Genomic DNA, 144179 nt, shown 5'->3' on the forward strand with positions numbered 1-144179 from the left:
TATCATCAGTTTTCCAACTATTTTCTGTTTTAAGTACAAAAGAAGAGTTGTACTGGACTCCAAACATTAACTCCACACGTTTTCCGACTTTCTTCAACATTTTTTGTTTTTACTTTGTGGAGTTTTTGAAGGAGGTAGAAGTTTGGAATTGGTATCTGTAATGTGCTAGGATCACCACTGAAAGTGAAGATCTTGTTTTCACGGCTATAATGGTCATAGCCAAACAGCAATGAGCCAAACGAAAACATTAGTGGATCCAAACACTCCATACAGTCATCACAAGACGGCCTAGACAACATCAAGAACATAAACATAGACAAGGGTGAAACAATGGTCTCATTTGATGTAATGGCACTGTTCACTTCAATTGACAAAAGTCTAGCTAAAGAGACAATAGCTCCAACAGACAATAGGACGGGGAACCTATCAACAAGGACTTTATCCTAAAGCTACTCGACCTGTGTTTGATGATACACTTCACATTCAACAACCAAATATATGAACAGATCAATGGAACAGCTATGGGGTCACTCATTTCTGGGCTCATAGCAGAAGCAGTGATGCAAAGATTGGAACAAACAGCCCTACCACAAATCCAGCTCAAACTCTGGATCAGATATGTAGATGACACTTTTGCTATCATTAAAAGAGCAGAAATTGAGAACACACTGAATTATCAACACCATATTCACAGGGGTCAGATTTATGAGTGAGGAGGAAACCAACAATCAACTCTAATTCCTGGATGTGATAGTACAAAGAACACAGAACAGTACATGCACCACAAAGGTTGCATGAAAGCCACACACACGTACCCAAGTCCTGAATTACAACAGCAACCGCCCATACACACACACACGAGAAGCTGCATTAGGACCTTGTTCAAAAGGGCTACAGCACACTGCAGCACTCCAGACCTACGAAGGGAAGAAGAACACTTCTACAGAGTATTCACCAAGAATAGGTATTCACACAACTTCATCTGCAGATGCCTAAGAGACAAATGATGCAACAAGGACATGCCATGACCTCACTCACTAGCCATGCTACCTTACATAAAAAACATCTCAGTTCAGGAGAGTCGACAGTTCGGGCATAAGCCTTTCATCAGGAATCCCGAAATGCAGGGCCTGAAACATCAACTGTCCTGCTCTTTGGATGCTGCCTGACCTGCTGTGCTTTTCCAGCATCACACTCTTTGACTGATTTCCAGCATCTGCAGTGCTCACTTTCTCATCGGAACTGACAGCCAGATTTCGACAACTCATGTTCATGACAGCCCATAAACAACTCACCAGGACAAAAGACCCTATACCCATCATGCACAAGACTAATGTAATTTACAGGATTTCATGCAAAGACACCATGAAACACTATACAGAACCGACAGGTAGACATGTAACAATTTGTACCCACAAACATCAAAACTAGCTACTAATCCCCAGCACAGATGTCCCTAGAAGCCATACACACACATGACAAGGACCACAAATTCGACTGGGACAACACAACGATCATAGGGCAAGCTAAACATAGGTCAGCCAGAGAATTTCTAGTAGTATGGCACTCAGCCAGACTCCATCAACAAACACATTGACCGACACCCAATATACAGGCCACTACAATGAACAACTGGGACCGGAAGTAGCAGGAATGGAACCAAATAGATTCTAGTACAGCAGCGTTTCACAGGAGACTCCAAAACACTGAAGCTGTCATGTCGATAGGGGACAAAATGTCTGCAAATCAATTTCCCAGCTCCATGAACATAACCACGACAACTGGCACCTGAGTTACAAGTCTTAAGCTCTGAGAGAATTGTGGAGGGAAATAAAAGGTGGCTTTGTTGATGACACCTATCACTGGGAAAGTAAATCTTAAAACAAAATGCAAGGTGTGACATGATTAGATTGCGTACAGTATGGAAACAGGCCCTTTTCCCAACAAGTCCGCACCGACCCTCTAAAGAGTAACCCACCCAGACACTATATTCACCCTTGATTAATGCACCTAACATTATGGGCAATTTAGCGTGGCCAATTCACCTGACCTGCACATCTTCGGACTGTGGGAGGAAACCGGAGCACCAGGAGGAAAATCTTGCAGGCACGGGGAGAATGGGAATCGAACCCGGGTTGCCTGGCGCTGTGAGGCAGCAATGTTAACCACTGAGCCACCGAGCTGCCCCATGATCCAACTCATGTTTTCTGTTTTTAAATTTTCTATAATTTCATTTTACTAAATCCTAATTGGCACAAAACAATTTGGATTGCTCTGTGTGGAGTTTGTACATTCTCCCCGTGTCTTCGTGGGTTTCCTCCGGGTGCTCGGGTTTCCTCCCACGGTCCAAAAATGTGCAGGTTAGGTGAATTGGCCACGCTAAATTGTCCATAGTGTTAGGTGTGGCGGAATGGGTCTGGGTGGGTCGCTCTTCGGAGGGTTGGTGTGGACTTGTTGGGCCAAAGAGCCTGTTTTCATACTGTAGGGAGTCTATTCTAATCGTTGCTAAATCCAAACCACGATTTTAATAAATTCAACAGTTTTTTTTCTTTTTAAACTATATGATTCGATGTGTCCGAAAGTGTGAGATGAAATCAGATTATCTGGGGGATGGTATCTCAAACACGGGCCGGGGAGGGGGGATGGGATGAAGTTCTGAAGAAGAATGACTGGACTCTGCTTTCTCCCCGCACAGTAGACCATCAGAGGGCTGGACGAATACAGCAGGTCAGGCAAACTCCGCAATATTGACTTCACCACCTGATGCTGTCTGGCTCGCTGTGTCCATCCAGCTTCCTGCTTGTCTACTTTGGATTCCAGCATCTGCAGTTTTTGTTTTGTCTTCTCCCCACAGATGCAGCCAGACCAGCTGAGTCTCGCCATCAATTTCCTTTCTGTTTGGTGTGAGCTGAGGTTTGGGGAGGGCGGTGTCTGGGCGAATGGGCAAGGTCCCTGGCGGAGGGTGGATGCGGATGGGCATCAGGGTAGGCAGCGCCTCTGGGCGCAGCCTGAGTGGGGTGGGATTTCAGTCTGTGGGCGGGGCTTATGGGGCAGGGATAGAGTAGGTGGGCGGGGCCTATGCACATAATGACTGGACCTGGGGTCCGGTAAGTGGGTATGATTTGGAGATGCCGGTGTTGTACTGGGGTATACAAAGTTAAAAATCACACAAAACCAGGTTATAGTCCAACAGGTTTAATTGGAAGCACACTAGCTTTCGGAGCGTCGCTCCTTCATCAGGTGGTAGTGGAGGGCTCAATCCTAACACAGAATTTATAACAATTTACAGTGTGATGTAACTGAAATTATACATTGAAAAATTGATTGTCTGTTAAGTCTTTCATCTATTAGAATACCATGATAGTTTCACTTGCTGCAACCGACAGGGTAGCCTTCGTTGTTCAGTATTTCCCAGGAGCTGAAAAACTACGCCATGTTCTTCGTGACCTGCAACACATTGTCAATGAGGATGAGCACCTTACCAAGACCTTCCCCACACCTCCACTACTTGCCTTTAAACAACCGCCAAACCTCAAACAGATCGTTGTTTGTAGCAAGCTATCCGGCTCTCAGGACAACTCCATACAACCCTGTCACAGTAGGCACTGCAAGACGTGTCAGAGTGTGGACATAGATACCACCATTACGCGTGGGGACACCTCCCACCTTGTACATGGCAGATACTCATGTGACTCAGCCAACGTTGTCTATCTTATACTTTATAGGCAAGGATGCCCGGAGGCATGGTACATTGGGGAAACCAAGCAAATGCTACGACAACGGATGAATGGGCACCGCACAACAATCAACATTCAGGAGTGTTCCCTTCCAGTTGGGGAACACCTCAGTGGTCCAGGACCTATGACCTAGGACCTTCGGGTGACCATCCTCCAAGGCAGACTTCGGGACAGGCAGCAGCGAAAAGTGGCTGAGCAGAGGCTGATAGCTAAGCTCGGTACCCATAGGGAGGGCCTCAACTGGGACCTTGGGTTCATGTCACATTACAGGTGACCACCATTGCACTATACACGCACACAGATACTCCTACATACACACTGTCACACACATACAGACACTCCTATACACATACACACAGACACACATACACACAGACGCGCACACACACCCTTACAGACACACACATTCCACACTAACACATGCACCCCCTCACAGACTTAAGACACTCTGCACTCACTACACACACACATACACTTTCTCACACTCACAACCCCCAACCCAGACAGACACACACGCACAAAGACCCACATGCACACATATATTTTGTGGGGTGAATTTGTACTTTCAGGGTTACATTATACTTTGCTCAAAAACTGCATGCATTCATGTAGAACTCCGAGCTCAAAAACTGCATGAATTCATGTAAAACTCCGTCATCTCACTTTTTAGATTAGAATCAATCTAAACATCATGGCATAGACAGAGAACACAGTGGGCTAACACCTTCAACATATTGTCTAGCTATCACCATTGTTTACACCTAACCTGAGAATGAAACTTTTAAAAAAATGGTTTTGTGATTTACACATGAAAGAAGTGAAACTATCATGGTATTCTAACAGATGTAAGACTCAACAATCAATTTTTCAATGTATAATTTCAGTTTCATCACACAGTAAATTTTTGCTATAAATTCTGTGTCTTAGGATTGAGCCCTCCACTACCACCTGATGAAGGAGCGACTTTGTTTTATTTAAAAAATATACTTTATTCATAAAATAATTTGATGGTCTGTACAGTTGGTCATGCCATACATACGTAAACACTTGCATACAGAGATCAGAATTTATCATTTGTATATACAGGTCTGTATATTTTATTCATAAAATATTTTGATGGTCTGTACAGTTGGTCATGCCATACATACGTAAACACTTGCATACAGAGATCAGAATTTATCATTTGTATATACAGGTCTGTATATTTTATTCATAAAATAATTTGATGGTCTGTACAGTTGGTCATGCCATACATACGTAAACACTTGCATACAGAGATCAGAATTTATCATTTGTATATACAGGTCTGTATGTTTATCAATCATATATCCATATATTTAGCTGAGGTGTCAGCAGACCCCAAATGACTGCGTGGGCCCCCTGTTCTTCTTAGGCAGGCAGATGTTACATGGTGGTCTTTCCCCACCGCGCCTTGGCAGCAGCTGCCCCAAGCTTCAGCGCATCCCTCAACACGTAGTCCTGGACCTTGGAATGTGCCAATCTGCAACACTCAGTCGGAGTCAACTCCTTCAGCTGGAAGATCAACAGGTTTCGGACTGCCCAGAGAGCGTCCTTCACCGAGTTGATCCACCAGGATCATCTCGGTGTGTGTCCCGGGGAACAGGCCGTAGAGCACGGAGTCCCGCGTCACGGCGCTGCCCGGGACAAACCGCACCGAAAGCTAGTGCTTCCAATTAAACCTTTTGGACTATACCCTGGTGTTGTATGATGTTTAACTTGGGTAAGCAGGTGGGAATGGAGCACGGGGAATGGGCGGAGCTTGAGTGCGAGAGAGGGCGGGGTTCCCCAGGTGGAGGTGAGCAGTTAGTGGGCGGAGTCTGGCTGTCGTATCGGCTGTAGGAGGGAGGAGCCAGTGTGTGGATGCAAAGTCTAGGTAACGGCGTCATCTAGGAGTGGGTGGGGTCTAAGGGAAGGCTTGTGAGCGGGGTCAGAGTGTGGGCCGGCTATCCTGCAGTCGGCGCATAGGAGTGGGCAGGGCTATTACGTGACGGCAATACTGGAGGGGCGTGGCTACCCTGTGGGCGATGTCGGGGTATGGGCGGAGTCTGAGTGGGCAGGAACATCCAGTCAGTGGGCGGAGTCTGTGTAGGCGGGGTCTGAGCGGGGAACGCCCCGTCAGTGGGCGGAGTCTGTGTAGGCGGGGTCTGGACGAGGAACGCCCCGTCGATGGGCGGGGTCTGGTAGTTGGCGGATCAGGATCTGTGGGGCGCTGTCATGGCGGCTGCCGTGTTGCGGGTGAAACGGAAACGCGGTGCTGAGCCAGCCGAGGCGTTCCTCCTCGCCTGCAAGCGTTTGCGGGCTGCTGATGAGGCCGGAGAGCCTGACTGTGGGCAGCATGTCGTGCGGACCCTTTTCAAGTTGGCCGCCACCGTTGGCAGTCGAGTAAGGCCGGTTCGGGGGCCCTGAGGTTGTTTCAGATTTGTTTCGTTGTTTGGGGCGAAAGTGTTTATTGACGAAAAACGGTGTTCAGCTGCTGTCCAATAAAAGTAGAGTATTGTGTCTGTGAAGTGAAATAGTATTAACTTTTCGAGTAAAGGTATAGGGATGTACAGCATGGAAACAGACCCTTCGGTCCATCCCGGCCAGATATCCCAACCCAATCTAGTCCCACCTGCCAGCACCCGGCCCATATCCCTCCAAACCCTTCCTATTCATATACCCATTCAAATGCCTCTTAAATGTTCCAATTATACTAGCCTCCACCACTTCCTCTGGCAGCTCATTCCATTCACGTACCACCTTCTGTGTGAAAATATTGCCCCTTTATATCTTTCCCCTCTCACCCTAAACCTATGCCCTCTAGTTCTGGACTCCACCACCCCAGGGAAAAGACCTTGACTATTCTCACTATGCATACCCCTCATGATTTTGTAAACTTTGATACAGTCACCCCTCAAACTCCAATGTTCCAGGGGAAATAGCCTGTTCCGCCTCTCCCTATAGCTCTGACTTCAGAACTGCTCTGAAGAAGCGATGTGCAGTATTTGACGGAAAGTGTTAAATGTTTCTCTCTCTGCGTGCTGCTGAATTGTCTGAGTTTCTCTCATGTCTGCTCTGTTTTATTTGCTGTTTTATGTTGGAATTTTCAAGCAGCTGCCAGTACAGAAACATTGGAGCCTTGGCAGTAGAATCATACCCAGCAGTTATTTGAGTCTAGATTCTTATATGAGCAATGCTCTGGTGGTCCTGAGCCAGAGGGCAGCCTCTCGCCACTTTATTGAAGGCTCCTTGGATTGGGATCTGCCTGCAGCCACTCTCCATTCTCCTGTAAATTGCACCCACTCCTAACCTCTTCCATAAATCATTTCTTTGACCTGGGATACAGTCCCCTCCTGCATACTGATGCCAAGTACCCAAGCCAACTTGCTATTTCCATCAATATGGTTAAGCATTTCCCCAATAGTGACATTACTGGAGTCACCATCAAATGAATAAATGCAAGCACGTCATTAAAGAAGGAAATCTTTCCTTTTTGAAAAAGTATGTAATTTTAGGATGTCTGTTGATGTGCCTGGTAAGATTTTAATGGGAATCTGCATCGTAGGCATGTTGTGACCATTGTACATCAATATTGTACTACCTGATTCCATTATATCATACTTTGGCAATTCAATAAAATACCTGGTTTTATGGTTGCTCAGATGTTTGACATGAAAAAACATAGCAGTTTTATTTACTTCCTGAGGAAACAATGAAGTGGAATTTGCAAGAGGACTGGGGTGCAATCTTGATGAGAACCATTGACTGAAATTATTAAAGGTGAAGGAAGTTTTGAGAGAATATTTTCCTTTGCAGTTCCCTTTTATGTAAAAAAAAATCATAAACTGAAAGGATGTTTTAAGCTATTTCCTGCAGTATTACTGGGGAAGTGTATATCCCGTGATCCTGTATGTAGCTTCATTTACAAAGTGAGCAACGCCTGACATTTGGCTTCCATGGCTACCTGGTTTCTGGATTTAGAGAAAGATTTTGCCATAAATAATCTAACTGGAGTTACCAGTCAAACAAGAATGCTGTTTTGGAAAATGTAGGGAGTGATGGACTCTTAGGGGAATGTAGCGCAAATAGACAAGTTTCTGGTATTAAGACCGGCTCTAATGTAATGAGGGGTATGTTTGGTTACAAGCGATCAATTGTGATAGGGTACTCTTAAGTCAGAGGCACAGATAGACATTTCTGCAGCCAGCAGTGAAAAATCAGAATGGTGTTGCCTCCCTGGTGCCAGAATCAAGAATGTCTGAGTGCAGAATGTTCTCAAAGGGGAGAGGGACCAGCAAAAAGTCATTGTACCCATTGGAACCAATGACATAGGAAGGGAAAAGGATGATATTCTGAACGGAGAATATAGGAAGTTAGGCAGGAATCTTAAAAGGATGTCCTCGAGGATAGTAATATCTGGATTTCTCCTGGTGCTACAAGCTATTGAGGGTAGGAATAGGAGGATAGAGCAGATTAATGCGTGGCTGAGGAGCTGATGTCTGGGAGAAGGATTCACATTTTTGGATAATTGGAATCTCTTCTGCGGTTAACCTGTACAAGAAGGATGGATTGCACCTGAATTGGAAGGGGACTAATACACTGGCAGGGAGATTTGCTAGAGCTGCTCGTGAGGATTTAAACTAGTAAGGTGGGCCCCAGAGAGATAGTGAGGAAAGAGATCAGAGACTGGTACAGTTGGGAAAAGAAGCAAGTCAAACAGTCATGGACAAAGCAGAGAATAAGGTAGGATGATATATTAAACTGCATTTACTTGAATGTAAGAGGCCTAACAGGGAAGGCAGATGAACTCAGGGCATGGGACTGGGATATCATAGCAATTACAGAAATGTGGCTCAGGGATGGACAGGACTGGCAGGTCAATATTCCAGGATACAAATGCTATAGGAAAGATAGAAATGGTGGGGGGGTCAAGAGAGGAGGGGGAGTGACGTTTTTGATAAAGGATAGTATTACAGCAGTACCGAGGGAGGATATTCCTGGGAATACGTCCAGGGAAGTTATTTGGGTGGAACTGAGAAATACGAAAGGGATGATCACCTTATTGGGATTGTATTATAGGCCCTGTAATAGTCAGAATGAAATTGAGAAACAAATTTCTGTGGAGATCTCAGTTATCTGTAAGAATAATAGGGTGGTTATGGTAGGTGATTTTAACTTTCCAAACATAGACTGGGACTGCCATACTATTAAGGGTTTAGATGGAGAGGAGTTTGTGTGTGCAAGAAAATTTTCAGATTCAGTCTGTGGATGTACCTACTAGAGAAGATGCAAAACATGACCTATTCTTACGAAATAAGGCAGGGCAGGTGACTGAGGTGTCAATGGGGGATCACTTTGGGGCCAGCAACCATAATTTTATTAGTTTTAAAATAATGATGGAAAAGGATAGACCAGATCTAAAAGTTGAAGTTCTAATTTGGAGAAAGACTAATTTTGACAGTATTAGGCAAGAACTTTCAAAAGCTAATTGGGGGCAGATGTTTGCAGCTATTGGGATGGCTGGAAAATGGGAAGCCTTCAGAAATGAGATAACGAGAGTCCAGAGACAGTATATTTCTGGTAGGGTGAAAAGAAAGTCTGGTAGGTGTAGGGAATGCTGGATGATGAGAGGAGTTGACGTTTTAGTTAAGAGAAGGAAGCGTATGACCGGTATAGACAGGAGAGATTGAGTAAATCCTTAGAGTATAAAGGCAGTAGGAGTATACTTAAGAGGGCAGAGAGGTGGATGTGAACTATGTAGACTTCAGTAAGGCATTCGACAAGGTCCCCATGGGAGATTGGTTAGCAAGGTTCGATCTCATGGAATACAGGGAGATTGGATATTTGGAGCCATTTGGATACAGAACTGGCTCAAAGGTAAAAGACTGAGGGTGATGCTGGAGGGTTGTTTTTCAGGCTGGAGGCCTGTGACCAGTGGAGTGCCACAAGGATCAGTGCAGGGTCAACTACTTTTCGTCATTTATATAAATAATTTGGATATGAACACCAGAGATATAGTTAGTAAGTTTGCAGATGTTGGTGGTGTAGTGGGCAGCGAAGAAGATTGCCTCAGAGTACAACAGGATCTTGATCAGATGAGCCAATGGGCTGAGGAGTGGCAGATGGAGTTTAACTTAGATAAATACGAGGTGCTGCATTTTGGAAAAGCAAATCAGAGCAGAGCTTATATACTTAATAGTAAAGTCCTGGGGAGTGTTGTGGTTCTGTTCGCCGAGCTGGGAATTTGTGTTGCAGACGTTTAGTCCTCTATCTAGGGGATGGAAGCCTCCTGTGACGCGCTTCTGTGATGTTTCCTCCGGCATTTATAGTGGTTTGTTTCTGCCGCTTCTGGTTGTCAGTTCCAGCTGTCCGCTGCAGTGGTCGGTATATTCTCACAAACTTTGAAATCCTAGGGAGTGTTGCTGAACAAAGAGACCTTGGAGTGCAGGTTCACAGCTCGTTGAAAGTGGAGTTGCAGGTGGATAGGATAATGAAGAAGGCGTTTGATATGCTTTCCTTTATTGGTCAGAGTATTGAGTATAGGAGTTGGGAGGTCATGTTGCGGCTGTACAGGACATTGGTTAGGACGCTTTTGGAATATTGTGTGCAATTCTGGTCTCCTTCCTACCGGAAGGACGTTGTGAAATTTGAAAGAGTTCAGAAAAGATTTACAAGGATGTTGCCAAGGCTGGAGGATTTGAGCTACAAGGAGAGGCTGAATAGGCTGGGATTTTTCCCTGGAGCATCGGAGGCTGAGGGGTGACCTTGCAGAGGTTTATAAAATCCTGAGAGACATGGATATGGAAAATAGACAAAGTCTTTTCCCTGGGGTAGGGGAGTCCAGAACTAGAGGGCATAAGTTGAGGGTGAGAGGGGAAAGATATAAAAGGGACCTAAGGAGCAACTTTTTCACACAGCGGGTTTTGCATGTATGAATGAGCTGCCAGAGGAGGTGGTAGAGGTTAGTACAGTTGCAACATTTAAAAGGCATTTGGATGAGGATATGAATAGGAAGGATTTACAGGGATGTGGGCCAGGTGCTGGCAAATGAGAATAGATTAGGTTAAGATATCTGGTCGGCATGGGTGAGTTGGACCGAAGGTCTGTTTCCATGCAGTACATCTTTATGACTTTATGGTGTTGGCTTTCATAATTTTTTTTTCTCATGTCAAAATCAAAATTCTCTTCTACTTATTAAATAAAGACTATTTTGAACAGTGAGCTCCTGAACTTGGATGTGAATTAATTTGCATGCAAGCAATTTAAAAAGAAAATGCTGTTACAAGCTTAGTAAAAGCAGAGGCAATGAACACAAATTGCTGTGGAAAGGAAGGCAGATATAACAGCATTGTTGGAGACAGGAAAGCAACTAACATTTGGACTTCAATGTTACTGTCTGTGATTGCAAAGACACCCCTTTGCTTAACTGGCATTGTTAGACCAGCTGCTTTTCTTCAGCACTTTGTTTTTATATATTGTTGTTCAACATTTGTTGAAACCACTTTTATGTGAGGATTCATCTGTCGTACTTTCTCTGTAGGATGCTCCTGTGAAAGCAGTACTCTCAAAAGACAAAGCTTTACTGGCCCTTAAACCTTCTGACACCAGTGTTCGGCGTGTCCAGATGTGTGCACGAGCATCTCGCAAGGCAGCCAGTGAGAAGAATCGGTACAAAGTTATTGCTAGCCATAGAACAAAATTTTCAACAGAGTTTTCTGAATCTCAGTCAGATGATGTGAAGTGTGCGCACCAGGCTGGAGCAGAAACCTTCGGAGGTCGGTTTGAAGAAAATGGAGGTAGCTGTAAGGTAATGTATAGTGGCTCTTATTAAAGACAACTACATTAAAAATTGCTTGCCTAATGAGCAATAGTTGATATGAGACACTGTTGTAAATGGAAATAACTGTTTACCAGTAATCTGGCAATTCCCTTCTCCTGATATCTTCTGCTTGTGAATTATAAGAAGCTCTGCTGCATTAATCATTCTTTTGTTCCCCAGGTTACTCTTATTTTTAGTTTTTGGATGTTGTCATGCCAGAATACATTTAAATGGCTGGCAATGGCCTTTCAGCATCATCTGCAAGCAGGAATTCTTGTGTTCAGGCAGAGAATGTCAAAGAGCCCGTGTGACTGTGGAGTGGATATGTGGTTTCCAGTTAAACTTGTGAATCTCGTCTCCATAAACCTGCACACTCTGGCTTGAAAGAAATTAAATAGAAATAAGTAGAAAGCCAACCATTGTCCTCTTCCTCATCCTGTTTTAGCTAGAGAATTCACAAAAGCAAAGTTAATTGTATTTTAGTATTCAGTTTGACCTGTTCATAGATCACTAGTTTCACTTGAACTGAAGTTGACAGCTAAGCTCATTCTTTTTTGTCATTGACCAAATTTTAATGCCTCCTGGAGCAAGGTAATAGGTATCTGATATAATGAGGGCACTGTGGAAAGTCAGAAAACAGATATCGGGCTGTTTCTTAGGATTGAATTGTCTGAAGAGAAAGTAAGGTCTTCAGCTATGAAAAGCAGCTACTGAAAGGGAATTTTGTAAACATGTTAAACATATAATAGCACAGAAAAGATGAATATGGAGGATAACATTCAAATTATTGTAATAAAACTTAAGCATTAGTCAGAAATTATTAATGTAAAGAATGACCTGGAGTTGGAATGACCTTCTGGATAAGATGCAGAGAAAAAGCTTTTTATAATGATTTAAGTCAGTTAATTAGTTAGTAATTAAAAGTATTTTACTCTGGAAGGATGAAATATTTTGGAATTAGTTTTCCTTATTTGGGAGAATTAAAGGAAGATGACAGGGAGAGGAGGGAATGGTGTTTTGTATGGGAGGGAAGGGAATGAACAAAATAAGCTGAAGAAATGGCTTATGTAAATTGTTTGTTCTGTAGTCTTTCAGCAGTACTGAGACCCAGTGGGGTGCATTGATATATTTCTGATCTAGGTTAAATTGTTTTGAACAAAAGTTCATAACCCTTTTAGAAATACATTTTGATGATTCTTGTCTTAAAGGAAACATCCTTTAGATGTAACAAAGACAACGTTGAATCTGCAGCAGAAATCCAAGTGTTTGATATTGTCCAGCAAGATGAGCAACTTGAAAAGTATGAAGAAGACTCTGAGCACAAACTTTCTAAGGTGGGGCCAGGAACTTGTGAAATTATCTGTTAACTTCTGCTTTCAGTGAATAGTTGAATCACACAGTACAGAAAGGCCAATTGCCATGATCTACCTAGGCCAGCTTTCTCCGCAATTAATTGCACTCTGCCTCTCATCTGCACAATTCTGAAAATAAAAATTAGGACCATGAGTAGGTAATGCAGCCCTTTTGAGTCTGCTCTGCCATTTGATACAATTATGGCTGACGTCATCTCTACCTCAGATCCACTTTCCTGCCCTCTTTCCATAACACTTCAACCCATGTCTAATTTTAAAAATCTGTCTACCTTCTTCTTTAAATTTGTCAAAGTCCCAGAATCCACTGCATTTAAGGGTAGTGAATTTCATAGAGTTCCTCCAGTGTGGAAACAGGCCCTTCAGTTCAACAAGTCCACACCAACCCTCCGAAGAGTAACCCACCCAGACCCATTCCCTTACATTTACCTGTGACCAATGCACTTAACCTATATATCCCTGAACACTCTGGACAATTTAGCATGGCTAATCCACACTAATCTGTACAACTTTGGACTTTAGGATGAAACCAGAACACCCGGAGAAATCCCATGCAGACAGTCGCCCAAGACTGGATTTGAACCCGGATACTGCGCGTTGTGAGGCAACAGTGCTAACCACTGAGCCACCTTGCCGCCCCCACAGATTCCACGGATTCATGACCCTTGGAAATAAGTAATTTCTCCCCACCTCTGTTTGAAGTCTGCCACCCCTTATCCTAAAGCTATGACCTTTTGCACTGGATTGCCCTACATGAAAAAACATCCTTTCTACGTCTACTTTGTCAATCCCCTTTGATACCTTGTATTCCTCAATTAGATCTCCCCTTCTATCTCCCAGAAAATATTTCTTCATTAGACAAATCTCTCATCTGTGGAGTCAATCCAATGAACTTCCTCTGAATTGTCTGCAGTACAACTACACCCCTTCTCAAGGGCATCAAAGCTAAAAGCACTGCTCCAGTTGCAGAGTCACTCATGATCTGTACAGTTGCAGCAACACTTACCCACTTTTATACTTCATTCCTTTCGCAATAAATGCCAAAATTCCATTTCCCTTCCTTATACCTGCATAGTTTTTTGCAATTCATTCACAAGGGCATGCACATTCCTCTGCATCAAAACACTGAAATTTCTCTCCATTTAGATAATTTACCTTTCCATTCCTCCATCCGAAGTGGATAACTTTACACTTATCCAGATTAAGCTTCATCTGGCACTTAACCTACACATACATCTAACCTTTCCATATCCATTTGTAAATTTATTCATTGCAATGTACTTTCTACCTATTTTAGTGTCATCTGCAAATTTGGCTATAGCATGTTATACCCTCCATCCAAATCATAGTTGAGGCTCAAGGACTGAACCTGTGGTATCTTGCCAACCAGAAAAAGGCCATTTATCCTGACTCTGCTTTCTGATGGTTAGCCAATCCCCAATCCAAGCTAATAAATTACTGCTAACCTCATTGAACTTGCCTTGTGTTTTCACCTTTTGTGTGGTACCTTATCAAATGCCTTCTGGACGTCCAGATACATCTTATCTGCCAGATCCCCATTATTCATATTGCTTCGTGTATCTTCAAAGAACTCTCTCAAAATAGTCAAACATAATTTATCCTTCATAAAACAATGCTGATTGTGATGGATTGTATTTTGACCTTTTGAACTGTCCTGTTATTACTTCCTTAATGGATTCTAATAACTTCTCAGCAACAGATGTTAAACTAACTGGTCTGCATTTTCCTATTTTCTGCCTCCCTCCTTTTTTTGAACAAGGGCTTTATATTAGCATTTTTCCAATCCACTGGAACCTTTTCTACATCCAAGGAGTTTTGCAATATTGTAACTAATGGATTCACTAATTCTGCTGCCATTTCCTTTAAAACCCTAGCTTATGGGCCATCTGGCCCTGGGGACCTTCAGTTCTAATTTTTTCAGAAAAATCAGTTGAAAATAACTGTGCCTCACTGTGTGTTCTAACTTGATCCGTCATCAACTCAACAAACTTGTGGTTATGGAAGGTAGCAATTACTCCCAATATTAAACCAACCAGAATCCTGCTTTCAACCTCTCATTAACATGCGACTTCTGCTCATATAGCATTAACAGCAATATTTGCAAAATGAATTTCCCGAGTGGCGATTGTTCTAAATGCTTCCCTTTCTATAATCTCTGCATCGTGTATTACTATTGGGATGGTACAAAAGTGCTCTGTGAAAACTGAATCAAACTATTGATTTAGTGACTGCCATTTCTGAGTTCACACCATTGGGAGTTTTACTCCTTGTGAAATACTTACTCAGTTCCACTTTGAAAGTTGTTTTGAAATCTGTTACTAGCACTTCTTAGGTGGATCACAACGTTTTTGGGTAAAGTTTCCTTCTTTACTCTATTAAATGCCTCCTTTGTCTTCTGTTCCAAGGAAATGATCCCAACTTTGCAGCCTCCAAATTACTGAAGACTTTCAATCCTGAACCTATTCTAATAAATATCTGTGCACCCCCTCCATATCCTTGGTATCATTCCTAATATGTAGTATCCAGACTACGAGAGAGTACTCCAGTTGAGGTCCAAACAGTGATTAATAGAGGTTAAACCTAATTTTCTTTGTAGGAGCTGGTCTGTGTGCTTGCTTGAGACTTGTTCTTCAGCTGTTCTCAATTGATTATTTAATTTTTAAAAATCATCTTGCAAATATTGCTGTAAGTGTAATATGAGCAGAAGTCATATGTTAATGAGGTTGAAAGCCGGATTCTGGTTGGTTTAATATTGGAGTAATTGCTACCTTCCATAACCACAAGTTTGTTGAGTTGATGACGGATCAAGTTAGAATACACAGTGGGGCACAATTATTTTCAACTGGTTCTTCTGAAAAACTTTCAAGGCGACTTGTTGGTTTTCAGGCATTATTTTTTCATTCTCTCAAACTAATGTTGGGTGATGCAGTCATGTGGTAACATTGCCTTCTGTATTTGTGTTAATGTATGGATTCACATAAATAGAATAAAATGATTTCTCAATCTCCTCAATTTCAACTGTCCCATTAAATTTAAAACCACAACATACAGGGAAAGTATTGATTTCCTAGAAAGCACAATATTTAATTAGACATAAGTTGGCAACAAAAGGTCATTTTCAAAAGAACTAACAAAACTCAACACATTTGCCAGACTGTTGAGAACGAGCTCATGAATTTCCATTACAAGTTCTCGAAGTTGGAACATTTTTTAACCAGATAGTTAGTATCCTCCTTACTGTCTCAGATCCCAATCTTGGCTTAAACTTAACAATTAACACACTGTTTTTTAAAATGACATCCACAGCCTTTGTCCTCCTATTGTAGATATGCAGCCTTAGGCTATAATTCATTAGTGTTTTCAGGTTTTCCTGCCTTCCAGTTAGATGAGTGTCCCTTTGTTGAAAGGTTTAAATGTTTTTATGATTCTTCCTTTCTTTGCCACTTCATTTTTTCTTCTCCATCTCCCTTGCAGGCTTCCTTAATCCATGACCATAGCCTCCCCCTCTCCCACTCCCACCTGCAGCCCCTCTCTCTCCCACTATCACCCGCAGCTTCCCCCACTGTTACCATCTCTGAAGCTTCCATCTCCCTGATCCCTTTGCAGCCTCTCTGTCTTGCCCAGCATTTACATCTTCTTGCCTCAAAGCCTGCCAGCCTTCCACAGGTTCCCTGTCACTCCACAATCCTTAGAAGCTTTTTTTCCTAAAACCCTGGATATGTTGCTCAGCTGCCACAGCAAAAAAAGGGTTTCTGGCTTATTCTCCCAGCCTCCACTAAAAAGTGACTGGCTCATTGCCCATTCCTTTTCCTCGCTCTTTATTGGTGAAACTGTCAGCAGCAAGGACAGGAGAGAACTGTCCTTCCATTCTGTTTATAAAGGTGACATTTTCCTGACTGGGTCTCCCGGATTGAATTTTCTCAGGTGTTTTGGGGACAAATTTGCCCGACATCTCATTGTACTTTATATGCTGTGAAAGGAAATGATTTTCAGCTCAGCTGGTTAGTAAGGGGCTGCAGCTGCATATTCAATATAATGAGGTGCACTGACTGACATGTGAGTAGACTTTGAATAGGTTAGGATTTTATTAGCTGGAGTTCAGAAGAATTAGGGGCATCTCATAAAAACCTATAAAATTCTAACAGGGCTAGACTGAATAGGTGCAGGAAGGATGCTCCCCATGGCTGGGAGCCCAGATCTAGGGATCACAGTCTAAGGATTGACTGAGATGAAGCAAAATTCCTTTACCCAGAGAGTTGGACAATCCGCCATGATTGGGCTCAAAGGGCCAAATGCCTTATTCTTGCTTCTACTTCCTGTATTTCTGTGTTTGTTTCAGGCTTTGATCAAAAGTCAATCAGCCTGACAATAGATGCCATTGGTCCATTTGTTCCACCACCAAGTAGTAACAGCAGTGTGCACCATCTACTAGTAGCTCTGCAGAAATTCAACAAGGTTCCTTAGGCAACACCTTCCAAACCCATGATCACTACCACCTGGAAGGATAAGACCAGCTGATAAATGGGAAGACTTCTTTCAAGCTAGTCAACATTCTGACCTGTCACTGGGTCAAAATCTGAATCTCGCTCTGTCACTACATTGTGGATCTATCTACACCAAATGTACTGCAGCCGTTCAAGAAGATAGCTCATTACTTTCTCAAGGGCAACAGCATAGGCCCAACCAGCACATCCTTGGAGTTATATGCACATCCTTGGAGTGAATTAAAAAAGAATCTGATACATCCCATCTATAGCATGTCCTAATTTGGAACTAATACATGAGGAAAGGTATGATCATGCTTGCATTCTCATTTCTATTTGTGGAATAGTGTGAAATTATGGCAAACCAGCACATACAGGATCAGGTATGTGCCGTTTGATTAAGAGGTCCACACAATCAATGTAAAAACACACATGAAGTAATGCACATTGCTGTTACATTTTATTTACAGCATCAATCACTGAGATAATAATGTAAACTTGCCTTAAATAAAACTTACCTGCAGGGAGCCTTCTCACTCTCACCTTAAGCTGACTACTGTCACATTGTAGAGATCATGATAATTCAGTGAATTTCCAGTATTAAGTTTTATAATTTTTGCTGGTTTATCGAGAGTACCGGCTCATAAGATCACGGTTAAAACCAAGTTTGCAGTGGTTTGGAACTTAATTGATTTCCATATACTGTTTAGCAAAAAAGAGCTGCTGATGCTTTAGACAAAAGGGGTTTTATTGTATTAACAGTGAGGAGCTTTGCATAGTTTTGATGATAGTATTCTTCCCTGTTTACCAGCTTTGGATGAGATCTCCTTGTTTTCCATTCTTTCTGCCCCCTGTGGTAGTTACACTTTGCCACCATGTTCTAACAAAATGTATTAAGAAGAGACAGTAACAGGAACTTCAGAATTTGCAGCTTTAAGAACAATATTCTTAGGAGATTTTACCCCTTTTTGAACTCCAGTGTGACTGCATAGGCCAAATTTAATGCCCTTTTCAAATTGTTTTGGAGAAGATAGTAAGCTGACTTTATAAATTGTTGGAGTCCTCATGAGCAGGCATACCCACAGTGCTATTATGAAGGGAGCTCTCGGACGTTGATCCAGCAACAGTGAAGAAACGGTGGTATAATCCCGAGTCAGAATGGTATGTAACTTGGAGGCGATCTGCAGTCGGTAGTTTACCAAAGCATTAATATAGGAGGAAGTGAGGACTACAGATGCTGGAGATCAGAGTCGAGAGTGTGGTGCTGGAAAAGCACAGCAGGTCAGGCAGCATCCAAGGAGCAGGGGAATCCATGTTTTGGGGATCAGGCGCTCATTAGGAATGAGGCATTATAATCAGTTATATGCCACTGTAACTGAAATGTTTTCTTCAATGAATAATCATTTCAGGTCAGCCCATCATTTTACATTCAAGATTTGTTCCATTTTAGGATCCTGACCTGGTGCAGGATGACACTGAGATTCTGTGTAATTCTGTAAAAATGATCCGAGAGAAGCTTGTGGTGTCAGACTCTGGTCCAGGAACAGAGCATCGAGAGAATATGGAGGAGTACGTTTATGACATATACTATACTGACAGCTGCATTACAGGAGATGAAATTCAGGGTATTCTGTCAGTGATGCCATGTTATGAAGAGAATGAACTGGTGAGTTATGCAGTCTAACTTTGTCTTTGCTTTCAAAGTTAATTTAATATGTTTCAGTCAAATGTTTCTGTTGTCTTCAGTCAAGACAGTATTTCAAAACACCATCCTTAGTGTGAATTCTAAAAATAAGAACTGAAGACAGTTTGTGTGGTGATTCTGCCTTTTCTGTTGTAATCAATAACCCTTGTGCATTGAGTGTTTGTGTGCAGACTAATAGGCATCTTTGTGACCTGGGAAATGGTATACAAACTGGTTATGTTCTTAGTACAATGTGTAACGTTGCTTGTTACAGGTTGTCGATGAAATGATTGCAGATGAAGCATATGAGGACGAGGATGATGAAAATGAAGAAAATAATTGGCGGAATGATTACCCAGATGAGGATTCATCTGAAAGTTATTGGAATAGTGAAGATAATTCAGAGGAGGAAGATGATAACCACAGGCAATGTATCAACGATGATGAATCTAATTAATTTTCATGCTGGTGACATTATATTTATCTATTTAATGTATGAATGGTAAAAAACTTCATTCAACTTAATGAAAGTAGAACTGATCCATTGCAGACTAAAAGACTCTCTTGTCTCAATATATGCTTATGAAAGTTTCCTGCATCTAAAATTGTAATAATTTAAGTAGAGGAGTTACAAGTCCATATTTCGAGGGGTATTTTTAGCCTCACGTTGGAAGATTAAGAAAGTCTTAAGAAACACAATTTATCTACCGGTCTTAAGGTGAGAGATCGATATCCACTTGTTTGCAATTCTCAACTAGGATCCAGTTCCGGAGGCAGTCTTGTGAGCAGTGCTATTGTACCATGGCCATCTGCAACTCGTAAGCATGGATATTGAGTCTGAAAATGCAGCATTTAACCTGATTCAGTTTCCTTTTATTTAGCCTATTTTCTATCCATGCTAATAAAGCATCCCCATAAGTTCTTATATAGTAACCTCCTTTGTGGTAGCTTACCAAGTGACTTTTGGAAATTCAAATTTACAATATCTCCTCATACCCCTTTATTTACCCTGCTTGTTTTATCCCGAAAGAACACTAATAAATTTGTTAAAGTGTAATTTTCATTTCACAAAACCATGTTGACTCTGCTTGATGGTATTAAAGTTTTTTCTAAATGTCCTGCTTCTATATTTAGTAATGAAATGTAGCATTTTCTCACATTCATGATTGTCTGTTCTATTCAAATAGTAAAAGGGATATCTTCATTTATATTTATTCTTTCTTTCACCTTGATGGCTTATGTGGAAGATGTTTTTGATTTTAGGTGAAGTGAATAGGCTTTTTAAAAACCGTATTTGAACAGATACCCATTTATACATTTAAATTTGTGTCTCAGCATACCTTCAGGGGAATGACAGTTGTTAATCCAAAATTTTTATTTAATAGTCAAACAGCCCTTTTGCTGTCATAACATGAATAAGTAAACTTTTTTGAAAAGAATACAATCGTCCCACCATTAACAAAATAGTGTGCTATGTATACCCTGGGCAATCCTAATATCTCACTAAATGATTCCCGCTGGCAAATTGAGAGTACATTCTGCCTTTTATGCCGAGAGTTGAAATCCAATTATTTAGTAGATTAGATTAGATTACTTAGTGTGGAAACAGGCCCTTCGGCCCAACAAGTCCACACCGACCCTCCAAAGAGCAACCCACCCAGACCCATTCCCCTACATTTACCCTTTCACCCAACACTACAGACAATTTAACATGGCCAATTCACCTAACCTGCGCATCTTTGGACTGTGGGAGGAAACCAGAGCACCCGGATGAAACCCATGCAGACATGGGGAGAATGTGCAAACTCGTTAGTAATAGTCACAACATATTTTGTCTCATAATTTGAAAAGGTTTTAATGTGACTTTCCTCTACACCCACAACAGCATTTGTGTAGAAAAGCTAAACTGAGTAGTCATCTGAGTAGTGGTCCAAAATATTTTTCTCTTTTTTAAACCCTTTTTTTGTGTACTTGAGGTTGATGGAAACAAGTACATTTAAGGGTTAGATTGAAACTGAGGTGGTTCAGGGCAATTGGTGTTTATGAAGTTCTGCCATCTTGCTGACCCCAAAATTGTAAACTTAACTTTTTGTTATCTTTATATTAAAGAACTACTTCATTAGTGAAGTTTTGTTTCTGTGGGATTAAGTCAAGTTAAAATTTGAAATATATTCCAAAACTAGTTATACACAAACAGTTATCTGAAAGTCTGAAATTGTAGCTTCATTTTCTGAAAGTTGGATTTTCCACAATCAAAAAGACCACACAGAACAGTATGAGTGACCAAATCTGTGAATCGTAAGGACGACTAAATTGACAAAACATTGCTGGGAGCAACTGTTGGTTTATTGCTGTGGCACTACCATCCATGTTTATGGCTGTGCAATGATGCAAACATAGTCTAAACCAAGTAACCACAAAGAAGGAAATTTTGGAAATACTCCTGTATCACTTAAAGTGAAAACGTTGGGCAAGAAAAATATTCTAGCATATTGTTTGGCAATAAAATATTCCAATCCAAGCTACAGAACTATTAAACAACATTTTGTGTGTGGCTGCAACTTTCCCTAACAATCCCGTACCTTGACAGGAACAGGGTGAGTCACTGATTCCGTAGAAATGTAAAAAAATCTTTTATTTGCCTCTAATCTACCACTTTTTTTCCAATGAGCTTTTGCTAGATTGACTTAACATTTGCGTTTAAAAAATATAATTGAATAAATATTTTTAACATTGTTAAAGTGAAACTAGCTACTTTTTCTGTATTAAACATCTTGGACTGTGTATATATGTCATGGTGTAAAGCACAGCAAAACATAAATTCACACATTTAATGCTAATCAGTTTATTCAGTCTGACATCAAACTCAGGTATTGCAGCTGTGAGGAATTTAGTTTGTAATTTCCTTGTCAACTCTGTTCATCCACTCTGCCAGTATTTGTCACAACTGGACTGTGATCTTTGTCGATCTTGACGCAGTAAAATAACAGCTGCAAGCTTTTACATGTTTTAGCTGTGGAGAAAAGTAGTTCTCATTCAAACCACACACATTGGAAAAATAATCAAGTTATCTAGTCAAATTAAAAATTTCCATTTATGTTTACCAATTTCATTCTTCCACATCTCTAATCTCTACCTCCCAGTTCTGAAGCCCCCTAAAAATCTATTTTTCTGACTCTTGCTTCACAAGCCCTATCGTAGCCCAAGGCTGGAATTGAACGTGGGTCCCTGCTACTGTGAAGTAGCAGAGCTAATCGCTGTGCCACTCTAATACATCGTAGTTGGACAGGTTGCTAAATTAGTTTCAGGAAAGGAAGGACTTTTTTGTGAAGCTTTGAAGATGGTAAAATTGTGAGCAAAGTAGTTGTTTTATGCTTTGAATCATGTTGCATGCACACTAACTATATTTTCCCAGTAGCACCATCCATTACTGCGAGACAGCTTAAAGCGTTATTGTCATTGAAGTGATTTTGAACTATTGCAACAAAATTGTAAGATATGACTCAATTTGTAACTTGACACCGTTCAGGTAAAAATATCTCTCATGATTGGCACCCCATTTTTATCTCATCCTCAACATTCACTTCCACAGCACTGCAGCAACTCACCAAGGTTTTCCCCACAGAATCTTCCTATGTTCCTTTGTTACCTAGAAGGATTATAACAACGGATGCACAGGAATGTCACTACCTGCAAGTTGCCCTCCATGGCGCACACAGTTCCTGATTTGGAACTATGTTGCTGTTCCTTCATTGTAGCTGGATCAAAATCAACACTATCAAGTGTACCTAAACCACACGAATTGCAAGGATTCAAGAGGTGGTGAATGGGCACTAACTATTGATCTAGTCAGCGATGCCCATGTTACATGAAAAAACATTGAGTGTAGGACATGGGATGTCATGTTGCAGCTGTACAGGACATTGGTGAGGCCACTTTTAGAAGACTGCACTGTACAATTCTGGTCACCCTTCTTTAGGAAGGATGTTGTTACACTTAAGTGGGTACAGAAAAGATTTACAAAAATGTTGCTGGAGCTGGAGGGTTTGAGTTATAGGGAGAGGCTGAATAGGCTGGAACTTTTCTTTTTACCCCCGGGGCATCAGAGGTTGTGTGGTTACCTTAGAGGTTTATAAAATTAAGGGGCATGGATAGGGTGAATAGTTAAGGTATTTTTCAGAGGGTGGGGGAAAATCCAAGACTGAAGGGCATAGGTTTAAGGTGAGAGGGGAATGATTTAAAAACACCCTGAGGGGTAATCTTTTGTGGAGAGAGTCGTGCATGGTTGAAACGAGCTGCTAGAGGAAGGGATGGAGGTGGCTACAGTTACAACATTTAAAAGGCATCCAGATGAGGGTAAGAACAGGAAGGGTTTTGAGGGATATGGGCCAAATGCTGGCAAATGCGACTAGGTCAGATTGACATGTCTGGTCAGCACGGCCGAGTTGGACCAAGGGTCTGTTTCTGATTAATAAAAGTTTACCTTTGAGTCAGAAACTTTCAAGTCACACTCCTCCAATTCTTGCACATTAAAATGAAGGCTGACCCTTTGGTGCAGTACTGACAAGATGCTGTTTCTCATTGTTAAATCAAGGCCCTATCACACATTCAAGTGGATTTAAAAGAAATACAAGGCACTACTTTGAAGAAGAGCAAGGGAGTTATCCCTGGTGGTCTGGCCAATCAGTTTTAGAAAGAGATTGTCATATCACAAGTAGGCTCAGGGCTTCACTTGTGTTTAGACTAGCTTTTGAGGAGGTACTAGGTGACTTGTCATTACTATTTGAAAAGAACAATATTCCTGTAGATAAATTTTGGCATGAACATGTTTAACAGAATCTAAGACGCTGTAGCTATTTGTCATTTAAAAGCTCATTATTTACAAACACATTGTTTAAACCTGTTACCTACTTGTAATTCTTTGGATACAAATTGGCCATTTTATTTTTGCTACACAGTGACCAATGATGAAGACTGGTAGTCCAGACAACACAATTGCAATCCCAATCAGGGAATTCATACCATCGGTGTATGCAGGTATTGCTGTCAAACAGGCGGTACATAGACAGAATAAAATTGGGCAAAACAGGTTGAGCTGATTGGTGAGAAAGAAGAGAGATCAGACTTATAAGAATTGTAAGAAATGAAAGCAAACGTTATAAGCTTTGTATTAAATTGTAAATTAGCCAGCAGGAATCAGACTACTAGAATACATTAATTTCTTGCTTCTACATATCAGGAAAGATAAACAGGCCATTGCACTACAGATTTACTCAATACCAGGTTAAAAGAATTAAATGACAAGGGCAACTTGTTTGGAATCAGTTGAAATTCCCTTGAATGCAGATTGTTATCAGAATAACTCAATTGAGTTATTCAAGATGATTAAAGGATTTGATAGGATTGGGATTCCCTTGGTGGACAATGCAGAAAAAGGGTGCAAAACCTTAATAGTCGAGCTAAATTGTTAAAGATTAACAATGGGAAACATTAAATATACTCGGAGTCTGGTGTACTTTTCGCTCATACTATTTTGATCTCAGCATTTCTTTACTGAAATAGAAGTCTTTAATCTTAGATTTTATAAAGTAGTGAATCCAGTTATGTATTTTGAAATTACACCCACCCACCCCTCCACTGCCACCCCTGACCCCCACCTTCCCTGAAGGTGGTATTTCTCAATGTTAAGGTACCTCACAACTTGGCTATTATTTCTAAGAGAGCCTGAGAAACATCACGACCAAAGGTGTTTCTGTTACCAATTAACTGTATATGTATTTTATTCAGCTTGTCACTGGACAGTAATTAAGAGTGGGATACCAGATTCAAATTTCTTTCCTCCATTCTCACCAGACAGTGAAAGCAGTTCAAGACCTAGCTGCTGTAGAGGTGTGTAATAAATCTCTGAACAGGTTGATGAGAAAACATCTAACCATTAAACAAAGACCATGGTTCAAACAGCTAATTCTTCTGGCTTAATGTGTTGGCTTAAAAAAAATCATTCATGAGATGAGATTGACACAGGCAAGGCCAGCATCTGTTGTTCATCTCCAAATGCCCTTTCAAGGTGATGGAATACTACTTGGCACACCAGAGCACTGATTCATTCTTTCTGCTGTGGTTTAATACAATCAAGTGGGCTGGGAGGCTATTTCAGAGGACAGTTGAAAGTCAACCACCTTGCCGTGACTCTGAAGTCACTTGTAGGCTGGACAAAAATGGCAGATTTCCTTCCTCAAAGGATGTCAGTGAACAAGATGGGTAATACATGATATTGAATAAAAGTTTCAAAGTCTCTATTACTGAAACCAACTTTGAATTCTAGTTTTTATTTACTGCCTTGAAGTTGAAGGCATGTTATTGTACTTATAGAGAATGAATGCTGTTTTGCACTGAGAGCTTACAAGCACCTGTCATATGACTAACTAGCAGTCTCAGTGTACTGGAAAATTTAAATTATGTAACATTTGGCTGTGAAATAGGTACCTGAGTTGGTGGTGGTTTTGACAACAATTTGAATTTAACCAATCAGTTTAAATTACACCCAGGATACTAAATCCCAATCAATTTTGAATTTATTTGGCCAACATTGAACCAATGAGACGATCCGATGTTGGGATAAAAAAGGCAGGCAATTTGAAAGTCAGACAGAGTAACTGCCATTACCACTGAGAGAGACTGCCATTCAAAAACACTATCAAAGGTACCTTCTTCATGTAAAAAATATTTACAGTAAAAGATGATGACCCAGGGAGATCTTCAGCCGGAAGAAGAGACAACGACAATAGCTGCTGTATAGTTTTGAAATGAAGTTGATGTAATTTTAATAAGTGTGCTAATTGTTATAAAGTTGAAGGCAGATAATCAGTTAAGAGAAGAGGGGGGGCTTAGAGTTGTGAATAGTTGTTTAATGTTCCCTTTTAGAGTTAAGGAATAAATTGATCGTATTTTCATTAAATAGTGGAATTTGGGAGTTCTTTGTCCCTTATATCTTAATAGATTACAAGGCGAGGTGAGCTTTTCTCAACAATATTCTCACCACCATTCCCAAAGTACTTACTCTTTATATTAGGCATGGTTGTACAGGATGTCTGACCTTGTCAGGCTTTGCAGCAGGGGCACCACATCAAATCTAACAATATTCTTATTGGATATGCTTACATGCTTTCCAGCAGAGTTTAATGGATAATTATTACAACCATATTAATTTTTCTCTTGGCCAACCCAGGGAAACAGAGGCCAATTGTACTTATTCCCAATCTAAGATTAGTAAACTTTGCACAATAGAAGATTAGGAACATCATAATCTTAGTTGAATTATTCATTGATTAAACCTTCTAATCGCCTGGATTTCTGTATACGTAGGCCTTACCTTGAGAGGCCTGCGTCTGTTTGGCTGCTTATAGCGTAGATAGATTTGCCCGATGATAGTCAATCCCATAAAGAGCCAATAAATGAAGCTATAGTAGTAAATAAGTTCAAATATGTCCTCCACAATCAAGAAGATCATTGTTAGTATACCCTGCCAAGAGTGAACATCATCATTAGACACTAATTAGAGTTGTAGCAACTCTTGAGAAATCCTTCATTATATTCTAAAGACGGAAAGCCTGGGGACTTTTTTTTTTCAACATACAAACCTTTGAATAAAAAGTTAAAATATGTAGTGAAACAGCTGCTAAATCTTTTGCATGTCTTGCCACTGCTGTACTCACAGATATCACAATGGCATATCTAATTTGTGAGTGGCACCATAAAAAGAAACATAGGCTGTGACTTTAGTCCAGTTTTAGAGTTAATCTAAATCAGCCCAATCAAAGCAAAGCATACTATTTTCTGAATGTGGCATTTAAACAGTTGATAGCCAAGGTCAGATACTTAGATGTCAGCTGCCAGGTTGTTCTTAAACTATTTTTATTACTTTCAGTGAGGAGTTCACACAACCCTATTTAGACAAATTTTATCCCATGTCACTGAAAAAATCCTGTTACCAAACCTGTTACAAAAGAACCACTCTGGCATTGGAATTCTATTTAGTGACAAAATAGTCTCTACAGATCTCTGCAAATGGGTCTGACCTTGGTTTGCCAAAGTCTGTCCTACATTAAATCCTGCCATTTTCCACAGGACACTGACAGATTTCCTTGTGTAAATTCCTTAACAAGCTAAACATATTCTTTTGGCACACAAAGTCTTTACAAGGGAAAGTTAAATAATCCAGCAGAGAATTGATTACTTAAGTAAGGTTCTACTTGTTCCTACAGGATCATATAAATGGAAATAGAGAGTTCTTCATGTATTTGAGTGAAACTGCATAGTGAAAATGTTTCAAAGATAAAAGTTGCTTGTTAGTAAAGTGGCCAATCAAAAGACTGTTATTTAATGCTTTTCACAGCTTAAGAACATTGCAAAGTGCTGAAGCACTTGTTGCATAGGCATTGAAATGTTCGAATGACTGTTTAAGACTAGACCATTTTACAGGATGTCTACTTTTTATGAAAAACAGGATCAGGTATCTCAGTTTAGATGATTTGGAGGATCCGGAAAACAGCTGCATTGCATGAATGCCCCCATTTCAGATAGATTTCATTTTCACAGGAGTCTTCTGTGGCTATCCCCATTTCAAACAAGTATGCTGCTTTGGAAAATGTAGTGGATGATGGATTCTCAGGGGAATGTAGCAAGAACATTTCTGGTATTGAGACTGGCTCTAATGCAATGAGGGGTACATTGGGCTCGAAGAGATCAATTGTGTTAGGGGACTCTCTAGTCCGAGGCACAGACAGATGTTTCTGGGCTGGCAGTGAAAAATAATGGTGTGTTGCTTCCCTGGTGACAGGATCAAGGATGTCTCAGAGGTGTAGAATGTTCTCAAGCAGGAGAGGAACCAGCAGGAGGTCATTGTACACAATGGAACCAATGACAAAGGAAGGGAAAAGATGAGATTCTTAAGGGAGAATATAGAGAGGTAGGAATTTAAAAAGGTGGTCCTTGAGAGTAGTAATATCTGGATTACTCCCGGTGCTGCGAGCTACTGAGGGTAGAAAAAGGAGGATAGAGCAGATGCATGCATGGCTGAGGAGCTAGTGTATCGGAGAAGGATTCACATTTTTGGATCATTGGAATCTCTTCTGGGGTAGAAGTTACCTGTACAAGGAGGATCAATTGCACCTGAATTGGAAGGGGTCTAATATACAGGGGAACCTCGATTATTCGAACAAGATGGATGGGCACTATTTCATTCAGATAATCGATTAAATGCCTTTCCTCAGGGGCTTGGGAGTTTTTAAAGTCTGTTCCCTGTTCAGGAGACTGCAGCAGCACAGCATGCGAGCCCCGCCCCCAACTCCATCAACCCCACCCCATCCCCATCCAACACGCCCCTGGCCACCCCCAAACCCATCCAACACAACCCCTACTCACCTCCTGCCCCCAAACCTGACCCCACCCCAATCCCGTCCAACACCGCCCACTCTACAACCCCGTCCTATGACCCTCGCCTGTTCCCCCAACCTTGTCCAACTCTGCCCCCCATCCCCACCAACACCAACCTCCCCCTTCCACCCCTGCCCACACTCCGGGGCAGCAGGACTGGACACCAAAAGACTGCTGCAACTGCCTTTGTGGGGTGAGTCTCCAAATAGCACACACAGACACACAACATTTTACTACAACTTTTTGACAGGTTCCACATTTACCCTGTACAGGACAATGTTGGAAAGATTATCTGGGGACGAGGGGGGGGGTTTAGGGTACACCCCTGTGTAGAACACCAGGGAAAGTGTGGGAAGAGAGAGGACGGGAGGTCAGTCATTTGGAGACATGCCTGTTTAATCACTGTAAACAGATCACTATTGGAAACATGTCTTTGATGTAATGTTTCTGTCGGGACCTCGAGATCTCTTTCGGATAATTGCTATTTCGATAATCGAGGTTCCTCTGTACTGGCAGGGAGATTTGTTAGAGCTGCTCAGGAGGATTTAAATTATTAAGGTGGATGGGTGGGACCCAGGGAGATAGTGTGGAAAGAGATCAATCTGAGACTGGTACAGTTGAGAACAAAGGTGAGTCAAACAGTCATGGCAGGCAGGGACAAAGCAGAGAACACGGTAGGACTGATAAATTAAACTGCATTTATTTCAATGCAAGAGGCCTAACAGGGAAGGACAGATGAACTCGGCATGGTTAGGAACATGGGACTGGGATATCATAGCAATGACAGAAACATGGCTCAGGGTTGGACAGGACTGGCCAATGTTCCAGGATACAAATGCTGCAGGAAGGACAAAAAGCGAGGCGAAAGAGGATGGGGAGTGGCATTTTTGGGAAGGGATAACATTCCAGCTGTACCGAGGGAGGATATTCTCGGCAATACATCCAGGGACGTTATTTGTGTTGAACTGAGAAATAAGAAAGGAATGATACCTTATTGGTATTGTATTATAGATGCACTAATAGTCATTGGGAAATTGAGAAACAGATTTGTGAGGAGATCTCAGTTATCTGTAAGAATAATAGGGTGGTTATGGTAGGGGATTTTAACTTTCGAAACATAGACTGGGACTGTCATAGTGTTAAGTGTGTACAAGAAAATTTTCTGATTCAGTATGTGGACGTACCTACTAAAGAAGGTGCAAAACATGACCTACTCTTGGGAAATAAGGCAGGGCAGGTGACTGAGCTGTCAGTGAGAGAGCACTTTGGGGCCAGTAGCCATAATTCTAATAGTTTTAAAATAGTGATGGAAAAGGACAGAGCAGATCTAAAATTTGAAGTACTAAATTGGAGGAAGGCTAATTTTGACAGTATTAGGCAAGGACTTTCAAAAGCTGATTGGGGGCAGATGTTCGCAGGTAAAGGGACGGCTGGAAAATGGGAAGCCTTCAGAAATGAGACAACGAGAGTCCAGAGACAGGATATTCCTGTTAGAGTGAAAAAAAGGCTGGCAGGTGTAGGGAATGCTGGATGACTAAAGAAATTGAGAGTTTGGTTAAGAAAAAGAAGGAAACTTATGTCAGGTATAGAAAAGATAGATTGAATGAATTCTTAGAGTACAAAAGGCAGTAGGCGTCTACTTAAGAGGGAAATCAGGAGGGCAAAAAGGGGACATGAAATAGCTTTGGCAAATAGGGTTAAGGAGAATCCAAAGGGTTTTCACAAGTACATTAAGGACAAAAGGGTAACTAGGGAGAGAGTAGGGACCCTTAAAAGATCAGCAAGGCGGCCTTTGTGTGGAATCGCAGGAGATGGGAGAGGTACTAAATGAGTATTTCACATCAGTGTTTACTGTGAAAAGGACGTGGAAGATATAGAATGTAGGGAAATAGATGGGGACATCTTGAAAAATGTCCATATTACAGAGGAGGAAGTGCTGGATATCTTGAAACACATAAAAGTGGATAAATCCCCCAGACTTGATGAGGTGTACCCTAGAACTCTGTGGGAAGCTAGGGAAGAGATTGTTGGGCCTCTTGAGATATTTGTATCATCGATAGTCATTGGTGAGGTGCTGGAAGACTGGAGATTGGCTAACATGGTGCCACTGTTTAAGAAAGGTGGTCAAGTCAAGCCAGAGAACTATAGACCAGTGACCCCGACATCGGTGGTGGCCAAGTTGTTGAAGGGAATCCTGTGGGACAGGATGTACACGTATTTGGAAAGGCAAGGAATTATTAGGGATAATCAATATGGCTTTGTCATGGGAAATCATGTCTCACAAATGTGATTGAGTTTTTTGAAGAAGTAACAAAGAGGATTGATGAGGGCAGAGCGAAGGACGTAATCTATATGGACTTCAGTAAGGTGTTCGACAAGGTTCCCCCTGGGAGACTGATTAGCAAGGTTAGATCTCATGGAATACAGAGAGAACTAGCCATTTGGATACAGAACTGGCTCAAAGGTAGAAGGCAGAGGGTGGTGGTGAGGGATGTTTTTCAGACTGGAGGCCTGTGACCAGTGGAGTGCCACAAGGATTGGTGCTGGGACCTCTATGTCATTTATATAAATGATTTGGATGCGAGCATAAGAGGTACAGTTAGTAAGTTTGCAGATGACACTAAAATTAGAAGTGTAGTGGACAGCGAAGAGGGTTACCTCAGATTACAATGGGATCTTGATCAGATGGGCTGAGAAGTGACAGATGGAGTTTAATTTAGATAAATGCAAGATACTGCATTTTGGGAAAGCAAATCTTAGCAGGACATATATACTTACTGGTAGGGTCAAAGGGAGTGTTGCTGAACAAAGAGCTGTTGGAGTGCAGGTACATAATTGCTTAAAAGTAGAGTTGCAGGTAGATAGGATAGTGAAGAAGGCGTTTGGTATGCTTTCCTTTATTGGTTAGAGTATTGAGTACAGGAGTTGGGAGGTCATGTTGCGGCTGTACAAGACAGTGGTTCAGCCACTTTTGGAATATCGCGTGCAATTCTGGTCTCCTTCTTATCGGAAGGATGTTGTGAAACTTGAAAGGGTTCAGAAAAGATTTACAAGGATGTTGCCAGGGTTGGAGGATTTGAGCTATAGGGAGAGGCTGAACAGGCTAGGGCTGTTTTCCCTGCAGTGTCAGAAGCTGAAGGGTGACCTTGTAGAGGTTTATAAAATCATGAGGGACATGGATAGGATAAACAGACAAAGTCTTTTTCCTTGGGGTGGGGGAGTCCAGAACTGGAGGGCATAGGTTTAGGGTAAGAGGGGAAAAATATAAAAGAGACCTAAGGGGAACTTTTTCAAGCAGAGGGTGGTATGTGTATGGAATGGGCTGCCAGAGGAAGTGGTGGAGGCTAGTACAATTGCAACATTTAGAAGTCATTTGGATGGGTTTATGAAAAAGAAGGGTTTGGAAGAATATGGGCTGGGTGCTGGCAGGTAGGACTAGTTTGGGTTGGGATATCTGGTTGGCATGGACGAGTTGGACAGAAGGGTCTGTTTCCCTGCTGTATGTCTCTATGACTCTAGATCTCATTTGGGACATGAGACAATATCTTTTCCCCCTTTCGGGCTCCTTTTGTTTTGATTTTTGGGGCTTTTTTTCATAAATAATTCAATTATTGGGTGATGCTGTTTATAGTAGCAATACCTTGTGTGTGTATATATGTGTGTGTTTAGACATTTGGACTATTTGGATTCAACTTTCCATTAAAGTAACACTACAGAAGTAAAACATTAATTTCCTAGTTACTACAGTATTTAAGTTAATATAAAATAACAGCATAAGTTATTCAGGTAGATTTTTATCTGGTCTGACAATCATTTTGTAAGTGTAGATAGTAGAATGGGATTCTGCAATCATAGCACACAGAAGAAATTGATCAGAAAATCAAATTGTCCACTGGGCAATTCCACTACTCCTGGAATCTACCTTCAGTTGGTCCTGATGAAGTTAAGTAAATTGGTTACTCAGAAAAAGTTTGACTATTAAATAGATAGTTTAACTTATAAGTAACTATTTGGCACCCTACTTCCCCAAAACTCTATCCCCCTACGTACCTCATCATCCTACTATCTGGCAAGCTACCCCATTCCCCAGTTGGCGACCTAATTGCCTGGCCCTCCAGCCCCTATCTGGCAGCCAACCCTCTCAGAAGCTTAAAATCACACTTAGCTAAGCACTTACCCTTTAACAACAGCTGTCAAAGTAGCTCTCTGGACCTTCAAAAGCCTGATTATGACAAATGAAAAAGGGGTGTGGTTTGTCATCCTTTGATAGTTTTATGCTACGTAAATGGAATCTCCTCTCAGAAAAACGGACAGCTTGTTTCTTTCATGAAAAAGAAGGGCTGGATTGACAATCTGCATGGGATTGCCACTCAATGGAAAATCTGACCTATTGTTTCTATTCACAATAACAAACACACACAAATACACAGGGTCTATACCACCAGCTCTTGATCTTGTAAGAAGCCCTTCATATTGTCCAAAGCTGGCTTCCTGCACCCTTTGCACTGCCAACTTCTAGCTCTCAGCAAAAGGCAGCCTTGGAAACTCTCTCATCGCCAGCACTTATTTTCCTAACTGCTTGCTGTTATAGAGTCATACAGTATAGAAACAGACCATTTAGTCCAATTAGTCCATGCTGACCATAACCCCTAACTAAACTGCCTGCGCTTGGCCCATATCCCTCCAAACATTTTTTATTCATGTACTCACTTAAATGTCTTCTAAACACTATTTGTAACTGCATCCACCATTTCTCCTGCAAGTTCATTCCACACATGAACCACTCTTGGTGTAAACATAATGCCCCTCATGTCTTTTTTAAATCTTTCTCCTCTCACCTTAAAAGCACATCCCCCTCCATTTTTGAAACCCCACCCAGGGGAAAAAGACACCTGCCATTCACCTTGTCTATATCCCTTATTATTTTATAAACCTCTGCAAGGTCATTTCTCAAACTCCTATGCTCTAATGAAAAATGTCCAGCCTCTCCATTCAACATCCTGGTAAACCACTTTTTAATTCTGTCCAGTTTAATAATATCCTTCCAATAACAGGGAGGCCATAATTGGATACACCACTCCAGAAGAGGCTTCACCAACTTCCTGTACAACCTGAACATTTTGTCCCAATTCCTATACTCAAAGGTCTGAGCAATGAAGGCAAGCAGGTTAAATGCCTTCTTAGCTACCCTCCCGACATGTAATGTGAACTTCAAAGAATTATGTGTCTGAACCCCTAAGTTTCTTTGTTTTTACAAACACTGCCCAAGGCTGTACTTTTAATTGTATAAGTCTTATGTGATTTCCCAAAATGCATTTATCCAAATTAAACTCTGCTTGCCATTCTTCAGCCCAATGACCCAACTGATCAAGATCTCTTTGTAATCTTAGATAACCTTCTTCACTGTCCACTATACAACCAATCTTGGTGTCATCCGAAAACTTATTAACTATGCTTTCTATATTCTCATCTAGATCATTTATATAAATGACAACTAAAAGTGGACCCAGCATCAATCCTTGTGGTACGTTACTGGTCACAGGCCTCCAGTCCAAAAAGCAACCGTCCACAATCATTCTGCCTTTAAGCTAATTTTGCATCCAACTGGCACACTCACCCTGAATCCCACATGATCTAACTTTACCAATTAGTCTACCATATGGGATCATGTCAAAGATTTTACTAATGTCTACCGCTCTGCCCCGTCAATCTTGGCTACTTTCTCAAAAAAACGCAATCAAGTTTGTGAGACATTATTTCCCTCACACCGAAACCATGCTGACTATCCCTAATCATTTCTGGCCTGTCTAATTGCATAAAAATCCTGTCTTTCAGAATCATTATCAACGACTTACCCACCTGCGAAGTCAGACTCACCGGTCTATAACACCTTGTTAGGATTTCCCTGCTCGGATATTCTCCTTACATCCCTTCTTAAACAATAGGCACAACATTAGCCACTCTCTAGTCATTCAGCACCCCACCGTATTTAAGGATGATACAAATATTTCTGCAAGGGGTACTGCAGTTTCCTCTCTAATTTCTCACAAAATTCTGGGTTACACTGGATCAGGTCCTAGAGATTTATTCACCTTTTAAGACCTCCAGCACTTCCTCTTTTGTATTGTAACCTGTTTTCAAAACATCAATATTTATTTCCCTGAGTTCTCTAGCCTCTTTCTTTCTTTCTTCACAGTAAAAACTGATGCAAATATTTATTTAAACTTCTCCCATTTCCTGAGGTTCAAAACAAAAACGATCTGTTTGATCCTTAAAGTGGCCCTACTCTCTCTTGGTGTTCTTTTGCTTTTAATGTACTAGTAGAATGTCTTTTAGATTATCCTTAACCTTATTTGACAAAGCTACCTCATGTCCTCTCTTTGTCTTTCTGATCTCCCTCTTAAGAATGCCTCCACACTCTTTATACTATTCAAGAGATTCATTTGAACCCAGTTGTTTTTTAATTCTTGACTAGAAGAAGGGCTTATGCCCGAAACATCGATTCACCTGCTCCTTGGATGCTGCCTGGCCTGCTGTGTTTTTCCAGCACCACATTTTTCAACTCTGGTACTCCAGCATCTGCAGTTCTCACTTTCTCCTTCTCTGATTATTTGCCTATGGGAATGAATTCTCCTGGGTGACCTGGAGACACTGGGTGAATAACCTGTGTAATTTGAGCATTGGTGGGGAAACCCAAGCTCATAAGGGCCATTTGAAATTATCATTGAATGCAAATTTTGTTATTCCAAAAGAGTGAGAGTCACAAATTTATGGAATAAACAGAATTCTCTTGAAGGACAGATAAGGTGAGTGAAAGTGTCATGATTTTAATTCCTAATCTTTTAATAATGAACAGAAAATCGGTTGAGTTTAAAAAAAGACACTGGTTGCTGGACTGCTTTGATGATTTGGTTCCATCCAGTGTAGGTTAGAAAACAAATATTGTTCCTCCAGTTTCAACAGAATTCAATGTTGGCATTCCCAAGGGCTCTTAATATAGTTAAGGATAATATGAGTGGTTGGCTGACTTCCAAAGATTACAATAACACTTAGCAGGGGCTGAACTCACATTTTGATTGACAGTTTAGAGATTATCAAAGAATTAGCTTTGAACAAAGGCTTGTGTTTTTATAAGCAATTGAAAAGGAAGGATTTAAAAACTATATAGGTTTCATGAATGAGAGTTTTAAAAAATATTTTGAGTGGACAGCTCTGCTGGATTGTTGGAATTTTTTTTCACCTCCATGAGGTCATCTCATAGTGCATACCTGGTTAAGTGACTATGGAGATAGCAAGGTGGTATGAGGTAGCATCGGAAAGTATGGGGTCAACTGATAGGATCTCATTCCATGCCAGTTAATGCTATCAAAGATGCATGGGAGTGGATAAGAAGTAGCAAGAAATTGTGTGTGAAGCATTGTGTGGAATGAGGGCAGGAGGGCCTAACCACTTTTAATTTAATGGGGACTGAATGCTCAGGGAAGCAAGGTGGGTCTTCTAACAAGCCTGTACCACTCATCTGCTGATGACTGCCCATGATCTGCTAGCAGAGTTGGTGGGCTTGACTGTTTGCAGCTTCCATCTTCCCATAAAGAATATGTGTACTAGAACTCTTTATACTGAGGTCAGCCTGCCAAATTCCCAATTCGAGCTATCCATCTTAGTTGCAAAAATCTGGCACATGTACATTCTTTCAATATATAATTTGTAAGTACTTTATGTGAAAATACTGTCTGTTTAATTATTATTCCATGCAGAAAGGAAGTCTGTGAATCATTTTTCTATCCTGTAAAAATGTAAATACTTAATTCCTTCAAGAATAATGATTAGATTTCTAAAGTTCTTCATTGACTGTAAAGTTCTTTGGACAATTCTTTTGTTCTGAAAGAATCTATATATATTGTTCATTCATTGAAAATAACATCTAAATTCATATGTTAGTTGTTAATCAGGTGAAACTGAAACCTCTGTAGAGGTTTCCAAAAGAAAAATCAAAGGAACAGTGGTTGCTGTAAATCAGAAACAAAAACAGAAATTGCTTGAAATGCTGAGTAGGCCTGGTAGCATATATAGAGAGAAATCAATGGTAAGGTTTTGGGCTGAGTGACCCTTCCTCACAACTTGAATAAATCAATACATGCTTTTCTTGATCTGCTTCCTATTCTCTTCACTCTTCATAACCATGCTATTTTCAATTCTTTGTTCCAGATGTCTGATAATGGCATTATTAAAATGCACCGAGATGGTACTTAGGGGTACATCTCACAATTTTCCAAATGTCGGTATTTTAGACGAAGCACTTTAACTTCTGTGCTATTTTTTATACGTTGAAACATTACGTTGGGGACTTATGACAGAAATAGCCATGTCCTATTACATATAAAGACACATAAATAGTGAATCACATGGCTCATCAGGATTTCCATTCTGGAACTACCCTACAAATCAACTTTTTACATTGTAACTGCAGTTGCAGGAAAAGAATATCTCATGACAGCATTGAGACCGAATTCTTACATTTATGAGTAGTGCTGAGACTGGTGTGAATCGAGTCACATGGATCATGGACAGTATTTGAGGGAGGTGACCCTCACGAGCTGCAACAAAGTACAACCTAACAGGGCAAGAAGAAAACATACTGTTAAAAATTTCTTGTTTTTATTTAATTTTGCACAGAATATTTTGATTTCCTCACACTTTGATGACAAATTATTCGTCTATTGACAATTTAAAATGGATTCTGTGTTTAATTAAGTTAATTAAGCAGTGTAAATAAGAAAAGAGAGGAAATTGATACTAAAAAGAATTATTCTACAATTTGCGTTAAGGAACTTTGTATTATAAGTAGACTGCATTTTATATAAAATATATGATAATTTAGAATTTTCAATGATTTTTTCTAAAGCATTTTTCAATGGGAAAAAAATCATTGAAAATTCTAAGTTATCATATATTTTATATAAAATGCAGTCTACTTTTAATACAAAGTAGTAATTTTTCTAAAGCATTTTTCAATGGGAAAAAAAATCATTTTCAGTCATGTTGAAAAGAGCATCATTTAAAAATATGGTTTGAAGAAGCTCTTAAGGGAGAGAACATTTCAGGCATCGTAGGTGAGAGTGGATATTCCATCGACTCAGCAGCTCTACCTTAAAATAGTCACCAAATATTGATGAGAAAGTGCAACGAGAGAAAGTGCACAGGAGACCAGAAGTGGAAGACAAATTTTCTACATTGGGAATTAACCCAAGTAATTCTTCACCTTGTCCTACCAGGTAACAAGTAAAAAATGCTGCTGAAATGATGAAACATTTTGACTGACATTCCACATAAGGGAATGCTTATAAAGTTGTAGATAGCACGAGACTAGTACAGAGGCCTGGGTTAAAACTCTGGAAATTTGAATTCAAATCCCACCACCAATTTAAATCTGGTATAAAATGCTGATCTCAATAATAATGAAACTGCTGGATTGCCATTAACACATATTCAATCTCCTTGGGAGAAATCGGTTGTTCTTATGCTGGTTGGGCCTATAACTAATTCCAGACCTATAGTAATATGGCTGACTTCTAACTCTTAACTTGTATTTAAACCAGAATGGAAAAGGTGAACAAGAACAGAACTAGGTAGACCACCAAATATCAATTAGGCACTGAAACAAAAAAAAGCACACTCTGCTCAGTGGAACTTGCAAAGTCATCCTAACATCTGGGGACCTGTGCAAGAACTAGAATTGCTCCACAGACTAATCAGGTAATAAACTGACAGTTGTAGTGACCAAATCATACTTCACAGCCAAACTCTCAGATTCCTTAATAATCAGAGGTCGACTCGGCAAGATGGCGGCGATTCTGTAGAACTGCTGTGGACAGCTCTGCCTCACAGCCAAGGCATACTGGTGTTTTTTGCCATCCCTGGCCAAGTTAAGTGGTGGAATTATTAGTTTAAAACCTTACAGGACACATATTTGTTAATATTTGGGAGTGGGAAGGATGCCAAAGGGAAAAGGAGCAAGCAAACAGCAGCAGGAAGGACACTCCCCTGAAGCACCAGGCATACCATGGACAGCAGCAACAGCAGCCTCTCCTGGACACCCTGGGACCTGACAGACTCACAGGAATTGGCTGCGGCGATGGAGAGACTTACCTTGAAAACTGGGGCTGCGATTGAGAAGATCCGTGGGGAGATTCGTGCCAAGGTCCAACCTATCACATCCATGCTGCAGAAGCATGAGCAGGAGATCCAGGGCCTCGGGGAGTGGCTGGAGGAGGTGGAGGGTCGAACTAAGGCCTCAGAAGCTGCGATGGAGTCCTCATCCAGTCGGATCCAGGTGCTGGAGCGAGAGGTGTGGGCCTTGCGAGACTATATTGATGACCTTGAAAATCAAGGTCGGGCTCCCTGAAGGTCAGGAAGGTGAGCAGCCAGTCAGCTTCTTTGAAAGCTGGCTGCCGAAGTTCTTGGGCCTTCACATCGAGTCCAGCAGGTTGCAGATTGAAAGGGCTTATTGGGTTACAGTGCACAGGTCAGGGCTAATGCAGCGTCCCCGCCCAGTCCTAGTGCACTTCCACTTGTGTAAGGATAAGCAAAAAGTGATAGAAGCTTCTAGATTACTGGGAAATGATCCGCATGCACTGCTGTACAAGGGGTCAAAAATCATGTTTTTCCAGGATTTTTCAGCAGCTGTAATTCGAAAGTGGAAGTCCTTCGATGAAGTTAAAAAGAGGCTGAGGAACCTGGGCATCCAATACTCCATGAGATATCCCGCAGTGCACCATTTCAGCCATGAGGACTCAGTTTATACATTTGACTCAGCAGATAAAGCAAAAAACTTTGTAGACACTTTAAAATAGATGGATTGGCCTGAAGAATACAGTGAATATTTGTTCTCTTTTCCTTCTTTCCCTTCCTTTTTTTATTCCTTTCTTTCTCCCTAATAATTTCTTTTTTGGAAAGAGTGGAAAACCTTGGAATAAGTTGTTCCTTTTTTTTAATAACTGGATTTTCTGATGGGGAATTTTGTGGATGTTCTTTGTTGTCTCCTCCCCTTTTTTTTGTTTCTTCTGTTTCCCTTTTAGTTACAAATAGGGGGTGACATGAAGTCAGGGACGGGTGGAGTGTTCATCCTGAGTTTGTCTTTTTTATGTTGATTTAAGGATCATCTCTTTTTTTTTCTGGCCTAAGGCTGGGGCACAGTCTGGGTTTGAAGGAGCTGTGAAGGAGGGGATGGCTAGGGTGAGTGCCCCCATGGGCAGGGGGAAGAGTCTTCCATTCAAGATTTTACAGTTGGTTTTCTTTGTAGTTTTTTGGTAGTAATAGTTGTTTATAGTTATGATAGAGTAGTTTTTGTATATATAGTTCTTCGACTCCATGACTCTTTATTTACTTATGCTCGGCACTTTGTAAGCAGGGTTCTCATTCCCAGGGGTTCAAGGGTCTCTGAAAGGGGATATGGCTGAGTGTCTTATTAAATGGTGCACCTGGAACTTTAAGGGAAGTCATTTGCCTATTAAAAGGATAAAAGTGCTTTCTAGTCTTAAGAAGGAAATGGTTGATATCGCTTTATTGCAGGAAACCCATCTTGATGATGGGGAACACCTGAAATTACAACAGAGGGCCTTATGACCGGGTATTCTTTTCATCCTTTACTACTAAGAGTAGGGGAGTGGTGGTACTTATTCAAAAAAATCTTCAGTTCACACTATTAGAGCAGGTGAAAGATGAGCAGGGATGGTTAATGATACTTAAAGCCCTGATACACAGGGAGGAATATGGCATTTTAAATGTCTACTGTCATCCAGCACATCCCCTCAAATTTTTGATTAGTGCTTTCTCTAAGTTGAGTGCTTTTGGAACATGGCACATTATTATGGGGAGGATTTTAATTGTCTTTTGGATCCGACAGTAAAATTGGGAATATAGCTGTCTCTGATCATGCGGTGGTGAAGGCCAAAAGTGAAGGGCTAGGTTTACGGCACTGGTGTTTGGACTCTTTTCTCCTTAAGGATTCCAAATTTGTCAAATACTTTTTGAAGAAGTTTCAGGCATTCTTGACTATCAGCTCAGGCATGGCTAGTAGTCCGTCTATGTTATGGGAGACTGCTAAGGACTTTGCTAGGGGATTAGCTTTTTCCTATTCGGCTAGCTGGAAAGGACAGAAAGAGGAACAGCAGCGTCTATTTGAGACGTAGTTGAAAGCTGCCAAGAAGGCACATTTTGCGTGGCCTTCGTGACTAAGTTACAGTGGATCACGGCCCTCCAGGCTGCCTTGAATTTAATACCAACACAAAACGCAAAGAAAGAACTTGCTTTTGCTAGACAAAGGCTGTTCGAATATGGGGATCGGCCAGGGAAGTACATAGCGTACCTGACTGCAATCAGAGACAGCGCCGGGGTCCTTACATATGATGCTAAAAAGATTAATGAAGCTTTTCGGAGCTTTTACTCTGAATTGTATCGGTCTGAAGGTTGTGAAGACAGGAGGGCTCTTTTAAGAACTGGACCTCCCAGGGGTAACAGCCTCTCTCCTTAATGCACTCTTGGACAGCTCAGGAAATACAAGAGGCAGCTAGGCAACTTCAGAGTGGGAAAGCGCCTGGCCCTGATGTTGGAGATGTACAATCACTCCTATATGCATGAATGCCTATCACCATCTTTGAGAGAAGCTAATATTTCCATAATTCTTAAGAAGGGGAAGGTTCCTGAGGATTGTGCCTCATACAGGCCCATCTCTCTATTAAATTCTGATTTTAAGGGGGATCTAAGATGGCGGCGATCTGAGAAGATCACACTGCAGAGCTTCGCATCGCAACAGGAGCAGGACGATCCTTTAACCCTCACAACCCAGGTCATCACGATTTCTTGGGGCATTGGAAAGATTATGGAGCCCCAAGAAACATTTAAAAATTGACTTAGCTGTATTTTCAGCTGTCCAGAAATGCCTAAAAAGGGAGGAGGAGCATCTGAGGCCGGGCCTGCAGCTCAGCCTGCAGCAGCCTCGGAGCCGATTACTCTCCAGGACCTGGTGAACCAGCTCTCGAAATCTCGTGAGATGTTGGGGAAACAGATTGAAGAGAAGCTGGCTCCAGTCTCTCTCATGCTGCAGAAGCATGAGCAGCAGCTGGGAGACCTGGAGAAGAGGACGGATGAGGTGGAGCACAGGGTCACAGTGGTGGAAGCTGATGCCAGTTCATTCAAGGAAGAGATCCAAGCCCTGAAGACGCAGGTTCGTAATTTGCGTGACCAAGTGGATGATCTTGAAAACAGGGGCAGGAGAAAAAACATTTGGATCATTGGTCTGCCTGAGGGTAAGGAAGGTGAGCAGCCTGTGGAATTTGTTGAAGCTTGGCTTCCGACATTCCTTGACTTGGAGACTGGCATGAGAGGATTGAAGATAGAGAGGGCTCACTGGGTCGCAGCACGAGGTCAGATCTGGGTCAACACCCTCGTCCTTTCCTGGTGTGGTTCCATCATTACCGGGATAAGGAGAGAGTCATGGAGGCTTTCAGACTCCAGGGGAAGGATCCAAAGGCCCTAATTTATGAGGGGAAAAAGATCATGTTTTATCAGGAATTTGCAGCGGCGATCCAGAAACGAAAATCGTATGATGGTGTCAAGAGAAGACTGAGGGAGCTTGGGATTCAGTACTCCCTGAGATATCCGGCAGTGCTTCGGATCACCTTAGATGGATCCGTGCATCTCTTTGACACATCGGAGAAGGCAAGAGACTTTGTGGACAAACTAACCTAAGTTAAACAATTGTAGTACGTATAAATATTGTTGCTTGGATATGCGTTTATCATTCTGTAAAAGAAATGGAGGAAATCCGGTTGGAGCTTTGTTTTTCCCCTTTTTTTTCCTCCATTGAAAATAATTTGGTTCAAACAATGTCTGGTGGTGGTTAAGATGTACATTTTAAATTTCTAAATTAGGACATACCAAAGTATGGGTGGGGTATTTATTCCCCCTTTTTTTATATAAAAGAATTTTTTTTATTCATATTGATATTCTATGGGGTGTTTATTCTTTTTAGCTTGTGTTTGCGTTGCGGCTCTAGCTGGGAGAAGTGAAGGTGGTTTGAGATGGTTAGATGCCTATTTATGGGCAGTTCGGGACGGGTAGTTGCCCCCTCTGGGCAGGGGGTGAGTTCCCCTACTCAGCGCTATCGGCGCTTTATATGTTGGTTTGTTTTCTGGTTTTGGTTGTTTTTTATTTTTAATAATTTTGTATGTTTGTTAAATGTAGTGGTTTTAGTTTATGTAGTTTTTATATTTGGTGGACCATGCGACACTAAGGCTCAGCTATTTGTGGTTCCGTTTCCTCCTCTCTGGAATTTAAATGTAATTGCAGAAGATTATGGCTAATGATTTGATTAAATGGTGTACCTGGAATATCAAGGGAAGTCACTCACCAATTAAGAGGAAGAAGGTACTCTTGATTCTTAGAAAGGAGAAGGTGGATATTGCTTTGTTACAGGAGACACATTTGGATGACAAGGAGCATCTGAAATTACAGCAGAATGGCTTTGACCAAGTTTATTTTTCATCATTTAATACCAGAAGTTGGGGAGTGGCTATATTGGGAAGGAAAAATCTCTCATTTAAATTGTTGGAATGTGTTAAATACACATACAGGAGGTTTGTAATTCTTAAAGCCTTGATAAATGGGGAAGAATATGGCATTTTAAATGTTTATTATCCCCCAGCTCATCCTCTTAAATTCTTGGTAGATGCTTTTTCTAAACTGATAAGTCTCAAGTCTTGGCACATCATTATAGGGGGAGATTTTAACTGCTTCTTGGACCCCACAGTAGACAGGTTGCCTAAAGGTCCCTGGATACCCTCTGCACAAACTAAACAGTTATTGGGTTTGTGTGGGGAATTAGGATTGGTGGACGTCTGGAGGTGTCTCCACCCTACAGGTAGGGATTTCACGTTTTTCTCCAATCCGCACAGATATCACACGAGGATCGATTTTTTTCTGACCCCTGCGGTAACCCTGGATCTGGTGGCATCCTGTACGATTGGTAATATTGCCATCTCTGATCATGCTCCAGTGTACCTCATGATTAAAATTAAGGATGTTACAGTGGATTCAAGGTACTGGCGAATGGACCCCTTTATTCTCATGGACAGCAAGTTTGTGGAGTATTTCTCTAGGGAATTTCGGGCATTCCTAGACATCAACATAGGCTCGGTTGACAGCTCATCTGTTCTCTGGGAAATTGCCAAAGCCTATGCCAGAGGGTTAGTTATTTCATATTCCACAAGTCGGAAGTGGCAGAAGGGTGAGCAGCAATGTCTCCTTGAAGCACGGTTGAAGGCAGCCGAGAAGGCCTATTTTGACAGATCCTCGTTGGTGAAACTACAGAGAATTACGGCACTGTGGTCTGCACTGAATTCCGTGCTCACGCAGACGACAAAGAAGGAGCTGGCTTTTGCAAAGCAAAGGTTATATGAGCATGGTGACACGCCAGGCAAATACTTAGCATATCTTGCCAGAAAGAGAAGTGCCCCACAAACCATTACAGCGATTAGGGAAGGGTCTGGGAACCTAACATGTGATTCTAAAAAGATTAATGTGGCGGTCCAGAGATTCTACTCTACGTTATATCAGTCTGAGAATTGTGAGGAGGGGCAGGCCAAAATGGAATTCTTTTTTAGAGATCTGAAAAAAGAGATGGGTGTGACTCCCAAACAACAGTCCTTTCTCAATTATCCATTATCAGAGCAAGAAGTGCAGGAAGCTGTGAGGCAGCTTCAGAGTGGAAAGGCGCCCGGTCCTGATGGACTTCCCAGTGAATTCTATAAGGAATTTATAAGTATACTGTCAGGCCCGATGCTGAATATGTTTAATGATTCATACAGTCATGTTTGTCTCCCACCATCTCTGAGAGAGGCCAATATTTCACTTATCCTTAAAAAAGGGAAGGATCCGGAAGACTGTGCTTCATACAGGCCCATCTCGCTCTTAAATGTGGACCTTAAGATCCTCTCTAAGGCTCTTGCATTAAGGCTGGAGATTGTGTTACCCTCTATTATTAAAGAAGATCAAACGGGCTTCATAAAGGGTCGCAGATCCTCCAATAATGTTAGGAGGCTACTTAACGTAATTCAAGCATGCCAACAGCAGTCAATACAGGGATTGGTGATTTCTTTAGATGCAGAGCAGGCATTTGACCGAGTTGAGTGGCCGTACCTTTTCTATACTCTAGACCGATTTGGTCTGGGCGAAGTTTTCATAAGATGGGTAAAAGGTTCTCTACAGTGTACCTCTCGTGGCGGTCATTACCAACAGGGTACGATCAAGCAATTTTAATATTTCTAGGGGCAGCTGGCAGGGCTGTCCCATTTCACTATTACTTTTTACGTTGGTGATTGAACCATTGGCAGAGGCCATTTGTGGGGATCTCAATATATCAGCTTCAGAAGTGAGTCAAAATTACATAAGATCTCGCTGTATGCAGATGATGTTCTAATTTTTTTGACAAATCCAGCAGTCTCAGTGCCTTGCCTGATACAATGCATTCACGTGTTTGGCGCTTTTTCAGGGTATAAGATTAATTTTGCTAAATCAGAGGCTATGCCTATGGGTGACTCTTGAGAGTGACTATAGATTCCCATTTAGTTGGTTACAGTGGGGTTTTGTGTATTTGGGCATATTCATTACTCCAGTTCTGGATTGGCTGTTCAAAGCCAATTTTACTCAATTATTTGAAAAAATTAAACAAGATCTCCAAAGATGGGAGGCACTTCCAGTCTCATGGTTGGGTCGGATTGCACTTATTAAGATGAATATTCTCCCTCGTTTGCTATACCCTATACGGATGCTCCCCCTGATTTTCAATAAACAAACACTCAGGAGACTGAACAGTTGGTTCAGCTCCTTTATCTGGCACCGTAAACGGCCCCTCATTAAATTAGCCAAATTGCAGCTGCCTCACAGATTGGGGGGAGTAGACCTTCCGGACATTAAAAATTACCAATTAAGCTTGCTTTTGACCTACGTAAGTGATTGGGTTTGTGGGGACCCTCTTTCAATATGGCTAGATATCGAAGTCTCCCAGGCAAGGTGTCCCCTTACCAGTTTGCTGTTTTTGGACAAGGTGAGGACAGTTAGGGAATATTGCCATAACCCAATAGTCATCAATACTGTTAAAGCATGGAGGGCAATTCAGCAGAGGGAATGTAATATTGACAAAACATCTTTGTTTACACCTTTAGTGGGTATGCCGAGTTTTCAACCAGGTATGATAGATTCAGGATTTAAACGTTGGGCAGCTCGGGGTATATCTTGCCGGGGTGATTTATTTGAGGGAGATGTAATGATGTCCTTCGATCAGTTATATGGAAGTAAGAGTTATCTAATAGAGACCTCTTTCGTTTTTTTCAAGTTAGGGATTCTATTCAAAAAAAGACCACACTTTTGACTGATTCCCTACAAATCTGACATAGAAAGAGAGGTACTAAGGGATAAGAGTACACTCTCTGTCAGTACTCTATATCACTCTAGATCAGATGAGTCTGATCAACTCTGCAAGATGTGGGAAAGAGAGCTGGGTGTTGAAGTTTCTTCAGAGGCATGGGAGGATATTTGGGAGAATGCAAGGAAGATATCAATTTGCAATATGACCCATGCTTTACAGTTGAAGATTCTCCATAGGGTCCACTTAGTCCCAGACCATTTGTCAAAATTTAAACCAGGGGTATCTTCAGCATGTCCCAAATGCAAGGTCTGTACGGGTACTCTTACCCATTGTCTTTGGTCTTGTGACAGGCTTCAAACATATTGGAGCACTGTGGCAGAGGCAATGGAGAGGATTTTAGATGTAGGGGTGGAGAAGGATCCTATTTCTCTCCTTTTGGGTCTACCCATTTTATTTCTTACAGACGCGCAAAAGAAAAAACTTTTCAATATTCACACGTTCTGTGCAAGGAGAATATCTTGCTAGGTTGGATATCCGAAAACCCCCCAGGCCTGTCGGGTTGGCGGAAGATTGTTATGGAGCATATTCCCCTGGATTTTCTCACAAATATGGTACACCACAAAACTGAGAATTTTTACAAGACATGGCAACCCTTTTTGAAATACCTGACACAGATTTATCTGCCACACTAACAAGGGCTTTTATATAGCTGTAACGATTGTGTTTCATGAGTCCAATATCCAGGGAGGAGGAACTGTGAACGTATGAGTGTTTTGTTTGGCTGAGCTGAGTTATTACTATTTATTTGTTTGTTGTTAGGTATTTATTTAGTTAGTTAAATAGCTAGTTTAGATTTTTAAAAAATTTTATACTTCTCTATATATGTTTATACATTCACATAGGAGGGTGGGTTGGGGAATTTTTTTATTATTTGGGTTTAGTTTTGTACTACTTTTATACTGTTTTGAATTGCATTGTTTTGTATTTGTTGTAATATTTAAAAATCTATTTTTTCTTAATAAAAATATATTACTAAAAAAATTCTGATTTTAAGATTCTGTCCAAGATCCTGGCGCAGAGATTGGAAAAGGTGTTGCCCCATATTGTTAAAGAGGACCAGACAGGCTTTATAAAGGACCGTAGCTCCTCTAATAATATTAGAAGGTTGCTGAATATGGTCCAAGATTGTCAGCAATGATCAATTCAGGGGTTGGTGATTTCCTTAGATGTAGAGAAAACATTTGAATGGGTGGAATGGCCGTATCTTTTTTATATCTTAGAACAGTTGGGTTGGTTGGGATCTTTGCTAGGTGGGTGGAGGTTTTATATTGTTGCCCTCTGGCCATGGTCATCACCAAAGGGGTGAAGTCTGGGAATTTTAGGATTGGTAGGGGTAGTGCCCCCTCTCACCATTGTTGTTTACGTTGGTGATACAGCTGCTGGCAGAGGCCATTTGTCAGAATGTCCACATAACCGTTCCGGAAGTGGGATCGAGGGCACACAAGATTACACTGTATGTGGATGATGTCCTTCTGTTTTTATTGAACTCGGTGACCTCCGTACCCCATTTGATACAATGTATCAATTCATTTGGGGCTATTTCAGGATATAAGATTAACTTTGCAAAATCGGAGGCTATGCCTTTGGGGAACCTCAAGGATGTGCCAGAAGTTGAAGGTGATCCTAAGTTCCCTTTTAATTGTTCACAAGACAGGGTTCCGATACCTAGGCATTTTTATTACCCTCAAGTTTGATCTGTTATTTCGGACTAACTTTGCTTACTTGCTCGACAATATTAGGCGAGATCTCCAGAAGTGGGAGGTTCTTCCAGTTTCATGGCTGGGTCGAATATCTCTCATTAAGATGAATGTTCTTCCTCATTTGCTTTATCCCATGCGTATGCTCCCTATAATGTTTCCCAGGTCAACGCTGCGGAAGTTTATGGGATGGTTTGGTTCCTTTGTCTGGCATCGTGGGCGGCCCCTCATCAAACTTACTAAATTGCAGTTGCCTCAAGGAGGGGGAGGAGTTGATTTCCCAGACATCAGAAGGTATCAGTTGAGTTCCCTGTTGTCCTTTGTCTGTGACTGAGTAGGTAATGATCCAAACTCAATATGGCTGGATATTGAGGCCTCACAGGCAAAGTGCTCTCTTATTAACCTGTTGTTGATGGATAAGATGAGGACAGTTATGGACCACTGCCGGAACTCCATTGTCATTAGTACAGTCAAGGTATGGAGGGCAATGTGTCAGAGTGTGGGTTGCGTATCCAAGACTTCGCCACTTAGACCAATAGTTGGCATGCCAGGGTTCTGACCAGAGATGATGGACTCAGGGTTCAAACTATGGGCAGCAAGAGGAGTTTCCAGTTTGGGAGCCTTGTTTGAGGGGCAGGTTATGATGTCTTTTGAGCAACTGAGCTGAAAATACGGGTTGCCCAGCAGAGACCTTTTCCATTTTTTTCAGGTTAGGGATTTCATCCAGAAGAAGACTACGCTTCTAAGCCCTATAAGCCCGATACAGAGAGGTTGTTGCTACAAGCAAGCACCTTTCGGTTAGTGCCCTCTATCGCTTGCTGGGTGGCAGGGCCTGGCAGGATATTAACCTTTGAGAGATATTAACGGTTTTGAGAGGTCTAGGAGCAAGAGCTAGGAGTGGAGATCTCTTCTGAAACATGGGAGAACATATGGGAGAATGCTCAAAAGATCTCAATCTGTAATGGGACATGCATTACGCAGTTAAACATTCTGCACAGGGCTCATCTGGCACCAGACTGTCTGGCGAAGTTTGAAAAAGGGGCATCTTCAGTGTGCCCCAAATGTAAAATAAGTATAGGTACTCTTACCCATGGCTTCTGGACATGCCACAGGCTCTGTGTTTACTGGAGCTCTGTGGCGGGAGAGATCGGGAGGGTATTGAGGACTGAAGTCAAAGTAGACCCGATATCTCTCCTCTTAGGTCTACCGAATTTACCATCTTTAGACGGGCATGGAAATAAACTATTTAATATTCTTGCATACTGTGCATGGCAGAATATTCTGATGAACTGGGTGTCTGAGAACCCGCTGGGTTTGTTGGGATGGCAGTAATTAATTATTGAGCACATTCCCTTCAACCTTTTTACAAACATGGTGCACCACACAACAGACTATTTTTGTAAGACATGGCAGCCCTACTTGAGTTATTTGGATATAGGTTTGTCAGCTATCTTAGCTAGGGCATTTGTTTAACCAGAATGGTTAGGCTTGTCAAGCCCTGGACCCTGGAAGGGGTCTCCTGTGTTAATATATATACAATGCTCCCGTTCCATTGTTTGGGAGCTTTGCGCCGAGCATAGCTATTCTGTATTTTGTGGTTTTATTTTTTTTTTGCTTTTCTTTCTTTTTTTGATCTATTAGTTATTTACTGATTTATTGGTGTTGCTTTGCACAGTGTTAGGTTTTGTTTTGTATTATAGAGTAGGTTAATAATTAGAAGACAGTAGTTGCATTGCAATTTGTGCTTTTTTTCTTTTTATTATACTGGTATTTGTTATTGATTGTATTTTTCAATAATTTTACATGTTTGTAAAGTTAAAAAAATTTGCTAATAAATATATTTACGAAACAAAAATCAGAGGTGGATGAATACTGGCATGCAATGGGAGGGAATGGCCCTGGGAGTCAGGACCCTACGAAGTCTCAAAGCATCAGGACAAACATGGACAAGGAAAACTTGTAGTGATTGTCACCCACTACGCTACCTGATGAAATGAGACTGACTCTCCTTGACATCAAAGCTGCAATTGACTGTATATGGCATCAAACAGCTGTAGCAAAACTAGAATCAACAGGAATCAGGGGTGTCTGTTGGTTAGAGTCATAAGTGGCACAAAGGAAGATGGTTGTGACTGTTGGAGGTCAGTCATCTCAACTTCAAGACATCTCTGCAAGAATTTCTTAGGATAGTGCCCTAGGCCTTACCACTTTCAGCTGCTTCATTAATAAACTTTACTCCAATATAAGCTCAGAAGTGGGGATGTTCGCAGATGATTCCACAATGTTCAGCACTATTCACAACTCAACAGGAGCAGTTCATGTCCAAATGCAGAAGCCCTAGGAAATATCCAGTTTTGAGTTGAAAAGTGGCAAGTAAAACTTGCACTACACAAATCGGATAATGATAATCTCCAACAAGAGATAATCTAACCCCTGCTCCTTGACATCAGAATTACTCCAAATGTTCAGGGTTGCCATTGATCAGAAACTAATCTGAACTAGCTATATAAATACAGTAGCTACAAGAGCAGGTCAGAGGTCCAGAATCCTGTAGTAAGTCACTTCTTGACTCCCCAAAGACTGCCCATCATTGAAGTGTGATGGAGTACTCCCCTGCCCCCGACCTGGATGAGTACAGTTCCAACAACACACAAGAAGCTTGAAACCATCCAGAACAAATCCTACTTAGTTAACCCCTTTGACAGTATTTTCCAAACTCATGACTACTTCAATCTTGAAGGACAAGGGCAGCAGATATGTGGGAATGTGACCACCTGCCACTTCCTTCCAAGAGTACTCACCATCCTGACTTGGAAATATATCGCCATTCCTTCAATGTTGTTGAGTCAAAATTCTGGAATTCCCTCTTTAATGCCATTGTGGGTCTGTACATGGATGGCAGTGGTTAAAGGCAGCAGGTCACCACCACCTTCCTAAGGGTAACGAGGGACGGCAATAATGAAACAATGTGTGGACAAACTTGGTTAAATAGTGGTGAAAGAGATTGTGTTGCCACTTTATTGCAGTGGATTGTCCACTGTGGTTAGGTCTATTTTAATTGTGGGCAAGGTGAAATTTTTAACTTCCACAAATAATAAAAAGCTCTATGCCACAGATGATTTACAAAAATTATTTTTGTCTGTAACATGGCAGTTCTGTGACAAGGGACATTGAGAAAAATTACCATGCTGTGTAAGTAACTAAATTCTATGCACACTTCAGTTTTAGCAATTACTAATGGAGCAACTTAATAGAGTGAAATATATTTTAAGAAAATTGAGCACTACTTTACACAAATATATTACAGACAAATTACTAATGAGAGGTGACATTAAACAAACAATGGAATGAGATTTATTCTAGCAGGTACTGAGAATTGGAACAGAAGCCTACCTTGAAGTTATCATAATTGATGCATTAAGAGCACCATAACATGACACAGAGACTGCTATTGGGATGATCCATTTCATTACTCCAAGGGTCTCGTCTGCAAATGTCTAGAGGCAAAAGAAAGTCTTCAGAGCACCTAATAAATTAATTTATGAACTCTAAATTTTATTTTCTAGATTGATCATGATACTACATGCAACTGACCTGTCTACTATCAGTTACACCTTGAGCCTTTTATTTTCCTAGAAATATCCTATTTTATTAGATAAAATATGTTTTCTAATCAAATCTCTTTCTCCAAAATATATTGGTTTTCTTTGATCAGGATAACTGAAGGTAGGGTGTTTAAATTTTTATGCCAAGAGGATAAAATGTTTTGGATGAATAATCTATAGTCAATGAGACGAGGACCCATAGAATATTATAGAATCATAGAACATCATAATTTGTTGTGTATGTTTGATGCAATTTCTGTCCCCTCCACTTAAATTAGTATGTTTACATCCCTGGTAGATATATTTTAAACTGATCAAATTAGTTTTGTTTTCCTAGAGTGCTAAAGGGTGCTTTTAAATTGTTGGGTTTGTCCTGACAAAACAAAGCCAAAGACCTACTTATACTGGCTGTGGTTGCAGCAGCACTGGGACCTTCGAGAACAGACGTCAACAGAAAAAAACATTTAAAGGGAGGCCTTGCAACTGTCAAGTTACAGTTCCAGCTCCATGGTCGTCAGGAATGATGTGAAACTTGAAAGTGTTCAGAAAATATTTACAAGGATGTTGACTGGGTTGGAGGGGTTGAGCTATAGGAAGAGGCTGAATAGGCTGGGGTAATTTTCCAAAGTCTTTTCCCCAGGGTGGCGGAGTCCAAAACTAGAGGGCATAAGTTTAAGTTAAGAGGGAAAGATTTAAAAGGGACCTTTTTCATGCAAAGGGTGGTACGTGTATGGATTCAGCTGCCAGAGTAAATCGTGGAGGGTGATACAATTACAACATTTAAAAGGCATCCGAATGGGTATGTGAATAGGAAGGATTTAGAGGGATATGGGCCAAATGCTGGCAAATGGGATTAGATTACTTTAGGATATCTGGTCAGCATGGACGAGTTAGACCGAAGGGTCTATTTCCATGATGTACATCTCTATGACGCTCTTGGTGAGTCAGAGCTGATATTCTGTTTGGTGTTGAGGCCCACAGCATGGGGGCCTTTTCAGTATTAAGGCTACATTTTCATTATAAATTGCTTGATTTCTATTTCAGCAAAAAACTGTTGATCATCCAAAGTGGGACTAAGACAAGCTACAGTACACTATAGGTATGTTGGCAATGTTGGTATTTATTTTAAGAGGACTTGAATATAATAGCAAGGATGGACTTCTGAGGCTCTCGTCAGACCATATTTAGAGTATTGCGAGCAGTTTTGGGTCCCATATCTCAGGAAGGATGTACTGGCCTTGGAGCAAGTTCAGAGGAGTTTCATGAGAATGGTCCCAGGAATGAAATGCTTAATATATGAGGAATGTTTGAGGAATCTGGGTCTATACTCAATGGAGTTTAGAAGGATGAGGGGGGAATCTAACTGAAACTTACAAAATACTGAATGGCCTGGAGAGAGTGGATGTTGGGAAGTTGTTTCCATTGGTAGGAGAGACTAGGACCTGAGGGTGCCTGAACGTCTTCAGCCACAGAGTGGTAAATCTATGGAATTCACTATCACAGAAGGCTGTAAAGCCCAGGTCATTGAGCATATTTAAGACTTTTGATTGTCAAGGGGATCAAGAATTACAGGGAGAAAGTGGGAGATTGGGGTTGAGAAACTTATCAGCCATAACTGAATGGCCTAATTACTGCTCCTATGTCTTACAGTCTTATGTTCTTTTTCTTTTTAAAGAGATCCTTGTATGAATATCATGCATCAGTCAAATTATGGACAGGCAAACAGTTCCAATATTCTGCCAATGCTATCCTTAAACTAACCACTGGAAGGTATGTATGAACAAGCCTGTGTGCTATTTTTTGAATTTGACTCCACCTCATGTCTGTAGGAAAATTCTAAATTTTTCATAACTTATTCACTTAACTTAAACCATAAAATGTAGGAGCAGAATTAGGCCATTTGTCCATTGAGTCTGCTCTGCCATTCAATCTTTTGTTTAGTTACGAATTAGTTTTATTGATTTTTCATGTGCTCTTCATTATATCGCCATTTGATCATGGGGGATATATTCCTTTACCCCATTCTCCTGACCTCTCCCCATAGCCCCTTACTAATCAAAAATCCATCTATCTGTTATAAATACATTCAATGACTTTGCCTCTACAGCCTTTAGTAGCAATGAGTTCCATAGATTCACCACACTCTGGCTGAAGAAGTTTGTCCTCATCTCAGTTCTAAAGGGTCATCGCTTCCCTCTGAGAATGTGCCTTCATGTTCTAGTCTCTCCTACTAGTGGAAACATCTTCTTCACGTCCACTCTATGCAGGCCTCTCAGTACTCTCTCAATCAGATCCCTCTCATCCTTCTAAATTTCGAGCACAGACCCAGAATCCTCAACTATTCTTCACATGACAAGCTCTTCATTATCGGGATCATTCTTCTAAATCACACCTGGACCCTCCCCCAGGCCAGCACATTCTTTCTTAAATATGGGGCCTATAACCGCTCATAATATTCCAACTGCGATCTGACCAGAGCCTTCCTGATGCCCGAAAGGTCAACTCTTCTGCTCTTCAGATGCTACTTGACCTGCTGTGCTTTTTTCAGTGACACACTTTGCAAGTCAGAGCCTTATATAGCCTCCACATTACATCTCTAATCTTGTACTCTAGCCCTCTTGAAATGAATGCTAATATTGCACTTACCTTCCTAACTGCCAACTGAACATGCATGTTAACCTTAAGAGAATCCTGAACGTGGACTCCCAAGACCTTTGTGCTTCAGATTTCCAAAGCCCTTCCCCATTTAGAAAATAGTCTTTGCTTCTATTCTTCCTACCAAAGTGCATACCCTGACATTTTGCCAAGTTGTATTCCATCTGCCACTTTCTTGTCCACTTTCCCAGTCCATCCAAGTCCTTCCCCTCTTCCTCAACGTTAATTGTCCCTCTAGCTATCTTTGTGTCATCTGCAAAATCTGCACTGGTTCTTTAGTTAACTTACTTGTTATCTCTTCAAAGAATTCTAACAGATTTATCAGGTATGACCTCCCCTTGATGAAGCCGTGCTGACTCAGTGCTATTTACCATGCACGTCCAAGTACTCTGCAATCACATTCTTAATAATGGATTTGAAAATCTTACCAATTTCTAAGGTCAGGTTGAGTGATCTGTAGCCTTCTGTCTTCTGCCTCCCTCCCTCTTTTAACAGGAGTGTTACATTAGCCACTTTCCAGTTCTCTGGAACCCTCCCTGACTCCATGATTTCTGAAAGATTACTACCAATGCCTCTACAAATCCCATCAGTTACCTCCTTCAGAACTCTGGGTGTAGTCCATCTGATCCATGTGATTTAATCACCTTCAGACCTTTCAGCTTCCCCAGCACCTTCTCCTTAGAGATGGCCACTGCACTCACCTCTGGCCCCGATTCTCTTGAAGTTCTGGTATGCTGCTGGTGTCTCCCACTGTGAAAACTAATGCAAAGTTCTTATTTCAGTTCCTCTGCCATTTCTTTGATCCCCATTATTACTTCTCCATCCTCATTGTCCAGCAATCCATTATCTACTCTTGCCTTTTAGATATCTGAAAAAAAACTCTTGCAATCTTCTTTTATATTACTAGCAAGCTTACCCTCATATCTTCTCCCCCCTTATTTCTTTTTCAGTTAACCTTTGCTGGTTTTTTAAGGCTTCCCAATCCTCTTGCTTCCCACCAATCTTCATCACATTCTATGCTTTTTCTTTTAATTTTACGCTGACCCTGACTTCACTGTGACATTGTAAAGTAAAAATATGAGTCAGTACTTGAGCATTTTTTGTGGAATAATGGCCTCTCAGGAAAATAGAAATGTTAATAACTAAGGCTGCACTGCACTCATATACGACAAATCTAATACACTGATCTAGGTCTTAGCTATTTCTTTTGGTTCCCATCCTGCTCTAGAATCAAATCCATTACTGCCAAATGACCTCTATTTTGCAATTATTTGTTTAATTCCCAATCTTGCTGACTCCACGCAGTTCACCACTGGACTCTGGGTTTAACCTCTGCTGGCATGTGAGTGACTCTTCATCACACCTTGGATCTCCAATTTCCAAAAGTATTTCTCCAGAGATGCCTTGTTAGTATTTTGTTCCTCATTAGCTTTTGGACTCACATGCACTCAATAATTTGAATCTGGTCATTTTCCGTCAATGTTGCAAACTGGCTCTGTGATCTATTAACAAGTCAATTTAATCTTATCAAGGGCCCCACATTAATTTTAGGCTGTCATTTATTGTCCACTTCTTACCCTCTGTTTACCACCAGGACATACTTATCCTTATCTATGCCTAGCCTATGTAGCCCAAATTTCTTCAGTGTTAAATAGAAAAACATTTGGCTTCCTATCAAGACCTATGTCCAGCCTATTTGCTCTTTATTTCCATTGTTCCTCACAGGATCCACTCCTTTTTATTCTGTTCTCCAGACATACATATGATGTTCCATTTCTCCCTTCCCAGGCAATTTTGCATTCTGTTCTATTACCCTGACATACTTACATGAGGTATGATTTGTCTGGTTAGCACATATAACAATACTTTTCACTATGTCTGACACATGTGGCAATAATAAGTCAAATCTACATCAAATGTTCTCATGATCAGTACCTCCCAAACCATGCATATGTTATTTCTTAACCTATTTATCTTTTATATATCACCTCCATTCCAGCCATTAATTTGTTTCTCCAAGTTTCTATCTCAATTTCAAGATGATGCAATGTATTTATATGCTTTTATTACATCCATATTAAACAATTATTCCCAAAGCAAATTTAATTAACCTTGATGCTTGGGTAACAATCCTTGTAAACCCTTACTTTGGGCACTTGTTTCAGTCTGAAATATTTAACTAAGAATGCTCAAAAATATCATCATCATAAGCACTTACCACTGCTAAAGCATCACTTTTGAGAATGATATTTGGTTCTAACACAATGTAGTAAGCCAGAATTGTCAGAATGTACAAAACAATTACCAAAGGCATTGAAATCATAATGGCAAGGGGGAGATTCCTGAAGAACAAGAAAGAGTAACAATGAGATGTGACCACTGAATTCAAAGATTGTTTTAATATATCACGATGTAGTCATGGCTTAAGCAACAAGTTTTGCAGGTTCAAAACCAGCCAAAATATACATTTAAAAACACTACTACACTCAATTATTTATTCTGCTAATTACAGTGACCTTGTACATGTATCAAATTATTGATGAATTGCAAATTGTATTTAACACCAACTATGACCGTTAATAAGATATTGCTGTGATACGAAGGATACATATACACTTACAAAACTGTGGAATGTTTACAGCATGGATAAAAACATTCAACCCATCACGTCCATGATGGATCCCCTCAATTTCTGTCTCTTCACTGCTGAGGGAAATAGATCTTCTCTTCTACTCCGTCCAGGCTCCTCTCAACCTTGAACATCTCAATCAAACTTCTCGTCAGTCTTCTCCATTCCAAAACAAAAACCCTAGTCTATCCAATCTTCCCTAATACTGCAATGCTCTATTATCTTTGTCATAAGGTCCATTTTTTTGATGCATAAAGGTGCATAAAACTACTGTTAACAGGCGGATATACAGCATAACCATAATGTTCTCTTTTTATTCCAAATCTCTACCTATGTCAGTTCTGTTTACTTTCCTTCTAAACCCCTTCTTCTGAACCAAGATCCTATCTTACACTTGTGTGTATATCAGTTTTCATTTTCAGAGTTCCTCCTTCACAATTTTCATTTTGCCTGTCTGTTTAAAATGTTATATACTTTGGAAAATTTTCCCCTTGTAACCAAAGACCTTATAGGTATCTGAGTGAATTGCGTTATGGGCAAAGTGTATGGCAGAATCAGGTGATATGTACAGCGAAGCCAATCTTAACTTTGAGATCGTCTCACTCCATCTATTATGCTTTTATGAACTGCTAGGCAGCAGTGAGATGCCATCTAAGTCATTATTGTTTGTAAATGTCTGGTTAATGCCACAATTATTAATGCCACAGCTCATTAATATTTAGACTAGCATCTTACCAAACTTGGAAAACAAGCTAGGCATCAGGAAAGCCTGACAAGAAAGCCAGAGTGAGCATCTGGTCTAAGACTAAAAGACATAGAAGCAAAAGTAGGATATTTAAACCATTGAGTCTGCTCCACTTCAATGAGATCATGGCTGATTTGTTGATCCTCAACTCCACTTTCCTGCCCTCTGTGCTAAAGAATTCCACAAATTCAATACTCGCTGAAAAAATAAATTCCTTCTCATCTCTGTCTTAAATGGATGATTCATTACTCTGATATTATATCCTCTGGTCCTAAACTCTCACAAGGAGAAATAACCATTGTGCATCTACCCTGTCAAGTTTTCTGAAATATTGCATGTATCAAAATGTTACCTTTCATTCTTCTAAACTATAATGAGTACAGGCCCAACCTACTCAACCTCTCATGAGATAGTGCCCCCATTCCTTGGACCAACCTCATGAATCTTCTCTGGACGGCCTCCAATGCTGGTGTATCTTGCCTGAGATAGGGGGATAATTTAAAGTTGTAGCAAGACATCCCCACCTTATTAAATCATACAGTACAGAGGAGACCTTATACACCATCAATTCTGTGCTGTGAAAAAATTACTACTACATCCACATACCCTCACTAGACCTAGGGCCTTGAATATTATGACACTTCAAATGTACATCCAAGTATTTTTTAAATGTTGTGAGGTCTCCCACTCAGGTACCTTCCCAGACAGTGCATTTCAGGCCTCCAGCACCCTCTGGGTGAGGAGTATTTCCTTAGATCCCCTTTAAACCTCCAAAACCTCCCTCATCTGATAAATCAATAATCCTTAATGTTGGACAACACTTGGAGGAGCGGAACACTGTTTAGAATTCACCTTGTCTATGCCCCTCATAATCTTATACACCTTTATCAGGTTCCCCCCTCAACCTTTTCTGTTCCAAAGCACTCAACCCATGCCTATGCAGCCTCTCTTCATAGCTGAAATTCTTCATCCTAAGGCAGCATCCTGGCTATCATCAGTTGTGAAAAAGAGTCACTGGACCCAAAATGGTTAACTCTGCTTTCTCTCCACAGATGCTGAATTGCTCTAGGAAATTCTGATTTTGTTTCAACATCCTGATGAATCTCCTTTCATCCCCTCCAGTGCAATCAGATCCTTCCCATAGTGTGGTGACCAAAACTGCGCAAAGTACTCCAGCTATGGCCTAACCAAAGTACTGTACAGCTCAAGCATGACTGCTTTGGTCTTATAACCTATGCCATGACTGATAAAGGCAGACATCCCATATACCTTAACTACCCTGTTAACCTGTCCTTCCACCTTCAGGTTTCTGTGGTCAAACACCCTAACATCCCTCTGTTCCTCTGAACGTCCTAACATCTTGCCATTCATTGAGTTCTCCCTTGTCTTGTTCCTTTTTCCAAAATACATCATCTCACATGTATCAGAGATGATACATCTGCCACTGACTTGACCATCTGACAAATCCTTTTGCATCCTCCTCACTGTCAACCACCTGGCCAGTCTTTGTGTCAGTCGCAAAGTTACTTATCATCCTTCCCACATTCTCATCTACATAATTTATGAATATCACAAACAGTAAGGGACTCAGCACTGATCATGTGCTATGTCGTTGCACACTAGCCTCCAGCGACAGAACCTTTTGCCATCATCCTGTCTCCTATCACTAAGCCAATTTTGGATCAAAGTTGTCAAGTTACCCTGCGTCCTTTGAGCTTTTACTTTCTTTATCAGTTTCCAACTTGGGACCTTGCCAGAGTTTTGCTGAAATCCATAAAAGGCCTTGCTGAAATCCATATCAATATGTCATAGATTTATTCTTCATTCCCTTTAAAATTTGCCCTCATTATTACCTACTGAACTTATAGGCTCACTTTTATGCATTTTACCATTTCTCACCCTTTCACAGTCTGACAGTCTTTTTCTGTTTGTACAGTCTATCCCTTCCTTTCACAGTTTGGGTATTGTTACCCAAACATTTCAGTGCTGTAACTTTCTGCTGTCTGTCTCCAATTAAATAGGATTGTGGTCCTTTATTCTCCCTGTCAAAGTGTACAACTTTGCATTTTACTTGATTATAAATCATGTGCCACGTTTTTGCCCACTCAATTAACATGTTTGGATTCCTCTGTAGACTTGTTTTGTTATCCTCAGCACTTGCCTTCTGACCTATTTTGTGTCATCTCCAAACTTGGCTACAGTACATTGACTTTCCTCATCCAGTCATATTGCAAATAATAGTAACTCCAGCAATGATCCAACACTCCACAAATCACAGGATACCATCCTGAAAATTTCTACATCCCCTTATACCAACTCTCTCCCCTCTATCCTTTAGCTAATATACTACCATTAACACCATAGGCTTTTATTCAGTAGCAGTATGCTATTAAATGTCTTCTGAAAATCTGTATATTGCCTTCCGTTTATCTATCCTGCTTGTCATTACCTCAAAGAATTCTAATAAATTTGTTGGACATGATTTCTGCTATGAAGTCATTGCTGACTCTCTTTGATCATATTATGTATTTATAAATGCTCTATTATATCCTTTATAACAGATATTAAGCTAATTGGCCTACAGTTACCTGATTTTTAAAAAATCTTCCCTTTTTAAAATAATGATGTTACTTTGGCAGTTTTCCAATCCACTGGGATTTTTCCAGAATATAAGGATTCTTGCAAGATGACTACCAGTGCATTCATTATATCTGTAGTTACTTTTTTTTAACTATCTGAGGATACATCCCATCAGGTTCAGGAGACTTACTGGTCTTTAGTTTCAATAGTTGCCCTCGTACTCTTTCTCTGGTGATAGTTATTGACTTTATTTCATAGAATCCCTACAGTGTGGAAACAGGCCCTATAGCCCAACAAGTCCATACCAACACTTTGAAGATTAACCTACCCAGATCCATTCCCCTACTACTCTACATTTACGCCAGACTAATGCACGTAACCTAACATCCCTGAACACCATGGGCAATTTAGCATGGCCAATTCACCTAACCTGCACATCTTTGGATTGGGCGAGGAAACTCAAGCAGACACTGTGAGAATGTGCAAACTTCCTACAAACAGTCACCGAGGTGAGAATCGAAACCAGGTCCCTAGCGCTGTGAGCCAACAGTGCTAACCACTGAGCCACTGTTTCTTCTCACTCTTTTTCCTCTTGATTATCTGGCATTTTTGGAATGCCTTTCGTGCTTCTACTATGAAGAATGATGTAAAGTACTTACAATCATAGAGTCATACAGCATGGAAACAGACCCAACTTCAACTTCTCTATAATTGCCTGCTTCCCCATTATTATTTCATCAGCCTTATTCTCTAAAGGGCTACATTAACTTTGGTTGCTTTTTAAAATATATTTAAAGAAGCTCTTGAAGTTTATCTTTTTTTTGGATTAAATTTTGTTAATTTTAAAAACTTGCCCAAGCCTCTGTATTGCCACTAATTTTTGCTACATTCAATTTGATGCTATCCTTAACTTCTGTAGTTAACCATGGTTGGCTTATTCCCTTCCTCGCTTTCTCATGAGGATATGTTTTTCCTGTTAGCCATGAACTATTTCTTAAATGTCTGCCATTTTACCTCAACTGTATTTGCTGCTAAACTCCTTTCCCAGTCCACCCCAACTAGCTCTGTCCTCATTCATTTGTAATTATCCTTATTTATGTTTACCTCAGCTGTTTCTGACCCAAGTGTCTCCCTTACAAATTGATTGCTAAATTCTACCCTATCAGAGTCATTGTTTTCTTGGGGATCCTTTACTCTGAAGTCACGTCATTACGCATCACCAGATCCAAAACAGCTTGATTCCTGGTCAGATCCTCAATATATTGTCTGGTGGCTCAGTGGTTAGCACTGCTGCCTCACAGCGCCAGGGACCTGGGTTCAATTCCTGCCTTGGGCTACTGTCTGTGTGGAGCTTGTACATTCTCCCTGTGTCTGTGTGGGTTTCCTCTGGGTACTCTGGTTTCCTCCCAGAATCCAAAGATGTGCAGGTCAGGTGAATTGGCCATACTAAATTGCCCATAGTGTTCAGTGCATTAGTCATGGGTAAATGTAGGGGAATAGGTCTGGGTGGGTTACTCTTCGGAGGGTTGGTGTGGTAAAATCAATGACTGCAGATGCTGGAATCCAGATTCTGGATTAGTGGTGCTGGAAGAGCACAGCAGTTCAGGCAGCATCCAAGGAGCTTCGAAATCGACGTTTCGGGCAAAAGCCCTTCATCCTGATGAAGGGCTTTTGCCCGAAATGTCGATTTTGAAGCTCCTTGGATGCTGCCTGAACTGCTGTGCTCTTCCAGCACCACTAATCCAGGAGGGTTGGTGTGGCCTGTCTCCATATTATAGTGAATCTAATCTAATATTGTTCTCGGAAACTGTCCCAAAATACACACTATCAATTCTTCCTTGTGATTGCCTCTACCAATCTGACTTTCTCAATTTAAATGAAAGTTAATGTCCCTCATGATTCACATAGTGCCTCTTTACATGCCCTCATTATCTTCTGATTTATTCCATCTCCTATTGTACAGTTACTATTGTGGTGCTGAGAGACTACTTCTACCAGTGCATTCTTTCCCTTTTTATTTCTTATTTCCATCACTAAGGATACTCGATCTTCCAATCCACGATCATTATTTGCTATCCCACTTACTGGTACATGGTGTACCAACCATGTTACCTTACCACTTTTCTTCCTGCCCTTTTGAAAAATTATATACCCATGAACATTTCGTTCCCAACTTTAATCTCCTTGTAACCATGACTCTGTATTGGCTATAAGGTCACACTTGTTAAACTGTATTAGTTTATTTATTTTGTTCCAAATATTATGCACATTCATTTTCCCTCCTTTTATCGTATCAACGGATACTTTTCTGTTTATAAATTCTATATCGTGATCCAAAGAGATGCCCTATTATGCTGCCATATCCTCATGCTTTGTAAGCCTACATTTCCCCTTCCCCAGTTCCACTAATTTAGTTTACAGCACTCTAAGAAACCTCATGGCATATCTCCAATCCTCTTACAGGTTGCTTCAGCATGTTAGTGCTGCATTTTGGGTTCAGCAGTAACTATTATTGTAATGCTGCAATGAGGACAGTGTGCTCAGTGACATGCATCCAGGTCATAGTCTGAACCAGGCTGCAACTCCAGGCTTTTCACTTGCTGTCATAGTGGTCACTCACTCTGAGCCTCTTTGGGTGCTCCCAGCAGCCTGCCTTGTATTATCATATTTTGCCCTCATCAGCTAGAGATACTAGGATCCTGTTATTGCAGTCTTGCCTTGCCATTTTTGTGCAGATACAAAGCCAGGAAGTTTGACATGATTGTCAGCAACTCAAGTCAAAGGGAACAGTCTTCTCTGAGGAGATCCCAGCATGGTAAGTCAAGGGTACCAGTCCAGGCCCTGCTCGTGGTGGTCAGTCAGGATCCTCATGAGGGGCAAGGAACCAAATGTCGGGTACCATACCAGCCATTTTGACTCTTTCTGCCCTATTGTTCATTGTTTTCCTCCTGGAATGACAGAAAAGCACGGATTATGGGAAATGAAAGTGGATGGCATAGCTATTACTGTTGGTGCAGTTAGGCTGGTGTCCCAAGCAAGTTAGCAGGTAGCTCAAAGGGCTTAATGGTGTTGGGATTGTGGTGGGTGACAGTGTGTGAAGAAGGTGATACAGCTAACAATGAGAGTGGTAAGCATTGAGAGTGGGGATGGTAGTAGAGATAGAATGACTGTGATTATCAGAAAATTATGGGCATTACCATGGCAGAGCAGCAAAGCACATTGACCTTCTTCCTATAGTGTTGTGCATTCTTCCATATCACTGTGACTGCTTTAACCCAGATGGTAGGCTCAGACCTGGCTGACGCTATCTAGTGTCATGGTCTCCACTGCTGATCCTGGGGGAGGAGGAGGTATTGCATCAGCACCATCTTATCCAGCAGGACCTCCATGTCCCTCCCTGCAAAGTGTGGCACTGATTACCCCATATCTGCCAAGTCCAGGGCAAACTCAGCCACTATACAGGACAGCTCTGGACTGAGAGTGCTTGTTTGGGTGGACAACTGACTTTTAGAAATGGCACAGGTGCAAAGGATGATGGTGAATTTCAAGTTGTCCAATGAGTGGTAAATTGTTCTGGGATCAGAAATTGGATTTAAACCATACCATCGAGGCAATGTGGGAAATTAATAAGGTGCGTGGTAAGATAGGTCTGATAACTCGCTAGGTTTTGTGGTGAAAAACCTCCTAAAAACTTGTGATTATGCAACAAACCTAAGTTGCAGTCCTAAATCTCTAATGGTGATTAATCAAAAACATCTACTTTTACAAGCACCATTAGTTCCTCTGTCTTTTGCAAGTATTCTATGTATTCAGATAAGAATATTTAACTATTTTTATGCATTGGCTAAATGAGCAGTATTTTCCAATGCATAAAGACATCCAAAAATGTGTTCTGTTAAACAAATGAACAACATTGTTGTGAATTTCTTTATCTGTGCTATTTCACATAACTCCATGTTCCATCAAAGGCTGCTTTGACATAATGGCAAGGATTCTGGGTAATCCAAGATGGAGGATGGAAAAAACTTGTGGCCGTAAGAGCTGCTCCTTTTAGATTTCTTACAGTATGAAAGCAGTCTATTTGGCCCAACAAGACTACACTGAACCTCTGAAGAGTAACCCACCCAGGCCCATTCCTCTACCCTGTGTATACCCCTGACTAATGCACCTAACACATATGGCATTTTAGCATGGCCATTTCATCTAGCCTGCACATCTTTGGATTGTGGGAGGAAGCCAGAGCACCCAGCGGAAACCCACACAGACACACGGAGAATGTGCAGACTCCACACAGACAGTTACCCGAGGCTGGAATCGAAACTGGGTCCCTGGCACTGTGAGGCATCAATGCTAACCACTGAGCCACCATGTTTTCTGAAGTATTTTAGATGTTGGAGGTGATTTCTTCGAATTCTGGATGCAGCAATTACTGTTTTATATGCTGTCGCATTGCTTTGGAATTTTGGAGAAAGAATCAAAACAATGGCATTTTTAGAAGGGAGAAGGACAGACAATAGGCAGCACGTGGTCAGTGAAGGAGAGAGAGAGAAAGAAACCCACACTGCTAACTGACACAGCAGTGAATCTGCTCAGTTACTGCCTTTGCTGTTTAAATTCATGTATCTATGGATATTGGAGTGCGTCTAGGAAAACTTAACAAATTGTGAAATGCACAACTGATTTTGGAGGAACCTGTGTGGGAGAGCTCACAGCACAGAAACAGATAAGTGCATAGTTTTTAAGTGTAGCCTTACTGCAATAGTGAGTAGAATGGGTTCTTTCTTGATTATATGTTTTATTGAGATTGATTACATTTTAAAAAATAATCCACAAGTATGAAGTTAGCCTGGAGCAATGTTTATTTAGAGCAATAAGATGGTGCTAATATTGCATGCAATTCTGGTCTCCTTCCTAGGATGTTGTGAAACTTGAAAGGGTTCAGAAAAGATTTACAAGGATGTTGCCAGGGTTGGAGGATATGAGCTATAGGGAGAGGCTGAATATGTTGGGGCTGTTTTCTTGGAGCATCGGAGGCTGAGGGGTAACCTGACAAAGGTTTATAAATCATGAGGGGCATGGATAGGATAAATAAATAAAAAGATAAATAGATCTCTATGACTCTATGTCCTTTGGTTGTTTATAATAGGCAAAGTACAAAATATTCAACTAGGCCATGCTTGCATAACTCAAAAATGTCTATTTTTAGTCGCGATTTTGTAATTATTCAACAAATGCTAGCCAATGCTGTATGTGTTAATAGCTATGCTAACAACCAACTTAAGCCTTAGTTCTTTGAAAGTGGAATTGCAGGTCGATAGGATAATGAAGAAGGTGCCTTTATTGGTCAGTGCATTGAGTTGGGTGGTCATGTTGTGGCTGTACAGGACATTAGTGAGGCCACTTTTGGAGTACTGCACACAATTTGGGTTTCCCTGCTATAGGAAGGATGTTGTGAAACTTGAAAGGATTCAGAAAGATTTACAAGGATTTGAGCTATAGGGAGAGGCTGAATAGGCTGGGGCTATTTTCCCTGAAGCATTGGAACCTAAGGGGTGACCTTACAGAGGTTTATAAAATCATGAAGGGCATGGATAAGGTAAATAGACAAGGTCTTTTCCTCGGAATCGGGGAGTCCAAAATTAGAGAGCATAGGTTTAAGGTAAGTGGGGAAAGATTTAAAAGGAACCTAATGGACAACTTTTTCACACAGAGGGTGGTGCATGTATGGAATGAGCTGCCAGACGAAGTGGGGAGGGTGGTACAATCACAATATTTGAAAGGAATCTGGATGGATATATAAATAGGGAAGGTTTAGAGGGTTATGCGCCAAATGCTGGCAAATGGGACGAGATTTATTTAGGATATCTGGTCGGCATGTACGAGTTGGATTGAAGGGTCTGTTTCCAAGCTGAACATTTCAATGACTCTATTACTCTAAGTCAAGTTCATAATGAGGTTCATTGGCACTTGCTAGAAGAGATTAACATTCATACACAAGAAAACATTTTCTCCAAACAAGTGAAAATGTTCAAGGCTTGTGCCTTTTTTAAATTACAGTACAATGGAACTAGGAAGCCCAGTTGCTTTCTCTAGGGCAATAACTCAGCCAATCAGACTGGACCAGACACAAATCAGTACCCATTTTTCTTATAAATTGTGATGTTTTGAAATTTAGCATTCTTGCTTTTGGCTTGATATGGGTGGCACGGTGGCTCAGTGGTTAGCACTGCTGCCTCACAGTGCTAGGGACTCCAGGTTTGATTTCCGCCTTGGGCTACTGTCTGTGTGGAGTTTGCTTATTCTCCCCGTGTCTGCGTCAGTTTCCTCCCACAGTCCAAAGATGTGCAGGTTAGGTGAACTGGCTTTGCTAAATTGTCCATGGTATTAGGTGCATTAGTCAGGGGTAAATATAGGGTAGGGGAATGGTTCTGGTTGGGTCACTCTTCTGAGGGTTGGTGTGGACTTGTTGGGCCGAAGGGCCTGTTTCTGTACCGTAGGGAATCTAGTCCGATGAGTAAAGTTGAAAAGTTTCTGACAACATATTTTCTCTTTCAGCCAGACATTTTTGAATGACTCCTCTTTCTATGGATTCATTATTGGTTAATAAACTATTACCAATAAACTGTCTGTCCTTTCCTGTCACAATCTTCCAGTCTTGACCAAAACCATGACACTGTCTTTTTGCTTTTAGTTTTCAGATTTATTTAACAGCTTGAAAGTAAGATGACAATGACTCACAAGCTAACGGCTGCTTAGTAACTATTCCCTGGGAGAATGTGTAAATAATTGAAAACACTCAAATTTTAAATATTTTATTTTAAGTTGTTAAGGTCTATATTAATGTGCTCAGTTATGGTAAGAGTGGTCCTAAATAAAACTTGTAAAATATACATAATTAAATAATCAAATGATCACTTAATTAAAATTTATCAATGCAGAGCAAATGATGTGCTGCGACTGCAAAATGTGTGAGATTCTGGATCCCAGTACAATCATACATACAGTAACTGTGACTTGAGGACCTTTAGTACAAACTCACTGAGCTGGGGCTTATCAGGAAGGAGAATGTTAACAAGATATTTTGGTCTGGGAGGTAATCAAATCCTTTCAGATTTTTTTTCTGATTTGGTCAGTGATCAAGAACATAAGGATATGCCTTCAAATGAAACATTCAAGTAGTCTTGTACTGTAACTTCACCAGGTTGACATTTCATTTTAGGTATATTTGGTGCTACTCCTCACATTCTGTGCTTTTCCATGAACCAGGCTTGATGGTAATGATAGAGTGGATGATATGTCAGTGATGTGCCTCCAGGTTATGAAGAAGACTGTTTGCTGCTGATGGCCCTCATGAATATCTAATTTTGAATAGCTAGACCTTGCAAAATCTATCCCATTTAGCATAGTGATAGTGCCAGACAACACAATGGAGGGCATTCTGAATGCGAGCATGGGACTTTGTTTCCAGTGGACAGCAGAAGTTTTCAGTGGTCATTCATATGAATGTAGTCATGGATAGATGCATCCTATGACAGAGTGGTGAGTGTTACAACATGGGTAAGTCCCCCTCCCCCCCTAATTTAAACCAGCAACACAGAAAAGATTTATCCCGTGCAATATTCTGTGAAACTTCAAGAGGCCAAGAACTATTTAAAGTAAAAATTAACAACTTTATTTCTTAAAGTACAACAGAGAATAATTAACTAACAACTCCTTTCTCTAACCTATCTTTTACCTTCCCCTTCTATAATACTAGTCCTATAAAACCCCCAATTAAGATTAATCAAAAAGTCAAATTTCAAAACCAGCCAGCTGTTGAATCTTCTCTTTATATCTTCCTTTGTGTTCTTTTCTTCTCCTTAGGGATTTCTGTTTCACACATCACTGATTGATAAAGGTACTTTAAGAGAGCTATTCTCCAGGCAGTCTGCATGTGTTGGTGGCTTGGCAGTTCTCTCTCAACTGTTCAAGTTTTCCCGGTCTTATATCCCAAAGCATCGGACTGTGTCACTGGCTTTTAATATTGTCAATATACTAAATTCCAACTTCATTGGAGACTTTTTTTTGGTGTATAATTTAAACTGATTGACACAATTCAAATTTGCTTTTGTCTCCTGGTAACCAGCTGCATGATCTGCTGGACTGAAAGATTACATTGTATCTTGTTCAGAACACTTGATGCTGTCCGGTAGTTCTGCTAGCTTTTAACTTTCTTAAAGGTACAGTACGCTTCTACATGTTCATAACAGTGAGGATAAGGTCAAATGGATTTTTCTCTCCTGTTGGTTTCTTCACCATCGATTGCAGGCTTAGTTTTGCAGCTATGTATACTTAGGCCGTGGCCAATCTTGATGATGGGCATCAGAATCTCTGACAGATTAGGTTCTGTGCCCTGTCCACTTTCAGTGCTTCCCCCACTATGAAGATAGGACTTTGCCTCCATTATGACTTTGTGCTAGTCACACTCCCACTAATACCGTTGTGGACTGATGTATATGTATTAGGTAGATTGGTGAAAATGAATTCAAGTAGTTTTTTTTTCTTTTTTGTTGGTTCCCTCATTATCTCTGCGGATGAGTCATCACTATTTCCTTTAGGGTCTGGGCAGCTTGAGACAGCAGTGGTGAGCCATATAGATGATGGACTTTGAAGTTCACTATTTTACCAACCAACTAACTTCTTCAAGTGGTGTTCAACATTGATTTACTGATTGATCAGATGAAGGAGAGTGGTGGTTAGAAACCAGCAGGAAGTTCCTTTACCCATGTTTGATCTGATGCCATGAGACTAAATGGGGTTGGAGTCAACATTCAGCACACCCAAAGCAACTCCCTCCCACCTGTTCATTACTGGACCAACACCTGTGATGGGCCTTTCCTGCTAGTGGGACAGGGAATACCATGTCTGGGACAACATATGATGTGACTATGCTAGGCTGATTGACTAGTCTGTAAGATAGCTCTCCCAGTATTTGCATAAGCCCCAGATGTTAGTAGGGAGGACTTTGTAGAGTCAACAAGGTAAAAACAATGACTGCAGATGCTGGAAACCAGATTCTGGATTAGAGTGGTGCTGGAAAAGCACAGCAGTTCAAGCAGCATCTGAGGAGCAGGAAAATCGATATTTTGGGCAAAAGCCCTTCACCAGGAATACAGGCAGAGTGCCTGCAGGGTGGAGAGATAAATGAGAGGAGTCAACAGTATTGTTTACAGTGCCTTGGTTGATGCCTGCAATTTCATCCAGTTTCATTGCTTTCTTGAGACTTTGTAGTGGTTTGAATATCTTGTTAGGCCATTCCTTAGGGTAGTTAAGAATAAACTACATTGCTATAGGCCTGGAGCCACATGTCAGCCAGACCACATAGTAGAATAGGTTTTCTTCCTTAAAAGATATTTGTGAACTAGTTTGATTTTTTACAATAATTATCAATTGTCACATGGGCACCATTAAACTAGCGTTTTGATTCCAAATGTTACTCAATTCCAATTTCATGATCTGCAAAGGTGGCATTCAAATCCCATCTGAAGCGTGGGGCTCCATATTACTAGTTGAGTGACAGAACCATTAAACCACCATCTTCCCAATTCTGCACATTCTATTATTTTCATATCCTTGCTTTGACGTGTTTGCCAATTAGCCCAGACAGCTGATACCCACTTAAGAGGTGTCATCTAAGGCTGGACCCCCAGTCAGGGTGATTAGTTCAATTTTGTATGCAATATGTGCTTTCATTCTTAAATTTGTTTTAGAATCTGTTTTGGCTTTTGTTTTTTGTATTGTTGTCAAATGCCAATATGATTGTCAGTGACAGATGAGTAGTAAGGCATAATGAAGTTGGCCAATAGGAAAAAGTGATTGAGATCACTGGTAGTGCACACAAATTAGTTCTTGATGTCTTCTTATACCTTCTGGCAGGCATAAGGAGGTTGGCTAAGTTATATGCCGTCTTCCATTTCCTCCTTCTCAGCCAGCTCATTCTCCTTGTTCTAACAAGCCTTATTCTATATGACCTTTTGCTAACTTTACAACTATTGTTCAATTCCAAGAGGAAATGCCTGTACCCAAGCCTTGAAAATCAGTAAAAGGTTCTTCAGCACTTGTTTCAGTAAAAGACAATACGTTTCTATAATATCAGTTATCAAGTGGTGCATGCTGGAGAGATTTGTTATCTTATCTAGATTAGATTACTTACAGTGTGGAAACAGGCCCTTCGGCCCAACAAGTCCACACCGACCCGCCGAAGCGCACCCACCCAGACCCATTCCCCTACATTTACCCCTGCACCTAGCACTACAGGCAATTTCGCGTGGCCAATTCACCTAACCTGCACATTTTTGGAGTGTGGGAGGAAACCGGAGCACCCGGAGGAAACCCACGCAGACACGGGGAGAATGTGCAAACTCCACACAGTCGGTCGCCTGAGGCGGGAATTGAACCCGGGTCTCTGGCGCTGTGAGGCAGCAGTGCTAACCACTGTGCCACCGTGCCGCCCATGGTATAACTGCCTGCGTTTGTCAAGACATTCTGCAGTTTATTTTGTAAATCTACACGTTTGTGTTAATGTTTAAACTAGCAACATCTGATTAGATATATCCAGTGGAAAGTATTTAATAACTTTTAAGATTGTTTTATAACGATAAAAGGCATTTGCTTTGGAAGTGGTGGATGCAGTCAGAAACCTGGGTTAAGCCGGAGACAGGAATGATGATGGAGGAAAGATTAATTTATAACGAATGTAGATGGTAGTAAGTGGGAGATTATGAAATGCTGTATAAGAAGGTTATATGCAGTGGCGACTACAGTAAGCATCATTAACGATGGTGCTAGGTTTCAAGGGCCAAGGCTGAAAGTTGGAGAAAAGAATTTAATGTGTGTTTATTCATTTTGTGTGATTGTGAGGGGTTTCAATGGAAATGGATTGACTAGGTAGAACAAGGTAAAATGGGATATGATGGCTCTGGGAGGGTAGCTGATGACCAGGCTGAGCTCAGTGCTCAGGGCGTTCAATGCGAGCTGCCTTCATTGTGATAATTTTCCAATTGTTATAAACAGATTACAAAAAAACTGCCTGGGACACCATCCAGACTGTGGAATCAATGTCAATTTGATGGGCAGAATCATGCTTGTGAAATGCATGCAGTGTACAAGTATTGGGGTGCAAATGACATCCAACATGTCATTGGTCCTTGCAAATTGCACATATACATCTCAGTAAAGATGAATTCACGAAAACTGATTAAAATAGGTAGATGAGGGCCACAATCAATGTTCTTGAGAGGCTTTCAAGCGCATTGTGGGGTATAGAACTGAATCCCTCTCCATGTGCAATGTCAGTGTTATGATATAAACTATTAAAGGAATAATGCCTTTCATGGTTGATGTGGGACTGGGAGAGTAAAGGTTCAGAACACATGAGGCACTCCTGCTATATGTCTGTCACTCGGTTGGTGGACGACCTCTGCCAAGTGCTTATGGCAACTTGATACACTGTACGTTTTGTCGGGTATTCCATAAGTCACTAACATTCAGCTATGTTGGATCAGATGACGGGAGTATTTGCTAATATCTTTAACCCCTCCTTATTTTGATCTGAAGTCCCTACCTGCTTCAAGAAGAGCACCCAATGCCAAAGAAAAATCATGCATCTTGCCTCAATGACTACCATCCAATGGCTCTGATCTCCATAATTATGAAGTGCTTCGGGAGATTAGTCATGGCTCACATCAACTCTAGCCTACCAGATTGCCTTGATCCTTTGCAATTTGCCTGCCGGCACAATAGGCGCATAATAGATACCAACTCCCTGGTTCTACATTCATCCTTACAACATCTGGATAACAAGCATATCTATGTCAGGCTCCTACTTATTGACTACAGCTCTGCCTTCAAACTCCGAGACCTAGGTCTCCGTTCCCTGCTCTGTAACTGGATCCTCAACCTCCTGGTGCATAAACTGTAATCAGTAAGAATTGTGACAACACCTCCTCCATGATAATCTTCCAATACTGGTGCCCCAGAAGGCTGTGTACTCAGCTCCCTACTGTACTCCTTATACATTCATGACTGTGTGGTCAAATTCCACTCCAACTCCATTTACAAGTTTGCTGACGACACCCCTGTTTTTGGTCAGATCTCAAACAATAACAAGACAGAATACAGGAAAGTGCTTACCAGCATGGTGTAAAGACAACAATCTCTCCATGAACATTAGCAAAACAAAGGAGTTAGTCACTGACTTTAGGAAGCAGAGTAGAGGGCTCGCCCCTGTCTGCATCAATGTTATTGAGATGGAGATGGTCCAGAACATCAAATTCCTGGGCGTGATGATCAACAATCTGTCCTGGTCTATCCACATTGATGGGACAGTCAAGAAAGTACAACAATGCGTCGATTTTCTCGGAAAGCTAAGGAAATTCAGCATGTCCACAAAGACTCTTACCAATTTTTATAGGTGCACCATAGTAAGTATTTTATCTGGATGCATCACAATGTGGTATGGCAACTGCTCTTCCCAAAAATGCAAAAGACTGCAGAGAATCATGAACACAGATCAATCCATCACGCAAACCAGCCTTCCATCCATTGACTCCATCCATACTTCCCACTGCCGCGAGAAAGCAGCCAACATAATTGGAAATTCCTCCCAAACCAGTTGTTCTGTTTCACCCTCTTTTGTCGAGCAGCAAATATAAAAGTTGAATACACATACTAACATATTTAAGGAACAGGTTCTTTCCCATTGTTCACAGACTTTTGAATGGACCTCTCAAATGTTAATGTTGATCTCTCTCACTGTCTTCTCTGCAGTTTAACACTGTATTCTGTACTCTGTTCTACAACCTGATGCATTTTATATGGTATGATCTGTCTGTACAGCATGCATAACAACAGTTTTCACAGTACATAGGTACATATTACAACAATAAGTCTAATCAAGTATATTTATTTTCCTAATTAACTTGTTCAGATGTGGTATGTCACACCTCTGGAGTAAGTGGTACTTGAACCTCTTCCTTTTTGTTCTAAGGGACCCTGCCACTGTGCTAAAAGAACTCTCTAGTTTGGAGGACAGTGTTCATCTTTCGGGTATGTCAGCATTGACTTTTCTCAGAGTTACGAATCTACTCCTTATGTTTCCAATACAGCTCACTGCCAGCAAGAGTAATGCAACAAGCCACAGGTGGGATTCTCACCACGGTGGCTGCCTTGCTAAAAAGCCAAAGGCAAATGTAGGAGAAGCAGATGCATCAGGAAGCCCAGGAGCAGCAGTAAGCTGCCATGGAGGCTGAAAAGCACTGAGAGTCCACAGCTGCAGGGTCCCTCAAGATTTGTCACTGGTACAGAAGGGCAGCATATTTCATCCTTGAAGCTACTATCTCAGAATAAGGCAGAATGAGGCACAGTGTTAATGCAGGCTACTTGACACTGTGACTGAAATGTGCCAGCTGCTGGATCAGGATCTACAATATGTAGGAGTGGTAGTTGTTGGTGCAAGTGGGGTGGGGGTGGAGGTTGGGGTGGCACAACCTCTCCTGGTGACTGTGAAGGTGATAGCTGCATTGAATTCTGTTGACTATGTGCTTGTTGCACTCACAGGTTGCATCACAATGAAGCAATAAGAATGGTTTCTATTCCATTAATGTGCAGATGATCTGTAATCATCACTATCACTTTTTGTAGGTGTGTGTCAGGTACCCTGACAGCTGCCATGACCCCTGTATCCTGGTGCCCTCTCATATTCCTGCTGCATTTGAAGATCCAGAAGTCTAACAAGGCTGGTTACTGAATGGCAAGGCTACCACTGCAGCCATGGCTGATGGCACCATTTGTATAATCTCCTGAGTGTAGTGGAATACAGATACAATGCCACCCATCCTTCAACCAAGGCCATGATGGAGCAGACCATAGATTTGTTGAAGATGTGATCCCACTGTGTCTACCCATTTGAGCTCCATTGTAATATACTCCAGAGTGTGCCACATTATCCTTAAGTGCTGTGCTCTGCTGACGAACTGGGAGAATGGAAACAGTCTTCTAAGGAGAAAACTCACTTTGAGCATGACAAAGCTAAATTGCATTGGCTGCTATGAGCTAGGCAAGACTTAATTGACACCCAATTCCAGTTGATGTGAGCCGGTTGTAACAAACAATTTTGGACTGTAAAATAGTCGTTGGTCGCAAAGCAAGGTTTCATTTGTATTCTCGGGGCAAAATATAGCTTCTGTTTGTTTTGTTTCTGTTCATGTTTGTTGATTGTAAATAAAAGATTTCTGGCATTGTTTGAAAGCTTGCCTGATATGATGGTTGTACACTGAACTTAATAAGATGCTGGGCTACTTGGTCCTTGGGAACAAAATAGCGATGACCTAGAGAGGATGGTAAGATGGGATGTGGCTAAGGACAGGTAAGCTATGTGACCTAGTGATTAAACAGTGACTGAGAAAAGAAAATGACATTGAATGTGAGGAAATGTCAGCCATGCCACCTATGTGACATGAGCAACGTATTTATGGCTGATGTGCCACTCGTGGCCAAGGTTCCAAAATGGCACCAGTTTCAGGCATGCTGGTCTACTCTGAGGTGTCCATGAAGTGGTGAGCTCTTCCAGCTGCAGTGAGTAGGAGAATCAGACTAGCATTGGATAAGAGAAACACCATGGTTGGGGTGTTAAGGATAGTTGATGACTGAGTTTGGGATAAAAGTATGAATATACTCTATAGGTCTGGTGGAGAGAAATCCTCCATGAAACTGAATGAAATTGACGGTTAACTGAAGAGAAAATAAGATTCAGCCCAAAGAATTTCTTGATTTGATGATTAAGCATATACATGAGAAGAAGAAAATTGATGAGAATGAAAAGGCAAATGTTGCTTCAAATATAACTATGTGTCAATTCACTCTTCCCCAGTGACCAAGATTTTGAATTGGGAGTTTGAGAAATCTTAAGGGCTAATTTTTCCTACAAGTCCTTTAATTTAGCAAATGACTGAACATTATGTTTTAAATGATGTTTTACAGTTTTAAATTGGGATTATACAAGTTCTGAAAGAAGCTGTAGCTATTTAATTAGTGACTGCTTTAATCTATTGTTTTTAACCTTGTTTTCAGGAGATATAAGTAGAGTCTCCCCTCCATGCTGCATTGTTTGTGCTAAGTGCTGCTTTAGTTGTACATTATTTAAAATGGGAAATTTGCAGACCACACAAAAATTAGCCAGGTAGTTTGATAGTGAAGACATTGGCTCTGGTCTGCTGGATGATATCAGTAGCTTAGTTGAGTGGAAGAAAATTGGAGAATGAATTCAATCTGGAGAAGTATGTGGTAATACATTTATGGAAGACAAGCAAAGCTAGAGAATATACAATAAACTGGAGGATCTTTTAGAGGAAGTAAGAGATTTTGGAGTGCATGTCCACTGGTTTCTGAAAGAGGCAGATGAACAAGATATTAAAGAAGATATATAGGATGCTTTACTTCATTTGGCAAGGTATTGAACAAAAGCAGGGGTATAATTCTGGAAGTATGTAATCACTGATTAGGCTATAGCTGGAATTTTGAGTAAAGATCTCATCATCACATATGGGAAGAGTACCAAAGCTGTAAATACTGTGGAGAGATTTACGAGAATGTTGTCAGGTCCTGAAAATTGCAACTGTGAGAAAAGATTGTATAGGCTGGAGTTTTTTCCTTGAAACGAAGGAAGAAGAAGGGTGACTTAATTAAGGCGTGAAAAATAATGAGTTTCAATAGCATGTATCAGGAAGCCCTGTTTCTCTAGCAGATAGGTCAATTATCAGAAAACATGTCGTATGATGATGATAGCAGAATTACAGGCTTCATGGGAAAAAAAACGCTTTCACCCAGAGTGTGGTTTTGAGATGGAAACCCTCAAGTCATTTAGAAGGAAACATGAAGTTATACCTGATGTATTGTAGCCTGCAAGGCTACAGACTAGGAGTGCTGGAAACTAAGTTGAGAATTTGTGACAAATTTATTCAGCTTAATCAGACATGATGGGCTGAATAGTGTCTTTCTGTTCTGAAACATTCCTATGATTCTAACACAGCAGTGGAATTGAAACCCTTAAGAACATTACATTTCATCCTAAGGAAGGAATGAAAATGAAGAGCAAGTTGCAAGGGGCAAGTTTGCATACTTTCTAACAATAATAATCATGATTTGGAGGTGCCAGTGTTGCACTGAGGCGAACAAAGTCAAAAATCACACAAATCTAGATTATAGTCTAACAGGTTTATTTGGAAGCACTAGATTTTGGACCACTGCTCCTTCATCAGGTGGTTCTGGAGTATAAGATCATAAAATACAGAATTTATAGCAAAAGTTTACAGTGTGATGCAATTGAAATAATATATTGAAAATGACCTGGATTAGAGTCACAGAGTCATAGAGATGTATAAGCACAGAATCAGACCCTTCGGTCCAACTTGTTCATGCTGATCAGATATCCCAGTCTAATCTAGTCCCACTTGCCAGCACCCGGCCCATATCCCTCCAAACCCTTCCTATTCATATAACCATCCAAATGTCTCTTAAATGTTGCAATTGTACTACCCTCTACCACTTCCTCTGGCAGCTCATTCCATACACATATCACCCTCTGTGTGAAAAAGTTGCCCCTTAGGTCCCTTTTATATCTTTACCCCTCACACTAAATCTATGCCCTTTAGTTCTGGGCACCCCACGCCAGGGAAAAAATCTTGTCTATTTATCCTATCCATGCCCCTCATGATTTTATAAACCTCTATAAGGTCACCCCTTAGCCTCTGATGCTCCAGGAAAATAGCCCCAGCCGATTCAAACTCTCCCAAAAGCTCAAATCCCCTAACCCTTGCAAGATCTTCCTCAGGCAGCTGAGGAAATTTGGCATGATGGTGAATACCCTTGCCAACTTTTATAGGTGCGCCATCGAAAGCATTCTGTCTGAATGTATCACTACCTGGTATGGCAATTGTACCACTCAAGATCGGAGACAGTTACAGAGAGTGGTGAACTCGGCCTGGACAATCACAAAGGCCAACCTCCCATCTATAGAATCCATCTACTAGGCCTGCTGTCAAGAAACGGCCACCAGCATTCTCAAAAATTCATCCCACTCTGGCAATGTTTATCTACAACATCTACCATCGGGGAGGAGGTACAGAGGCTTAAACATACGCACCAGCTGGTTTCGAAATAGTTTCTACCCGACTGTTGTTAAAATACTGAATAGACTCACAAACTCTTAACATTTGCCTGTACCTGTGTTTTTGTTTTTGCCACTGTTTACCTATTATTTACTAATCTAGGCTACTTAACTCTGTGGTCTGTCTGTATTGCTCGTAAGGCAAAGCTTTTCATTGTACCTCGGTACAAGCGACAATAAATTCAATTCAATTCAAACATGACCTCCCAATTCCTGTACTCAATATTCTGACCCAATAAAGGAAAGCGTACCAAACGACTTCTTCGCTATCCTATCTACCTGCGACTCTACTTTCAAGGAGCTATGAATCGGTACTCTAAGGTCTCAGCAACACTCCCTAGGACCTTACCATTAAGTGTATAAGTCCTGCTTTGATTTGCTTTCCCAAAGTGCAGCACCTCGCACTAATCAAAATTAAACTCCACCTGCTACTCCTCAGCCCATTGGCACATCTGATCAAGATCCTGTTGTAATCTGAGGTAACCTTCTTCTCTGTCCAACACACCTCCAATTTTGGTGTCATCTGCAAATTTACTAACTATACCCTTATGCTCACATCCAAATCATTTATATAAATGATGAAAAGCAGTGGACCCATCACCGATCCTTGTGGCGCTCCACTGGTCACAGGCCTCCAGTCTGAAAAACAACATTCCACCACCACTCTCTGTTTTCCACCCTTCGAGTCAGTTCTGTATTCAAATGGATAGTTCTCCCTGTATTCCATGAGATCCAACCTTGTGAACTAGTGTCCTATGGGGAACCTTGTCGGATGCCTTACTGAACTCCATATAGATCGCCTCCACCGCTCTGCCCTCATCAATCTTCCTTCTTACTTCTTCAAAAAACTCAATCAAGTTTTTTTTATGGGCGGCACGGTGGCTCAGTGGTTAGCACTGCTGCCTCACAGTGCCAGGGACCTGGGTTCAATTCCCATCGCGGGCGACTGTCTAGGTGGAGTTTGCACATTCTCTCCGTGTCTGCGTTGCTTTCCTCCCACAATCCAAAAATGTGCGGGTCAGGTGAATTGGCCATGCTAAATTGCCCATCGTGTTAGGTGCATTAGTCAGGGTAAATATAGGGTAGGGGAATGTGTGTGGGTGGGTTACTCTTCGGAGGGTTGGTGCGGACTTGTTGGGCCAAAGGACCTGTTCCATTCTGTAGGGAATCCAATCTAAAAAAGAGTTCATGAGAAATTATTTCCCAGGCACAAAGCCATGTTGACTGTCCCTAATCAGTCCTTGCCTTTCCAAATATATGTATATCATGTCCCTCAGGACTCCCCCCCCCCCCCCCAACAATTTGCCCACCACCGACGTCAGGCTCACTGGTCTATAGTTCCCTGGCTTGTCCTTACCACCTTTTTAAAATAGTGGCACCATGTTAGCCAACCTCCAGTCTTCCGGCACCTCATCTATGACTATTGATGATATAAATATCTCAGCAAGGGGCCCAGCAATCACTTCCCTAGCTTCCCACAGAGTTCTCGAGTACAGCTGATCAAGTCCCGGGGATTTATCCACTTTTATGCATTTCTCCCTAATTACCCTTTTGTCCTTAATGTACATGTAAAAATCCTTTGGATTTTCCTTAACACTATTTGCCAAAGCTATCTCATGTCCCCTTTTTGCTCTCCTGATTTCTCTTTTAAGTATACACCTACTGCCTTTATTCTCTTCTAAGGATTCACTCCATCTATCCTGTCTAGACCTGACATATGCTTCCTTCTTTTTCTTAACCAAACCCTCAATTTCTCTAGTCATCTAGCATTCCTGACACTTACCAGCCATTCCTTTCACCCTAACAGGAATAAACTGTCTCTGGACTCTTCGTATCTCATTTCTGAAGGTATCCCATTTTCCAGCCATCTCTTTATCTGCAAACATCTGCTACCAATCAGCTTTTGAAAGTTCTTGCCTAACACCATCAAAATTAGCCTTCCTCCAATTTAGAACTTCAACTTTTAGATCCATTCTATCCTTTTCCATCACTATTTTAGAACTATTAGAATTATGGTCACTAGCCCCAAAGTGCTTCCCTGCAAATACCTTAGTCACCTGCCCTGTCTTACTTCCCAAGTGTTGGTCAAGCTTTGCACCCTCTCTATTAGGTACATCCACATATTGAATCAGAAAATGTTCTTGTACACCCTTAACACTATGGCAGTCCCAGTCTATGTTTGGAAAGTTAAAATCCCCTACCATAACCACCCTATTATTCTTACAGATAACTGAGATATCCTTACAAATCTGTTTCTCAATTTCCCTCTGACTATTAGGGGGTCTATAATATAATCCCAATAAGGTGATCATCCCTTTCTTATTTCTCAATGCCACCCAAATAACATCCCTGGATGTATTTCAGGGAATATCCTCCCTCAGTACAGCTGTAATGCTATCCCTTATCAAAATGGCACTCCCCCTCCACTCTTGCCTCCCTTTCTGTCCTTCCTGTAGCATTTGTATCCTGGAACATTAAGTTGCCAGTTCTGTCCATCCTTGAATCACGTTTCTGTAATTGCTATGATATCCCAGTCCCATGTTCCTAACCATGCCGTGAGATCATCTGCCTGCCTTGTTAGGCCTCTTGAATTGAAATAAATGCAGTTTATCAGTCCTAACTTGTTCTCTGCTTTGTCCCCACCTGCATTGACTGTTTTACTCACTTCTCTTCTCGTCTGTACCATTCTCAGATTGATCTCTTTCCTCACTATCTCCCTGCACGCTTCCACCCCCTGTCCCCCCAACCACCTTACTAGTTTAAATCCTCCTAAGCAGCTCTGGCAAATCTCCCTGCCAGTATATTAGTCCCTTTCTAATTCAGGTGCAATCTGTCCTTCTTGTACAGGGCACTTCTACCCCAGGAGAGATTCCAATGATCCAAAAATGTGAATCCTTCTCCCATACACCAGCTCCTCAGCCATGCATTTATCTGCTCTATCCTCCTCTTCCTTTGCTCATTAGCGCTTGGCACCGGGAGTAATCCAGATATTACTACACTTGCGGACCTCCTTTTTAAATTCCTAACTCTCTGTAATCTCCCTTCAGAACCTCATCCTTTTCTATTCCTATGTTGTTGGTTCCAATGTGGACAATGACCTCCTGCTGGTTCCTCTCCCCCTTGAGATCATTCTGCACCCTCTGAGACATCCTTGATCCTGTCACCAGGGAGGCAACACACCATTGTGATTTTTCGCTGCTCGCCACAGAAACAGCTGTCTGTGCCTCAGACTAGAGAGTCACCTAACACAATTGATCTCTTGGAACCCGATGTAACCCTCATTGCATTAGAGCCAGTCTCGATACTAGAAACTTGGCTGTTGTGCTACATTCCCCTGAGAATTCATCAGCCCTCTACGTTTTCCAAAACTGCATACTTGTTTGAAATGGGGATAGCCACAGAAGACTCCTGCACTATCTGCCTACCTCTCTTACCTTTCCTGGAATTAACCCATCTATGTGACTGTATCAGTGGCTTTTCTCCCTTCCTATAACTGCCATCCATCACACTCCTTTGCTCTTGTAAATTCCTCATTGCCTCTAACTGTCTCTCCAACCGGTCCATTCGATCTGATAGAATTTACAACCAATGGCATTTATTGCAGAAATAATCCTCAGTAACACATAAGGTCTCCCTAAACATATCACTCTACTAAGGGCTATTTTTGCTTCTTCCAATCTGTAGATGCAGAAAATAGCACCGAATTATTCCTCTACAAAACACTGCTCCAGGCTAACTTAATATTTATGGCTTATATTTTTAAATTTAATCAAGAGACATATCTCAATAAAACATATAATCAAGAAAGAACTACTCACCGCGGTAGATTTACGGCAAGGCTATATTTAAAACTATTCACTTTTCTTTTCTGTACTGTGACCTCTCCCAAACAGGTTTCTCCAAAATCAGTTGTGAATTATACTGCTTGTTAATTTTCCTAGATGCACTCCAATGTCCAGCAAAACATGAATTCAACAGCAAAGGCAGTAACTGCGCAGGTTCATTGCTGTGAAGTTAGCAGTGTGGGTTTCTTTCTCTCGCTCTCTTTCTTTCTCTCTCTCTCTTCTGCATTGACCTGACCATGTGCTGCCTTTGTCTGTTCCTCTCCCTTTTAAAAGTGCTGTAGTTTTGACTTTTCTTTTCTCCAAAGTTCCAAAACAATGCATATAAAACAGTAGTTGCTGCTCCTGGAATTCAAAGAAATCACCTCCAACACCTAAAATACCTCAAAAAAGGAGCAGTCTATAACAGCCAGAAATTTTTCTTGTACTCCACCTTGGATTACCCAGAATCTTGGATTGTTTGTTCGGTTTCTCATCTTTTAGAATGACCATGTTGGCTTCAGTTCTTTCATATGTAAATCCCAGAACTGTTTTTAAAGTTACATTCTCAAGTGAACTTTAACAATAGGTACCATGTCAGTTCAGATAATGCATTGAAGGTGTGAGCTTAACATCTCTCTGTCTGTGTCCCAATGTTCAGACCAATTCTATTTCTAAAAAAGGGCTTTACAGTCTCTTAAATGGATTCATGCAATTTTTGAGCAAAATAAAATGTAATTCTGCAAATACAAAATCCCCCCATAAATTTATATGTGTGTTGTGTGTGTGCATGTGGGGTGTGTGTGTGGGTGGGAGGGGTGTGAATGCCTGTGAGAGAGTGTGTGTATGTGTATGTGTGTGTGTAAAGGGGTATACATCTGTGAGGGTGCGCGTGTGTGGATGAGAGTGTGGGGGGTACGTATGTGTGAGCGTGTGAGAGACAGCTTGTGTATGAGAGAGGGTCTGCGTGAGTGTATAGATCTGTGTGTGTGTGTTTGTGTGCATGTGTGTTAGAGAGTGTGTAGTGCAGTGGGGTCACCTGTAGTGTGACATGAACCCAAGGTTCCAATTGAGGCCATCCCCAAGGGTACCGAACTTGGTTATCAGCCTCTACTCGGCCACTTTGCATCGTCCATTATCCTTCCCATCTAACCGCTCCACCCTCTTCTCCGACGTACCACCTTCACCCCCACCTTCATTTACCTATCACATTCCCAGCTACCTTCTGCTCAGCACCAACCCCCTCCCATTTATCTTTCAGCTTCCTTGGGCCACAAGCCTCATTCCTGATGAAGGGCCTGTGCTTGAAATGTTGAATCTCCTGCTCCTCAGATGCTGCCTGACCAGCTGTGCTTTGCCAGCACCATACTCTTCAAGTCTGATCGCCAGCATCTGCAGTCCTCACTTTGTCCGAAATTATTGAGTGAGGTTTTGATCATTATCAGTATTGTCAAATACACCAAGGAGAGCACGAATGTTTCTATAACTCATTGCTTCAATCATCAGAGTGCCATCATTACTGGCAGCACAATAAATATATTACAGTAATATGTCACAGCCTTGTCTATTTTCACTCTGTAATGTATTAGTTTGCATAGACTCAGTAAACTTCTGTTCAGAGAGTGTTTTTCCTTTGAAGATAACATTAACTATTGAATTCAAAGCTATAACTTAAATATAGTAAAGGTAGTCTTGTAGATAAGTGGGACAATCCACATCTCTGGAACCGAATGTGGACAGGTGGTTGAGTACCAGCCTGTAAATCCTTCCAACAGGTTTGATAGCAAGCAAAAGCAGGAGGATTTCCTGTGTAGCCATATTGCAATAAGCCACTGAAAACCACTGCAGTTAGTACCAAGAACAATCACGGCATAATCCATTGGGAGTTCATGATCGCCAGCCCAATCTTAACATACGGCACTTGAAGGAGGAACAGGAATAGCTTCAGCTGGTTTAGTGGTTTAGGAAAATTTATTAGAGATATTTTGGACAGCCAACATTTCTATATTTGTGTGCATACATTCTATCCCCTTTAAAGAAACCATTTAAAGTACCATTGGGAGGTACTGTTAGTGAGTTAATCGTCCTTATAAAGTAGTATGTATCTTTAATATGAATGGGTTACTTCTAAGGGGTTCCAATCTGTGTCTCATCAAAGCATAATGAGATATTAGTTTGGAAAAAAAATTGAAATGTGAAATTATATAAAATCATTAATTATTTAATGGCGAACTTGGTGCTGCAGAATTAATTTATTCATTCCCTGTTTGCACCTCTGGAAGCCAATTTTCTGATAGGTTTGTCAGCACTCACTTTCAACAGAAGCACTGACAGGATATAAACTTTAAGGTGACAGATCAAAACCAAAAAATGTTTGGTTGTGCAAATTCCTTGCAATTCATCTTTACAAGGGGCTGCAAACATGACACTAATTCCCAATAGGTTACCAGTGTCTAGTCATAAAGATTTTTATTCTAGAAATGAAGATATATTTATTACGGTACAAATATTTTGATCCCAGTCAGAATCCCTATTTCCAACCCAGATTAGCCAATAACGTTGACCAGACAAATTAAAGCAAAATTCTGCAGTTGCTGATATTGGAAGTAAAAACAGAGTGCTGGAAAAACTCTGCAAGTTTGGCAGCATATGTGGTGAGAAAAACAGGATTAAGGGTTAATGAACAATTGCTCTTCGGAACTGGGGGATTTGGGATTAAAGTCCAAGTGATCGAAGATCTGAAGTGGAGGGGTAGCAGTCAATAGGAAGTTGGGGAGGCTTGGTTCCATTGTTTGATGTGAAATCTGGTGTCTGTGAAGGTTATGGTTCAGGGAGGGGGTGGCAGTTTTAAAGCTAGCCAGAAGTGAAAGCAAATTTTAAGGACTATAACTTTTTCTGGCTCCCTTTTCAGGTAAGTCAGTTAGAACCATCCAGCTCTAATTCAAAATTGGAGACGTGTTCAATGGGTAATTGCCATTGGAAATTTAATCTTCATGATTAGTTCGTTCAGAGTCAGTTATGCTGGGACTAATGCATAGTCCTAACATGCAACTCCAGTCTATGTTTCGGCATTGACCATCTTCCAGTCAGGTCTGGGTCAATAACTTCACAAATGTGGTGCACAACCACCTGATGAAGGACCAGTGCTCTGGAAGCTAGTGTTTCCAAACTATAACCCGGTGTTGTGTGATTTTCTTTTGTCCATCCTAGTCCAACACTGGCTCCTCCACATCTTTCCTACTGAGTTATAGGACCCAAGCCAGAAACATACTGTTGTTATGACTAAATTACTGTGAATTAAATGTCAGAAACCTCCAACCTCCATTGCTTTCAATGAACTAAAAAGAATCCTCAAACCTGCAATATTTCCAGTTATCATCACAAAAATGAAAAATAAATTGACTTTTGGACTTTTTAAAAGTGGAAGAAAGGGAAATCATCCTATAGTTGCTCACTTGACTGTAACAAACATAAAAATCAAAACGTGACCTCCAAAAATTCAAAAGTAGCACTCAGGAAAATCTTAAGAAGAGCTTTCAAAAACACTATATTGATCTCTGACAAAGAGTAATCATTGTTTACATTTGGGCAATGTGCATATCACTGGAATTCCATTGTACAAATACAGACATTATGCACTGTGTGGACCTACCTCTCACAATCAAGAACCTCTTCTGTTATGTGGTTAAGTGAGTCCCAACCAGAGTAGGCGAACAGCACAAAATATATTGCAAGGGATATCTTATCAGCATCATATGTAGAGCCTTGAAATGCAGAATCAAGGTTAGAATATTCTTCTGTAAGAAAGGAACAAGCAATAAATTTTGGGAGAACTTTTCACATTTTTCAATGCTGCAGAGAAACAACAGAAAGTCTCCATGCTGATGATCTAAAATTATATAAATTATATCTATAAATTAATTTGCTGCAAGAACTAGTTGTAATATTTACAAATTTGCTGTTGATACCATACAGTGTGGGAACGTAAGTTGTGAGGAAGATACAATAAGAGGTCTTCAAGAGAATTTGAATAGGCTCTGATTGAGCTAGAAAATGGGAGAGGAAAAAATGAATAAATGTGAAGTAATTCACTTAGACAGAAAAACAAAGACAGAGTATTTCTTAAAAGCTAAGATTTTGGGAAGTGTATGTGTCCAAAGGGAACTGGGAGTCCTTATTCATGAGTAATTAAAAATTAGCATACATGCAGCAAGTATTTATTTTCTTCATTCATGGGATATGGATTTTGAAAGCATTTGGTAGCATTTATTGCCCATCTGTAATTGCCCTGGAGAGGGTGATGGTGAGCTATCTTGAATCACTGCAGGTCACTAACTATTCTCTTAGGAAGTGAGTTCTGGGATTCTTATTCAGTGAAAATAAAGGAATAGTGATATTTTTGTTATTCATTTGTGGGATGTGGACTTCGGTGGCTGACTAGCATTTATTGCCAGTCTCTAGCTGCCTTTGAGAACATGGTAGTGAGTTGGTCATGATATAATTCCAAGGCAGGATGGTATGTGGATTGGAGGGGAAATTGTAGATTGTGGTGCTCCAATGCATCTGCTGCTGCCTAGTTCTTCTAGATTATAACGATCATGGGTTTGGAAGGTGTTGTCAGAGGATCCTTGGTGAGTTACTACAATTTGTCCTAAAGATGGTAATCACTACTGCTCCTGTGCTTTAGTGATCTAGAGTGTGAATGTTGAAGGGTGGGTGCCAACCAACAGGCTTCTTTATCTTGGATGACACCAAACCACTTGACTGTTGCTGCAATCGTCCAAGCAAGTGGACAGCATTCCATCCCACTCCTGACTTGTCCCTTGTATATTTTGATCAGGCATTGGGAAAACAGGAGGTGAGTTACTCATTGCACAATTCCTAGACTCTGACCTGCCATTGTATATATTTATATGGCTGATCAATTCAGTTTTTGATGAATGCTAATCCACAGGGATTGTGAGGGATTCAATAATAGTAATGCTATCAAATGTCAAGGGATGACGGTTAAGGTTTCTCTCGTTGGAGATGGTCATTTTCTTCTAGCACTGAAGTTACTTGTCACTTAACAGCCTAAATGTCCGGGTCTTGCTGCATATGGCCATGAACTGGTTCAGAATCTCAGCAGTAAAGAATGTTGCTGAACACTATATTATTTTCAGATTCAGCAGTGAGCACTTGGAATTCTGACCTTATGACAGAATTCAGGTCATTGATAAAGCAACTGAAAATAGTTGGGTCCAGGTGACTACCTTGAGGACCTCCTGCAATAAGGTCCTGAGGCAACAACTATAACCACCTTTCTTTGTGCTAGGTATGGAGTGTTTTGCACAGAACCTATTGATTCCAGTTTTGTTAGGATTTTTTGATGCCCTCCTTTGTCAGATATTACATTGATTTGACTCTCACTTCACCAGGTTAACTATTTTACTCTTTGCAGCAATGTAATGAGCTTGTTATGCCAGTTTGGAGGGTATTTGTGGGTCTGGAGTTACAGGAGGACAAATTAGTTATGGAGAACAGATTCCTTCCTTAATGAACATCAGTGAATCAAATAGATTTCTATGACAATCCTTCTATTTGAGGATGCTGTCTACTCAGGTAAATCAAGAAATGTTTCAGTCCACAAAGATTGATAGATTTTAAAATCTCAATAGCAACTAATATTCCATCAATTATGGTTTTATGATACCATAAAACTAAATTTTAATTTCAGATTTATTAACCAAATTCAGCAGTTGATGGAATTTAAGCCCATATCTTTACAACATTACTCCATAACATTAACATTGTTACTCGCCTCCCCTCAACTATAAATTAGTCAAACACTTCAGATTCAGAAAAACTAGATTGATTGCATGATGATTTCCTAAATATCCTGCTAATACATCTTAATAACAGATTTGCATTTTCTCTATGATGGATATTAAACAATGCCCAGAAACATTTCATAACATTTCATAAAGTGTTGCAAATAAAATAATCTACAAGTTACTTCAGTTGCACAAAGCCCTGATTAGAACACATCCCTGGCACGGAGAGACTTTCTGGGCACCACATCTTAAGAGGAATAGATATACAGTTGGTTCTGATATAACATGATAATCCTGTTCATGTGCGATCTCGCATTACAAGAAAATTTACAGTACCCGCGTTATTTAAGCTGATGGGGCTGGAATTGTGTTATAGTCATTACAAGTAAGGAAAATAAAATTCATGTTCTACAAATAATGGCCTAAATTCTTCAGTTGTGTTAAAGCCAATTCGCGTTGAAGAAACACGTGTTATGACAGAATCGACTGTATTAGTCAGGGGATGTACAGCATAACCATATCAGAATGATATCTTGGACTCCGCTGCACAAACTATTGTCATACTCCATGGAACTCAGAAAGTTAAAGACTGATTTAATTACAATATTCCTTGAATAGGGTGGATGTAATCATGGTTGGTGAGTCTACAACAATGGGGCATAGTCTAAAAATTGGAGACAGACCTTTCAGGAGCAAAACTGTCAATTGTCCTTTGATCTGAGGATGTTGACAAGTCTTGTAAATCAGAAAATACTTCAACACACAAAAACGGTAATTTCTGCAAATGGCAATTGATGTTCTATTTATTAGTTATTTTAATGTAAGGTTGTTGAGATTTTTGTTCACCAGATTATTGAGGGATATGGAACAAAAGCAGGTTTATGGAATTGGATCACAGATCAGTCATGATTTAACTGAATGATGGAACAATCCTGTGGGGCAAAATGACCTACTCTTCTTTACTTGACTTTACTCAAATCGACACCCTATCAAAAAGACAGTGCTCCCAACTGCACAGAATTCCTTCAGTATGAACCATCAGGGTGTGTTTTCGTCATGTTCAAATCCCACGTTCAAAAGAACACTCAATGGTCTGACAAAGTTGCAAGTGCTACCAACTGATCCATGGCTCACGAAGTACAATTTCACAATTTGTAAGTGACACTAAGTTGAGCATATAGTTAACATCGAGGACTAATACATTAAAACATTAAATGTGTATAAGATGTGCATATTTGACAAAACAATCCAGGTGAAACCTTCTCTGAACTACTTCAATTGAACTATTATGTTTCCTTAAAGCAGGATCCCAAATTGCTCACAGGACTCCAGATGAGGTCTCACCAACACATTGTACAGTAAGACTTCCCTCCTTTTATGCTCCCAATCCCTTGAAATAAGGACCAACATTTCATGAGCCTTGTTGATTACATGCTGCACCTTTGTGCTGGCTTTCTTAGTTTCTTAAGGAAGTGATGGTTGCAGGTGCAATTACAATGTTTAAAAGACATTTGAAGAGATACACGAATAGGAAAGGTTTGGAGGGATACGGGCCAGGAGCAGGCAGGTGGCACTAGCTTATGTTCGGCATGGACTCGTTGGATTGAAGGGTCTGTTTCCATATTATATCATTCTATGACTCTACTCCTAATCCCTTCACATTGTAGCTTTCTGCGGTTTCTCTCTATTTAAATATAATCCTGTTCTTTTGTTCTCCCTTTCAAAATGAACATTTTCCCACATTATCTTCCATTTGCAAACATTTTTCCACTCACTTAACCTATCAATATCTTTCTGTACACTATTAGCATCTGTCTCGCAACTTGCTTTCCACCTATTTGTGTGTCAACTGCAAATTTTGCTACAGTATATTCACTTCCTTCCTCCAAACCATTAATACATATTGTAAACAGTTGTGAATCTTGCACTGATCTCTATGGAATTCTAGTAGTTACCGGTTGCCTGAAAAAAGAACCCCTTATCTCCACCTCATTAGTCTTATCTTTTGACTTAACCTTTTGTTGTGTATCTTGTCCCATGCCTTCTGGAAGTTCAAATATAACATATCTGCTGGTTACCCTCTATCCATCCCATTGAGACTTCCTTGAAAAACTCTAATAAAATTAGCCAGACGTGATTTTCCTTTCATTAAGCCATGATGACTTTGCTTGATGAGATTATGATTTTCCAAATGTGCTGCTATTACTTCCTTAATAATTGATAACAACATTTTTTCAACAAATAATTGTTAGATGACGATGGATCATAGGACCACTATGTGGCATTAAACATATATGGAACAATAGGCTAAATGGTTTAGTTCTTTTAAAGCTCTTACCTTGACTGAGTTTAACCAATCCCGTAATAATAATGATGCAAATGCCAAGCAATTTGGTAAATACAAGTACATCCTGTACTTTGGTTGCCCATTTCACATTGGCACAGTTTATAAAAGTAAGCAGACCTGCATGTGAAAAGTACAAGGATGTAACATTGAAGTAACTGCTGGGATTTCAAATGTACTTATATTTAAGCTATCACTTGATTTATTGGTCTCAGTATATCCAGTTTGCTAACTTAGATTTGGTTTACATTACACAATCATAATTTCAACAGAATAGAATAATTAATTCATCATTGAGTTAACCATTTCATACTATAGCTGGAAGTTCTCCATGTTATTTCTAAGTGTGAGGGCAACTCTGTTAAGTAATGACTAACATGTCACCTCCCAAGAATAAAATTTCTGAAGCTGCCACCTGCCAATCAGCTGATTAAGATCTGAAAACCATACAAAAAAGCTGTCCTAAAGACAAGAAAACATTTTTTGTCTTACCCTGGCATGGAGGTTGTGGGAGAGGAGGATCGTGGGGTTCAGAGACAAAGGCAGAAGCCCACCATCTATGCCTCTGCTTGACTCCAAGTTGGGGCAGTTGGAGTCCCTCACACACATGGGGCAGGTTGCTAATATTTCATGGTTAGGAAGCTAGCCAACTCCTTGCTTGCTGGGAAGGTGAATATCAGTTAGGTGGTGAGTTGAAGCCCTGAGGTGGCCAGTAATTGACCACTTAAGGGCCTTAATGTTGATGAATCGAGAAAGTTGCTAATGGTGATTGTTTTTCAACATTTCATCGTAGAGGTATTGAGAAGAGTTGACTTTCTCTCTGGGGCTAACTCATTAACTTATTTCTGAGTTAGAATTGGTTTTATTGCCACATGTGCTCAAGTACAGGAATACAGTGACAGTGAAAAGTTTACAATGTCGCCCCATATGGCACCACCTTAGGTACAAATCTTAGGTAAAAAATAGAGAGATAAAAAAAATTACAATACCTTACAATTAACTATTCATAGTATATTAGAAAAATTAGAACTAAAGTTAAAAAGTTAAACGTTACAGTCTTTCTGCAAAGGGCCTGCAGTAGATCAATACAGAGGGGTTCCACACATGGTCTCACCAGGCTTGCAAGCCAATGACTGCCTGCACTAGTCCCCAGTCTAAAAACCATCCCTGGTCCAGGCACTGTCCCATTCTGCTTGAGCCTCCAACCTGCTTACCGTCCCTGCACTGCTCAGGCCGTCCTCGGACTGTTTGGGCCTCCAGCCTGCAGGCAGTCCCAGTTCCGCTTGGACCTCCAGACCGCTGGCTGTCCCCACTTTGCTCAAGCCTTGAGCCCACTCTGCTCCATTCCTTCAAGCCACTTTACTTCGGCCCTCAGCTGCTCCAATGATGTCACTGCTACACCAAAGTATGTTTTTTTAAAAACACAGGAACAGAAAATAGGAGCAGAAGTGGGCTATTCAGCCCTTCAGTTCTGCTCCTCCATTCAATATGATCATTGCTGATCATCCAACTCTCTTGTTTCTACATTCTCTCTGTACCTTATGATCCCTTAATCCCTAAAACCTATATCTAATTATTTCTTTGAAAACAGCCAAAATTATGGCTTCAATCATTTTCTGTGGCAGAGAATTCCACAGCCACTGGGTAAAGAAGTTCTTGCCACCACCATTGAGGGGAAAACGATGCCAAAATAGGAGGTCAGTGGTCCATATACATATTTTGGTTCTTTGAAAGAGCTATCTAATTAATCCCTTTCCAGGTCCCATCTGTCTCTTGTACTTATGCCAAACATTTTAAATGTCCTCTCTGATTACAACCCTTCCTGCTTGTGGAAATAAGTCTTTCTTATATATTCCATCAAAGTTATCTATTTAAATGTATTATTAAAGGAATTAAATCAGTTTCAGCTAGTTTCCAGTTAAAATGTTTTCAGTAAAAACAAATGGGACAAAACTGCAGAACCACAGATGTTCAAAGATAGGATAAAGAATGGAGACACAAAAGGGCAAGACCAGGGATGCAAAGAATGATGGGGAGTAGGGGGACCAATAGCCCAATAACCGGAAAATAAAGTAGGGTCTTGGGTAAAATTCAAACAATGCCTATTGTACATTTATTTCAATCAGACTGTTTTGACACGCCTTCTGAACCAGAACAATAAACTGTGCGAAAATACTAAACTACACTGGAACATCTGGTCAATCCAGGTGAATTGTTCAGAAAATAATTCACTGTATCACTTGTGTATAAAAGCTGGAGATCTTGAAACTTTTCAGAGTTAGTCTTATAACTGATGAGAATGATTCTCCTTTCATATACCTGAATAAACAACTATTATCCTAACTGAGTCACCTTGCAGCTTGTCAAGTTCAATGATAGTAGAATGTAAGAAGTTGGCAGGATCTCCTGGTCATGTTCCCTGCATTTGGTTGAGTACATTTTTTATTACCCAAAGATGGGTAAGTGAGCTGCATAGGACTGATATGGATGAGATCCAAAGGATTTGAAGGACTCAGAACAGAAGGTACCACGTATGGAGGTCGAACTGTGTTAGCAGGAGATCTAAAACGGCTCAGACAAGTCAGACCCCTCAGGAGTCACTAGTACAACATGATTGTGTAGTTGGGAGACTATGATCATGCAGACTAGTGAATGTCTGAACAAAAAATACAAAAAGTCAGAAAATCAGGTTTAAAATAGAATTTGTCATGTAAAATGACATACCTTTTGAAGAATGTATGAGTCACAAGGCATTTCTGAGTTTTCTTTGCACCTTTTCCTGAAATGCAGCACAAGGGATGCAAAAATAGTGAATGAATATATAGCCACACACACACACACACACACACAAGTTGCTACGGAAAAAAAATAGAAGAAGATGAAATTTAAAATAAAAAGAAACTTCAGCAACAGCTTTTTGAATTTGAAATAATTTTGAGATGTGACATTATTAAGGGAATTTAGCAACTCAATTTTGGAAAACCGTGACATATAAGTGTAAAGCAATATAAAGAATGAACATGCAAGAGGTGTTCATGCCTGGAATCAAGTAAATATGTTTGATTTTTATCTTAAGAATATAGTAGAAATATTTTATTTGACAGTAAATGTTTGCTTAGACTCTTGAATAAAATAGAAAGGTAATAAGACGATGCCTCACTTAGAAGAGATCTCAGAAACAGTAAATATATTTTGTTTTGCGTACTTGGAATAACTTACTAGGGTGTAATTTGATTGAATATCTATCAATTTAGGATTTATGTAGATTATTGTGAAAGGACAGTACAGGTGAGGATGAAGTACAAAATAAAGTTTGAATTGCAACAATTAATATTTTGTGAACTAAAATAGGAATAGTTAGGATTATCCAGTTTATACAGTTTAAGGAGAAAATAACAGTAGGAACTTTTGATTTGGTAGTTAAACTACTCATACTTAAAGTGGCAGCAGTCAAAAAATATCAATAATTTTATAAGAGAATTTTAATTACTGAGATAATCTGTAGATGATCAATACCAACACTGGTAGACAGTGATCATCCAGAACTTTAATTGTGATGGGCAGGTGAAATAGAACCTTGAAAATACATTGCAATGTTAGTTACAGATGTGTACGCATAATGTGCTAGCACACTCACAGGGCTAACATTTACACTGATAGTACATATGCTTTTGAAATAGTATATGATTATATTCAAGGAGTTGAGGGGCTACATACCCTAGGGAGGGGTACATATGCAGCATGAGAAAGTTAATGAACTAGTTAAAACTGCAAGTCTACCATGAGAGGCAGCAGTGGTAATGGTTAAAGCACACCAGAATAGACATCATTCAAGTAGCAACTAAAGGGCAGATGAGGCACACTGCCCCAAGAACCAAATGGTTGCAGTAACAATTGTGCAGGATGAGGAGAACATTTACACAGAGATACAGAAGGACAGGAAAAAAGTAATTGGAAGAACAGTAGAATGTACCAATAGTGTCTGGAGGAGAGAAAAAAGCTACATTCAGCATAATCTTGTGAAAATATACCATGGCCATGCTAAATTGGGAGAGAAGTCATGTTGGGAAGCATGAGAAGGTGCTCATGGTGGGGAAGGGGGTTGGTGGGAGAACGGGAAGAGATGTAGCAAAACATTGCCAGTTGATGTTTGATATGGCCAGTCAAAGTCTGCATGTTGCAACAGCCCTGAACAAAAGGGCTATTAGAACAACTGCAAATAGATTTCATGAGATCCTTCCACCAAATCAGGAAAAGATTTTTGTTTGGTCATTATTGACCAATTTGAGGTGCATGGATCCTGTCTGCATGAGACCATTCAACCACTGTTACTCAAATGATGGGAGAAGAGTCATTACAAGACTCTTCAGTCGATAGTGGAAGAGGTCAAACTGAAGCCATGTGGTCAGGAACAGAGTTTGCAGGTGCTGAAATGTCTGAAAAAAAGATAAAAGATTTTTTTTGGGAGCGAAGTCAGAAAGCCAAGTTTAAAATGGAATTTGTTTTAGAAAGATTGGAAATACCATTACAGATTGAGTTGGATGAGGGAATACACTTTACAGGATCACTGATTAAATTAGTTTAAGTTCTGAGAATAAAACAAAATTTACATCCCTTGCCACCTGTAGAACTCAAGCATGGTAGAGCAAAGGAAGAGGACACTAAAAAGATGGGTAGCAAAAGCCATCTAGGAGACTGGCGGGGGAATGAAAACATTTATTGCCTCATATCCTAATAGGTCTCAGGGCAACACCCAGTAATACAACCAGATTAACTCCAAATGAATTAATGACAAATAGGGAAATGACATTACTAAGGGATGTTGTGATTGGTACTGAAGAAGTAAGACCCATAAAAGATACCTGTAGGAGAGACTGTTATTAAAAAAAATTGAGAGAGAGTTGTGCAAGCAGTGGATCAAGCTGAGGTGATCATTGTAGGAGATAGGGTGCAGATCAAAGTGAAGAAGCTGTGATACACAGCAAAATGGATAGGACTTTATCAAGTGATCATAATTAGTGATTTGTACACCTGTATGGACATGAAAGCAAAAGATCATTGGAAGCATTTGTCTCAGTTGAAACACCTTATAATCTGATTTTATTTTATAGGATTAATCATGATCAACTGGTGATGACTGGGAGGTTATTTGCTTGAAACAGGAACTCCCAGGTGAGAAAATGACCTCACATTCCAGCCATCAAATAGTGACAAGGACATATCCCTGTGTCTTAAACAAGGGATCTGGCAACCAAAACACAACCCTACCCACGACTGCAACTTTATCAATGAAAAAGGGAAAGATCCTGAAACCAGAAATAACTGACTCACCTAAGTCCAGGACCAAACAATTGCCTAGATTTGGTAAAGAATGATAAAACTGATATGATAATGCACAACATGAATGGCACCTGGCATTTTGAACATCCCCAATATTAGTTTGCCTGAGTCCTGTTTGGTTTAGACCTAAGCATTGGAGTTAGATTTGGTAAAGAAAAGTGACAACACAGGCAGCTAGTGGGTGCATTCCCACTTCAGGGAAAAAGTTGACTGAAACACTGTCTGGTCAATGATGTTGCTAAAGGTGCCTCAGTAGTAATTTTGATTGGTTTGGCAACAGTAGACCTAAAGGTTCAGATTTTACATTTTCAACTTTAGAAAATTCGAGAAAAGGGACAAGGGATCCATGAAAGAAGGCTCAGTATAGACCAAGAACTGATACAGGTAATTAAGAGCTTGGTCACTGTACAAGAAATTATGTATGGACCAATAATAAATTGATTAAGGTATAGCAAAAAATATCACATGATGTGGTCAGAAGTGATGCTTGCAGCACTTAATGATTATGGATGCTTGAGAAAACCTGAGTCAAATTCATGAGGTGAGATACACCTGTGGATGACCAATATGCACATGCTTAACCTGACATGGTACAGCCAGCACAGGCTGAAAAGCTACCATTCAAAGGATTAATAGGGGTTTTGCAATCCTAGTTATACCAAAATCAATGCACATTAAGACATTAAATACGGTACTGCAAGTCAGTGAAATTAGGGATGATTATTATGTAGGTTATCTTAATATACTGTCACATGCTGTAGAACATAGAACATAGAACAATACAGCACAGAACAGGCCCTTCGGCCCACGATGTTGTGCCGAACATTTGTCCTAACTTAAGCACCCATCCATGTACCTATCCAATTGCCACTTAACGTTCGCCAATGATTCTGACTCTGCCACTCCCACAGGCAGTGCATTCCATGCCCCCACCATTCTCTGGGTAAAGAACCTACCCCTGACATCTCCCCTATACCTTCCACCCTTCACCTTAAATTTATGTCCCCTCATAACACTCTGTTGTACCCGGGGAAAAAGTTTCTGATTGTCTACTCTATCTATTCCCCTGATCATCTTATACACCTCTATCAAGTCACCCCTCATCCTTCTCCATTCCAATGAGAAAAGGCCTAGCACGCTCAACCTATCCTTGTACGACCTATTCTCCATTCCAGGCAACATCCTGGTAAATCTTCTCTGCACCCTCTCCAAAGCTTCCACATCTTTCCTAAAGTGAGGCGACCAGAACTGCACACAGTACTCCAAATGTGGCCTAACCAAAGTCCTGTACAGCTGTAACATCACTTCATGACTCTTGAATTCAATCCCTCTGCTAGAGATATGAGGTAGAGATATGAGGTAATATAGTACTTTAAGTAGATGTAGTGTGCAAGCGTCTTTGGTAGTGTATTAACATCTGATATGAATCAGAAGTATCAAAATATGGCTTAGTAAAACCAACTATATTTAGGAAGCTATGTGAGCTGGAGTGGAACCAACTCTAACTCCATATCTGAGTTCAGGGAGATATTGCATTCCCATGTTATAGGAGGAAAACTGTCATGACTGTCTGGGGTAGTGCACTGGAACTAAAGGCCAGCTATTCCCCAGTTGGAAAAATGTTAGATAAAGATTTTTTAGAAGTATGTAGGATTCCCCTATTTACCTGTCTTTTAGACCCAAACTGACAAAAAGCATGAATGATGTTTCTGTACTTAACAAAAATGACTCCTTATTACAAATGTATCCCAGACCGTTGAGTGGGGCAAAGGAAGAAATAGCAGGGTGCTGGCAATAATGTTAAATTCTTCTATGATCACAGAAGTAGTGCCAGAGTAGTGGAGTACAGCCAAAATAGTACCATTATTTATGAAGTGAGGAAGGGATGAACCAAGAAATCACAGGTCAGTCAGTCTAACCTCAGTGGTGGAGAAAATATCAGAAGAAATTCTGAGGGACAGAATTAATCTGCACTTGGAATTAATCAAGAACAATCAAAAGGTTTTATTAAGGGTAGGCTACTCTGATGACTTGAATTGAACTTTTCGAAGAAGTGACCAGGTGTATAGATGAGGGCAATATAATTGATGTTGGACTTGGTCTTAAGGAAGGGTTTTGATAAGGGCTTGCCTAGGAGACTGATAACAAAGGTAAGAGCCCCTGGGATCCAAGGAAATTTCGCATAATGGTTTCAGAATTGTCTGAGTGGCCATAAGCAGAGGGTAACGACTGAGGGTTTGGAAATGTGTGTCCTGTGGGGATCCGTGGGTATCAGTGTTGGGGCCTTTGTTTTTTGTGATATATTTAAATAATTTAGACTTGATACGGTGGCCTTAATTGATTAATGCATTGAGTATAGGATTTGGGATGTCATGTTGTGGCTGTACAGAACACTAGCTAGGCCACACCTACTGCATTCAATTCTGGTCTCCCTGCTATAGGAAAGATGTTGCAAAACTTGAAAGGATGCAGAAAAGATTTATAAGGATATTGGAGGGTTTGAGCTACAGGGAGAGGCTGAGTAGGCTGGGGCTATTTTTCCTGGACCATTGTCAGTTGATCTTATGAATTCTAAAATCTTTATAATTATAAAGATTTATAAAATCATGAGGGCCATGGATAGGATGAATAGATAGTCTTTTTCTCAGTATAGGAGAGTCCAAAATTAAAGGATATTGCTTTAAGGTGAGAGGGGAAGTATTTAAAAAGGACCAAAGGGACAACTTTTTCATGCAGTGGGTGCTGCGTATACAGAATGAGCCACCAGAGAAAGTGCTGGTGGCTTGTACAATTACAACATTTAAAAGCTATCTGGATGAGAATATGAATAGGAAGGGTTTACAATGATATGGCCAAATGCTGGCAAATGGGACTAGATTAATTTAGGATATCTGGTTAGCATGAATGAGTTGGATCAAAGTTGTTTCTGTACTGTACAACTCTATGAATGTGGGACAGCTGATCAGTATGTTGCCGGATGCTATGAAATTTACTGGGGTGGTTGATTACAGGAGGATGTAGACAGAAAGGTCAAATCGGTTGATCAGTGACAAATGAAATTTAATCAGATAAGTTTGAAGAAAAGCACTTGCACAAGATAAACAAGACAAGGGATTACATGATAAATGTTGAGTCCGAGGAAGCACCAAGAAACAAAGGGGCCTTGCTGTGCATGCCCACTGTTCCTTCAAAGTATTGGTACAGGTAGATAAAGTGGTTAAGGTGGCAAATGGAATTCTTGCTTTTATGAACTGAGGCATAGAGTTTCAGAGCACCAAGGTTATGTTGGAACTGAATGTTGGTGAAGCCACACATTGAGCTTGTGTGCAGTTCTGGAATCCACATTATAGGAGGGATGTGATTGGAAAGAGTACGGAGGAGATTTATCAGGATATTGCTTGGAATAGAGAGTCTTAGGTCTGAAGAGAAATTGGACAGTCAGGGGCTGTTTTCCTTGGAACATAGGAGACTAAGGGGGTATATGACTGAGATGAATAAAATTATGAGGGGCATTGATAGGGGAGACAGGAAGGAACTTTTTCTCTTGGGGGAGTAATCAATCATCAAGTGGTTTTGATTTAAGAAAAGAGACAGATGATTTAGAGGGGATGTGAGGAAGAATGTAAATAAACAAATATAAACTCTGTTAACATATAACTCGACTAGTTAAAACTCTCCCTTAACTCCACCTTACACATATATATGGACAGATACAAAAAGAAATGGGTGTTTAGCATGGAGAGAAAGATTAGGAAGGCAGTTAAATGGTTTCTGTCCACAGGATTTGCTGAGATGATTCTTTTAATGATCAGAATGCTGCTTTTTGATCTTCCTTCTCCAGATACTTTCATTTGTTTGCATGAGAAACAATGTGATTGGTTCACACTTATAAAAAGTCTCTGACTTAATAATAAGTCACAGTTTACAGCAACTGATGAGAGAAAATAAACTATCTTCAGGCTTGAGGTGTTCTTTACTCCAGAGCAACTCCAGAGGTCTGATGGCTTCTGCTCTCAACATTCGGACTCCTAATCTGTTCAGCTGCCTGGGAGACAATCACATAATTGTTGGCAGAAGATGGCGCTTGTAATTGATAACTGGTCAGCATTTCACAGCCCAATCAACTACTTGTTGCTAGTCAAATCTTCACTTGTGCACATTTTGTCTGTAACTAGGCTTTCCCCACAGTTTGAAGCAACAGCTATGTAACCAGCACTTAGGGATAGCTGTTAGGGAACCTGAGTTTCTTGATTTGAACGTTCTTCTCAAGCATGTACCTTTTGAATTTGATGTAGAGATTTTCACTCTTTATTCTCTCCTTAAGGGGAAAAAAAGATGCCATGTCCTTAAAATTCATGAATGCAAAAATAGTTGGCTTGGCTGTGCCAGTTATGTCAATGGATTTATCAAACTATAGTGAAAAGCATTCACAGACCTTCAAGCCCCCAGTACTCTCTGAAAGATGTATTAAGACAAAGATTTTAGTTGTCTTGCTACTGTGGAGGCAAGAAGTGTCATTCTCTGCCATCATTTTTTTCTTATTTGCTCTTAAAATCTTTGAGTAAAGAATCAGTCATGGCAGTCATTGCTATGAGGGGGTAAGTTGGATCAGTTGGCTGGTTTGCCATGCAGAGTGATGCCAATAATGTGGGTTCAATTCCTGATCTGGCTGAGGTTACCATAAAAGAATCTTTTTCTCAACCTCTTCCCTCGCCTGATGTATGGTGACTATTAAGTTGAACTGCCGCCAGTTGTCTCTCTCTCTCTCCTTCTCTCTGATGATAAAGTAGACCTATGGTTGGGTAAAACTATTTCTTGAGGTTTGCCAGATGCAGCAAATGTGAAATAATGTTTTGGTGTTGCTGGTTTAGGAAAAAAAGTTACCAATGAGTTTTCAAAACAGCCTTCAGCTCGTCACCTTTCTTTGTCTGTTGTTCAATGAAAAACTATCTTTGAATTCACTCTGCATTGTTGTGAGGCTTCAGTCAAAATTTCCCTTCTTACATTATTGTTTCAGCTTGTAATTTCTGACACCATTCCGTCACTGGTCACACTCCAGGTAGGTCTCTGGATCCATGTCTCTTGACTATGCAGATTGTTGTTGGCTGTTTTCAAGTGTACAGGCACAGGAGATCACTTTTGTTTGTGATTTGTTTCCAGGACTCCTAATTGGCTTACACTCCTCAGATATTGGATATGAGGAGTATCAGCATTCCCCATTCTCTTTTTTTAATCCTGTATGGAGCTCTTAGATAAGGTAAGAAAAAAACTGCTGGTTTACAGAGACCAGTTAGAGGAGTGGGACGAGCTAATCTACTCTTGCAGAGAATGCAAATGGACATTATGGGCTGAATAGTCTTCTCTTATTCTAGTTATGCAATATACAGTCAGTTCTGATATAATATGATAGTTCCGTTCTTGTGGGATCTTGCATTATCAGAAAATCATGCAGTAGCTCCACCATTTAAACTAATGGGGCCAGAAGTGTGTTATAGCTAAAAGAGATAAGGAAAGTTCGCATTCTACAAATAACGGTCTAAATTCTTCAATTGCATTAAAGCCAATTCACGTTGAAGAAACGTGCGTTACAGGAGAACTGACTAATTGCTTCACGCATCAGTTCCTAGTATATTACTTATTCATTTGTTTGCAATGTCACCACAAAACTTACTTTACTCTACAATGATATCTACCTGGACCAAACTGAAACTAATGCAACAAGCTGACAAAGCACATGCACTTTTCTTTAGCTACACAGCATCCAGAAGTGGAACTCATGCAGCAGCACGACAATCGATATGCACACAGTGAGGAAATGTGGGTGGCCGTGAGATCAACTTTTAGAGATGTGCATGTTGAGGGAACGTGGTCAGGCAATGAGATTGACTGTCAGAGACACTGCAACTAACCATTCAATTACCAGGTATTTGTTGGAAATCACAACTTCACAGATATTCAAGTTGAGTGCATTGATCATATTACACATTGCAGAAACAAGCTAGGTCACTGGCTGATGATATTAGACAGATAGACTCTATGTACTCATCAGAAATTTTAAAAAATTTTAAAACCTTACTGAAACCACCACTTAGTGGCAGGACCTGTGAAACTAGGGATCAGTAATGCAGATACGATTGGGACCATCTTTCATTTTTTGGTTATTGCTCAGTTGGCATTGATTCTATACTTAATCTACTTAGTGCAGTAGTCCAGAAAACCACACAAGAGATGGCAAGGAGTAAGGATTCAGAGAATGTGGGGCCAAAACGTATGAGGTAAGAGCATCATATTGCTGTGTCAACCTGTACAGATGTTACAATCAAGTACCTTCACCATTCTATTGCTCTATTTCAAAAAAGGAATAGGGAACCTGGTCACATAGCAAACATTCATCCCTCAATAAACATCACAAAAAAAATGGATTATTTGGAAAATATCATATTGCTGCGTCATGATCCACATGGGAAACTGCACTGTTAGTTGACCTCATCACTCTGTGGGGTCATCCCAAAATTAAAAAACATTCATCAAATTATTCTGAAAGTATTCAAGTTAATAAAAACACTGACCAAGTTTTTTCCACTCAACAAGAACAACTGTTTATTACAAAGATATAAGATCTGAGCATGGTCAAACAAAAATATGAATTATCAACATATAACTCCACTAGCTGAAATGTTTATCCCCTCTTAAAATTCAACACACATATGCAGAGAGACATAGATGGACGATTTGGCACTTACTCTGGCAGAGCAGAGGTGGTCATTTGCATTCTTCCAGACAGCTGAGGCCACACTGACCTAGATGTCAACCTGGCCCACGCTGGCAGGATCTGGTCTGTCAGTCCTGGGGGAAGACAGCAGCTATCCTCTACCCAACATCATCCACAGACCCTCCAGAATCCTGTCTACAAAGTTAAGTGGCAATGTCCCCTTCTCTGTGACTGACACAGAGAAGCAGCGAACATGAAAGCTTTGGTGGAGGAAAAAGTAAAATTTATAACACCAATCCTCAGAATTAGATGAGGTGCATCTTCAGAGTCCTTCTGATCCACAGTCTGCTCATTTCCAGATTCTTTCAGCCTTTTGCTGAAGACACAGCATAGTTTTGGTTAGAAGCAAACGTTTTTTCTGAGTCCAAGTCCAGAAGTGTATAATAAAGAACATATCGATTTTTTTTCAAACATTAATTTGTGGGATAGAATTGCTAGTTACTTTCAGGTTTTGATTAATTCACAGAAGAGAGAGACTTTGGGCAGGATTTATCATATCTTGGCTAAGTGTCAATATTGTCAACTTTCATGGAGTGTTTATTTCCATGAAGCTTATTGAGATTTCTCATCACATCATCCCAGACTTGCTCATTAACTACCTATTCCACTATTACATCAACACTCTATTTGATGCTAGCCTGATTCTACCACTTTTTATACACAAAATAACTCACTACTGCCAGCTTATTCTGGACTGTACCAGCATTCCTGGCATCAGCACCATCTTAAAATGCCATTGTGCACACAGAAAAAACACCGTCAGTTGGAGCTGCTCTGCATGCTTTGTAACATTTGCCCAAACCATGACAGAGAAGAGTAAATTGGCAACTTGTTTTATAGGGTCTTTTTAATTATTCATTCATGGGATGTAAGCATCACTGGTTAGCCAACATTTATTGCCCATCTTTAGTTGCCCTTGAGAAGGCGGTAGTGAGCTGCTTTCTTGAACTGCTGCAGCCCACCTGCTATGGGTTGACGCACAACACCACTGGGGAGGGTATTTCAAGATTTTGACCCAGCAGCAGGGAAGGAACCGCAAGATATCTCCAAGTCAGAATGGTGAGTAGCTTAGAGGAGAACCTGCAGTTGGTGTTATTTGCATGTATCCGCTGCCTTCATCCTTCTAGATAGAAGTGGTTGTGGGTTTGGAAAGTGCTGACTGAGCATTGGTAGTGGAGGGATTGGAAGTTTGTGGACATGGTTGTCCAACATCCTTGTCATCCTCAGTGCTTCTTCCAGGTGTTGTTCAACATGGAAGAGTCCTGATTCATCAGCCAAAGGAGGGTAGTCTGTGGTAAACAGCAAGAGATTTCCTTGCCCATGTTTAACTTGAAGCTATAAGACTGTGTGGGATCTAGAGTCAATGTTGAGGACTTCAAGGGCAATTCCATCCTGACTGTATACCATTGTGCTACCACCTTCCTGGGTCTGTCCTGCCGGTGGGGCAAGACATATCTCGGGATGATGATGGTGGTGCCTGGGACATTTCTTCTAAAGTATGATTCTGTGAGTATGACAATGTTAGGCTGTTGCTTGACTAGTCTGTGAGAAAGCTCTCCCAATTTTGAGACTAGCCTCCAGATATTAGTAAGGAGGACTTTGCAGGATTGACAAGGCTCTTTCTGCCATTTTTCCAATGCCCAGGTTGGAGCCAGGTAATCCATCCGGTTTCATTTCTTTGAGACTTTGTCATTGTTAGTACAACGGAATGGCTTACTAGGCCATATCAAAGGGCAATTGAGAGTCAATTACATTGCTGTAGGTCTGGAGTCACATCGAGGCCAGTTAAAAATGAGGATGGCAGATTTCGTTCCCCGAAGAACATTAGTGAACCAGATAGATTTTTTCAACAATCAACAATGATTTTGTGGTCATAATAGATTCTTAAATCCAGGTTATTTTTAAATTGAATTCAAATTGCACCATCTGCTATGGCAGGATTTGAACCCAGGTCCCCAGAATATTAGATGAGTTTCTTGATTGATAGTCTTATGATAATACAACTAGGCCATCACCTCCCTTATGTTGGATAATGCTATCATCCTATCTCCTGAGGACTGGTAGAGACCATAACATCTGATCCTGGCAGCTTGGTCTGAGGCTGACATCAGATCAGGGCAGTCTCAGGGGTCTAGAATGTCAATGACCACTACCACTCTGCCAGGTTAAGTGCCATCTTCTCTCTGCAACATCATACTCATTCTATCTCTGCTATTGCACCAACCTCGCACCAAAAAAATGCTCAGTCACTCTCAGTATTACATGCAGTATCTTCTCTCGCTCTTACCCACCCCAATCCCTGTTACAACTAATCCTGCATGGTATTTGCACTGCCCAATCACTGACTTGGGACAACTTGACACATTAACAGCTGTGCAACCAACTTACATCTCGTTCAGTCCCTCCCTTTTCTTATTTCGGGAGAAAACAACCTACAGTTGGGTCAAGATGGGTGGTGAGCTGCCCAACATTCAATTCCTGAGCTGGCACAAGGATAGGACCATGGCCGCCCTACGTGGCTGACTGGGTATCTTGATTAAAACAGGACAATTGAGAAGGATGCCACCAGAATCCATATACTGGTGCTCACATGGACAGTAATTTGCTTGTACTCATTTAACTCTTCTCAAGCTCCCTAGTTTTCAGTAGTGTCACTTCACTATCATTATTAATTACATTAATCACTGATGTAAATAATTAAATGTCAGTATCTCCCCCTTTCCTGCTCCTATCTCCTATTATATTTTCTGCTTGTGCTTGAGCCATTGTGTACAAGTCAGGACTGGTATCAGAAGGTGCTGTTGACCTGCTGTGCCAAGACCCCACACCTAAAGGTTCTTTCCTTTGAGTATTACTGACAAAATGACAAGTTTCCTAGCTTAGCGCTTGTGTTACATGGAAAGGCAAAACAGAAATGCATTGTGTCTTGTCACTCTGGCTGAGGGGACAAATGGAAAAAGGCAAGATGAGGCAGGGGTGCTTATAGCATTCACGTAGGCTCAAAGTGAATGAGTGCTAAAGAGCAAGTGAACAGTCCTGAGGAGCAGTTGTCTAATCTGTGAATTAGTTCCTGTCACGATGCGCTAACTGTCCTTGCAGGAGCATTGCAATGATACTTGCCAATGTGCCATGAAGTCCAGAAGTGTACTGCAAGTGGACTGGAGTTGTGCAATGATGTGGTGAGGCTGGCAAGTGTCTGAAGCCAAGGTCGGTGGAATGGAGTGCTAGTGGCTGGCGTACACTGAACATTCTGAGATATTGGTGCTTTTGTCCAATATGGACAAGCTGGAATAACCAGGTACTTACTTTGACTTTCACGTTGGGAATTCTTGATGTTGAGGTTCTTGTGGCAGGTGGTAAATTAGGAGCATGCCTGTTATTTTCAGTCAGAGGGTGGTATATGTGTGGGCGGCACGGTGGCACAGTGGTTAGCACTGCTGCCTCACAGCGCCAGAGGTTCAATTCCCGCCTCAGGCGACTGACTGTGTGGAGTTTGCACGTTCTCCCCGTGTGTGCGTGGGTTTCCTCCGGGTGCTCCGGTTTCCTCCCACAGTCCAAAGATGTGCAGGTCAGGTGAATTGGCCATGCTAAATTGCCCGTAGTGTTAGGTAAGGGGTAAATGTAGAGGTATGGGTGGGTTGCGCTTCGGCGGGTCGGTGTGGACTTGTTGGGCCGAAGGGCCTGTTTCCACACTGTATGTAATCTAATCTAATCTAATCTAATATGTATGGAATGAGCTGCCAGAGGAAGTGGTGGAGATTAGTACAATTGCAACATTTAAAAGGCATCTGGATGGGTATATGAATAGGAAGGGTTTGGAGGGATAAGGGCCAGGTGCTGGCAGGTGGGACTAGGTGGGTTGGGATATCTGATCGGCATGGACATGTTGGATCAAAGGGTCTGTTTCTGTGCTGTACATCTCTATGTACATTTTAACTAGTCATAATCCCACTTAATAGGCATCTTGCCACTGTCTAGCAAGACTTTCACTTCAATGCCCAGAACTTAGTTGAAATAGGTAGCTAATTCTTTTGACATCGAGAAAGATCTCATTGGACTTTTCATATACATCCTCCTAGAATCCTCACCATAGCTTATGTCATTCAAGGTTCTGCCCCCTGCTTTTGCAGATTGGCGGCTTCTGTCTCTGTATTGGTGACACACAAGCTGTTCACTTGCACATGGCCGATACTGAGAGTTGAGAGTGTGGTGCTAGAAAAGCACAGCAGGTCAAGCAGCATCCAAGGAGCAGGAGAATTGACATTTCAGCCAAAAGCCCTTCATCCTGATGATGGGCCTTTGCCCAAAATGTCGATTCTCCTGCTCCTCGGAAGCTGCCTGACCTGCTGTGCTTTTCCAGCACCATATTCTCGACTCTAGCATCTGCAATCCTCACTTTCCCCATACAGAGAGTTGTCATGCTGGTGGTTTCTGGCTTCGACAACTGATCCTAATTGCACAAACCAATCAGCAAGGGGTTAAGCTTGCTCTCATACCATCCACCCACGGTGCTGTGGCATCTCAGACATCTTCCCCCATTTTAATCCACAATACAAAATAAAGATAAATAAAATGAAGTGGTCTGTACATGCATCCACCCTGCTAAGAGATTAAACACTTCTTCAAAAATGTGTTTCGTAACATGGTAAATAACACAAAAACTGTAAGACTTATGCCCACTCATTGCATCCTTCCCTATTACATAATCATAAATTTTAGTATTTCTTAAACCTTTAACGCATTCAATTATTTTACATTTGGGACAATGCTTCTGCGATCACATTATCTTTTCCAGCAATGTGAATAAATGCATTGAATGGTTGAAACATTGGACTCCATCTAAATATATCACATTCCAAGTTTTAAACTTTTCAATGAATGGCAATGTATTATGATCAATGCAGATTAATGTGGCTTTGTTCTCAACTTCAAAGTGTTGAAGAATCACTCATAATCCCAAAACCTTTTTTTAACAATGAAGTACTTTGTCTGATATTGGTTTAATTTCTTATGAAAATACCCCAATGCCTTCTCTAATCCTATCATATTGTAACAAGATTGCACCTACCCCCAAGATGCCAACACCAATTGTAATTTTAAAATATTTTTAGGAGGTGGTCAAAGGAATGGTAACTTACTTAGTAATCAATTTATAGCTTAAGTACCTAACTGCATGGTTTCTTTAGTCAATGTCATATTGTTTGGTAATGCATGGGAAGAGCATTTATTAAAACTGTCTTCAGTTTCTCAAAGGCTGTGTGCAATTCTGCTGGCTATACCACATTTGCTTGTTTCTTTAACAAATTTGTTAAGGATATAGCTATCATGCTGAAACTTACAGTAAAATGCATATATATTTTAAAAATTTGATTTCCCATTCCGTTGCTCGAGGTAACACTTGCCCTTGTCCTACACTACATTCTAAGTAAGTTACCATTCCTTTTATGGATGCATTTTTAGCTAAAAAGCTTAAACAAGCACTTCTAATTTCCTTACATGCTCTTCCCATGCTTTACCAAACAATATGACATAGACAAAATAAACCACGCAGTTAGGTACTTCAGCTACAAATTGATTTGTAAGTCTTTATAAAGTAGCCAGAACATTTTTAATCCAACAGCATAACTCGACATTGGTATAACCCAATTTGTATGCCAAAAACAGAAGTCTATACAACCCTTGATGTTAATGCTGTTTGCAAATACTCATTCAACAGATCGATCTGAGATGGGAATGAGGTACTGCCAATCTTATTGATATTCTTCTAACTGACAGACTGGGTACAAATCTGTTCACATGACTATATTTTATTTTCTGTAGTCTATACAGACTTTAGTTGGTCCATTCAGTTCAGAAACCAATACTCTTGGTGAGTTCCAGCTATTTTGACTAGGTTCAATCAAGTGATTTTCCAGTATGTATTGAAACTGTTTCCATCTCAACTTGTTTCTCTGGACGCACCCAATAAGAATGCTGTTTTATTGGAATAGACTTTCCTACATAATCCCTAGCTAATGTAGTCCATCTAAGTATATCTCTACACATTACCTTATACTTCTTAAGTAGTCTTATAAGATTCTCCCATTGTCCTTGCACTAAACTGTCTAACTGACCCAGTATTTCTGTATTGCTTGAATTATAGAAAGTTCATGTGAGAACTGTTCACTTCTCCTTGTATATCACTCTTATTGTCTCTATCATTCTCCATATTGTGTCCTCCACAACCACCTGATGAAGGAGTGGTGCTCTGAAAGCTAGTGTTGTGTGATTTTTAACTTTGTACACCCCAGTCCAACACCGGCATCTCCAAATTGTGTTTATGGAATTGATCTATAGCCGTAAGATTATGGTCCATTAAATTGATTATGGACAATCTTTGAAGATAAAAAGACAAATGTGGATTATGTGTCCACATTTCTAGAAAGAGTTACAGGAGCATGTAAAGTAGCACAATAATATTTAAAGATTCCATAAAATGAAAGAATAGGCAACAAACATGGCATGACCCAAATGTTCCAAGCAAACAATAAAGTATTGATATTTTGTCTTTTCAAGGTGAACCTCTGAAAACAAAATTCAGTGGTCCATACTGGTTAAGATGGTTGTAAAATTATTTACCTGATAGCTACTCCTGATCATATGAAGAAAAATCAGTTATGTCACACAAACATGTCAAAACAATATCAATGTAGAGAAGGGGATGGAGGGAGCAAGTGTGCGAAGTAGGAAGAGTAATGGAGAATGATAGAGACAATAAGAAATAGGAGAAAGACTCAACGGACAATCAAGGTATTTTTCAATGTATAATTTCAGTTACATCACACTGTAAACGTTTGTTATAAATTCTGTGCCTTACAATTGTGTCCTCCACAAACATCTGATGAAGGAGCGGTGCTCCGAAAGCTAGTGTGCTTCCAATTAAACCTGTTGGATTTTAACCTGGTGTTGTGTGATTTTTAACATTAAACACAATAGTTTAATTTAGGGAATCTTTGATAGCAAACAGCAAAAGTTCTAAACCTTGGTCTCAATCCTGTAGATTTTCATGACAATATGTCTCAAATACAGTTTTGAGAGTTTGAAGATCTCTCTCCAAAACCCCTATGATTGCATGCATTTGATTTCAACTATGTGATACCTAAAATGCTGCTAATGCACTGGAAAGCTTTAGACATAAGGTAAGAACCTGATCAGATTGTACCTCAATCAGTTGGCCATTACAACTATAAAAAGCAGGAGCAGAATAGGGCATTCGACCAATCGAGTCCACTCCACCATTTGTTCATGACTGATATGTTTCTCAACCTTATTCTCCAGAGTTTTCCCTGTAACCCTTACTCCCCTTACTAATCACAAAATTATCTATCTCTGTTTTAAATACTCTCAATGACTTGGCCTCCACCGATTTAGCACCCTCTGGCTAAAGAAATTCCTCCTTTCTCAGTTTTAGTGAGTCGTACCTCACTCTGAACCTATGACCTTGGATCCTAAGATCAAGAAGAACAAAGAACGTTTACAGCCCAGGAACAGGCCCTTCATGCCTGAGCCGATCCAAATCCACTGTCTAACCCTTTCACCCAATTCCTAAGCATCTTTATCCCTCTGCTCCCCACCTACTCATGCATCTGTCCAGATGCACCTTAAATGAATCCACCATGCCTGCCTCTACTACCTCTGCTGGCAACGCGTTCCAGGCACCTACTACCCTCTATGTCAAGTACTTGCCACGTATATCCCCCTTAAACTTTCCACCTCTCACCATGAACGCGTGACCTCTCGTTATTGAATCCCTCACCCTAGGAAAAAGCTTAACTCTATCTACCCTGTCTATACCCTTCATGATTTTGTAGACCTCAATCAGGTCCCCCCTCAATCTCCTTTTTTCTACCGAAAACAGTCCTAACCTACTCAACCTCGCTTCATAGCTAGAACCTTTCATACAGGCCTTTGTCCTCGTAAACCTTCTCTGCATCCTCTCCAAAGCGTCCACATCGTTTTGGTAATGTGGCAACCAGAACTGTACACAGTATTTTAAATGCGGCCGAACCAAGGGCTTGTACAATTTTAACATGACCTGCCAGCTCTTATATTCAATACCCCGTCCGATGAAGGCAAGCATACCATATGCCTTCTTGACCACTCTATCTCCCTGTGCAACCACTTTCAGGGTACAATGGACCTAAACTCCCAGATCTCTCTGCTCATCAACATTTCCCAAGGCTCTTCCGTTTACTGTATAGTTCGCTCTGGAATTAGACTTCCCAAAATGCATCACCTCACATTTGCCTGGATTGAACTCCATCTGCCACCTCCTTGCCCAACCCTCCAGTCTATCTATATTCTCCTGTATTCTTTGACAGTCCCCTATGCTTTCTGCTACTCCACCAATCTTCGTGTCATCTGCAGACTTACTGATCAGACCAACAATGCCCTCTGACAGATCACTGATGTATATTACAAACAATAGTGGCCTCAGCACTGATCCCTGTGGAACACCACTAGTCACCTTCCTCCAATTCCAGAAACTCCCTTCAACTACTACTCTCTGTCTTCTGTTGCTTAACCAGTTCTTTATCCACCTAGCTAGAACATCCTGCACACCACATAACTTCATTTTTTCTGTTAGTTTACCATCCTAGTCTCTCATATAAGTGGAAACGTTTTCTCCATGTCCATGTCTCCTCAGTGCAGGCCTCTGAATATCCTGTAAGTTTCAAGCAAACTCCCCCCTCCATTCTTCTAAACTCCATTGAGTACAGGCCCAAAGTCCTCAATCGCTCTTCATATGATAACCCCTCCTCCCAAAGATCATTCTTGTGAACCCGCTCCAACACCAGCGCATCCTTCCTTTGAAAAGGGCCCAAACCTTTCACAATATTCCAAATGTGGTCTGACCAGAGCCTTATACAATCTTAACAATGCTCTACTCTAGTATTCTAGTCCTTTTGAAATGAATACAAAAATTGCATTAGCCTTCTTAAATGCTAACCGAATATGTATGCTGACCTTAAGAGAATCCTGAACGAGGACTCCTAAGTCCCTTTATGCTTCAGATTTCCAAAGCCTTGCGCCATTTAGAAAATAGTCCACCTCTCTATTCTTCCTATTAAAGTATATAATAAGTAAAGAAAACTTTTAATTTTTCCACAACTACCTTAGCTTTTATTGCTGTTAGAAGAATAACTTCTGGAAATTGGGTTAGTATGTCCATTTTAGAAGGATATAGAGGACTGGTGTCCTACTTTTTTAAATGATAGTCCTATGCAATCTACTAACACTTAACTGAATGGTTCTTTAAAATTGGAGCTGGTTAAATTACATGTTGAGCTTATTCTACTGCTTGACTTGTATATCATTCATAACATGATTTACAGAACTGCCTATGTCTCTGTGAAGTCTTCGGCAGCTAAAATAAGCATTCATAGTTGTCAAATATTTGTCTGTGATATTTTACTTTTAATTTCTATTTCGATTCACTCTTACAAACCCAAAACATCCCTTGGGATTTCCTTACAACTTCCAGCATTCTGCATAAATGTATTCCACCTTGTTACTATGAAACTCTTTAACCTTTAACTTTCACCTTCACTCTCAGCACTTTCCTTTCTGACTTGAGCAGGAGATCTAGGAGCGTTCCAAGCTATTCAATCTTTTAATCTGGCTAAGTGACTTCCTGTCACTCTCCCACTTCCTTTGATTATGGGGTGATGAGAAAATGTTTAGTTTTATGCATCAGCTCAAAATCATCAGCACTACTGTTGCCTGGCTAGCAGTTCCAACCCTTTGGACTTCAACATGGCCTATCTTTATGGAAGTTAGAAAGGTTTTAAATCCTTCTAAGAGAATGATCAATCTGTGACCTTCGTGGTTTTAAGTTGTAATTCTCATATTCACCTGTCAAAATTGCTTTGTTTGACTCTTTCAGATTCGGTGTAGGTTTGCCAAAGCTGTTTCGTGAAATTCTGAAAACTTGCCTGTATGCCTCAGGACTGACTTATATGCACCCAGTTATTACACTTTTTTTAGCATCATTATTCCCAGAAACCTCCTCTGAAAGTCAAGTATAAATTTTCTGTGCTTTATCTGTCAAAATACACTAAATGGACAATATCCAATGTTCCTTTAGTCAATACGTTACTTTTTCAAAGACAAAGAACTCCTCTACATTCTTGTCCTCAAATTCTGGCAGGCCTGTACAAACTTATATGTTTGATTACTAAGTTTAGATTATAGCCAGGACTTTCCCCATCATCATCTAACAGTTATCTTTAAAAAAAATTGTTAAAAATTGAAATTGTTAAACTTTCAAAATGATGCTGGAGGAACCCCCAATGTCTCTGCATGATCATTTGAGAATGTATGCTGATACTCGAGTCCCACCCTCTGACACCATCACAAAAATTAAGAATGTAATCAAATTAATCAAAGTCCCAATTTACCTATCTGATAAACTTAGGTTAACAGAAAACACTAACTAGGTTTCTGTACTTAACAAGAACTACTATTTATTACAAGGCTCTAGCCACAGACAAACAAAAAAAATATGAATTATCAACATGCAACTCTACTACTGAAGCTCTAACTCTGCTTTTAAGCCCCCAATAAACCAATAAGCCAATGCAGATAGGCACAAACATGGATGTTATTCGTGAAGCAAAAATAACTAGGCAAATACAATTCAATGGCACCACTCTACAGGGTTTGATTGTTTTGTTTCTTCAGAGGTTGTCTGACTTCTGGTCTCCTTATTTCTGCCTCCTTTCAGATCTAGACGCAGGGCAGTTGACACACTAATTGTTCAATCTTTCAGCCTCTGGTCCCAGGCAACAGCTTACAGAAACTGAGGGAAGAGAATTGCTGTCTATCTTCTACATTTTTATTACTTCACTGAAGAGAAGAGACCGAGAGAGATCTTGTTTTATTTGCAATTGGAAAACTTCTGCCTGTATTATTCAGGCATAAGTTATTCACTTCCTAGCAGCCAGAGTTGTTGCCATGTCAGTGGTTTCTGGCCACTACATCTGATCCTTATTGCACAACTAACTTACAGTCTCTGAATACTGCGCATACTTACCCCAGTGCCATAGTATCTGAGATATCTTCCCCCACAGCTTGAACAAAGTAACAGTGTAAACACAACTCATAGAGATCCAGTAACTCATTTGTAAAAGTGTAGCAACTCTTTTCATAGTTCCTGGTTTATATCAGAACTTTTCTCATTTTTGTGAACAAACCAAAATAAAGAAAAATATAAAAAACCAAGGTCTTTAAAGCTGTTTAGGGGAATTTGTTGACTGTACATTAGTAGCTGCGATTCCTACAATTCGATAGTGACCATAATTTAGAAAATATTAATTCAATTGTAAAATATTTTGAGCTTTAACTGATCCAACACAATTTGATATCTCCTTTACCAAGATTACAGCCATGATGCCGGTGTTGGATTAAGGTAGACGAAGTTAAAAATCACACAACACCAGGTTATAGTCCAACAGGTTTATCTGGAAGCACTAGCTTTTTGAAGTGCTGCTTCTACATCACCTGTGGCGGCACGGTAGCTCACTGGTTAGCACTGCTGCCTCACAGCGCCATAAAGATCACGTCCACTGCTCTGCCCTCATCAATCCTCTTTGTTATTTCTTCAAAAAACTGAATAACGTTTTTTATGGGTGGCACGGTGGCTCAGTGGTTAGCGCTGCTGCCTCACAGCACCAGGGACCCTGGTTCGAGTCCCACCAGGGGGTCTTTCTGTGTGGAGTTTGCATATTCTCCCATGTCTGTGTGGGTTTCCTCCAGGTGCTCCGGTTTCCTCCCACAATCCAAAGATGTGCAGATTAGGTAAATTGGCCATGCTAAATTGCCTATAGTGTCAGATGAGTTAGTCAGGGCCAAAAAGAGTGTAGGGGAGTCGGTCTGGGTGGGTAACTGTTTGGAGGGTCATTCTGGACTTGTTGGACTGAAGGGCCTGTTCCCGCTGTAGGGAATCTAATCTAATCTAATCTGCAGGACAAATCAGCATTAGTTGGAAAAAGTGATATACTGTGGAAGGAATTTGCCTTAGAAGCCCTCAACATTAACTCCAAAAATTGTGAAGTCTCATGGCATCAAGGTAAACATGTTGAATATCACATATGCCCACCCTCCAGTCCAGTGAATGAATCTGTACTCCCCATGTTGAGCTGCAACTTGAAAGAAGCACAGAGGGGGCAAGGGGACAGAATGTATTCTGGATGGGAAATATCAACATCCACCACCAAAATTGTCTTGCAGCACAACCCCACTGTCAGCACTGGTCGGGTCCCAAAGGACATAGCTGCTAGATTGGGTCTGCTGCAAATGAAGAGAGGGAACTAAGAAAAAGGAAAAACATCTTGACTTCATCCTTACCAAACAACATGCTGCAGATTCACTTGTTCATGACAGTGTCAGTAAAAGTGAATTCTGTACAGTCCTTGTGGAGAACGAACCCTGCCTTCACACTGAAAATCATCTTCATTGTACTATATGGCACAATCATTATGTTAAATGGGACTTCAACAGATTAAGCAACTCAAGACTGCGCACCCATGAGGCACTGTGGGTCAGCAGCAGTAACAGAATTGTACTTGAACACAGTTTGCACTTCATGGTCCAGCACATCATTCCACGCTACCATTGCCATTAAGCCAAGGGATTGAACGAAGAGTGCATGAGGACATGTGAGGAGCAGCACCATACCTAAAAATGATGTGCAAACTCTGAAACTACAATACAGGACTACTTGAATGAGCTGAAAATGTGTTGCTGGAAAAGCGCAGCAGGTCAGGCAGCATCCAAGGAGCAGGAGAATCGACGTTTCGGGCATGAGCCCTTCTTCAGGAAAGCCTTTCTTCAGCCCTTCCTGAAGAAGGGCTCATGCCCGAAACGTTGATTCTCCTGCTCCTTGGATGCTGCCTGACCTGCTGCGCTTTTCCAGCAACACATTTTCAGCTCTGATCTCCAGCATCTGCAGTCCTCACTTTCTCCTCGAGGACTACTTGAATGCCAAATAACATAAGGAGCAAAGTAATTCCACAATCAATGGATCAGGTGTAAGTTCAGCAATCCTTTCACATCTAGTTGTGAATGATAGTGGACAAGAAAAGACTACGGGCCCTGACAACATTCTTGCAATAGTACTGAAGATCTGTGCTCCAGAACATGTTGCATATCCAGCTAAGTTGTTCTAGTACAGATACAACACTGGTACCTAAGAAAATATGTAGAAAACTGCTAGCTGTGTCCTGTACTCAAATTAAAGTATTCAACCCTGCTAATTACCACCACATCAATCTCCTCTCGATCAGCAGTAAAGTGATAGATGGTGTCATCAACAGTGCTATCAAGCAGCACTTGCTTCACAGTGCCTTGTGATACTGACATTAAATTACGACTCCACTTATTTAGCTCTTGATATCATTATAACCCATAGAATCAAAAAGTTGTTTAGCGCGGAAATAGATCCTTCGGTCCTACTCGTCCATGCTGACCAAACATCCCAATCTGATCTAATCCCATTTGCCAGCATTTCACCCACATCCCTCCAAACCTTTCCAATTCATATATCTATCCAGGTCCAAATATGGACAAAAGAGTTGAATTCCAGAAGTGAGGTAAGAGTGACTGCCCTTGATATCAAGGCCCCATTTAACCAAGTGTGGTATCAAAGAGCTCTAACAAAACTGAAGTCAATAAGATTTGAGGGAAAACTCTCCACTGATTGAAATCATACCTGCCAGAAAGGAAGGTGATTGTGGATGGAGGTCAATCAGCTCAGCTCTGCAGGACTTCTTCAAGTTCCTTAATGTCCTTGACTCAATCATCTTCAGCTGCTTCATCAATGATCTTCTCTCCATCATAAGGTCAGAAGTGGGGGTGTTCACTCAGGACTGTACAATGTTCAGCATCATTTGTGAATCCTCTGTCACCGAAGCAGTCAATGCCCAAATGCAGCAAATATCTGGAGATATCCAGGTTTGGACTGACAAATAGTAATCGCACTACATAAGTGTCAGTTAATGACCATCTCCAACAAGAAACAAATCTATGCCTTGCCATTCAGTGGCATTACCATTACTGAATTCTCCCATTATCAACACCTTTGAGTTATCATTGACCAGAAATTGAACCATACAACCACCATGGTTACAAGAGAATGTCAGAGGCTAGGAATATTGCCATTAATAACTCACCACCTGACTTTTCAAAGCCCGTCCACCAACTATAAGGCATAAGGAGAGTGCTTGAATATTTCCCCCACTTTCCTGGATGAATACATCTCTGACAACATTCAAGAAGTTTGATATCATCCAGGAAAGGTAGCCTGCCTGATTGCCACATCCACAAACATTTGGTCTCTCTGCCACAGTCATTTTGTAGCAGTAGTGTGCACTATCTACAAGACGCATTGCAAAAATTCACCAAATTTGCTTCGACTGCACCTTTGAAACCCACAACCTTTAAATTTAAAAAGACAAGAGCAGCTACTACATGGGAACATCCATATCTGCAGATAATCTACAAAGCTGCAGTACTCATCATCCAGATTTTGAAATACTACACTCCTCCTTTAGTGTCTCTGAATCAAAATGCTGGAACTCCCTACATAATAGCAAATGGACTACAACAGTTCAGGAAGGCAGCTCACCACTCCATTCAAGGGTAATTAATGCTGGCCAGCCAGCATTTCCCTAATCCCGTGAATTAATTGTTTTATATTCCATTGCATTACAAGGGTTACAGTTATTACAAACATCCTTTTCTTACTTCATTTAACCTTAATGGCTAGATTTTCTTTGTCATAATACCTGCTCCTCGGATGCTGCCTGACATGCAATGCTTTTCCAGCACCACTCTAATCCACTCCCTTTGTCATAATACTGTCAAACTAGCAGAAACTTGTAGTGTTATACATGCACAATTACACTCTTTCAAAGGGGATGCCGGTGAAAGTCAAATAAAACTCATTGACTGTTCAAAAAAACTTTACAAAAAGTTACATCTTGTTGAAAGAAACACAAGTTTAATGGTGAATTATCCTATTATGTTAAGTAAATCTCTGGCCCTGATTATTAATATTTAATTTGTCTTGTCATGTTAAAAATTCCAGAGATTTTTAAGCCAATTTAATATTTAAGTTTATTTTTTATGATTCTAATTAACCATTAATTCTGTTTTCACCATCAACCTCAAAGTTATTGGAATACTCCCATGACTCAGTACAGTATTCATTGTTCGAATTAACAGCCTGCCAATAAGAAAACCAGTTAGTTTATTATACATAATAATTGATATTTTTAATGACAATTTAATATCTAATTTCAATTAAGAATTCATATTGTATTGTTAGAAAAATGGTAACATTATACTTACTGATGCAAGCAGCTGCAATTAGGCGTTCTGCCAAATATGGCGTCATACAGTTTAAGAAGATAGGTTGCACCAGGTAGTTGCCAAAGGTGATGGCAATAATGGCCTGTGTAACAGGCTCAAAAATAAGTATGGATGTCCAAAGTTTAAGGAAAGCAACTAAACTACCAAATGATTCCAAAAGGTATGCATAGCCTGCACCAGATTTTGTGATAGTTGTACCCAGTTCAGCAAAACAGAGGGCTCCAATGAATGAGAAAATGCCTCCAACAGTCCATATAATCAGGGAAAGACCATAGGAGCCACAGTGGTTTAGGACACCACTTGGAGACACAAATATCCCTGAACCAATAATGTTTCCAACTAATAGAGTGATACCATTAATTAAAGAAATTCTCCTTTTTAGTTGCATTGAAGATCTTTGGGTATAATGGTCAACACCTTCTGTCGGCTTAATGTCTGCATTTAAATCAGAGGCATTATCATTATTGGATAGAACTGGCTGCATTTTGGCTTGTTCCTCATCCATTTTGAAAGATAATATCACAGAGAAGTGATAACCTAGAAAGACATAAACAAAGAAGTGACATGAGAATTTCAGAGTATTCTATATTATTTTATACATGCTATTTTGGATCACACTTCCATTACTCATCATCTGAACTTTTACAATTGCAAAATTGTAAGCAATTATTCTTTACTCTTATTTATGTTCTAAAACCAAACTAAATTATAAGGATGTAGAGAGAAAACTAGTCTCATGCCATGTACAAAGGAATCAAGAACACTGTAAAACTCTTACAACCATGAAGGATGTAATATTTTTTGCTAATCTCACTTTTACTAAATGCTTGTTAATGAACTTTGTCATTGTTGAAACTATTTTGCCCAGATGTTTGTTCCTCAGGATGCTAGGATGAATTGGAAAACTTAAATTTGATTTCTGGATTTATTCCAATTATTTGCTTATATTTTAGACTTCTACTCCCTCACCAACCCTACTAGTTGCCTGCCCACCTTCACATTCTCATAGCAACTTAAAGCTAACTACCCAATTTTCCTCATAGTCTGCGAACAGCCTAATGCTCACTCATGCCAACCCATGTCCTGACCTACCCCAATCACCCCTCATACATCCATGAAAAGTCATGCCAATCCTTTGCCATTAAATTCACAATGTCAAAACTCTCTGTATCCACCATGAACAGGAGTGAAACTGGTAGGTTATAAGCTTTGGTGGAAGGTGTAGAGTGGCAGAGATAGACTGAGTATGAGGTATCAGAAATGAAGATGGTGACACCTACAGTAGTGCAGCAGAGAAGGACTTTGACCTTCTTACTACAGTGTTGGGCATTTCTCCAGACGACTGATAGTGCTTTTACGCAGGTGGCAACCTGAGATCAGGCGTACAAGATCATGGTTTCCAGTATTGGCTTTGGGGGAAATGGAAATCTCATGTCTGCAGCCTTCCTGCAAAGCAGGGCACTGATTTACCCTTGTTTGCCATGTCAAGGGTAAATGTCAGTAATCACAGAAGGAAGCCATGATCTGACAATGCTTGCTCGGATGCAGAACAGACTGTTAATAATAGCACAGGTGCAAAGGATGCTGTGAATTCTAGGATATCTGTTGAGTGCCAATGTGAGAGACACTTTGGGAGCGAGGTAGGTAATTGTTAGATCTCATAATTTCCAATGAGAGTCCACGTCCTGTGGTAGCTTCAGTTACAACTTTATTTTAGTGCAACTTTGTTGCAACTTCAGATTTTCTTTGCAGTTAAGCACATAAAAGCTTCCTGATGAAGAGTTTATGCTCATAACATCGACTCTCCTGCTCCTCGGACGCTAACTGACCGGCTGTGCTTTTCCAGTGCCACACTTTATGACTCTGATCTCCAGCATCTGCAGTCCTCACTTTCTCACAAATAAAAACTTCAGATTATATACAGTTAAAACTTACAGAGCACACCACTCCATTTGATACTACTGGTCAGCCTTATGTTATCCTTCTGTCATTGGCTATCTGGGCATCTTAGAGAGATGGACAAGCTGATGGTCCACACACGGTCAGGATGTTTTCACAGACTTTCTTATCTTTCTCCTCAAAGCTTTTCACAATGGATAACATTTGCCAGCTGCACATTCAATCTCATTTAAGACAGTCCTGCTATTGTTTTACTTGTAAAGACTATACTAAGCAAGTATGTTCCCTCATGCTCTATCTACTGTAGCCATGGATAGCTGTGGGCCATTTTGTGCCAACCAGTCATGGGCAGCCTAACAGTAATTAATGAGGCAAGTTTGGCAAGATACAGTGAGAGAACCCACAAGGTCTCCGAGCGAGAACCTTCCAAAAACCTTGATCCAATTTGGACTTGGCAAAAAAAAGACGAAGGTTCAGCCCCATACGATCATTATGTATGAGGTGGGGGTTTGAGTGAAAAACTGAAGTTATGGTAGGAAGTGGCTAGGACACTTGGTCCACCAGAAGACTCTGCCTAAACACAAATGACTCAATCTTAGTTTTTGGCTAATTGTCAATTTTGAAAAGTGTGGCGCTGGAAAAATGCAGCAGGTCAGGCAGCATCCGAGGAGCAGGAGAGTCAACGTTTCAGGCATAAGCCCTTCATCAGGAATGTTGGCCGGGGTGACAGAGAGGGGTTTGAGAGATAGACAGGAGAGTGGGCGAGGGGTGAGGTTGCTGGGAAGGCGATAGGTAGACGCAGGTGATAGATCAGATGGGAGGGTGGAGTGGATAGGTGGGAAGGAAGATGGACAAGTAGGACAGTTCAAGAGGACAGTGTCACACTGGGGTTGGATCTAGGATGAGGTGGGGGAGGGGAGTTGAGGAAACTGGTGAGGTTAACATTGCATGTCCTTGGTGGAGTGAGAGGGGAGCTGAAGTGGGTGGCCATAGGGTGGTAAGGTTGTTTAGTGTGTGTGTACCACAGATGTTCCCTGAAACTTTCTGCCAGTTGGTGTCCCGTCTCCCCAATGTAGAGGTGACCACATCAAAAGCAATGGACACAGTAAATGAGGTGTTTGGATGGACAGGAAAATCTCTGCTGGATGTGAAGGGATTCTTTAGGGGCTTGGACGAAGGTGAAGAGGGGAGGTCTGCACAGAGGTTTTATATCTCTTGCAGTGGCAAGGGAAGGTGCCAGAGTGGAGGGTGGGTTGGTGGGGAGTGTAGAGAATGTGGGAAAATTCAAAGGAGAAATTGTTGAGGGTGAGGACCAGTTTCGCAAATCGAATGAGTGTGTCGGTGGAGGGATACTGGTTGGGTTGGCTGGAGAGGCAGAAATGGAGGGATTGGAGGCTTTTGCCACAGCGGATGGACTTATACAGGGACTGGATGTCCATGGTGAAAATGAGGTGTTAGGGCCTCCTCCACCGCCAAATCCAAGTCACCCGAAGCCTGGAGGAAGATTGACTCATCTTCCGCTTTGGAACCACCCAACCATATGGCATCAACATCAACTTCACTAGTTTCCTCATCTCCCCTGCCTCCACCTCATCCCAGATCCAACCTTCCAACTTGGTACTCACTAGCATTCACAACATCCTGTCCCAGATTATAGACCAAAAATGAAAACCTGAACTGAATTAGTGTGATTGCCTTCTGGAACAAAGTATCCAGGTAACTATTTTCTTCTCTGGTGAACTGAAGTGTCTGAAGCTTGACCCCCAAATAATTAACCTGAGCCAGACTTAAAACCACACACACTTACTGCCGTCCTGGTTGCCATGGACTACACGTGGAGTCCATCAACTCCCATTCTGCAGCTGCATTAGAAAAGTATTATGTTAAACTCCCTAATTTAGATGTGAAAATGCTCACCAATGAGTTACCTGTCATATCAGACTTTTATTTTCTTTAGAATGTTCCAAACCCACAGACACACACCCCAACCCACTCCTAATTTTCAAAATCTCGCCATTGCCTCTGGTTTATTCACTCCATTTCTGGAAAGCAAATGATGTTTTCTGTAGCTATTGAGGACCAAAAATATAGAAGTTGCAACCCCCACTTCATTCATTTTTAGCAAACACTCACTAATGAGTCCACCTAGGAAATTCCATGTCACTGGTCACGGGTTCTCTGAGTCTTTATGTGGCTAATCAGCCCAATCCTAAAGCCCCATCTCTGACTACACATTTGGAGGGTGGTTCTGGAAGGTGGAATTGATCCATGGCCTCAAGATCGCTGACATTTGTATTTCTGGTTCCTCTTCTGTAATTCCCTCTTCTTGGCAGACGTTCTCAGAGAAATGTCCTTTTACACAGGGACACAGTGTCCCAACACTTCAAGTCAGTTTCTTATAAACAAGAATCTTCTACGTGTTAACATCTTGAGGAAGGCCTTTAGGGAGTCTTTGTAATGTTTCCTTTGTCCTCCTCTCATTCAGGTGATTTCCTTGAGCTGGGAGAAGATTTGCTTTGGTAGTCGGAACTCGGACAAGCTAAGACATGACCAGTCCAGCTGATTATGATGATGCTAATGCTACTGGCTCCTTCGAGGACACTGATGTTAGTATGACTTCTGTTATGAAGATGTGGGTATAGGAGAGTTAAAAGCAGCAGAACTACCAGACACAGTACTAAGTGTTCTCAAAAGGGTAACAATGTAGAACTGGGTCGTACAACTCGATTAGTTCGTTGTTTGGAGACAAAAACAAATTCGAATTTGGCCAATCAGTATAAATTGTACCCGAAACATAACAAACTTCAACCAAGTTTGAATTGAGTATATTGACAATCTTAAAAGCCAATGACACAATCCGATGCTCTGGAGTATGAGACCAGGGAAAATTGAACAGTTGAGAGGAGAACTGCTATGGCCCAGCATGTAAACAGACTGCTTGAAAATAGCTCTCTCTTAAAAGTACCTTTTTGATTAGTACCCTGTGATGCAGAAATTCCTGACAAGGAGAAAAGAAGACTCAGGAAGATCCGAAGAAAGACAAGAATCTACAGCTGCCTGGTTTTGAGATAAGAAGTGTTGTTTTTGTAAATCTTAATTGGGAGTTTTATTGGTCTAGTATTATAGAAAGGAAGGTAATAGATAGATTAGAGAAAGAATTTGTAAATAGTGGTTAGTTAATTATTCTCTGTTTTATTTTAAGAAATAAAGTTGTTAGTTTTTACTTTACGTAGTTCTTGGTCACTCGAAGTTTTACAGATTACTGCACGGGATAAATCTTTTCTGTGTTGCTGGTTTTAAATTAAGCAGGAGAGTTTACCCTGTGTCATAACACTGTCCTCCCTGCTAATTTGGAAAATTCTCCTTAAACAACTCCTGGGAGACAGTGTTAGGGAGCTGGAGCCAGATCTGGATGGACTCAGGATCACCCAAGAGGCTGAGCGCTTCACAGATAAGAGTTTTAGTGAGGTGATCACACTAAGGTGCAGGCAGAGAGTAGAGATGGGTGACCATTAGGAAAGGCAAAGAGTGCAGGAATCCCCTCTTGCCATTCTCCTCGAAAACAAGTATACTGTTTTGGATACCGTTGGGGAAGGATGACCTTTCAAGGTAAAGCAACAGTGGCCAGGTTGGTGGCACTGCAACTGGCTCTGGGGGACAACAGGACAGGAAAATGGTAAGCAGGACCTTAGTGATAGGAGACTTAATAGTTAGGGGGACAGACAGGAGATTCTGTGGGCACAAACAGGAATCTAGGATGGTGTGCTGCCTCCTGGGTGCCAGGGTCCAAGATGTCTCAGAGCGGTTGCAGAGTGTTCTCAAGGGGGAGGGTGAGCAGCCAGAAGTCATTGTGCACATTGACACAAACAACATAGGTAGAAGTAGAGATGAGGTCCTACAGAATGATTATAGACAGCTTGGAAAAAAGTTAAAAATCAGAACCTCGATGGTGGTAATCTCTGATTACTTCTGGGTACCACGTACTAGTGAGGGTAAGAAGGGAAGAATATGGCAGATGAATGCGTGGCTGAATAATTGGTGCAGGGAGTAGGGATTCAGAGTTTTAGATCATTGGAATCTTTTCTTGGGCAGAGGTAACCTGTTCAAGAGGGACGGGTTGCACCTGAAACCTGGAGGGGCACCAATATCTTGGTGGCCAGGTTTGCTGGTGCTACAAGGGAGGGTTTAAACTAGTCTGTTGGGGGACGGGGGTAAAATCCTCAACAGCAGGGAGGCAAGTGTGAGGCTGGAAGGAGATACAATAATTAGAAATAAAACGTTGAAGAGACAGGCCAAGTCGGAACACGATAGTGTGGAAGGAATGCTTGTTGGATTAAATTGCATCTATTTCAATGCAAGAGAGCTGACAAAGTAAGGCTGATGAACTCAGGGCGTGGATAGGTATGTGGGACTGGGATATTATAGCCATTACAGAAACGTGGCTAACGGAAGGTCAGAACTGGCAGTTTAACGTGCCAGAGTACAGGTGCTTTAGGCAGGAGAGAGGTAGTAGAAAGAGGAGACCTTGCATTTTTGTTTAAGGCAAGTATCATAGCAGTAGTCAGAGATGAAATAACTGAAGGATCATCCAGTGAGGCTTTGAGAGTGGAGCGAAGAAATAAGAGGGAATGCTGACATTATTGGCGTTGTACTATATGCCCCCAAATAGTCAACTGGAATTAGAGGAACAAATATGTAGGGAGACTGGGGAGACTTGCAGGAACAATACAGTTGTCATAGTAGGGGATTTAAATAGACTGGGACTGCCTGAGTGTTAACAGCTTAGATGGGGTAGAATTTATTAAGGGTGTTCAGGAAAGTATCCTCAAGCAGTATATAGAGGGTCTTACTCAGGATGGAGCAAAACTGTGGTTCTGTTCGCCGAGCTGGAAGTTTTTGTTGCAAACGTTTCGTCCCCTGTCTAGGTGACATCCTCAGTGCTTGGGAGCCTCCTGTGAAGCGCTTCTGTGGTGTTTCCTCCGGCATTTATAGTGGCCTGTCCCTGCCGCTTCCGGTTGTCAGTTTCAGCTGTCCGCTGTAGTGGCTGGTATATTGGGTCCAGGTCGATGTGTTTGTTGATGGAGTTTGTGCATGAGTGCCATGCTTCTAGGAATTCCCTGGCTGTTCTTTGTTTGGCTTGCCCTATAATGGTAGTGTTGTCCCAGTCAAATTCATGTTGCTTGTCGTCTGCGTGTGTGGCTACTAAGGATAGCTGGTCGTGGCGTTTCGTGGCTAGTTGATGTTCGTAGATGCGGATCGTTAGCTGTCTTCCTGTTTGTCCTATATAGTGTTTTGTGCAGTCCTTGCATGGGACTTTGTACACTACATTAGTTTTGCTCATGCTGGTTATTGGGTCCTTCGTTCTGGTGAGTTGTTGTCTGAGTGTGGCTGTTGGTTTGTGTGCTGTTATAAGTCCTAGTGGTCGCAGTAGTCTGGCTGTCATTTCAGAGATGTTCTTGATGTATGGTAGTGTGGCTAGTCCTTTGGGTTGCGGCATGTCCTTGTTCCGTTGTCTTTCCCTTAGGCATCTGTTGATGAAATTGCGAGGAACAACGCCACGACCAGCTATCCTTAGTAGCCACACACGCAGACGACAAGCAACATGAATTTGACTGGGACAACACTACCATTATAGGGCAAGCCAAACAAAGAACAGCCAGGGAATTCCTAGAAGCATGGCACTCATCCACAAACTCTATCAACAAACACATCGACCTGGACCCAATATACCGGCCACTACAGCGGACAGCTGAAACTGACAACCGGAAGCGGCAGGGACAGGCCACTATAAATGCTGGAGGAAACACCACAGAAGCGCTTCACAGGAGGCTCCCAAACACTGAGGATGTCACCTAGACAGGGGACGAAACGTTTGCAACAAAAACTTCCAGCTCGGCGAACAGAACCACAGCAACGAGCACCCGAGCTACAAATCTTCTCACAAACTTTGAAGGAGCAAAACGTTACCTACTCTTGGGAAAGAGGGCAGGACAGTCTGGGTCTGCTTTTGCTTGTCATTTATATAAATTATGATACCAACATTGGTGGTACAGTAGACAGTGAAGAAGATCGTTTAAGATTACAAAGAGATCTTGTTCAATTAGAGGAGTGGGCTGATGAGGTAGGTGGAGTTTAATTTGGATAAATGTGAGGTATTGCATTTTGGTAAAACAAACAAAGGCAAGACTTTACAATTAATGGGAGGGTAGTGTTGCAGTACAGAGACCTATGGGTTCATGTACATAACTCTTTGAAATTTTCATCACGTAACCATGGTTAAGAAGATGTTTACCGTGCCTGCCTTCATTGGATGAATCAGGACATACAGAAACTGCTAAAAACCAAGTGTGAGGCCTGTATTCCTGATGAAGGGCTTTTGCCCGAAACATCGACTTTCCAGCTCCTCGGATGCTGCCTTAACTGCTGTGCTTTTCCAGCACCACTAATCCAGAATCTGGTTTCCAGCATCTGCAGTCATTGTTTTTACCTTTAAGATAGGAGATCAACTGAAATATAAGGAATCCAAGTATGACCTTCGCAGGGCCATTAAGACAGCCAAGGACCATACCGATCCAAACTAGAGACCCAGACAAACACTTGGCGAATATGGCAAGTACTGAATGATATCACAGGTTCCAAAAAGAGACAGTGCAAGATAACAGACGATGACACATCCCACCCAGATTGGCTCAACACCTTCTATCCTCGCTTTGAGCAGAATTTCAGTGGAGGTAACACCTATTCGACAAATCCTGACGAACCTATCCCAACAGTCACTGCATCAGAGGTCAGATCAGTTTTCCTTCGTGTAAATCCAAGGAAAGCGATGGGACCAGACGGAGCACAAGGCTATACACTCAGAGCATGCACAGATCAACCTGGCAGAGGTCTTCTTAGACATCTTCAACCTTCCCCTGCAGCAGGCCACTGTCCCTGCCTGTTTCAACAGGGCCAACATCATCACTGTGCCTAAGAAGGCTCATGCAGCATGTCTCAATGACTACCACCCAGTGGCCCTAACTTCACTGGCCATGAAACGCTTTGAAAGGCTGGTCATGGCACTAATCAACTCCAGCCTCCCCACTACTCATGACCCACTCCAATTTGCCTATCGGATCCACGTCAGATGCCCAATCACTTGCCCTTCACTGCTCCTTAGAATGTCTTGACACCAAGAACAGCTACATAAGAATCCTACCCATTGACTACAGTTCGGCCTTCAGCACTATTGTCCCCTCGAGACTGATTACTAAACTTAGTGATCTTAGACTAAGCCCCACTCTCTGCAACTGGATCCTCCGTTTCCTGACCCACAGGCCACAACCAGTGAAGATTTGGGGCAATATTTCATCCTCACTAGCACTCAACACTGGAGCCCCAAGGGAGCATATTCAGCCCTCTACTGTACTCACTGTATACCCATGACTGCATCGCCAAATACCAGACAAATGCCATTTACAAGTTCGCTGATGACACCACCATAGTCAGTCGAATCTCAGATGGTGACAAAATAGACTACAGATGGGAGGTGGAAGACCTGGAAAAATGGTGCAGTGAGAACAACCTAGGAACCAAGCCTGCAAAACCAAGGAACTCATTATTGACTTTCAGTGGGATGTTAGTCATGTCCCCCTACACATTAGAAGCACAGAGGTGGAATGAGTGGAGAGTGTCAAGCTCCTGGGAGTGGTCAACCACAACAATCTTTCTTGGTCTCTTCACTGGTTACAAAGGCCCAACAATGTCTCTTCTTCCTCAGGCAGCTGAGAAAACTTGGCATGACAGCGAATACCCTTGCCAACTTTTATAGATGCGCCATCAAGAGCATTTTGTCTGGATGTATCACTATCTGGTATGGTACCATTCAAGATCGGAGACAGCTACAGAGAGTGGTGAACTCGGCCCAGACAATCTCAAAGGCCAACCTCCCATCTATAGAATCCATCTACCAGGCCTGCTGTCAAGGAAAGGCCACCAACATTCTCAAAGATCCATCCCACCCCGGCAATGCTTTTCTATAACTTCTACCATCGGGGAGAAGGTACAGAAATCTGTACAAATGCACCAGCCGGTTTCGTAACGGTTTCTACCCTACTGTTGTTAGGATACTGAATGGACTTAGAAACTCAGCATTCACCTGTACCTGTGTTTTTGTTCTTGCTGCTGTTACCTATTATTTGCTTATCTATGCTATTTAACTATGTGATTTGCCTGTATTGCTTGCAAGACAAAGCTTTTCACTGTACCTTGGTACACATGACAATAAATTAAATTCAAATTCAAGTTCACAGACCTTTGAGTTTAGAAATTGGGACATCATGTTGAGGTTATACAGGACATTGGTGAGGCCTCTTCTGGAGTACTCTGTGCAGTTCTGGTTGCTCTGTTACAGGAAGGATATTACTGAATGGAGGATGTGAATTATAAAAATAGGCTGGGATATTTTTCACTGGAGTTTAGGAAGTTGAGGGGTAACCTTACAGTTTATAAAATCATGAATAAGGTGAACAGCAAAGGTATTTTCCCAAGGGTGGGAGAGTTCGGAACTAAAAGGCATATTTTTAAGATGAAAGAAGAAAGATTTAAAGAGGACATGAACCACTTTTGTTATACACAGTAGTTCATGTGTGGAATGAACTGCCGGAGGAAGTGGTGGACGCAGGTATAGTTAGAACATTTAAAAGACAATTGGACAGATATAAGAATAGGAAAGGTTACAAGGGCCAGGAGCAGGCAAATGGGACTAGTTTAGTTTGGGATTATGTTTGGCACAGACTAGTTGGACGGAAGGGTATGTTTTCGTGCTGTATGACTCTATGACAGGTGTCGGAGGTGACAGTAAGGAAGCACTTTGGGACCAGTGACCATAGTTGTGTTCATTTTAAAATATTCTAGGAGAAAGTGAGGACTGCAGATGCTGGAGATCAGAGCTGAAAGGGAAAGAACTGGTCCACAGGTTCAAGTTCTAAACTGGGCCAAGGCAAATTTTGATGCAATTAGACAAGAGCTGATTGGAGTAGTTTATTGGCAGGCAAAGGGACCTCAGACAAGTCGGAGGCCTTTAAAGGTGAGATAGCTAGAGGTCTATATGTTCCAGTGAGGGTAAAGGGCAAGGATGGCAGGAATAGGGAACCTTAGATGATAAGAGATACAGAGGCTTTGACCAGGAAAAAGGAGGCATGGCTCAGGTACAGGCATCTGGGATCAAGGGTTTCCCTGGAGATATATAGGGGATATGGGAGTTTACTGAAGAAGGAAATCAGGAGGGCATTAAGGGGGCATGAGATAGCCTTGGCTGAGAAGATTAGGGCGAATCCAAAGAGGTTCTTTAAGTATATTAAAGGAAAAATAACTAGAGAGAGAATAAGATCAAAGTGGACAAATGTGTTGGAACCATGGCAGATGGGCGAAGTCCTCAATGAATATTTTCCCTGTGTGTTTACTGTGGAAAAAGACATGAAAACTTGGGATCTTGGAGAAGTTAGTGGTGATACCTTATGAACAGTCCATATCACAGTAGAGGAGGTGTTGGATTTATTCAAATATATGAAGGTGGATAAATCTCCTAGTCCTGACTAGACATATCCAAAAACCGTGCAAGACGTTAGTAAAGAAATTGACGGGGCCTTGGCTGATAGTTTTGTATCAACGTTAGCCATGCGTGAGGTCCTGGGAGACTGGAGGGTAGCAAATGTTGTGCCCTTACTCAAGAAGGGCTGCAAGAAAAACCTGGGAACTATAGACCAGTAAGCCTAACATCTGTAGTATGTAAGTTCCTTGACAAGATTCTGAGGGATAAGATATACATGCATTTGGAAAAATAGGGTTTGATTAGGAGTAGTCAGCATGGCTTTGTGCGTGGGAGATCATGCATCCCAAATTTGATAGAGACCTTTGCTAAAGTGACCAGAAAGGTTGATGAGGGCAGGTTGGTAAATGTAGTTTATTTGGATTTCAGTAAGGCCTTTGATAAGGTTCCACATGGTAGGCTGCATTGCAGGGTTTGATCACATGGAACCCAGGGGTAACTGGCAAATTGGATACACAATTGGCTTGATGGTAGAAAGCAGAGAGTAATAGTGGAAGGATGCTTGTCGGACTGGAGGCCTGTGACTAGTGGTGTGCCTCAGGGGTCAGGGCTGGGTCCATTAGTGTTATCTATATCAATAACTCGGATGAGAATGTACAAGTTATGATTAGTAAGTTTGCAGAAGACAATAAATAGTTGGTATCGTGGACAGTGAGGGCGGTTTTTGGAAACTGCAGCAGGACCTGAACAGCTGGGAAAATGGGCCGAGAAATGGCAAATGGAATTTAATATGGATAAGTGTGACGTTTTGCATTTTGGAAAGTCAAATCAAGGTCAGAAGGATGTTGTGAAACTTGAAAGGGTTCAGAAAAGATATACAAGGATGTTGCCAGGGTTGGAGGATTTGAGCTATAGGGAGAGGCTGAATAGGCTGGGGCTATTTTCCCTGAGCATCAAAGGGGTGACCTTATTGAAGTTTATAAAATCATGAGGGGCATGGATAGAATAAATAGACAAGGTCTTTTCCCTGGGGTGGGGGAGTCCAGAACTAGAGGGCATAGGTTTATGGTGAGAGGAGAAAGATATAGAAGGGACCTAAGGATCAACCTTTTCATGCAGAAGGTGGTGCATGTATGGAATGAGCTTACAGAGGAAGTGGTGGAGGCTGGTACAATTATAACATTTAAAAGGAATCTGGATGGGTATATGAATAGGATGGATTTAGAAGGATATGGGCCACGTGCTGGTAAATGGGACTAGATTAGTTTAGGGATTAGTGTCAAGAGTAGAGTGGTGCTGGAAATGCACAATATGTCAGGCAGCATCCAAGGAGCAGGAAAATCGACGTTTTGGGCTCCTGCCCAAAATGTCAATTTTCCTGCTCCTTGGATGCTGCCTAACCTCCTGTGCTTTTCCAGCACCATTCTAATCTAGACTCTGATCTGCAGTCCTCACCTTCGTCTATGTTAGGGATTAGGTTATCTGGTTGGCATGGACGAGTTGGATGAAAGGTCTGTTTCTGTGCTGTATATCTCTGTGACTCTAAGGTAGGATGGTGAATGGTAGGACCTTAAAGAGTGTAGTGGAACAGAAGAACCTGGAGTTCAGGCGCATGGTTCTCTGAAAGTCGATTCACATATAGACAGGGCAGTGAAGAAGGCTTTTGGCACATTGGCATTCATCAGTCAGGGCACTGAGTATAGAAGTTGGGAAGTTATGTTGCAGTTGTACATGACGTTGGTGAGGCTGCACTTGGAGTATTGTGTTCAGTTTTGGTCACTTTGCTATAGTTATTAAACTGGAATGAGTGCAGAAGAAATTTTAAAGCATGTTGCCAGGAAGGATTCTGGGTAAAGCTGGATAAGCCAAGATAAGAAAATGTGGCCATAAGAGTTGCTCCTTTTTTGAGGTATTTTAGGTGTTGGAGGTGATTTTCTCGAATTCCAGGAGCAGCAATACTGCTTTATATGCTGCTGTATCGTTTGGAACTTTGGGGAATAAAGATCAAAACAACAGTGCTTTTAAAAAAAGGAAGACAGACAAAAGGCAGTAACTGCTTGGTCAGTGAGGGAGAGAGAGAAAGAAACCTACACTGCTAACTGACACAGCAGTGAATCTGCATAGTTACTGTCTTTGCTGTTTGAGTCCATGTATCTCTGGACATCGGAGTGCACTTAGGAAAAGTTAACAAACAGCGAAAATCACAGCTGACCTTGGAGGAACCTGTGTGGGAGAGTTCACAGTAAAAGAACAAATAAGTACATAGTTTTTACATCTAATCTTGCTGTAATTCTACAGTAGTGAGTAGAATGGGTTCTTTCTTGATTATATGTTTTATGGAGCTGTCTCTTGATTACATTTCAAAAACATAAACCATAAGTACCAAGTTAGCATGGAGCACTGTTTGTTTTTAGAGCAATAAGACAGTGCTACTTTCTGGGTCTGTAGATTGTGATGGAGCAAAGATGGCCTTTAGTAGAGTGATGTGCTTTTCCTGTTGGATATGGGAGTTCAGGGAGAGTTTCCATGTTACTGATGATGATGTCTGCAGGAAGTGTGCTTTAGTTGCGAATCCTATCAAATCGCATGGATCAGTTGGAGTTGCAGTTAGAGGCAATGAGGGATTTACAAGAGCTGGGGGTGTGATGGCAGTTACAGAAAGGGAGGGAAGCTACAGGTACAGTCAAGTAGATGGGTTAATTCCAGGAAAGGTAGGAGCGGTAGGCAGGTAGTGCAGGAGTCTCCTGTGGCTATGCCCACCTCAAACAAGTACACTGTTTTGGAAAATGTAGGGTATGATGGACTCTCAGGGAAATGTAGCACGAGCAGTCAAGTATTGAGACTGGCTCGGCTTCCAAGTGATAGGGTACGCTCTAGTCAGAGGCACAGACTGACATTTCTGCGGCCAGCAGCAAAAAATCAGAATATGTGTTGTCTCCCTGGTGACGGGATCAAGGATACATCAGAGAAGGTGCAGAATGTTCTCAAAGGGGAGAGGGACCAGTTGGAGGTCATGGCACACGTTGGAACTAACGATATGGGAAGGGAAAAGGATGAGATTCTGAAGGGAGAATGTAGAAAGTTAGGCAGGAATTTATAAAGGAATTCCTTGAGGGTAGTGAGATCTGGATTACTCCTGGTGCTACGAGCTAATGAGGGTAGGAATAGGAGGATAGAGCAGATGAATGTGTGGCTCAGGAGCTGGTGCAGGGGAAAAAGTTCACATTTCTGGATCATTGAGTCTCTTCTGGGGTAGAAGTGACCTGTACAAGATGGACGGATTACACCTGAATTGGACAAGGACTAATATATTGGTAGGGAGATTTGCTAGAGCTGCTTGAAGGGTTTAAACCAGTAAAGTGAGGGGGTGGGACACAGGGAAATAGTGAGGAAAGAGATCAACCTGAGACCGGTACAGTTGGGAAAAAGGGAGGCAGCAACAAAGCAGAGGACAAAGTAGACTGATATATTAAATTGCATTTATTTCAAAGCAAGAGGCCTAACAGGGAAAATGAACTCAGAGCATGATTAGGAACATGAGACTGGGATATCATAACAATTACAAAGATGTGGCTCAGGGATGGACAGGACTGGCAGCTTATTGTTCCAGGATACAAATGCTACAGAAAGGATAGAAATCGGGGCAAGAGAGGAGGGGGAGTGGCATTTTTGATAAAGGATAGCATTACTGCTGTACTTAGGAAGGATATTCCTGGGAAAAATCTAGTGAAGTTATTTGGGTGAAACTGAGAAATAAGAAAGGGGTGATCACCTTACAATTCCCCTAATTGTCAGCGGGAAATTGAGACACAAATTTGTAAGATAATTTTGGTTATCTGTAAGATTAATAGGGTGGTTATAGTAGGGGATTTTAACATTCCAAATATAGACTGGGACTGCCATGGTATTAAGCGTTTACTTGGAGAGGAATTTGTTAAATGTGCACAAGAAAATTTTCTGATTCAATATGTGGCTGTACCTACTAAAGAAGGTGCACAACATGACCTACTCTTGGGAAATAGTGATGTTTTCAAATAGTGTTGGAAAAGGATATTTAAGAAAGGTGGCAAGCCAGGGAACTATAGATCAGTGAGCCTGACATTGGTGGTGAGGAAATTGTTGTATGGAATCCTGAGGGACAGGTTTTACATGTATTTGGAAAAGGAAGGACTGATTAGGGACAGTCAACACAACTTTGTGTGTAGGAAATCATGTCTCACAAACTTGATTAAGTTTTTTGAAGAAGTAACAAAGAAGATTGATGATGGCAAAGCGGTAGACGTGATCTATGTGTACTTCAGTAAGGCATGGGAACAAATAAATGCATAAGAAAGGTTGAGAAGGATAGGGCCAAGTGCAGGGAAATGGGGATAGTGTGGATGGACATTTTGATCAGCATGGACCAGTTTGGGCCAAAGGGCCTGTCTTCATGCTGTAGGATTCTACGACTCTATAACACGATGGCAGTTCTCTAGGACCTTAGGGCGTTGTCAATATGTAGTTCAAATTTCGGAGCCGTATAAAAGAGATGGAAGGACGATTGCCTTATATACAAGGATCTTGGTATCAGCCCTGATGTCATGGGCATAGAGGAATCTCATCCATAGGTGCCTGAAAGTGGCACTTGCAGATTAAATGTGGTGTTGATTCTCCACATTGATATCAGCCTTAATATAAGGTAGCTTCCCAAGTTGGGGAAATGCTCCAGGATTGGGAGGATTTTCCAAATGATCTTCATTGAGGAATGGATGTGAACTTGCCCTGGGACAAGTTGGTGAAAATCTTGAGATTTTTTGATGTTGAGGCTTAGACCAATTCTTCAGTACGCTTCTGTGAAGACATTAAGTGAGGCTTGAAGATTTTCTTCTGAGAGCACAGAGAACTTTGTCATCTATATACTGATGTTTCACGAACAACGTCGGTGTCATCGTCGTCTTAGATTTCAACTGGTTGAGTTTTCTGTCCATCCTCTATAAAATGTCCGCACTACTGACAAGCTTGTTCTTAGCAGGGAGAATGGTGAGGATGTAGATGGAAAATAGCTGGAGGTGATAACACAGTCTTGCTTCACTCCTGTTTTGACCTCAAAAGATTTTGTCATATTATCATAGGTCAATATACCATTGTCAACACCTTATAGAGGAGAATGGAGATATTGATAAATTTCTCTAGATAGCTATCCTTTAACAGGGTCTTTCATAGTGTTTTTTGATTGAATGACTCAAAAGCCTTGGTCAGATGATGAGGATCATGTAGTGCGGTTGTTTTTGTTCTTGGCATTTCTCTTGGAATTCCTCAGTTTGGTCATAAGCCACATTGGCTTTCAGGAAGGATTTCCTCAGACAGTGCATTAATTTCTATATGAACAAAGTTTTTAACTGCACACTCAATCTACATCTCATTTCATGTCTAGTCTCTCCACTGCACATCCCCTTATTTCACTTGTATATTAATTAACAATAGATGACCTATGTGGAACTGAGAATTTTATCCCACCTGTGAACACCCTCTGGAGAAATTAGCCAAGATTTTTAAAAATCTAATGTCATGCCCTTTATTTCAAATCCAGAAGTAAGACTGTAGTGTAGCAATATGTATTCCCCTGCAGATCCCCAACTAGTTTGGTCTTTCTGGGCCTCTCCTACTCTGACAGAGCAGCTCTGCCAGAAACATTAAGGTTCCTGAGGCAGAGACAGGAATGGAGTAGAAGAATAACTAAATAAAAGTTGGATGAATGAGTACGGCAACATAATCTCTCCTTACCATTAAAGGGGAAATATGAGCTCAAATGAAAGACCAAGTTAGTTGACTGTTCTCCAGACAGACCTATGAAAATAGAAACACAAATTAGGAGGGAGGCAGAATTTCTAAGTGTGAAATGTTTAGAACTGAGATAAATTCATTAAATTAAGAATATGCCAATTCAGGTTAACATCCGTTTCCCTGACAGTCACCTGGGCTGGTAGGTGGAGAAGATGAAATGGCTGACTCTCAATCAATGTCTATGGAATTCTCTCCCTCATCTAACAACTTCAAATACAAATAAAATCATCTGAAAAATAGTGCAAGACAAATATTTGTTGGTCTTCACCACTGCTTTTGAACTGAGTAGTTTATTAAGCCATTCAGAGGGCCATTAAAGGTCAATCACAGTGCTATGGTAAGCTAGGCTGGGTGAGGACGAAAAATTTCATTCCCTAAAGGACACCAGTGAACCAAATGAATTTTCAAACAATTGTGATAGTTTTCAGAACATTAGCCTGAACCACGGATTACTATTCTAGTGACATTACCACTATCCCACTGTGTCTTCATAATGTTGTTGTGCTTAAACTGAACATCACAACTTGGCCGTCCTAAGCGCTCCCAATTTCCTTTATTGCAGATAGCGAGGTTTCATAAGCACGCAAGCTTCTCTCTGAGAGTTGTGGCTCTAAATTATACACATATGATGGACGTAATAATACTCAATAGCAGACTGAATTGGAAATGCAGGAACGGCTACGCTTCCCCTTTTTCCCCCTCTTTTTAATTCTGGCTGTCCGTCACCAATGTGCCGCTGATTACACATCTTATATGGGTAGCCCTTCATCCTGCCAGCCATACATGACACATATCTGCACCATGGCCCACAGCCCAGGATCCATTCGTATAGCGGTATGTGGGGGCCATAATAGCTGGCCTACTCCGCTCTTTTACCTGAAAACGATTTACATCGTTATCCGCTCGCGCTTCCGAACCGCGCAATCTCACTCGTTTGGCCGCGTGCCCTTGCTTCGGCCGCGCAGACTCACTTGCTTCGCCGCGTGCCACAGTTGCTGCCGTTCATGCCCAGGTCTTCTCCACTGGCTACATGAAGAGCCCGGTGCCATCTTTTGAGTTCGAGGTGTCGAGTTAGTAAATGATAAAGAAATAAAACGAACTGCAGGCAAGGACGGAAGCAAAGACGAAGCTGAGAATGGAGTCTGGGGAAACGATGTGTGATGAGTCAAGTCCAACTGATGGTTATTGGTAAAGAAGGATGGATAAGGGCCAAGGGAAAAAAAAGCCAACTCTACATTTCAATTGTTTGAAAATATACTGAGTTACGATAAAGATGATTAGTGTTGCCAGTCCAGCTCATTATTTGAAAGTGAATTGTGCAAATAATGAATTTTGCCGGTTCAAATGAAGGGTTGACGATTTAACCATCATCTTCCATTTATTGGTTTCTGACATACGAAAATGTTTACCACTTCTCTTTCTATGATTGTTTCGTGAAGTATGATTTCTGTAATGGATATGTAGGAAACAAAGAGAATCATGTATTTAGATGAACATTTGAAACGCTATTGCATATGAGATCTAGCCAAGTGACAGAACATGGGATGAGAGTAGATAGGTGCTTGATGACTGGAGTGGACACAATGGTCAAAGAGGCTCCTACTGTGCTTTGAATCTTTACAACTGTACGTGATAGGGAAGATCAGATTTTCTTATTTTGTTTAATGGCCCCATTGGCCCCAGGAAATATAGATGAAAGTGCCCATTTGCACTTGGTTTGTTAGAAGCATAGAATCCTATAGTGCAGAGGGATGTGTCATTTGGTCTGCACCGCTTCTTAAAAGAACCATCCAATCTTAGTCTAATCCCAGTTTCCTCCTCATAACTCTATAAATTTAGAAAAAATCATTCATGGCTTGTGGACATCAATGGCTGGACCTTCATAGTTGCTCTTGGGAAGGTGGTGTGAACTGCCTCCTTAAATCACTGAAGTCCACTTGCTGCAGGTGGACAAGCAATGCCGTCTGGCAGGGAATTCCAGGATTTGGACCTAGCAACTTTAAAAGAATAACAATATGTTTCCAGCTCAGAATGGTGAGTGACGTGGAGGGAGCTTGTAGATGGTACGATTTCCATTTACCTGCATCCCTGGTCCTGGTAGAGGCCATGAGCTTGGAAGGTGCTGTTTAAGGAACCTTCGTGAATGTTTGTGTGATATAACTTAAAGTCATAGCGATCGACAGCACAGAACAAGCCTTTTGATCCATCACATCTGTGCCAGTCAAAACAATTGCTTAACTATTTCCAAAAATCATTAGATTCTGGAGAAGTACCAGAGGATTTGAAAACTGCTAATGTTACAATAGGGAGAAAGGCATAAAGTGGGTAACTGTAGGCTGATTAGCCTAACTAGTTCTGGAAAAGTGTTAGAAATAATTACTAAAGAAATAATAGTGGAACATTTGGGAAGTCATTATCTAATCAAGCAGAGTCAACATGGCTTTGAAGGGAAATCATGTCTGACTAATTTATTAGACTTCCTCAAGGAAGTCTCAACCAGAGTGGACAGAGGGGAAGGAGAAAGTGAGGACTGCAGATGCTGGAGGTCAGATTCAGTAGTGCGGTGCTGGAAAAGCACAGCAGGTCAGGCAGCATCCAAGGAGCAGGAAAATCGACTTGTTGAAATGTTGATTCTCCTGCTGCTCAGATGCTGCCTGATCTGTGCTTTTCCAGCAACACACTCTGGATAGAGGAGAACCATAGGTGTGTTGTTTTGGACTTGCAGTAGGTATTTGTCAAGGTATCTCACAAAAAAATTAAGTCATAAGAGCCCACAATATTGAAAGTAGTATATTGGCATGCACAGAGAATTGATTAATGGGCAGGAAACAGTGAATGGGGATAAGAGGGTTTTTTTCAGGTTGGTGACCCTTGAGCAATAGGTTTTCACGGGGATCACTGCTGGGACTGCAACTGTTTGCAATGTATTGAGTCATAGTCAAACAGCATGGAAACAGTCCCAATAGTCCAACTTATCTGAGCCGTCCAGGCATCTCAAACTGACCTAGTCCCAATTTCCATCATTTGGCCTGTATTCCTGGAAATCTTTACTATTCATATATTCATCCAGATGTGTTTTAAAGGTTGTAATTCTACTTGCCTCCACCTGGCAGCATGTTCCATGCTCACATCACATCTGAGTGAATAGGTTACCCCTCAGTTCCTTTTTAAATCTTCTCCACTCATCTTAAGCCTATATCCTTTACTTTCAGACTTCCTCACCTTACAAAACAGACCTTGGCTATTCACCCTATTCTTGCCAGTCATGATTTTATAAACCTTGATAAAGTCACCCCTCAACTCCAGGGGAAAAAAAAACCCAGTCTATTTTGCCTTTTCCTATAACTCAGACTCTTAACTCCTGGCAGCATCCTTATAAATATTTTCTGCGCCCTCTCAAGTTTAACAACATCCTATTTATGACTTGAAGGAAGTGAATATACTGTAGCTACAGTTGCAGATGACATAAAAATAGTTGAAAAGGCAGGTTTTGAGAGGGATACAAACAGCTTAGAATGATATTGACATGTTAAATAAGTGAACAAAATTTGGCAAATGGAATATAATGTGGGAAAATGTGAAGTTATTCACTTAGGAAGGGAGAGCAACAGAATTGAGTATTATTTAAATGAAGAGAAACTGCAGAAATAGACTTGTGGATACTTGTGCATGAAACACAGAAAGCTTGCACACAGATGGAGCAGGTAGTCAGGAAGGCTGGTGGAAATTAGATTAGATTACTTACAGTGTGGAAACAGGTCCTTCGGCCCAACAAGTCCACACCGACGCTCCGAAGAGCAACCCACCCAGACCCATTCCCCTTCACCTAACACTACGGGCAATTTAGCATGGCCAATTCACCTAACCTAAGTTTGTGAGAAGATTTGTAGCTCGGGTGCTCGTTGTTGTGGTTCTGTTCGCCGAGCTGGGAATTTGTGTTGCAGGCGTTTCGTCCCCTGAATAGGTGACATCCTCAGTGCTTGGGAGCCTCCTGTGAATCGCTTCGGTGTTGTTTCCTCTGGCATTTATAGTGGTTTGTCTCTGCTGCTTCCGGTTGTCAGTTCCAGCTGTCCGCTGCAGTGGCCAGTATATTGGGTCCAGGTCGATATGTTTGTTGATAGAATCTGTGGATGAGTGCCACACCTCTAGGAATTCCCTGGCCATTCTCTGTTTGGCTTGTCCTATAATAGTAGTGTTGTCCCGGTCGAACTCATGTTGCTTGTCATCTGCGTGTGTGGCTACTAAGGATAGCTGGTCGTGTCGTTTCATGGCGAGTTGGTGTTCGTGGATATGGATCGTTAGCTGTCTTCCTGTTTGTCCTATGTAGTGTTTTGTGCAGTCCTTGCATGGGATTTTGTACACTACATTGGTTTTGCTCATGCTGGGTATCAGGTCCTTTGATCTGGTGAGTTGCTGTCTGAAAGTGGCTGTTGGTTTGTGTGCTGTTATGAGTCCTAGTGGTCATAGACTGTCAGTTCAGAAATGTTCTTGATTTATGGTAACGTGGCTAGTCCTTTGGGTTGTGGCCTGTCCTCATTCCGTTGTCTTTCCCTTAGGCATCTGTTGATGAAATTGCGGGGGTATCCGTTTTTGGTGAATACGTTGTATAGATGTTCTTCTTCCTCTTTTTGCAGTTCTGGTGTGCTCCAGTATGTTATGGCCCTTTTGAATAGTGTCTTGATGCAACTTCTTTTGTGTGTGTTGGGGTGGTTGCTTTCGTAGTTCAGGACTTGGTCTGTGTGTGTGGCTTTCCTGTATACCTTTGTGGTGAATTCTCCGTTCGGTGTTCTCTGTACCATCACGTCTAGGAATGGGAGCTGGTTGTCCTTTTCTTCCTCTCTAGTGAATCTGATTCCTGTGAGTGTGGCATTGATGTGACTGCACTGTTCACCTCTATCGACAAAACCCTAGCCACAGAAACAATAGCCAACCCGCTGGACATACAGAACAGACAACAAGACGGGGAGCCTATCAACAAAGACTGCATACTCAAACTACTGGACCTGTGCCTCACAACACACTTCACATTCAACAACCAAATATATGAACAAATCAACAGCACACGCATGGGCTCACCCATCTCTGGACTCATAGCAGAAGCTGTAATGCAAAGATTAGAACAAACAGTCTTACCGCAAATTCAACCCAAACTCTGGGTCAGATATGTGGATGACACCTTTGTAATCATTAAAAACACAGAAATAGAAAACACACACCAGATCACCAACGCCATACTCACAGGAATCAGATTCACTAGAGAGGAAGAAAAGGACAACCAACTCCCAAATTCTTAAAGGGCTTGACAGGGTAATTGCTGAGAAGGTGTTTCCCCTCACGGGACAGCCTATGACCAGAGCACATAGTCTTAGAATAATGGGATGCTAATTTAAAACTGAGATGAGGAAGGAGTTCCTCACTGAGATTGCGTCCTTGCCACAGAGAGCTCTGGAGACAAAGTCTTTGTGTATATTTAAGGCTAAGATAGATAGATTCTTGATCAGTAGGGGAATCAATGGTTTATAGGGAAAGGGCTGGGAAGTCGACAGGAGAAATGTCAGATTAGTCGTAATCCTGTGGAATGGCAGAGTAGACTCAGTAGGCTGGAATACCTACTCCTGTTCCTATTTTTTATGGTCTTATGGTCTAATCCCATTTTCAACACTTGGCCTTGTATGTTTTGGCATCGCAAGTCACTTCTAAATTCTTCTTAAATGTTATGAGATTTTCTGCCTCTACCACTCTCATAAGCAGTGAGTACCAGATTCCCACTACCCGCTATGTGAAAAACCTTTCCTCACATTTCCTCTAAACCTACTTCCCCTTAACTTGTCATTGATCTCTGAAAGGTTTGTAGATGGTAGGCCCTGTAGCCATTGTACATTGGCGCTGGTGATGGATGTCCATGAATGTGATGCCAATAAAGTGAGCTGCTTTGTCCTGGATGGTGTCAAGCTTCTTGAGTACTGTTAGATCTGCACTCATCCAGGCAATTGGAAAGTATTCTACCATATCACTGAATTCGAATTCTGCCATGGCAATTGTAGAATATGAATTGAATTTTAAGCAGTCTGGAAATAAGAGTCTAATGATGGTAATAAAACCACTATTGACATTGGAAAAATCCATCTTGTCCACAAATGTCTTTTAAGGAAGGAAACAGCCATCCTTACCTGGTCTGGCTCACATGTGACTGCACACCCACAACATGTGGTTGACTCTTAGCTGCAATAGGGATGGGCAATAAATCTGACTTAGAGATGAAAAAAAAACTGCAGATGCTGGAATCCAAAGTAGTCAGACGGGATGCTGGAAGAACATAGCAAACCAGGCAGCATCAGGGCATGGAGAAGTCAAGTTTTGTGTATAACCTTACTTCAGGCCTAGCCCGCAACACTCACATTCCATGAATGAGTTAATGGATTCCTAGCTTCTAACCTGCTCTTATAGATGATGTATATATTTACTAATCTAGTTCACTTTCTGGTCAATGGTAAACCTCACAATATTGATATGGGGGATCCACTGATTGTGAATGATGGTGATGGATAGATTCTCTCTCATTATTTATTGCCTGGCATTTGTGTGGTATGAATGTTAATTGCCACTTCTATTACATACTGTTTTGAACTGCTGCAGGCTATTTGTTGTAGACAGATATACAATGCTACTAGGGAGGAAGTCTCAGGATTTTTACCCAGTGATACTGAAAGAAGGCACTATAATTTCCAGTCTGGATGGAAAGTAGCTTGGAGGGAGATGTTTGTGTTCCAGTGTACCTTGGATACTTTGTCCAAGCTGGCAGCAGAGTAGGTGAGTTGAATCCAGGACTCATCCACTCCTCTTGACTGAATTCCTCTTTTTTTTCCCCTTCTTTTTGCTTTTGCTCTATTTTTTTCTTCATTTTCTTTTCTTTAAAGCCTGGACAGTAACAGGAGAAGGTGGAGGTCTCCGGCAGCAGTGGCAGCAAGGCCAGGATCAGCTGAACACGGCTTCACCCCAGCCGTTGAACAGGTCCTGGGCTGACTCCCCTAGCCTGGACTTGCAGGCTGGGCCGAGGCTTCAGGCCTGCAGCTAAGTCTGAGTGCCTGAAGGAGTGGAAGGATTGGTGAAAAGGGTGGACAGTGGATTGGCAGTAACATATAGAAGTATATCGAATGGGGAACAGGGGGCTTTTCCCAGCCCAGTGATGAAGTGGCTTCCAGCAGCTCCATGTGACAGTCTTGGCCTGGCATGGCAGTCTTCTTCGATGGAGGCTTTCGGTCCAGTGTTCAATGGCCTGGCGTGGTGTTGTTAACCTGGAATGGCAGTCACATCATAGCTACATCTTCAGGATATTCCATCATTCCTTAATTGGCTTTTCCTGAACCCAGGAGCTGTTAACTGAACTGTGATGAATTTTGTCTTAATTTGTGACAATGCTGTTACTTTAAAAAGCTTATTTTGTTCTTGCGTTTTTTTTAAGCAAGGTTGTAAAGGCAAAGTTGTTGAGGGGTCTAAGATGAGCCTAGTTTAACAATGACAGGTGAGTGGCCAGTTCTCCCAGTTCAGGTTTTTTCTAGTTTGGTTTAGCTGTGGCAGTCACAAGATGCTGGAGTCCAGGACAGTTGCAAGTTTCAGCAGATGATTCCTGACTAACTTTCTCTCTGAAATCTCTTTGGATTTTGCTCCCTCCTGCCTGTAAGAATCTGTATTTAAATTTACTTTTTTGCCAAGGGGTGTGTTTATGGGATGTTACTGGATTGGAACAGTTCCTTAGTTAAGTTGCTGTAACAGGTCAGTTAAGTTTTTCAACAGTTAAGTTATTCTAAATTCTATTTTCTTTTGTTCATGTTTCAGAGTTTAAATAAATTCTGTTTTGCTTAAAGCCAAGTGGTTTGATTAGCTGGAATATCCACTTCACATCTGCCTTTAAAATAAGAAAGGTTAGTGTCTAGGCTACCATCTTAATATATTTTGAGGAGGTCTAGCCTGGTCCTTAACAAATTGTACTTTTTAAAATTATTATTATGTGTAACTTCTGTCATTAATATAGGTGCTGTAGCGTGGTGACTTTTACAACTTTTCACTGTATTTTTCATGTCAAAGTACACATGACAATAAATTTCTTTTATATTCTATTCTATTATAGGTGGTACACACTGTTGCTATTGAATGTTGGAGGTAGAGGGAGTGAATGTTTGTGGATATGCTGCCAATCAAGTGAGTTGCTTTGACCTGTATAGCGTCAAGCTTCTTGAATGCTGTTAGATCTGCACTCATAGATACAAATTTTCCATCACACCGGTAAATTGTACCTTGATGGTGAACAGACTATGGAGAGTCAGGAGGTGGGTTACATGCTGTAAGATTCCTTGACTCTCAATGACTCCAGACACACAGCATGTGGTTGATTCGTAACTAATTCGTAATTAGGGTTGGACAATAAATGCTGGCCTAGCCAGTAACACCCAAATCCTATGAATGAGATAAAGAAAAATAGAATTCCTTGCCTCTGATGTGCTGATATAACCACAGTATTTAAATGCTGGTCTAGTTAAATTTTTGATCAGTAGTAACTCCTCACACCCCTAAGATATGGTAGGATAAAAGTTTAAGTGCCTAGTCCCATTGAGTTTCAGGTCAAAGATAATGTTGATAGTGAGAGATTCAGTGATGGTACTACCATTGAACATAAAATGACCTAAACTTCTGACCTAAAATGGAGGGCATGCTACTGATGAAGCAGCTAAAGATGGTTGGGCTGAAGACAATGCTCTGAGGAACTCCTGCAGTGGTGTTTTGGAGTTGAGATGACTGACATCCAATAGTCAAAACCATCTTCCTTTGTGCCAGGTATGACTCCAACCAGCAAAGAGCTTTTTACTTTGATCCCTGTTGACTTCAGTTTTTCTAGGGTTCCTTCATGTCATACTTGATCAAATTCAGCCATTATTTGAAGGGCAGCCACTCTTGCCTCATCTCTGGAATTCACCTCTATTGTCCATGTTTGAACTAAGGCTGTAATGAGGTCAGGAACTAAGTTGCTCTGGTGGAACCCAAACAGTGAGCAGGTTTTGACTAAGCAAATTCTGCTTGATAGCACTGTTAATGATTCCTTTCATCACTTTACTAACGAATTTCAATTCACTTTAAATAACCCCTCTGTAGCCTTCAAACTATGTTTCAGTCTTTATTCTTTCTGTTAACCTAGTATCAGCTGTTTATACTTAAAGCAGTTTATAAAACCTGATAATAAACTGTTTTTCATGGTTATTCAATCTTACTGGTTTAATTCCTTATCATACTTTTGAACCATAGCATTATTCATAGAATTGTAGAATGGCTTGATTTCATGCTAGCTTAGAGTGGTGCTGGAAAAGCACAGCAGGTCAGGCAGCATCCAAGGAGCAGGAAAATCGACGTTTTGGGCAGGAGCCCGATAAAGGGCTCCTGCCCGAAACGTCGATTTTCCTGCTCCTTGGATGCTGCCTGACCTCCTGTGCTTTTCCAGCACCACTCTAATCTAGACTCTGATTTCCAGCATCTGCAGTCCTCACTTTTACCTAACTGATTTCATGCTATTCAGCCTTTCATATTGTGCCACTCCTTTGTATGAGCTGTCTATCTAGTGTAACACCCCTGCCTTTCCTCTTAAAAAATGTTTTCTCTTTGAATAATCATTCAAGTCTCTTTTGAAAAGCATGATTGAATCTGCCTCCAGGACACTCTGTCAGTGCATTCCAGCCCTAACTATTCATTGCATAAAGAAGTTTCTCCTTATGTTGCCATTATTCTTTTTTCCTATTGCCTTTATATCAGTGCTCTCTTGGTCTTGATCCTTCCATCAATGAAATCTCCTTCACTGAACTCTTGGAGTAAATTGCCTACCCCTGATCTTAGTTCTTATATTCCTAACCTGCCCTGTGAGCTGTAATGATATTGAACGTAAACCTCCAGGTCCGTCTGTTCCTGCCCTCATTTTAGAATTGTACTGTTTAGCTTATATCATCTCTCCCATACTTCCTTTGAAAATGAATCGCCCCATACAATTTTGCATTTGAGCAAGCACCTTTAATTAATCAAGGCTAAATGAAAACCATAACTCAGTTTTGAAGTATGGTTATTTGTTTTAAGTACATATCCAGTTGCTCTCTATTATAGAGATCTTGTTTAAGACCCCTTTTCAAACCAGCTACACCTGTCATCACATGAGATTGATCATGAAAAAATGCATCTGCAACTAGTAGATTTAGGGAAGGAAAGTTCAAATAAATTTCCACTCGTCACCAGGTACAATGA

The 144179-nt window shown here is 41.1% G+C and overlaps 2 protein-coding genes across 2 annotated transcripts; one reads left to right on the forward strand and one right to left on the reverse strand.

Moving 5' to 3' along the window:
• Positions 1 to 5949: 5949 nt before the first annotated feature.
• On the forward strand, positions 5950 to 21899 carry slc7a6os (solute carrier family 7 member 6 opposite strand). The gene is made up of 5 exons (XM_043707253.2): positions 5950 to 6140; positions 11278 to 11544; positions 12765 to 12890; positions 18882 to 19097; positions 19390 to 21899. The coding sequence occupies exons 1-5, from the start codon at positions 5973 to 5975 to the stop codon at positions 19570 to 19572; spliced, it is 960 nt and encodes a 319-aa protein (XP_043563188.1). The 5' UTR covers positions 5950 to 5972; the 3' UTR covers positions 19573 to 21899.
• Positions 21900 to 23829: 1930 nt separating this feature from the next.
• LOC122558545 (Y+L amino acid transporter 2-like) lies at positions 23830 to 117038 on the reverse strand. Its single transcript, XM_043707254.2, has 8 exons — positions 116630 to 117038; positions 89122 to 89247; positions 84623 to 84767; positions 56211 to 56334; positions 51126 to 51229; positions 37068 to 37164; positions 26488 to 26637; positions 23830 to 24210 (listed from the first exon to the last, which is right to left on the reverse strand). The coding sequence occupies exons 1-8, from the start codon at positions 117036 to 117038 to the stop codon at positions 24019 to 24021; spliced, it is 1347 nt and encodes a 448-aa protein (XP_043563189.1). The 3' UTR covers positions 23830 to 24018.
• Positions 117039 to 144179: the final 27141 nt, after the last annotated feature.

This window comes from Chiloscyllium plagiosum, unplaced genomic scaffold (assembly GCF_037043375.1).
Source record: "Chiloscyllium plagiosum isolate Xiang-an unplaced genomic scaffold, Cpla_swu_hap1 HiC_scaffold_17, whole genome shotgun sequence".
NCBI classification, from domain to species: Eukaryota; Metazoa; Chordata; class Chondrichthyes; order Orectolobiformes; family Hemiscylliidae; genus Chiloscyllium; species Chiloscyllium plagiosum.

Bases quoted from the DNA above. Each gene is read 5' to 3' on its own strand.
- slc7a6os (XM_043707253.2), top strand. From the start codon at position 5,973: ATGGCGGCTGCCGTGTTGCGGGTGAAACGGAAACGCGGTGCTGAGCCA. The intron at 6,141-11,277 runs GTAAGGCCGGTT...CTTTCTCTGTAG, and splicing joins CCGCCACCGTTGGCAGTCGA to GATGCTCCTGTGAAAGCAGT. The intron at 11,545-12,764 runs GTAATGTATAGT...CTTGTCTTAAAG, and splicing joins AAAATGGAGGTAGCTGTAAG to GAAACATCCTTTAGATGTAA.
- LOC122558545 (XM_043707254.2), bottom strand. From the start codon at position 117,038: ATGCAACTAAAAAGGAGAATTTCTTTAATTAATGGTATCACTCTATTA. The intron at 84,768-89,121 runs GTAAGAGCTTTA...CCTTTCTTACAG, and splicing joins ATTGGTTAAACTCAGTCAAG to AAGAATATTCTAACCTTGAT. The intron at 26,638-37,067 runs GTAAGAATTCGG...CACTCTTGGCAG, and splicing joins TCTCAGCACTACTCATAAAT to GGTATACTAACAATGATCTT.